Genomic DNA, 144,179 nt, shown 5'->3' with positions numbered 1-144,179 from the left:
GTGCTTCAGGCACCCAAGCAGGCGCAGGAGAGATGCTCCAACTATCAATGTCATAGGACAACTGTCTAACCTAATGTTGGGATAGGTAATCTGCCCAAAATATCTAGACCCTGGGAGTCCTGTAGTCGATGTCCACATCAATGGCACCATAATCCCCCATACCCTGATTGATCTAGGGGCTGCCATTAATGTGATGACCAAGGACACTATGCTCAAGCTCAACCTTCAGGGTTCCCTGAGGAATACCACAACAATACTGCAGTTAGCAGACCGCTCCACCGTGACCCCTAAGGAGATTGTGGAAGATGTAATGGTCTCTATTGATTCCTGGGAGTACCCTGCTAATTTCCTGGTTCTCCAACCAAAGGCAAAGCTCACTGGGTATCCTCTCATCCTGGGAAGACCATGGTTGGCTACTGCAGATCCCTACATCAGTTGTCAAGTTGGGAACATGACAATTAAGAATGGGCATATGTCCAAACAAATAGTCCTATATCCTCTTGCACAACCTCTGCTAGAACATGATTTACCTCTCTGGTTGGAGGAGGAATATGAGGATGAAATCTATTCCACACCATTGTGTACAGTAGAAGCTACCATGGGGGGTCCACAAACTAAAGATTATCTTATTGAAAACTTGATTCGGAATCCACCCCCTAGAGTGTTGCCATTAGAAGAGCTATTGGAAGAAACCCAAGACAATCCTTTAGTTGATCTCTGTGTGGCTGATCCAACCTCTCTCCGAGTTAAGAATGTGGAATTTGACCTAGAAAGAACCTTGAAGATCAACTCATCCCTATCCACCTCTCAGGAGAAAGAACTATGTAGCTTATTGAAAAACCACTTGGATGATTTTGCTTGGAGCTATAAGGAGATGAAGGTAGGCCACCCTTCAGTCTGTACTCATCACATTTACATTAAAGAAGATTGTAAGCCAGTCAGGTAGCCTCAAAGGAGGATGAATCCGGCCCTTAAGAACATTGTCAAAGAAGAACTACAAAAGTTGATGGTTGTAGGATTCATCTACCCCATTTCTGACAGTGAATGGGTCTCTCCTTTGGTGCTAGTGCCAAAGAAAAATGGGAAGTGGAGAATCTGTGTAGCTTATCAGGAACTAAACAAGGCCACCAAGAAGGACCATTTCCCTTTGCCTTTCATAGATCAAGTGTTAGATGGCCTGGCAGGGAAGAATTTCTTCTCCTTCCTAGATGGGTTTAGCAGGTACAACCAAATCCAAATCAGCCCAGAAGACCAAGATAAGACCACTTTCACTTGTCCTTGGGGTAATTTTGCATATTGGGTCCTCCTTTTGGGTTGTGCAATGCTCCTACCACTTTCCAGAGAGTAGTACTAAGCATATTTGCTAAACTGGTTCATGACTCAGTGGAAATCTATATGGATGGCTTTACCCCTTATGGTTCCAACTTCCAGGAAGCTTTGACTAACCTGGGAAAAGTTTTAGCCAAGTGCATTAAAATGAACCTGTCCCTCAGTCCTAAAAAATGTGAATTCATGATGACTGAAGGGACCGTGTTAGGTCATACAATTTCTCAGCAATGATTATAGGTGGATCCCAATAAAATTGCAATCATCCAAAGGGTCCCACCTCCTCAAAAGGTAAGAGATGTTCAGATTTTCCTAGGCTTAGTGGAGTATTATAGAAGATTCATTAAGGATTTTAGTAAGCTAGCCTCTCCATTGTTTTTTCTTTTAGGAAAAGCTGCTGAGTTCGTATGGGCTGACAACTGTCAAGAGGCTCTGGATGCCTTGAAAGGTAAACTGGTAACTTCCCCAATTTTGAGAGGTCCAAACTGGTCCCTACCTTTACACATTCACACAGATGCCTCGAACAAAGCAATAGGAGTAGCCTTGGGGCAAGTTGATGAGAAGCTGCCTTATGCCATATATTTTGTCAGTAAAAACCTGTCCAAGGTAGAATTAAACTACACTGTAACCGAAAAGGAGCTCCTAGCTGTAGTCCATTCCCTAAATAAGTCCAGACACTACATCACTGGCTATCAAACATTCATACACACTAATCATGCTACAATTAGGTATTTGATGAATATACCAGATGTAAATGCTCGTATTATTAGATGGTTACTTTTATTGCAACAATTTGATTTGACCATTGTTGATAAGTCGGGTAAGGAAAATGTTGTTGCTGATTTTCTGTCTATACTAGATCTGTCTGAAGGTGAAGAAGGAATGGTGGATGATCAAATGCTAGATGAACACCTATTTTCTATTTCAATACTCTCTCCATGGTTTGCTGATATAGCAAATTACTTGGTTTCAGCACAGTTTCCACCACACCTATCCTCAAAAGAGAAGAGCAAGATCGTGAGGAAAAGTGCCCCATTCACCTGGATTGGGGGAAATCTTTTTAAACTTGGCCCAGATCAGATTCTGAGGCGATGTGTTAGGGAGGAGGAAGTTTTTTACATTCTCCTAACCTATCATGATGGGCCCTGTGGGGGGCATTTTGTAGCAAAGAGGACTGCCTTCAAAATTCTGCAAACAGGTTACTATTGGCCCACTCTTCATCAAAATGTCAGGAGATATATTAGCCAATGTGACCGATGTCAAAGGATGGGGAAACCTACTCTAAGGGATGAGATGCCCCTACAACCTTAAGTGACTTTCAAGCCATTTGAGAAGTGGGGCATGGACTTTGTGGGTCCTACCAATCCTCCTTCAAAACAGAAATCTTACATCATTGTGTGTACTGATTATCTAACAAAATGGGAAGAAAAAAAGGTGATCAATGCAGCAATAGAAGAAAAAGTAGTTGATTTTTTGAGGGAAAATATCTTCTACAAGTTCGGATATCCAAGAGTGTTAGTCACAGATCAAGGGAGTCAGATTACCTCCAATCTTATTAAAGACATGCTCACACATCACAAGATTAAGCACGGAACTTCCACCCCTTACCATCCGTAAGAAAATGGATAGGTGGAAGTCACTAATAGAGCTTTCGAAGGGATTTTGACTAAGGCAGTGAGCAGCATCAGGAAATATTGGGTAGATCGATTGGTTGAGGCCACCTGGGCCTATAACACCACCTGGAAAACAACCACATGGTTCACACCCTATGAGCTGGTCTATGGAAGAAGGCTCTGTTGTCAATAGAATTTGAATATGACACATTAAGGAGGGTAGCTTTGTTGGACCTAGATCTCAGCCATGCACAAAAGGAAAGGTTACTTCAGCAAAATGGATTGGATGAACAGAGATTGCAGGCCCTTCTTCACTCAGAGATAGTCCAACTTCAAAGAAAATTATGGCATGTCAAACACCTCAAAGAAAAAAATTCCAAGAAGGAGATTGGGCGATGTTGTATGATTCAAGATATAAAGATTTCAAGGGCAAACTGAGGATAAGATGGCTGGGACTGTACACAGTAGAAAAATGCAATGACAATGGTTCAGTTCTGATCCGGACCATTGATGAAAAAGCCATCCCCATGCTCGTCAATGGCCATAGGTTGAATCTCTACAGGAAGCCCCTCTCCAAGTAGGAATTCATTGAGAATCTAGGTAAAACAGTTTTGGTAGTGGAGCAGGTCTCTGCCTCCACTCCACCCACACCCTCAAAAGAGAGAGAGAGAGAGAAAAGAACCACAGAAAAAAAAGAAAAAAAAAATCTCTGGGTGAAAACCTCTTGGAAGTGCCCAGGGTAGGCAATGAGGGTGAAAACCTCCTGAAGGTGCCCCAGCTGTCTGGTAAAACAAAAAGAGAAAAGAAAAAAAAAGATAGAAAAGAAAAAAACAGAGAAAAGCTATCTTCTTTTGAATGCATTGCAAATTACAAGAGGGTCAAAAAGGTAAAAAAGGACATGGCCAGGCTGCATACACCCTTGATAGCTCATTCCACAATCGCCATTGTCTTTTCCCAGGCCTTGGTCTCACTTGTTCTGAAAATTTTGCATCCTACAGGAAACTCTATGCATTCTACAGGAGGCTCCTATAGAAACCACAGAGCGCTCAAAATCAAGTTCAGAGAAGAATCCAAGGGCTAGAAATTTTCCCAGAAGGCCTGTGGACCTCCCTGACACCATTCATCCCCCTAATTCTCCTTTCCATCCCTGCACACCTACATTTCCACTCGCTTTTTTTCTTCCCTACACAGAAAACACAAAATTCTTTTTCTTTTGTTTTTTTTTTTAAAGTGATGAATAAAACAGCAGCGTTCTTCACTTTTTTCTGACCTGATGCATTCCAACTATTATTCCTTTCATTCAGAACCTTCTTCAGCTGTCTCTTCAGTCCTTTCTCAAGCATCAGCCAGAAATTTTAGAGGGAGAAGCAGCTACAGGAAATCCTACAGGATTCCTATAACAGCTAATCCCTTTAAAAAAACAAGCTCTGGAGGCAGGGTCAATGCAGCCAAGATATATATAGCATGCAAGAAGCCATTTCTGATTGAAAATCACTAGCATAAGGTAGCCAAGCCACCAGTTCAGAGGCCACGAGCACCAACAGTAGGAGCAATAAAAAAAAAAAACAAAACAAAAAAACAAAGTGCCAAAGTCTGAGCATGCAGAGCACAGTAGAAACTAATAGGTAAGTGGCTAAACCCGTTCCTCTGTTTCATGAATATTATTTAGGAACTATATAAACCATTGAGATGGTCGTGATTAAGTGAAATCGGTGGCCAGCTAACTAGCCACCCTCGTTTAGTTCAAACAAGCCTCGTCCAATTCAAACAATAGTTCAGAAGGTGCAATCAACACGTGTGGTCTGTCAACTCAGGAAGAAAAACTCAGAACTGGTAGTGGTGGTGGCGTATAATAGGAATGATGGAAGTGATAGTGAGCAGGCGACATGAAATACCATAATGGCACTGGAGTAGGGACCAACGGTCCAGATGGGGATAACGTACCCTTCCTGCCACCTCACCTCGTCACCGCAGATCACGCCATCAGCTTAAGTACACTATGGTAGAAGCCTTCACCACCTTTTGTTTTCATTGGCATCAATGAGTTCTCGGCTGCAACAACTCACCTACCACCTTCAAAACATCGAAACAATCGCTCTCTGCCAGTTTTCAAAACCCTCCCGCTTATCACGCTCTACAGGAGCCTTATCACATTCTACAACAGCGGAAACACAGTCTACAGGAGCCTTTCTCCAGGAAGGCCAGAGAGCAGCTTTGTAGAGGTAAAATTCAAAAAAAATTCCAAATTTGAGCTCGAAAAGAGGTAGGCTCAGAAACCCACTCTGCATGTGATATATCTACACAAGGTGGTGGGATTAGAAGCAAAGTATTGGGTTGAAAAAGGAAGGGAAAGTGAACACAAAAGTCTACCTGTGTTTTTCTAAATTATATACAGTCTCTCCATTTTACTCTTTGCACTAAAAGTCTATCTTTTTCTTCCCCGTATTCTCTTGTAAAGAAGAGGTGCAACCATAGAAAATCAAGCTTGTGAAAAGTGTGAATTTGCATTTGGAAGCCTGTTTATTTTGTGAGAAAGAAGAAAATCATTGTTTTATATACTCATTGTTTTGTCAAAATATTGATTTCCTCAAAAAAGAAAAAACTTGAGAAGTAAATTCAGGTTGAGAATAGGGTTTGAAGGGAGGGAAAATTGCAAATTGCTATTGTGAAAAAGAGAAACACGAAAAAATTCCCTCTCTGGTTCCAGAAAGACAAACCTCAGCTATTCCTCTATTTTCGGTCTTGAAATTTGTTGCCTTCCTCCTCACCTGAGAATTTCCAACAGTCACTAAACATCATGACGGGAGGGTTTATGAGAAAAGAGCCTCTAAATTCCACCAAATTACATGAACACCCAAAAGTGGTAGCCCTCTCCACCAGGGCAAACTGGATGCCTTTCTTTGCGGCAATTCATGGATATGATAAGGAGGTGACAAAGAAATTTTTAATGTCTTTAAGACCCCATTCAAAAACCCATGCTAGTCAGTTTCAAGGGTCTGACCATAGAGCTTACAATAGAATTCATCAGTAGAGTCACAAGTCTCCCACTTGGGCTCCCCTGGAGCAAAGAAGAAAAACCACTAGGACAGGTTGCTAAAAAGACATTTTTTCAGCCTGATGAACATCCTGTAGAGGATAAGAATGGGGTCAAAAGGACAAGTATACCTCATCCATGGGGTGAGGTCAGCTACCAGATCATGAAATATATCTCCTGTGAAGGGAGATACAGTATAGTCTATGGTTATCACTTCAGATTATTGCATGAACTGAGATATGGAATGGACCTACCTGCATCTAGAAAACTCAGTCTCCCATATTTCCTCCTCCAATCTTTGATAGAGTGTGGCACCAAGTTGAATGTAGGGGTTCTAGACCAACTGGCCCACCATGGGCTCATTAAATTACTGGTAGAGGATGCCCTCCACACATACACCATCCCTATAGCCTAGGAAATTTTCAGGAACATGTCTAGAGAAGATGACATAAAAACTCTCACTGATGACCTTAGCCCATCTGGCAGTGAAGAGGAGGAGCAGAAAGAGGAACTTGAGAAGGAAATCCATGAGGAAGCACAAAATATTCAAGTAGAAGAAGAAAAAGAGGAAAAACAGAGAGAAGAGGAGAAACATGACAAAACCACAGTTGAACCTAAGGCAGAGAAGAAAACAACATCAAAAGCAGAGAAGAGGAAGAAGAAAAAAGTTGAGAAGAAGAAGCCCAAGAAATCTTAGAAAAAGACTGCCATAGGATAGGCAGAAACTCAACAAGAAAAGGAGAAAACACCACCAGAGACAGCAGAAACAAAAACAGAAATAGCAGACACATGAAAAATTGCAGATGATGAAGAAGAAAAATAGCAAGAAGAAGTGTCCCCTGATAGAATAGCAAAGGAAGCAGCAGATGTTCATGCTACACTTAGCACTCCAGCTAAGCAAAAGGGGAAAAGAAAAAGACAGACATCTATGTATTTCAAAACCCGGAGGAGTACCAGAATTAAGGTGGGCAAGCCCCAGCCACCTACAAAAGAACCCATTATCATTAAGGATGCACCTACTGTAACAAGGGAGGAATCTCCCTCCAAAATCTCTATCACTTACGAGAGAGGGAGTCCTAAGACCTCCACCTGGAAGGAAAGGATCAAATTGATGGACTCTAAAGCAGTCCTATAGGAGGCACAAACCTCTCTACATGAGACACTGGCCAAGCTCAAAGAAACTAAAAAAATGGAAAAGAAGGTAGAAGAACAATACCAAGAGAAAGGTAAGGCAAAAGAGATACCAGAGCCTGGACCTCAGCCTAACTTAGGCTCCTAGTACAACCTTCTAGAAGGTAGGAAGATCATCCCACAGAAATTCGCAGTGCCTCTTTTCTTCAAACTAGAAAAGGAAAGAGTCAAGACCCACACCTGGATGCAGATTGCAAAATCTAAAGGGGTCGAAGATATAGGGCACATGGAAAACAAGTTGAGAGAGATGAGTAGAGAATTGAGCATGGTAAGGCACACAGAGAGCATCAGAAGAGCTCAACTGCAGGAGGAAAATGAATTGTTGAAAAAGTAGCTACAAGAAAGGGAACCTCAAGGAGGGAATAAGCTGTCAATCTTGGAAGGACAACAACAAAAAGAGGGACCCCAGGCAGATAGTGAGGCAGCAGAGAAACAACAACAAGAAGAAGAACCATAGACAGATAGTGAGACACTAATGAAATAGTAGCAAGAAAAAGAATCCCAGGCAGAAACTGAAGTGTTGATTTTGAAAAGGCAACTACAGGAAAAGGAAGCCCAGTTAGCATGCATGGTCAGTTGGGCAATGGAGGCCTTGCAGTGCAGACAGCCAACTAAATCATATGCACTGTATCTCAAAGATCAGTGGCTCCAATTCCAGATTAAGACACTAGCCCAGAGGGGCACAATACCATTTCAAGATTATGGCCAATTTATGCATTTACGTGATCATAGTTCAGTCGAGGATAACTCAAAGCTAGCAAAATTTTACCTACACAACATGGCACTTCCTGACATGAATTTATGGGATCCAAATGTTGCATTGGGGGACTTATAGCTCATGGCTATGGCTTCTTGGTTGAGCCATGAAGAAAAGAGAGCAGTGGAAATTCAGAAAATAATGGCAAAAGAGCTGAGTGAACCCCTGATGATAAGGGTAGAACTAGCAGAACCCTTAGCTCTCATCTATGCCCACCAACACCTGGCAGCCAATCCTCAAGTTTCTCCTGACTATGTTGACAAGCAAGCACATGCTATTGCTCATTTCGAAGATATGGAGAGATTGTTTGGCGATGATGGCCTTCATGCCTACATGAGAAAGTGGAATACATTTCCACATAGCCTAAGGATCAGGGAGTATCACTCCCCAAACAGAATGAGGGAAGCCATGAGGAGAGTTCCCCTATATAAGCACTCAATGCAAAACTTGAAAGCCAATTGGATTGGTCTTAAATTCAGTCCTCCACTGCTGCTAGGACTGTTGGAAGGAGTTAAGGAGGAGGAAGAACAGAAATAATGGGAGGATGTGGATAGGAAAGCGGGTTTCCATGATAGAGAGGAAGACATCACATCAGGGGCTTGGGATGTTAGGGAATTAGTCAGAGCCATTAAAGATGAAGAGTTAGATTAGTTGCTCAGAGGATGAGCAACCCATTCAGCAGGGGGATGATGATAAGCCCCAGAAATGGGTAACTATATGGGCTCATTCTACCTCTTATTTCTGTTTAATCCACCATTCTCAGTAGTTTTGTGTATATTTACGTTAATAGAGTGAATTGGGTTAGTCACTTTGCCATGTAGTCTAATGAGTGTTTATTGCAGATTTTTTGGACAATTTTGGACAAAGACAAGGAATTTATGAGAAAATGGCAGCCAAACTCAAGGAAACAGGGAAGAGGACTTGTAGGGAGGGTGTATCCTTCATTAATGACCCCTTTCCTTGAATCCTCCATCATCAACTTAGAGCACAAAGGCCCACATTGATGATTCCAAGGAGCAACCGAGCAAGTCAAGTAAGATTGTTGTTATCTTCAGTTCTAGGATGCCGAGTTCCTTTATTGTAGGAGGACTATTGGGAGTCCCCATTTGTATAAATAAGAAGGCTTCAAGCCTTAGTAGGTTAGCCAGTTGTTAATATATTTTTCCACTTTTGTGTAGCACATTGGTCAGCTTATTTTTGAGTTCTTTTTGAAGACAATTTATGTGATGTAACTGCTATTTTTTTATAAATGAAGATGAAACAGTTTTTGAGCCAGCACTAATCTCTTTCAGAGAGTTGAAGCTCTTGGGTTAGGGTCGAACCCAAGCTGTCCAGCACCTTCTTTGTGTATTTATATGTTTTTGCTTTCGTTCATAAGATAATTTATGTTGTTTAGGTTCATCTTGCTTTGTTAAATTAGGTTTCTTTTGAAGATTAGCATAGTTTTTTTTGTATAAGTTGTGCAAGTAGGTTGCTACAGTGACAAAATAAGATTCAAAAAGGCCATAGGAGGCCCTGATCTACTTTCTCCCTTCTTGGGACTATGATCTGAGGTCAAGGCACTACTGCTGTCACCAAAAACACAGTTTTTTTCTCTTTCATGCAACTGCTAGTGTGATAACCTCATTTGGAAAAGTTGATAGTAGCTTAGATTCAGATTCTTAGATCATTTCCTGCTCATTTACCATATTTTTCTTGCATGATTTTCTATTCATAGGTTAATGATCAGCATTTTCTGTTTTTAGGTCAGGAATTAGGTTAAGCTAGACAAAACTCTGTTTTTAGTTCTTTCTTTGGTTAGTTTTGATAAGTGAATGTGTAGATCTCTTGTAGGACATCTCAGCTCACCATCCCTCCATAACACAGCCAACACCAACTCACTTCTGCTCGATTTCTCAGGTCATTCACAACATTTCGCCAATCTACCCTAATTTCTGCGTTTTTTCATAAATCTGCTTTCTTTCCATTTGAAAAAATCCAACCATCATGTTCTTCTATGACCTTCCTTGACAAGTTCTAGACCCCTAAACACCTTCATCCAGCCTTCATTTCCCTTTTCCCATCATTTTTCCACCTTCAACCCTCCAAAAACCACTTTCGGCCCCCTCCTGTAGATCCCCTACAGCCTCCTGTACAATTTCCTGTGAGTGATTTTTCGAAGTCTGATCGCAATGGAAGTCTTTAGAAGGGTACTAGGGGCTTCTTAGGACCCCTCCACACCTTCCTCACCTTCTGAAAAAGCCAACTCCATCTTCCTTTGCCACCAAACCTCTGCACAGTCACAACCAGTTAAAATCACAAGCATAATAATTCCACATAAAAATACTCAAAAGTACAAAAAGATGATTTCTTCACATTTCTTTTCAGAAGTAGCTTGAATAAATGAAATTTACCTTTTCAGTAGTCAATGGCACTCACTTCATTAGTTTCCATCTCTTTTCTTGCAAAAATAGGGTTAGTGGGTAAACTAGGGTTTGCTAGGGTTTGCATTTCATTTTAGGTTTCCTTCTCTTTCTGCAAGTAGAATAGCCCCTGTAGAGTTAGCTTTCTTCCATCACAGTAAAAGCTTCTTCTGAGAACTCATAAAATTTGGCTTAAGCTCCTAGCAAACTTGCACCAACTAATCAAGTGACAGCCTGCAGTAAGAGCTAGTACTTGTGCATACAGCACCGTCGCTTCCAAGTTTGTTACGAACTACCGGGTTGATAAAAGTAAAGGAAGCCCCAGGAGTTGCAGCATCATTGCTGCAATACTGGAGCCCACCACTCTCCTTCTTCGATCTAACCTTTGACCTAGTAGTAGCAACACTCCGACCCTAGCAACTTCGTCTTGGCTGCTTCCGACATCAAAAGTAGCTTTGACTTTGCAGCTTCCAGCATCAACAATAGCTTCGACTTTGCAGCTTCGAGAATCAGTAGTATCTTTGACTTTGCAACTTCCGAAATTAGTAGTATCTTTGAATTTGCAACTTCTGGCATCAGCAATAGCTTTGACTTTCCAGCTTCCGGTATCAGCAGTAGCTTTGACTTTGCAGCTTCTCGTATTAGTAGCAGCTTCGGATTTGCAGCATCTGGCATCAACAACAACTTCTACTTTGACAAGGAGACTTTGATCCCCTAAACTAGCCCACACAATATATATATATATATATATATATATATATATATATATATATATAGAGAGAGAGAGAGAGAGAGAGAGAGAGAGACCAAAACTTTGGTTTTGTCCTTCCCTACATTCTTGACCAAACTAGCACTCCTTTTAGCCAACTTCTTTAACTTCGCACTTTTCCTAGCTTCTAGCTTCGGATATCGAACTCTATGAGAGAGAGTGAGATGCCCCAAATGCAGTTGAACTGCCTTGTATATATAGCCTTCCAATGAGGTCGAAGAGGCCAACTTGATCTTTTTGAGGCTGACTTGGTGTGGAGGTTACATAATTCATTTTTGACTCAAAAATAATTCTTTTTACATATTTCGAAAGCCCAAGAAGGGTCTCATAAAATATACAATGACTCTAATAAATCTTTATTAATCCTAGGACTTCAACTAATAAAATAATGACCTTAGCATGAAGCCCATGCTTTAATAAGTCATTATAACAATAATAAAAATTCTTTTGACAAATACATTTTATGAAGACCGAAACTAGTTACATTTTTCAACACTCCCTCTTAACTAGAGAGATATTCATACGAAAGATCTTCAACTATATGAACTATGAAGTGTTTAGGCACCGCAATGCCATGGACTAGATTCGTAACTAGGGAAATCTATCTAAGGTCTCTCAACAGCTTAAGCACCGCAATGCCATGGACTAGATTCCTGACCAGGGCAATCTATCCAAGTGGGACTATGATGGACTAAAGCTTTCAACCTCTCTAGGTACCATCATGCTTACTTACTTACTAACCATCAATCCAAGGATCTAGGTGGGTATCTGAGGTCAGAGCTCCATGACCAATGCCACCCTCCCTACTTTGGGAATTAGACATCAACACAAAGTGCTGGCCAAATGTCGTCCCAGGCAATGTGTCTCACACACAAAGCCTCAACTTTCCCGATTATTACAATTGGTGACAAATCTCCTCCAATCAAACTGATTGATAACACTAAGCATGTAAAAACATGCTATCAAACCTTTGAGAGATTTACATGTACAAGAAAAACTTCAATTAGTAACAAAATTTCAAATGTACATAAGTAAACACAAACCTCTGAGGTATTTCAGACAACTGATGTTGCTTCTTAATCATAGTAGGACTTTCAAAAGAATCTTGACAAAAGATTCCTTAATCACACATCTTCCTTTCCTACTTCACATGCAGCAACATATTCTACACACTGATCTGGCTTTTCTTATCTTAGCAGCCCCTCAAAAATACATTTTCCAATTTCTTCTTCCAAGGCGTCCATCATGACTATAGTATGCCCTCCCTCTTAAGTAAAGATTTGTTTCCATGAACACAAGAGTGATGTGTCCTTCTCTCACTTATGGCCTTCACGAAGACTTACGACTATTAGTCCTAGTTTAGTGCATGACACATCAAGTAGAGAACCATATCCATCACTTCCTCTTAACCATGGAGGGTCTAATCATTCCTACACAAGGAATATACCCAAGCTCCTTCTTAACCTCGGAAGATCAACTTCTTTATTGAAGAATCTTTCATGGCTTCCATCATTCTCATCAGAGTTATCATGACCATCATCATTCATATAACTTTCTTCATCATGCTTATCATATCAACTTTACTTAAGAACATCTTCACCATCTTGAAGATTATGTACTTGCATAACTTAGATAACAAGTACAACAAAATCTATAGAAGCATGAAGTTAACTTCAACAAAATCATACAATAATGGAAGCATTAGACTTTATAAACAGAATCAACGAGAGACTTTACTTCTATACCTCAACTTCTTGCCCAGGTTTTATTACAAATCTTAAATCACATCGCCAACTCAAGATATCAATCTCATTATATCTATGGCTTCAATATTTCTTTCAGAGATATGAAAAAATCTTTTATAACATATAGCAAAACCTAGAGGCCAGTATAAAAATGCATCTAACAACTTTCAAAATTCATATGTTAGACTTCCTAGTAGGATTTCACACAAACCCTAGATTTCATACATGAGATTCAACAATCAAAACCAATCACAACTCAATCAACAACATGACTAGCTTCTATTAGGGTTTGATGTAAACCCTAGATTTTCATTTACTAATTTTCAACAATCAAACTAATCACAATACAATTTCAGTTTTTTATGAATCTTTCATAAATCCCAGATTTGTCAAATCATATAGTGGAGAATCTAACTTCTACTAAGGTTTAGCTACAAAACCCTAGAATCATAAACAATATCATCCTAGAATATCAAACTTCGACTAGGGCTTAGTTCCAAACCCTAGGATTCATAATCGTCAACAATTAGGTCAACTCATACATCTAGGATTCCATCATCATGTACAATAATATCGTAACATGTGTTAGTCAAACCCAAAGGCACAAATAACAAACTTTATCATAGTAGGGTTTCGATCGGATGGGTCTTGCTTATACACCCTGCCAAACCCTAATGATCTAGTGTTTTAATATTAAACATAGCAAACCCTAGATTATCAATACTTCAAAGGTTTGAGATTTCAGACATCACCATTCAACCTTAATAAATTATGGTTTCCATACCCATACCAAAACCCCAAACATGACTTCATCAAGGCATCAAACAATTTTCTTTTGACTTCAACAATAACCCTAGGTAGTTTATGGTTTCACATGTAATCATCAACATACACTTAAGTTAGGGTTTTTCACAAAGAACCTTTTTAGGGTAACACAAGGGCAATCAGAGATATGAGGAGGGTAGATTTATCTAAAGATGAATCACCCAATCAAGAATAATTATGATTCATGAGAGTTAGACACAATGATGTTAGTAATATTTTATCAAGAATGAATATCATGAAGAGGGCAAAAAATTATAGTTTAAGACATACCTTTTTGTTTCTTAACAAACCTTGTAATTCCAATGCTTCATATTGTGAGTCCTCCTTCCTTGAGTCTTCAACAAGTTTTTCCTAAACAAGGAAAATATGAATATAAATGTGATTAATATTTAATGCATACAAACTAAAAATGAAAAGGTAATAAGATACTTATCTTTTGGAAGTTGGTAAGGGCTCCCTCCAAGCTTGAGGGATACTTAGAGTAGAAGGACATGCAAGGGATAGAGTCCCTAAGAGTTCCTAACAAATAGGTCCTTGACTTTGGGTCCTTCCATCATGTTCTTATTTGGTGAAACTTCTTTGGCAAAGTTTGCTTGATCCTTGTCCTTTCTTTCTTGGCCCTTTAGACTTCTTGATTTTGTAGACTTCTTCACTTTTCCTTTTACTAGATCCAAGACTTTATTCTTTTCAAGGATGAGATATATCCTCTTCTTCCAAGCATTGGCAATTGGATGTTCCTTCTAATCTGTTCTCTCCCTTTATTGTGTTGGACATTATCCTTGAAGATAAGCTTCTTTCCTTATAAGGTCTCCTTATATGATCCTTTAATCAACTTCTAGAGGTTCCCATTAGTTTCTCCTAGACCTTCAATACCATAGCTTTTGTTGTCTTCCGATTCCACTATATGAGAAGATGATTCCTTTGATAGAGTGTGAAGTTGATTACTCTTCCCTGTCATGTGCCTAGGTGCTTCTGTCAATAGTCCATGCATTATCATTATTAAGAGAACTTGTAAGAGCACCCAAGAACTTCCTAGGGGATACAACTTCCTACAGTATTGAATCCCATTCTTATCATAGAGCGAGTAATCGTTTCCTTCAAGCTAATGAAGTGATCTTCAATCTTCTTTGACCTTAGCTCTAATACCATGTTCAAAAATCAATCTTCTTCGGCCTTAGCTCTAATACCATGTTGATAATTACTTGTGAATTATGTTGGATTCTTTTGCTTATTTGTTATATTATCTTTCATCAAGAAATTACCAAATTATGTGTGCATGAAGATCACAAAAACACAAGACACAAGATGTAGGAACTCTGCTAGGGAAAAATCCCTATCTAGGGGAAAACCCAGTCAAAATCTCTTCCTTTAGTAGTTTTACTTGACAATCTTCAACCTAGACAAAGACCTCCATACCAAGCCAACCTCTCCTTCTTTGATCCAATCTTTGATCTAATCGCAACAACACTTCGACCCTAGAAACTTTAGCTTGGAAGCTTCCGAAATTAGTAGTAGCTTAAACTTTGTAGCTTCCGACATTAGCAACAAGTTAGACTTTACAGCTCCCGACATTAGAAGCAGCTTTGACTATGCAGCTTTCGACATTAGCAACAACTTCGACTTTGCAGCTTCCATCATTAGCAACAGCTTTGACTTTGCAGCTTCCATCATCACCCAAAACTTCGATTTTGTCCTGCCTTCCTTATTGACCAAACTCACACTCCTTTTAACCTTCTTCACCTTCGCACTTTTCCTTGCTTCTAGTTTCTAGCTTCAGATATTGAACTATGTGAGAGAGAGTGATATTCCCCAAATGAAGTTGAATTTCCTTGTATATATTGCCTTCCAATGAGGTCGAATTGCCTTCCTTGAGGCCAACTTGATCTTCTTCAGGCCGACTTGTGTGGAAGTTACATAATTAATTTTTAACCCAAAAATAATTCTTTTTACATTAATCAAAAGCCCAAGAAGGGTCTCATAAAATATACAATGACTCTAATGACTCTTTATTAATCCTAGGAGTCCACAATGGGGAATTTGAGTAATAAAATAATGACCCAAGCATGAAACCCATGCTTTAATAAGTCATTGTAACAATAATAAAAATTATTTTGACAAATACATTTTATGAAGACTGAACCTAGTTATATTTTTCAATAGGGCTATTTGTGGAGGGAAATAGCCCCTAGGTAACCTCAAAACTACCTAGAAAATCCAAAAAACAACACACATGGGGTCTGCAGCCTAGCTGGTAATGAACTGGCAGATGGGAAAACCGGCTAGGTCTGTCATAAACCGACTGGTTTATGGCCGGTTAACGAGAAATCTTAGCCCACAAATTAGCTTTCAAACTAGCTGGTTTTGAATACTATGATTTGGATATGTGCTTAGAATCTCCATGTGAGCCCCAAAACCTCAACTACTAAAAATAGAAATGTCTCGTATGTTTTGCGAAAATAGCTCATCAGAATCACGAACTCGTACCTTTGACATTAAAGCCTTTGAACTCTATCTGCTAAAAATAGTAGTATCCTCCAGAACTGATGAAAGTGACCGTCAAATATCTTTGACTAAGAAATTGGCTGAAATCATTGGAAACTCCATCTAATCTCTATGAAGGCTGGCTCTGACCTGTATGGAAGCAGCAGACTGTGAAAGCCAACTCTGAATGCTAGCCCATTGAGAGTTGGTTCTTAACCCTCTAGTTTGCAAGGGGAAAATCTGAGGGTTAACAAGGCCCAAAGGGATTTTGTGTTGATCTCCAAGTGCACCTCGGTATTCATGATATTAGCATCAATATTATGAAACTTAATGAGCCATCACACTTGCAAAAAGAGGTGCATGTGTCTCACTAGGAAAGGTACCATTCTAGAGTTCTATTGTTAGTTTGAGAAGATGCATTTTTTTATACCTGGCCTAGAACCATAGGAATCAAGCACTATAATTTAGTTGGCTAGTCAAAAAATGACTCTACCATATCAGGCTACATCTATTTCCCAGTTTAGGTTTGAACAAATATTTACTGGTCTTTAACAGAATTGGGGACAATTCCTTATAAGTAAGAAGGAAATGAGTAAATGATACCTCAATAGGGAGAGTTTACATCCCATGCAATAGGCTACATGAACTTGGAAAGGGGATGTGCCCCTTGTCCCCAGTCTCTGGGGATGCAACCAATGACCCCAACCCAAATCAAGGGATGTTCCTATTTTATAGGCTAATTAATTCCCTTAAAATTGTGGTATGATTGGTTTTCTAACTTCTCTGTAGACTGTCACATTCCCAGTGCTCATTCTCAAAAGAAAATAATGTTGTTTTCTTCACAACAACTGTTAACGTTTTGCTATATTTTGTTGGATCGACTCGAAAAAAAAACTGCATTATTTCTCTAATATCCAGTTAAAATAATATCTTATGGACTATAGCCCTTGATGTGTGTTCTCAATTGTAGAATAAAAATAACATAAAAAATCTAAGGAAGAAAAAGGTCAATGTTTTATTTGCTCAACTCTTTACACTCTTTGGGGCATACATAACATGAAAATAAAGCCTTCAGTGGGCATGTACTCAATAGGAAACCAACAAATGCATACATATTTATTTTTTTAAATTATTTTTTTTATTTAATTTATCAAGTGGGAAATCGGTAACTAAAACATAAAATCATTGCTGCCACCAAGAATCACATAGCACTGCTGCCTAGAAAGCACCCCTGGCCTTTTATGATAGCACACAAACCATACTGAGCTATGTTACCTATTATTCTAACTGAGGTGGGTGGCATTAGCACCATGAATCCCAACCACTCAGGCTACTCCTAACTGGCTGTAAACAGAACTGAGTTAAAAAGGGTCAATGCTTTAATTTCTTAACTCTCAACCTTGTTTGGAACATGTATAGTTTGAAAATAGAGCCCAACAATCATTTTTTCCACCATGGAGATGAAAAATACAGCAGCATTTTTTGTCATTTGGTGAGTGGTTTTGGCCCCAATTTGGAGCTTAAGGTGCTTATTTGTTGTTGCAAGAACTGATTTTTTTACTATTTTGTCTCCTTCTTGTTGCTCTGGACAGTAAGCAGTGGGCACCATTTTCTTTCTGTGTGCATCCCTTTTTATCCATGCAAGCATCATCTTCTTGCTGTGGACATTGATTATATGCAATAGGTATCTGCATTTTGCTATCTGGGTACCATTTTGTTGCCATGGGATTCAATTTTTAGTTGTGGGTAGTTTTCTGTTGTAGGTACCATCTTCTCACAATCGACAATGATTTTATGTAACGTACACCATTGTCTTATTGTTGGAATTCATTTCAAGCTCGCAGAATTTCACCCACTTCCCCAGAGTCCTAAATGGATGTTGGTATTAATCAGCCAAAGGACTTGATGGGATGGCTCCTGTGATCTCATATCAGGCTGCATCTTTGGCTGATGTTGTCAAACCAAACAAGCTAACATGTGCACACACACACATAAAACACCTGCACTTAGTATGCTCTATTTTTCAAGGTTTTTACTTGGTAGTTCCTGTACTAAAGATGCCCTCCATACTTGAGATTCATTGCAAGTTTGATGTGCACACACACACACAAAACACTTGCACTTGGTATGATCTATTTTTCAAGGTTTGTACTTGGTAGTTCCTGTACTAAAGATGCCCTCCATACCTGAGATTCATTGCAAGTTTGATGTGTTTGTGTGTGTTTGTTTTGATGCATCCATGAGCTTGGTCAAATCAGTGTAATATAATAGTGCCCCTAAGTGTAAAATATTGATGTACATACTTGCACTTTGCATAGTCTATTTTGGAGGTTTGTACCAGGTACCCCATCTCTAGAAATGTCTAGTACCCAGGTACTAGAAATGTTCCCATACAAGAGACTCCATGCAACTTTGATGTGCATGTGTGTGTTTTTACGCACCCATGAACCTAGGGTACTAGACATTTATGGTACCTTGGGTGCTAGAATGCCCTCATACAAGAGACTCCATGCAACTTTGATGTGCATGTTTGTGTTTTGATGCACTCATGAACCTGGCAACTCAATGTAATACATAAGTACTAAGTGTAAAATATTGATTTGTTTTATTTGTAGCACATGTAGGGATATATGTATGTGTGTGTAGATATCTTTGTATAAATGCATAGAGATATATCGAATATACACCATGCCATAAAGAAAAAGGCATCCATACACATGCACTTCTACTTCTGTTGACTTTGATGTCAATCATCTATGGTTATATATTGACCATGTTGAAATTAACTATAGTTGAAATCTGATCATGATTGATTGTAACTGACTATTGTTAAAAGTTGTATTTAACCCTTTTTAGAGACGGATCATAATGAACCGCAGTTAAATATATTGATCATATGGTTATATATTGACCATGTTGACATTAACTATAGTCCAAAGTTGATCATGATTGATTAAAATTGATCACTGCTAAAAGTTGTTTATAACCTTTGTTAGAAAAAGATCATAATGAACTGGAGTTAAATTTCACAGACATAAATTAAATCTAAAACTATTTTGGCATCCAAGTTGATAAATCAGCTCTCTTGTGCCATGGTAGTTATTTTTTAGACTCAACAAGATCTGTGTCTGAAGTCTCAACTCTCTAGAATGCATTTATAGGAAATTTACTTAGAAAATATATTACAAGGAGTAGCTAATGATACAGGAAGAAGATGGCCTTTTTTATCATAGTGGGAATGCTCATGCTAACAAGGGTTGGCCTCCTTTTACTCACGTTTTTAGATGTTTCTTGTGAGGAATATGCATGCACTTTTGGGGATGAATTTCTGCCTTCCTCTCTTCTTGAACTTGCAAATCTTCCTTGACGGCATCAACCTCACCTATCCCTATCAAAATCAATAGAGGCTTGCTGAAAAAGAGTGGAACATAACTAACTCTTTAAGTTCCTGAAAGGATACTACATGAACGTTATAACAGAATGCATAAGAACTTTAACATGAATAGATCAATATATGTACCTTAGGGAGGTTGATAATAGGATTATTCAAAGTTCAACTATTTGCCTCTTGAGATTATAAATGATCTTACTCTTGATCATAGGAATTTAGATAACTGTTTCATATAAATGATGTGAACTAATAATTGGGTTTTGGAAGATGCACAACCTGAGGGAAATGTTGTTTCTTCTTAAAGCATGTGCAGCTCATATCAGACCTTGATTGAAGCAAGGTCTTGTAAGCTTTAGTTATCTAAAATTTGTTCATAATGATAATAATCATAGTTAAGTTATTAACTTAGTTTAAATGAATAAGTGGGATCTTAAAGACACTTTGACAACTAAGGGTTTATTCGCTGAATTCCTAAATGTATAACCCAACTTATTCTGGCAAGTCGTGACATGGCTTGTGCAACATCAAACCATTCAATCCATATGGTACAACTCTTAGAACAACAAAAAGATCCTGAAAAATAGAATTCAGGTGAAAATAAATTTAGGGATCTGCACGAGAATAAGTCTTTTCTCATTGGAAACCAGAGCTATGAGTAGAATGAATTCCAAGAACAATGCATCCAAGCAGAACTCTTGTCCAATTTCTGGAGATTGGCTACTTATCCTTCCTGTTTGAAAATGCAATCTAAAATTTGAGAATGTTCTGCAATCTAAGCAGAACAGTTTCAATTTTTTTGGTAATTTGGTGGTTTCCTTTCCCGAGTATTATGTGTTTGTATAGGCACATATTCCTATATGTATGCCTGTGTGCATACTAATATATGTGTGTGTGTGTGTGTGTACACACACACCTTGTTATGAAGAAATCTGAAAATGGTATATGTACTTGTATACATCCCTGTTCTTGATCACAATTAATTTCAGTTAAAAATTAACCATACATTACTGTCGTTAGAAATAGACTGCAAGTGAATGTAGTTAAGTTCCATTCATATCTATTTTTAATTCAAACTATGATTGTGGTGTCCCAGTGGATAATTCATAGGAATGAGAAAGGATTGAATGGAACCAAGCAGTAAATGCTAAATCTACAGTAAAGAGAAAGAAAAGCAGCACCAGCTAAAGAGAAAAATAACCCAAGAGCAGCATGCTAGAAAGAGAAATAACCTAATCACAAGAGAGTGCAACATTTTATGGTGCCCATTTGCCAAATCACTTTTATAAAGAATGATCACAAGATTTGTGAAATAACAAATGAGAGCTATGCATATATACAAAACTCAAGATTATGGTATTTTACCCAAGAGGGATTATGGGCTGATCAAGTCAACCTTAGCCAAACCAAGAAATACAATCATGAATTTTGACAGCCTTAACCAAACCAAGAAATATAATCATGAATTTTGACTAGGTTGGTGTAGAGCCTCTACTTTGCACTTGATTATCCATCATTTCCTACAGTTTTCCCTCATTCATCTCTCTCTTTTGCCTCATTTTCCTTGCAAACCAACCCAGATCATTACATTAGATGACTTTAAGCATGATTAAGGAATTTTGCTAATGTGTGACTGTTTTGTTTAGATTTTGACATATTTACAGGAATTCCGCAGCCATCTGATGATTCTGCAGCCATCTGATGATTCCGCAGCCATCTGATGATTCCGCAGCCTTTTTGTTAATCTCAAGGTTCCACGTGTCATTTTGCCAAACGAGCCACATGGGCACTTAGGAATCAAGGTGCTCGAGGTTCCTGTGCTATTGGTTCAGCCAGCCACGTCATCTGTACCTCCGGTCAACGAGGTTCAAGTTACGGTCAAGAAAGGCAGCTTAACGGTGATACGTAAGCTATTGGGTCACGTCAGTTCAAACGGTGATTTGTCCGTGTTACGCAGGTTGTGGGGGACATAATCCAACTCTGGATTCAATGCCCATAACGACCAGAACCTCCAGCTCATCCACGAGGCTTATGACGTGTTATTGAACCTTAATTACGCATGACAGTTAGTTTATTTTTCAAGTTTTAGCTGTACGCATTAGGCCATCTTTCAGATGCCTATAAAAACTAGCGTTTGCATACGCTTAATGTTACTTTTTAGTTGCTGTGTTTTATGAACTTGTTATAATTTTAGTGCGTTTTAAGACTCTGTTTTGATAGTGCTGTTCTAGCACTCTTGACTGTAATTTTCTGCACATGGAGTAATAGAAGCAGCGTTGTTCTGAAGTTTTCAATTCCTTGAGTCTTCTTTGGGTATTATGAATGGAGGGTCCCTGTTCATGACTGCCCTTGTATAGTATTTCATGTTTATATTATTGCTATTTCTTTATTTTCCATTCAGCAATTCCTTTTCTTGAAACATGTACAGCTTAATTCACTTTCATTGTTATTTCATTTGCAGCATTCATTTTGACTGATCAGTATTGTTCTTTTGCAGGTTTTTAACCCGGGATTGTTTTTGTGTTTATGTATTTGCTTTATATCTAGTGGTAGTTTCAGTTGACAAATTCTAAGTTGCTGCCTTTACTTTATTTTCATAGCTGATTTTTAGTTTAATTTCTCAAAGTTGTCTGCTAACATATGAATGGTCTCTTTATCACAAATTGTTTATCTTTTAGGGATCAGAATACTAATAACTTACAGCTGGCTTTGAGTGCTTTTTAGACTAATCCTTAACTACTTTCTAATCGTGCTTTACACAGTACTATGTGTTAGAAGCAGAGAGTTAGAAAGAGCAAAACATTATAACTAGTCTTTAAAGTAGATTTTTCTCATTTTTGATCACTTTTCTAACTCATCTTTAGCTACTTCCTAATCATGTTTTACACAGTACTATGTGTTAGAAGCAGGGAGTTAGGAAGAGATAAACATTATCATTGGTTTTTAAAGTGATTTTCTTACCTTTTATTTGTAGCAGCATGAATGGTGTCTAATGCCATTAGAAAGTGGTTCTTTGCTTTCAAGTCATTTCAAGTTATTTATTTCTTTCAAGCTTTTCCTTTTCAGCAAGTAGTTAGAAACCACTAATCACACACTCTCACTCATCTAGAACTCACCTTACACACACTATCACTCATCTGTTTATAAATCACCACTCCATATTAGGAAGATAAATTAACCACAAACAACACCCCAAACGACAAAAAGCTCTAAGAGGTTGCGTAAGTACATATAGTACACCTTCACTTCATCAGCTTACGAGCCCCGGGTTGACAATTAATGACATCAATTTAGGAACACTAAATTGACTAAACATTTTGGCGCCGTTGCCGGGGAAGTGAAATTAAGTAGCCATATTCTTAGAAAAAAAAAAACATAAAAATTTCAAGGAAAGAAGTTGATAACCTATCAAAGTATGCTCTCCTCTTGCACTGCAAGGTGATCTGGAGGATCAGAAAAGAGAAAGTTATTGATTTGGTAGTTTCTTGAGTATGCTCTCTTCTTGCACCTAGAGTGAACTGGAAGATCAGAAAAAGAACTATTAACTTGACTTGAAGAAAAATAATAAAAAATGACATGCATAGAGCTAGAGATTCTAGAGGAAGGTTTTTAGCTAGAGCTCGAAGTTCAATTTTTACAAGTCCATCTGCTTCAAGGGATAGACAAGAGACACCCCCCTTATCTCCAACCGAAACTCCTAGTCCTAGAATTCCTGGAATTCAAGAGCCAAGAGTTGACTCTCCTACACCTTCTATTGAATTTGAACCAGGAAGAGACTCTTCTCTTTCTCCTACAGAAAGACCAATTGTAATTGAGGAAGTGGAATCATCTGAAGAAGAAGGAGAAATCTCTTCTCATTCACCTTTTGTAGAGGAACCAGAAGATTTTGAAATCCCTAGGAGAATCATCATGGCAGAAGAAGAAGGAGGTGGTAGGGGTAGAGGTAGAGGTAGAGGAGGAGGAGGAAACAACAATAACAATAATGGAGGAAGAGGTCCCCTTGGAGAAGGAAATAGAGATGGGGATAATTCATTTGGGTTTCCCATTGTTAATGAGGATTCCCGAGCCACCATGAAAAACATATCACCATCTGTCCTCCCTAACTTCCATGGGTTAAGGACTGAGGACCCTGAAACATTCTTATTTGAGTTTGAAGTGGTGTGTCGAACTTATGACTACCTGGATGACTCCCAGAAACTCAAATTGTTCCCTTCAACACTGAAGGATCAAGCCTTGAAATGGTTCATGGGGTTACTCACTCAATCCATTAGGACTTGGGATGAAATGAAACAGACATTTTTGGATAGGTATTTGGACTATTGTATGCCTACTAATCACAAGGATGAGGTTTTTAAAATGATACAAAAAGAAGATGAGAGCTTAGAAGATTTACTTGAAAGATTTCAATATAACTTGAAAAGAGCAAAAATGAGTACCTTGGATGAAGAGACCTTAAAAGCCCTCTTATTAAAAGCCATTAGGGATGAATGGATAGACATCTTAAACATGATGGGGAAAGGGGATATTTCTCAACTTTCACTCAATGATATAGCAGAACTCTGTATCCATCTCTCAAGGGGCAAATCAAAAACTCAAAAAGGGCCTAGAGATCCTTCTCTCCTTAGGGCAAATAAATCTGCAACAGGATCAGTGAGTAGGGCTGAAATCGGCAGTATGCTTGATGAATTTAAAACTGACATCTTAGGGAGTCTTAGTGAACAACTTGATACCCTTAAGATTCACAATAAACAAAAAGCAGAAGCTGAGGCTTTGGCTATCTTTTGCCCGAAGTGTAGAAAGAAACATGCTTTAAGGGAATTTCCCTTAGATGCACACGTTGTAGAAACATGTGTAATTTGCTCAGAAACTCATGAGACCAAGGATTGTCCTTCAATTCCTGGCCTCAAAGCAGTCTTTCAAGAGGATCCAGATACACTTGAATCTCTCTGTTTTATTGCAAGGAGACCTTGGCAAGGACAACAGAATCAAGGGTTTAACAACTCTATGAATTCTCAATCCCAACCAAATTGGAATCCTTGGCAACAACCTTGGCCTCAACCTCAAAATGCTTTTCAAGCATGGATGTAAAGCATGCAAAATCCTTATGGGAGATTTGCTCAATTCTACCAATATCCTCCATCATTTCAGAATCATCAAGCCCCACAACTTCCAAATCAAGGTCAACAACTATCATTGCCATACCCTCAACAACAACAACCTCCTCCACAAAATCAAAATTCTCAACTATCACTTCAATCCCAGCAGAAATCAAATCAACTTCCCTCTCAGCCATTACCAAATCCAAATAATAGGAACCCTCAAAATGCTTACATGATGGAAGGTCAACCATTCCCTACCTATATGGTTGTTCCTCTCAATGAAGTACAACTCAGATCAGGTAGAATCTTAGATCAACCTTCTACAAGTGTTCAACAACCAAGCTTTTCTGAGGAAGAATCTCTCAAAGTCAATAAAGGTTCTGAAGTATCACTTCAAAACCAAAATATCCAAAAAGAAAAAGAAAAAGAATCAACCTCTACAACTCCCATAGTTGAGCAACCTACACCTTTAGCTACACCTCCTTTTCCTGAAAGATTGCAAATTGACAAAGGGGTGGAAAAGCAGATATGGGTGCCTGACTATAGTTTCCTAGATGAATTGAAGAATGTCTGTATCAAGATCCCCTTGTTACAAGCCATTAAGGAAATTCCCATTCTAGCGAAAACAATAAAGGAGTTGAGTTTGAAGAAAACAGGAAAAAGAACCAGAGATACTAAAAGGATACATCTAGTTGGAAAAATTGCAGACATAATGATGGGTAAGATTACCATGCAAAAATATGTGGATCCTGGTAGCCCTATTGTCAAAACTCATATTAATGGGGTTGAAATCCCAAATACTTTGATTGACTTAGGAGCCGCTATCAACATCATGAGTAGACAGACCATGGATCAGTTAAAGCTTCCTAACCTTCTCTTTACACCTACTTTACTGCAGCTTGCAGATAGATCAATCATTAAACCTGATGGTGTATTGGAAGATATTCCAGTCTCTCTAGATTCTTGGGAATATCCAGTTGATTTTATGATTTTAACTCCCAAGAACAATCTAGGAGGACATCCTCTTATTTTAGGAAGACCTTGGCTGGCCACAGCTGATGCCCTCATCAGTTGTAGGTATGGGGACATGTATATATCAGATGGTAATTCCACCAAGAAATTCAACTTGTATCCTCCAGCAAAGGCGATAACAGAAATAGGAGAAGATGAGTGGGTTGATGATGAGGATACTATTCAACCTGTTCTAAATACATTATAAAATTTTGAAATACCTTTAGAATATGACTCTACACAGTTTCAGTTAGATGCAGACATTGAATATCTCTCCTCTAGACAGATGTCTCTCTTCTCAATGGAAGAGTTTGGTAGTTCTACAGTTGAAATCCTTCCAGGAAAAACATTGAACATTAACAAAAACTTGGGAAGACCACAACAAGAAGAATTAACTAAACTGTTGCAAAAACATTCCACCGCCTTTGCATGGGAATACACTGACATGAAAGGAATTGATCCTAAGACTTGTATTCATCACATCTATATTGAAGAAAATAGCAGACCTATTAGGCAACCACAAAGAAGGATGAATCCAAACCTTAGGGAAATCGTGAAAGAAGAACTCCAGAAATTGCTCAAGGTAAACTTCATTTACCCCATTTCAGATAGCCAATGGGTTTCTCCCTTGGTTATAGTGCCCAAAAAGAATGGTAAGTGGAGAGTTTGCATTGATTATCGAGAATTGAACAAGGCAACCTTAAAGGATCATTTCCCTCTACCTTTTATTGATCAGGTACTAGACACTTTAGCGGGTAAAAAGTATTTCTCATTCTTGGATGGTTTTAGTGGGTATAATCAAATTCAGGTAGCACCTGAAGATCAAGACAAAACCACATTTACTTGTCCTTGGGGAACTTTTGCCTACCGAGTACTCCCTTTTGGATTGTGCAATGCACCCGCTACATTTCAAAGGGCTGTACTAGGAATCTTTTCAGATCTGATTCATGATTGTGTAGAGGTATACATGGACGATTTCACAGTTTATGGTAATACATTTGAAGAAGCTTTGGAAAATTTGGAAAAAGTACTGGTAAGATGTAAGGAAACAAATCTTTCTTTAAGTCATGAAAAGTGTTTTATGATGTTTACTGAAGGGATTGTTTTAGGACATCATATTTCAGGAGATGGGATTAAGGTTGATAGATCTAAAGTTGAAGTCATCTCTAAGTTACCTATTCCAAATTGCCAGAAAGATGTTAGAAGTTTTCTTGCGTTTACTGGGTATTACAGAAGATTTATTGAAAACTTCACTAAGATAGCATCCCCTCTTTTCAAATTGCTTACCAAGGACTGTGAGTTCAAATGGGATCCCGAGTGTCAATCTCCCTTTGAAGCTTTAAAGACTAGAATATCTGAAGCACCCATCTTAAGGGGGCCAAATTGGAAACTCCCTTTCCACATTTCTACTGATGCTTCAGATACAGCTCTATGAGCTGTTTTGGGACAAAAGGATTTGATCCCTTATGCCATTTATTACACAAGTAAGAATTTGACTCCCACTGAGTTAAATTATACTGTTACAGAAAAAGAGTTCTTAGCTGTGGTACATGCAATCAACAAGTTTAGACACTACATAACCGGCTATGAAACCTTTGTCCATACTGATCACTCTGCCATAAGATATTTGATGAACAAACCTGTCACTAATGGTAGAGTTACAAGATGACTTTTACTCTTACAAGAATTCAACATTACTGTGTTAGATAGACCTGGAAAACAAAACACAGTAGCTGATTTCTTGTCTAGAATCCAAAACACTAATGAAGATTCTCCAGTAGAAGATAAGTTTCCAGATGAATACTTGTTTGCAGTGACTACCAAGACTCCTTGGTATGTAGATATGGCTAATTATCTAGTTACAGGGAAGCTTCCTCTACACTTATTTCCTAATGAGAAAAGGAAAATCATTCAGGAGAGTGCACATTATTCTTGGATTTCTAATGAATTGTTCAAAACAGGGCCAGATTGTATAATCAGAAGGTGTGTTCGGGAAGATGAAATGCCTGACATCCTTAAGGCATGTCATGATGAACCATGCGGCGGGCACTTTGCTGACAAGAGGACAGCCTATAAAATCCTTTCTCTAGGATATTATTGGCCTTCTCTCTTTAAAGATGCAAAGCAGTATGTTAGAAGGTGTGACAGCTGCCAAAGAGTTGGGAAATCAACTCCTTCAAATGAAATGCCTCTACAGCCTCATGTATGCATCGAACCCTTTGAGAAATGGGCTCTAGATTTCGTTGGACCAATTAATCCACCATCAAAGCAAAAGAAGTATATACTGGTTTGTACTGATTATGTTACTAAGTGGGTAGAAGCAAAAGCATTGCCTTCTGCCACTGAAAATTCAGTTGTTCAATTTCTTTTTGAGGATATTTTCACTCGTTTTGGTGTCCCAAGGGAAATTGTAATAGATCAGGGCAGCCAGTTTACATCTAAATTGATGGACAAGCTGATGGAGGAATATAAGATCAAGCACAGAACATCTACTCCCTACCATCCGCAATCCAATGGCCAAGTGGAATCTACCAATAAAGTTCTTGAAGGCATTATCACCAAGACTGTTCATCTTCATAGAAGAGATCGGGCGGAAAGGCTCCCTGAAGCCTTATGGGCCTATAGGACTACATGGAAGAACACAACAGGACATTCTCCCTATGAACTTGTTTATGGGAAGGAAGTCCTGCTCCCCATTGAGTTCCAAATCAAGACCTTCAAGATGGCAGTCCAATTGGGAATGAGCCTCTTAGAAGCTCAAAGACACAGAATGGACCAGCTAAATGAACTAGATGAAATAAGACAAGATGCAATTCTAAGGACCGATCTAGTTCAGCACCAAAGATCTAAATGGCATGATCGTCATATCAAAGAAAGAAAGTTTCAGAAAGGAGATTGGGCTCTATTGTTTGATTCAAAGTTCAAAGACTTCAAAGGAAAGTTTCAAACTCATTGGCTTGGGCCATATGAGATTGATGAAGTCTTTAGCAATGGAGCAGTTCGAGTGAAAACTATTGATGAATTTCATACTCCTCTTATTGTGAATGGCCATCGCTTGAAAATCTACCAAAAGCCATTCTCAAAAGAAGAGTTTGTCAAGTTGTTTAAAGAAGATTCTGCAATCAGGTTGGTGGAGAAGAATTCTTCTCCTCCATCAGCCTAGTCTTTGGTTTTTGAAAAAAAAATAAAAAATGTATGAGCCTGAAAACCAATCTCTGATTGGCAGTCTCATGCAGAAAACCTGAGGTGAAAATCAGGGTCACCTGACACCTCATGTTTTCCAAAAAAAAAAAAATCTCTCTCTCTTCCATCTCATTTTGCCATTCCATCCACTTCATTCACCATCTCATTCATTTAATCACTCTCACTCCACCTCATTTATTTCCATCCATCCATCCATTCATTACATTTCATTCCATCAATAAAGTCATTTTTTAGATAACTGAAGTTGTTTTGTGCAGCCGGAGGGTATCACTGCAGTTTCCGCAGCTGTTTGGCAATTCTGCAGCCATCTAACGATTCCGCAGCTCTCTGCACCTGCATAAAAAAACACAGTCTGTTTGAAAAGAAATTTACAGTTCAGAAGTCATCAACAATAAGTGGAGAAGAGTCATGCAACAGCAATAAAACAATGAAGGGTTAGTGGAAATTGATCAAAGGCAATCCAAGCGCGGATCTGAGGTATGATCTAAATCTTAAACTTACGGTTATCTCATTTTGCAAAGTTTCCGGGGTTATGTTTCTTGCCATTTAATGTAATGATTACCAGTCTTTCCCATCATGCGACCAAAAATCCACGTATCCCCCACACTTATCGGTCATGATCCTCACGATTTTGAAACTCAATTGCGGCTGCTCCTCCATTAAGATTTTCGTACCTAAGTGACGTAGACTACTGTACTACGTCTCTCTAAGTCATAATCCCGCAGCCAAGTGTGAACCTATGACCGAAACCTAAGGACCTAACCGTTTCTACCCATCATTTCATAACCCTCATACTCTCGTATCATTCCATTCACGCTGTTTCATTTCCACAGTTCCCTTATTCCGCTGTGCTCACTACGCTGCTACCTCAGCCATACTCTGTTTTACTTCTTCCTCTCTGCTAATTCTGGGTATCAGTGAACGTATGTTACGGCTGTTACAGTAGAGCCGTAAATTTACTGTGTTAGGGCCACTGTTGAAGCCGTGTAACCTTTTTTCCAAAAGTCTTAGAACAGAGCCGTAGAGCCAATGGGTAAACTCTTAAGAGTAGAACCAGAGGGTTCAAAATTTCTGGAGGGATATCCTCAAGTTAAAGAAGCTTTGCAGAAAGCAAACTGGCTCCAATGCATCCAGAAATTCAGAGGTTACCACAAAGAGGTTACGAAGGCCTTTGCACGTTCCTTCAGAGACAAAGACAATCAAGTGGAGATAGGGGACCTGAAGTTTACAGTCACTGAGAGCAGTATAGCACAGGCCACTTCACTCCCACAAACTGGAGAAATATGGTTTAAAAATAGATCAGTACAAGACCAACAGTGGAAGCAAATCTTAAAGAATCCAGGTATGGATACCAGCATTTTTACAAAAGGGATTCCTATTACTTATGTCAAGGAAGAATGGACAACTTTACTTTTATTAGTGCAAAAATTCTTTACTTGTGAGGGAAGGTTTGGAGTTTTATATGTTTACCATGCCAAAGTCATGATGCATTTCTTAGGAGATGATATTAACCTTCCATATTTTCTACTCTCAAGTCTTAGAAAAATGTGTTCAATTGTCCAAAGGAACCCAAGAAACATTGAATCACATCTGTATCATCATGGTCTTGTTAAGATGCTAGTTGAGGAACAGTTGAAAGCAAAAAGAGATACCTGGGAGAGATTTCTTGTGAGAAACCATTTTGAGGAAGCAGGAGAAACCTCTGTGCCTAGAAAGAGTAGAAGAAAAAGAAAAGAGGCTACCCCTGAAACTGTTGTCCAAGAGGAAATTGTCCAAGAACAGATTGAGGAAGAAACTGATGTACATCATTCTGAACATGAAATTGATCCTGAGCCTGCTGTGGACATTGATCAAATAGCTCAAAGAATCATCACAGAAACCCTTTCAGAACTTGCCCAAGAAGTTGCTCAAAAGAGAAAAGAGAGTAGGAAGAAACAAAAGAAAGATAAAGGCAAAGCTGTAGCCCAAGAAACTTACGCTACTCCTGAGAACTCTAGTGAAGAAGATACTCAGCCCTTAGCACAAAGAATGGCCAAACTCCATGAAACTGCCCTTTCTAAGAAGGTGGAAAAACAAAAGCAAAAGGCACAAAAAGAAAAACAGAACATCACCACCGTGAGAAGAAGCAGCAGGTTACAAAGAAAAGTGGGGGCCACAAAGGGTAAAAAGTCACTCATCATTGACTTGAGCACACCTGAAAAGGTTGCTACAAGTCCTGACTTTGAGAAAAGCCCTCCACACGCTGAGTATGTTGAGACCAGTCCTCCACGTGAGGAAAGTCCTTTTGAGCATGAACCTGAACATGAACATGGATCCGAATTTCAGTATGAGCCCAGTCCTAAGAAGTCACCTGAGGTTGATCCGGATCAGCAGAAAGTTTATAATTACCTGGAGACGTTGGAACAAGCAGCTGCTGGTCCCAGTACTGTTCAACCTTTGGAGCAGCAAGTTCAATCACTGAAGCAGGAAATATTTGAGCTGGAGGTACTAAATCGCCACATCCAACAAGAAAATGAAAAACTGAAGGTACAGAGCAATGTGGACAAGATGGTCCAAGATAACACCATGCTTCATATGGGCCTATGGCAAAAGGAAAACAAAAAGCTCAAGAAGAGATGCAGGAAGTTAAACAGAGCCTTGATCAATTTAAAATTCAGGTGTTTGATGAAAAGACCAAGAATCAATGTGGCCACACAGAGAAAGAAGAGAAGGCTGGATGTCTTAGCAGAGGCATCCCAGCAGGTGGACTGAACAATGTTCTGATTGCATGAGGACATGCAATGCCCTCGTAGTGGGGGTATGTAGAGCCTCTACTTTGCACTTGATTATCCATCATTTCCTACAGTTTTCCCTCATTCATCTCTCTCTTTTGCCTCATTTTCCTTACAAACCAACCCAGATCATTACATTAGATGACTTTAAGCATGATTAAGGAATTTTGCTAATGTGTGACTGTTTTGTTTAGATTTTGACATATTTACAGGAATTCCGCAGCCATCTGATGATTCTGCAGCCATCTGATGATTCCGCAGCCATCTGATGATTCCGCAGCCTTTTTGTTAATCTCAAGGTTCCAAGTGTCATTTTGCCAAACGAGCCACATGGGCACTTAGGAATCAAGGTGCTCGAGGTTCCTTTGCTATTGGTTCAGCTAGCCACGTCATCTGTACCTCCGGTCAACGAGGGTCAAGTTACGGTCAACAAAGGCAGCTTAACGGTGATACGTAAGCTGTTGGGTCACGTCAGTTCAAACGGTGATTTGTTCGTGTTACGCAGGTTGTGGGGGACATAATCCAACTCTGGATTCAATGCCCATAATGACCAGAACCTCCAGCTCATCCACGAGGCTTATGACGTGTTATTGAACCTTAATTACGCATGACAGTTTATTTTTCAAGTTTTAGCTGTACGCATTAGGCCATCTTTCAGATGCCTATAAAAACTAGCGTTTGCATACGCTTAATGTTACTTTTTAGTTGCTGTGTTTTATGAACTTGTTATAATTTTAGTGCGTTTTAAGACTCTGTTTTGATAGTGCTGTTCTAGCACTCTTGACTGTAATTTTCTGCACATGGAGTAATAGAAGCAGCGCTGTTCTGAAGTTTTCAATTCCTTGAGTCTTCTTTGGGTATTATGAATGGAGGGCCCCTGTTCATGACTGCCCTTGTATAGTATTTCATGTTTATATTCTTGCTATTTCTTTATTTTCCATTCAGCAATTCCTTTTCTTGAAACATGTACAGCTTAATTCACTTTCATTGTTATTTCATTTGCAGCATTCATTTTGACTGATCAGTATTGTTCTTTTGCAGGTTTTTAACCCGGGATTGTTTTTGTGTTTATGTATTTGCTTTATATCTAGTGGTAGTTTCAGTTGACAAATTCTAAGTTGCTGCCTTTACTTTATTTTCATAGCTGATTTTTAGTTTAATTTCTCAAAGTTGTCTGCTAACATATGAATGGTCTCTTTATCACAAATTGTTTATCTTTTAGAGATCAGAATACTAATAACTTACAGCTGGCTTTGAGTGCTTTTTAGACTAATCCTTAACTACTTTCTAATCGTGCTTTACACAGTACTATGTGTTAGAAGCAGAGAGTTAGAAAGAGCAAAACATTATAACTAGTCTTTAAAGTAGATTTTTCTCATTTTTGATCACTTTTCTAACTCATCTTTAGCTACTTCCTAATCGTGTTTTACACAGTACTATGTGTTAGAAGCAGGGAGTTAGGAAGAGATAAACATTATCATTGGTTTTTAAAGTGATTTTCTTACCTTTTATTTGCAGCAGCATGAATGGTGTCTAATGCCATTAGAAAGTGGTTCTTTGCTTTCAAGTCATTTCAAGTTATTTATTTCTTTCAAGCTTTTCCTTTTCAGCAAGTAGTTAGAAACCACTAATCACACACTCTCACTCATCTAGAACTCACCTTACACACACTATCACTCATCTGTTTATAAATCACCACTCCATCTTAGGAAGATAAATTAACCACAAACAACACCCCAAACGACAAAAAGCTCTAAGAGGTTGCTTAAGTACATATAGTACACCTTCACTTCATCAGCTTACGAGCCCCGGGTTGACAATTAATGACATCAATTTAGGAACACTAAATTGACTAAACAGTTGGTCTTTAGCCATGTTGAAATATTTGGTAGTTCGGAAGGTATTTCCAGTTGTAAAATCCCTTGAGGCTTTTTGGATTGATTAATGGGATTTTTACCCAATTTTGGGGTTTTGGACCCAAAGTGAGTGGGCTTTGAACCCAAGGAAAACATTTGTAATTCTAATTTAATTATTGTCAGCGTAAGGTGTCAAGTCGGCTCAGGTCGACCAATAAGGCCTAGAGACACACCCCTTGGAAAAGTATAAATACAAAGGCAAGGAGACAAAATAAACATTCTTCTTGTGAGGATCAAGGCTAAAGGTGAAAAGGAGCCACAATTGAAGCATAGTTTCAAAACTAGGCCAGTTTGGCTCGGAATCAGCCTAGTTGACCGAGCCATACCCCTGCCCAGACTGACTAGGTCAATTATTCGGTTTGATGTCGAGTGTGGCTCAGAATCAGCGTGGTTTACCAAACCATACCCCTGTCTGGACCGACTAGGTAAATTATCCAGTTCGATATCCGGTCCATTACTGAACTAGCCAAGTTGGTCACTGATTTGGTAATGGACCGGTTGGACCGATTAAGCCAGATTTAAAAGGGTCGGTATCAGCAACAACAAAAAAAGGCATGTTGGATGCACTTGAAATCATTTTTTTTTGTTCAAACTATCTCCTAGCCCCTTTATCCTTCTCCCACACCTATAAAGGTGACAAAACCCCCTCATATTTCCTCACAACTATCTCATTGCATTTATGTGAGCATTTGTGAGGAGTTTGTGAGCAATGGGAGTTGGTTTTTGGAGCAACATTAAGGAGGTTCTTGGGCAATTTTTGGAGCAACATTGGTTAAGTGTTTTTGTTCTGATCTCTATATATTACATGTATTGAACAATGCACTTAGTGCCATTTTGATATAATAGATATATTCATGAGCATGCTTTGATCAAGTGTTGTCTTCTCTCTATTATTTTAATGCTTTGAGATTGGAAACATGAATGAAATCTTTAAAAATATATTTTTTCATTAAAATTAAGTATTTAATGTACTTTTTACAAAGACTGAGTCATTGGAATCAATTAGTCTGAGTCGATACCAAGTCGAGTTGACCCTCAGCCGATTTCGAGTCTGAGTTTGAGTTTTAGAACTATGAGTTGAAAAAGAATAGATTTGTTGACTAGGCCGAGTTTGTTTAAGGTTTTGTTGTGGGAAGGGCTAGATAGAAGTTTTGTGTAGACCGTTGGCTTGAGGTGAGGCCACAGGCTTAAACAAAGCAGCCATATCAAGCAAGGAGGAGGGTTATAGGGCTATTGTAGCAGCTCACTGGGCTCAAGGAGGCATCCACTGGCCTGTTTAAGGTAAAAACAGGGAGGACAAGGTAGAAAAAGAGCTGATTAAGGTTGTTGTAGCAACAAGCAGGGCTGGTTGAATGGTAAAGGAGCAGACAATAGGGCTAGTAAAGGGGTCAAAGGCTTAAAGGAGCTAGCAGAGGGCCCAAAAAGCTACAACAAGAGGACCATGGGCTAAAGTGTTGGTAAAAGCCCTGCTTTGCTACAACTAAGTATTTAGAGTGTTATAAGTGTCTTTATGAGGGCAAGAAAGGCTTAGGGGACAAAGTCTCTGCCCTAAGGTTTTGTCAAAAGGACTTGACATTGTATTTGGCATTGTAGTGGGATATAAAGGGTCATTATCTTTGGTACGAGAGCACCATGAGTTTTCCTATTAATGGAATTGTAAGAAACAAGTTTTGGGGATAAAATATCGTGTACTATCATTAACCTAATTGCTAGTATATTCCGCTTTGAAAAATTGTTTAAAGTTAGGAACTGCTAGTGTGTTTATGTTTCCTAGCTAAAACATAGATTATACCTAGGGTGCGTGGATTTATAACATGGTGTTAGAGCTACTTGAAAGAGCAGTTCAATGTGAGATGTGCACATGTGTTAGCTCTGAGAGGGAGTTGTGTGACTAATGCAAAGACACCACGGGCTCAGGGGGAGAGTTTGCACCTAGTGGAAGTCTAACCTTCAGGTTAAAGTGAGAGAATGGAGTCTTCCAGGCCATGCAAGGAAATTCATGGTGCTTGCAAGGAAAGTCGTAGACCATGCAAGGAAGGCATGGTGCACACAAGGAAAATTCATTGTACATGCAAGGAAGTAATGGAACATGCAAGGAAAGTCATGATCATGTAAGGAAAAGTCATGGCACATTCAAGGAAGTCATGGCCATGCAAGGAAAGTCATGGAGTTGGAGATTTCTAAGAATAAGGAAAGTCATGAAGCCGAAGATTTCTAGGAACAAGAAAAGTCATGAAGCCAAAGATTACTAGGAACAAGAAAAGTCATGGTTTGGATGGCCACGCATGATGTTATGAAGTGGGAGGCTTCGTAGAGAATGTTGTCTTCAAAGACCTAGGTTTTACAGAAGACGTGGTTTCAGATCAGATTCAAAAGTAGGTGGAAATACCTTCCTCACTAAGAGGGAGTGTTGAAATATTGGTAGTTCGAAAGGTATTTTTGGTTGGAAAAGCCCTTGAGGCTTTTTGGTTTGGTTAATTGGCTTTACATCCAAGTTTGGGGTTTTGGACCCAAAGTGAGTGGCATTTGAACCCAAGGAAAGCATTTATTATTCTAATTTTATTATTGTTGGCTAAAGGTTTCAAATTAGCTTAGGTCGACTATCAAGGCCCAAAGACACATCCCTTGGAAAAGTATAAATACAAAGGAAATGAGACAAATGGAGCATTCTTCTTTTCAAGATCAAGGCTAGAAGTGACTTAACCAAGGCAATAAAAGTAGTTGCAGCTAAAGAAGGAAAGATTTGTTCATAAGGCCAAGTTTTCTTAAGGTTTTTGTTCTTGGGAAGGGTTGGAAAGAAGTTTTGTGTAGACCACTAACAACTTGAAGTGAGGCTGCAATCAAGGAATAGGCCACAAGAGGCTGTAGGAGGGTTGAGGGGCTATTGTAGTAGCTTGTTGGGCTTAGGGAGGCATCTTCTAGCCTGTGCAAGTTAGAAAAGGGAGGTCGAGGCAAAAAGAGAGCTGATTAAGGTTGTTGTAGTAGCGAGCATGGCTAGTTGAAGCGTAAAGGAGCAAACAATAAACTAGCAAAAGGGATGAAGGCCAAAAGGAGATGGCAGAGGGCCCAAGAAAAAGCTATAGCAAGAAAACCATGGGCTAAGGATCATGACCAAGTAGATGATTTGTGTTTGAGTAACCTAATTCGGGATGATAAAAGCCCTAATTTTCTACAAGTGAGAGTGGTTTTATGAATACCTAGTTCAATATAAGGATAGCCTTACATGAAAATGGTAATTGGCTTAGAAATATCTAGCTCAATATATGCTAGTTTTAGTTGAAAATGATGGTTACACCATTAGGGTAATTTTGAGGTTAAAAATGGGCCTCAACAAAAAATGTACAATCCAAATCAACTTTAAAAGAACCACTAGGATTCAAGAAGATGATGTCAACTATAAGGGTAAATATTTTTGGAGGGAAATGAAGAAAACTACTTTTCTTAATCATATTTTTGACTTACCTTTTTATATGCTTACTCAAATTTCACATGTAAGCACTTGTTGGATGCAAAATCTAATGAGTGCCTACTTTGAATTTGCAAAAAGTAGTTTTTTTTCTTTCCCTTTGATAATTCATTGTTGGAAATATAGAGAGTGGGGAGGACGGTGAATCAATATTTCCCTTCAATTAGTTAATTTTAACTTCACAAAGCATTGATTATCATTAGCATTAGATTAAAACATAAGTTAACATCACATCACATGAACAAAAAACAACACCATTCACCAATACAAAACATCCAAGACAATAGACAAGATCTTTTTAGGTGCAAACCCTTTCGGGAGAAAAACCGTTGAATGCTTATTAGAATAGGTCTTCAAAATTTACATAAATAGGAAAAATTCTAACTTCCAAGATTTTCAGCATCAACTAAAGGAGTCTCTAACCCCCTAGTTTATAGGCTCCAACTTGAAGGATGTTAACTCCCTAATTTACCAACTCCAATTGGAGGGTCACTCCAATGTCGTGATTTACTAGCTCCATCTGGAAGGATGCTCTAATGCCTTGGCTTTCAACTCTTATTGAAAGGATGCTCCAACACCCTGCATAGGTTCTAGCATGCCCTAGAACCACCTTGATGCCTTGAAGAAGTGTTCTCAGGCTCCAACTTGAAGGAGACTTCAATCTCCACCTTGTTGAAGAATCTAGGGAAAATTATAATTAATGATTCTTCTATCGTCATTGACAACTTCTGGTGATGTCTTTTCCTTTTAGTTAACTTCTTTATGTTTGCTTGTTCATCAATCATCAAACAATTATCAAAGCAAGAAAATCAACAAAATATAAATACACAAGATGTTGGCTCCAAGCCAGGGAAAACCTCTCCTATGGAGAGTAAACCCTTGAATCTCTTCTTATAGATGTTTAGATGAAGAATACCAATACCCTTGACAAGATAGACACCAAGTTTCCTCCAAGATGATTGTCACTATCCTCTACTCTGTTGAGTCCACAATTCCCTACTCTCCTTCTCCTTATTTTCTTGTTGTCACTATCTTCGATTCCTCCTTTTCTCGATTGCCATAGTCCTTTATTTATGTTGATATCTTGGGACAGACTTGCATACTCTTTGCTGGGTTATGTCACTATTTAGATGTACCACCACCGAGAACTGTATCTTCTACTAAGAGCTGTAGATACCATTGAGAGCTACAATATATGTGTTGCCAGTGAGAACTATGGCCACCACCGAGAACTGTAGTCACGATATATGTGTTTGCCGAGAGATTTTGCTACATATATCTAGAGAGGAAACCACAACGAGTAATCACTATATAAATATATATATATATATATATATATATATATATATATATATATATATATATATATATATATATATATATATATAGATATATATACCTAATCTTTGAATACCTTCAGAGAGCTATCACATTGTATCGATCTCAAAGCAACCTCTGAGATATATATCACAGACTTTTGAGATTAGAGATATTGTATATTTATGTATTGCAGACTTCCAATATACTTCGTTTATTGTGTATGTGTTCTTTTCTTCGTTGACTATGCTTAGAACTTATCTAAAGTCTTGACCCATTGACTCCACATTACTCCTTGTATATATATGAGTCAATAATGGACCTTTGAGTCGACATGAGAGCCTTGTATTCAAGACGGCATATCATCAAGGAGATTCCTTCATTTTCATAGAGCAGACTTGCATGAGGATAGTGACACATCTCTTAGAGTATTAGCCTTTGACCTTATGACTTGCATAATACTTATGATGTAACATAAAAACATAAAGACATCAAGAAGAAATATTTTAACCTATGACAACCACATCTTGCTCATGAAACCCATGATGCAAGTAATAACAATTTTTTCTTCATAATATTATAGTTACAAGTCATAATGAAAACTGAACGTACTTACTTTTCCTTCAACAGTCCCTCTTAACTAGGGAGGTATTCATTAAATGGTACATGGCTATTCAACACTAAAGGGATCTCATAAAAAGAGTTGGACTATTAATTCAGTTGTATAGCATCATTATAACCTACATTGTCACATATCAAGGCCTTGACTAGCAACTCTATCTCTCAATAGATCAGAGCACAATGTTGGCAAGACCAATGACTTATAAACACCATAGTCATTGTCTCTCAAAGTACATACCCACCCGCATGTTCACTGAGTATAACCTTCTAGGTTGTTTCATGTCTTGGGTTCCCAACCCTCAAAGAATATTAGTCCTCTTGCTTACTCTTGTCTTGGATTCCCTACACATCCTCAAAGAGTATCAGATGCCAGACGATTACCCAATCCTACCATTCTTTCTTCCCAAGTGAAGACAAGAATGATGTGTCTATCTCTTGCTCTTAATTGAGGAAGACATGCCCAAGTTTCCTTTGACAAGAAACTTGTCCAAGCTCCTTTGTAATTGGGAACTTGTTATAAGCCCCTCTTAGCTAGGTACTTTTCCATTCATCAACAACTTCTTCTTTGTGGGTCCTTCGGTTGCTTGATCTCCTTGTGATGTCATGCAGTCTTTGCTTAAAATTCTTCTAGGTAGGGCACCGACCATCGATCACTTTCCTTCCTGGCTTGTCATGACACTGCTCCCTTCATGGAAAGTGGCCTTCTTGACACATGTTAGGTCCTTTTTTCATTTGGCTACTCCTTTTTCATTGTTTAAGCTTTAGAGTACTCATCACATAAATGCTTGCTTGTTCCCATACTTTGATTTGGTAGCCCTTCATGACTTCATCTTGACATAACTTCAACATTAAATAGTGCTTTTGCTGGATGGCTTCTTCATCATGACATCTTTCTATAGGTATCTGTTAACACCCAGGTTGTTCCCTATGACTCCCAAGGGAATACGGCCGGGGTAACCACTAACCAATCTTTGGATCACTGTTTCTAGCCAAACCGTGATCAGAGAGGGCTCTCTCTTTATGATTTGTAACTGTTTATGATAGGGTTTTAGGCTAGCTATTATGCACAGGTTTTGTTTATGTTTTGGTCGAAGAATATCCTTCAGATCTCTTGTGATGTGATTTTCAGAGAGTCAAGTACCATTGGGCAATGGAGTCTGTGGCTGTAGGTGTCTAGAAACTTTGAGATGAACTGGTGAAACTTACAGGGCCATTTGGATGTTTTATAGAACAAATTTTGATTAATAACAGGAAACAGGTAAGACAAACAATGAAAGCATTCAAGAATTTTCACTCGTTGTTAACTGTTTCCACCAAACTGGTTACAAGAAAAGACAGATGTCACAGGGGCAAACTTGAATCCCTGGGAATGTCTATCACAGTGAAAGATATAGATTCAAAGTGCAGCAACTAAGAATTACTCTTCTGTTACTATATCTGAGGAAAACATAGATAATAGCTCAGTTTGAGTTCAGGGTAATCATGGATTAAGTCCTGAACTATTCTTCTACTTTGCTATTAAGTGTAAAATATCTGAATGATAAAAGAGAACAAAAGACTTGAAAACATGTAATACAGAGATTTGAGAAGACTTATTGTTTTATGAAACAACTGGAATCCTGCAACATTCACCATTCACCACAACGCACCAAATACACCATGCTTTGGAAATTCCATTCTCCTTTTCTATTATTTCTCTCTGGGAATTTTTACAACGAGCGAGAGCTCTTCCAAGGAAAATTACAACAACCCCCTCCTCTATCATGCGCCGGGGTTTATATAGAAATAAGCATACAAAATATCTCAGGCATTGAGTCATCTGAGAAGGAGAAAATATCTTCGGTAGTGTTCAGAAAGTACGCAGGGAGTTATTGCAACATTAAATGTGGAGTAAATGCCCATTATGTCTGTCAGATGACTGTTTTTGACTTTAAGGAGTCACTGAGTCGGTTACATTTACTATGTACCGATCTGTAGGTACGCATTTACTTTTGCCTGCGCAATGAATTTCTCGGCTTTGCCAGCTGCGTTAGTCTTTTGCCTGCTTTGTTGGCTGCTCCATCTGCTGAGTTGGCTCAGCTTTGACTTTATGATGCCTGCTGATTTTGCTGACTGTTCTTTCCATCAGAATTTATAGAAAAAACAGAAATTAATGGATGGCTTAATGTTTACAAAATTCTCTGGATGGCATCTGTCCACCATTCTTGTGTAGGGAGCTGATGCTTGAGGATGGCCTGCATTGTTTCTTCAGCTTCTGTATATTTGAAAAAATTGGGGGCTACATCAAATAGGTGATTCATTTCATTCATTATAAAAAGTAGATGTTCTATCTTACCATAGAAAATTTGTCCTGTGATAGGCCCTGTATCTTCTGAGGTGCTGGCTTTCTCATTTACCTGTGATGAGGCAAAAACATTCACTCTCTTGGCATATTCTTCATGGGTGAATAATCTGCCTCCATTGTTCAGCAGGCTAGGGAGTCCTTTGCTTTCCAATACCCGAAACTTCTCAAAGAATCTGTTTACCTCAGTTTGCATATCCTGGGTTCTTCTGTCTAAGGTCTGCATCAGACTCCTAAGAGTAGTAACCCTCTTGATCATTTGGATAGTATCAGTTCTGTTTGCTATTCCCATGGTTGTCAACTGAGAACTGGTCTTATGATTGAGCACATTGATCAATTTTGTTGCAATTTCAGGCATGTTTCCCAACAAGGCCCTTGCTGTTCTGATTTCCCTCTGTGCTTTAGGAATGAGCTCCAGTTGCTCATGGATTGTCTCAATGTATGACCACTGGTTATTGATGGACTTACCAATATTGGACCATATCATTGCTCTGATTTCGGCTATGATTTTATCTAGCTGTAGCTCTTTCTCAAGCTCCTTGATTTTGTCTTTAAGAGCTTTGATTTCTTGGGCCTTCTCTCCTACTTCTCTTTTTGTTTTGTCATGCCTTTCATTCACCTTGGCCAGCTGCTCCTTAGTTTCATTTAGCTGCATCATTTGTGCTTCTAAAGCTTGTATTTCGCTTTTTAGCTTTTGCATGTCTAAGCTCTGATCTGTGCTGGTGGGTGCTGCTGAAATAGATGTGACTGGTTGTTCAACGTGCTGAGGTGGAGGTGCAGTAGTAGGAGCAGTCTCCTCAAGATTAATGACCTGTGGAGGGGGCTGAGATGTTTGCCCCTCTTGTGCTTGTGTTGATGATCCTTTCAGAGGTGCTTGTGAGGCCTCATATTGCCCCAATTTTTCTTGTGCTTGCAAAAGTTCTTTGTAAACAGAAATTAATAGAGCAGTGGAATCCTGCTCATACCTTTGTTTTGCCACTTCATCGGTCTGTGGATGGATAGTGGCTGGAAGTTTAATCTTCTTCCTTAGTGCAGCCATATCAGCATCTCTGATTTTTAAGATCTCTTGTATCCCTTTAATATCATTGGGATTGTGCCCAATCTCTATGATGATTTCTTCCAGGGTTTTGATCCTGTTATCTTTGGCCTGAGAAGAGGCTCTCTCTAGCTCCAGCTGGGAAGCCGTGGCATTCAGACTGCTTGTTAACTTGTAGTTGTCCAAGGTCTTATCGGCCAATGAAGCATACACCATTTCCCCTGTTTGTTTATGCAACTCAATTTTGTCCATGGGGTGTATGTCTTTGGCAAGGACCTCTAAATTGGTCCTGAGATAATCAGCAGAAGACTGTGGCTTGAGTGCTGTAGGCATAAAATGACTCAAGGTCAGTTTTCCCTCACCTACATCGAAAGCAGACATGAGTCTCTGCTGATTGGAAGGAGCCATGTTAAGTAGGTGATTGTATAATTGAACTTTGATTGGGTCACTCCTTCTCTTAATGTCTATGAACTGCTGCTTTATGCTCACTCTTTCTTCTTTCTGCTGGCTGGAGGAGGTGACTTCCCCTCCCATTGTCCTGTCTGGTTCCTGCTGGGAGGAACTTGCTGAAATATCTTGACTTGGTGGGCCCATGCCTGATGCTTCTCGGATGGCTATATCCTCTTCTGGAAAATCGTTGAGTCTTTGCCTTTTCTCTCCTTGATTGATAGAGGATGTCAAGGGAGTTTCTCTTTCCCTTTTCCTCAGGATAAATGTGTCCTCCTTTTGAGGGGTTTGTAGGACCGAGGCATCGAATGTAGAGTCTTGCCTTGTAGGCATGACTTGTTCAGTGGTCTGAGGAGTATCCACTGTTTCCTTTTGCTGGGCAGGTGGCTCCTGCCCTTGTTTTTCTTGCTGCTGTTCCTCTTGCTCTTCTGTGTCTTCCTGCTGCTTTTCCTGCTGTTTTTCCTGCTGTTTTTCCTGCTGTTGCTCTTGCTCTGCCTCCATTTCCTTTTCCTTTCCTTTTTCTGAGACTTTTCCAGCAACCTTTGTAGTTTGCTGTGGAGTAGTTGAAGAGGAGGCTGCTGCTCCAATTTGTGTGCTTGGCAGTGAGGGGACCTGTGCATAAAACTCAAGGTCAGCCATCTTCTTTTGATTTTTCAGAGCTCTTTGATCAAGCTCTTTTTGAGTTATATCTTCTTCTAGAGTTCCCCTTTTCCACTTGTTCTGATTGGCATATTTTTCAATTTTGGGGAGGCTATGATGACCATAAGCAGACAGTTTATATTTGAGTCTCCTCATTGTGATGAAGTTGTTGGGGTCATAGGGTTTCCATGTAAAACTGTGCTTCAAACCAAAACCCCCCAGTATTCTATCTGCCTCCTTCCACCCTTCATCCCTTTCATTGTAGACTAAATGGCCAAGTTGGCTCTTGATTTTCAGCTGTGCTTTCTTGCCTCTGCCTGAGAAGTGGAACATATCCACATAGCCAAACTGCCTGAAGTATTCTAAGGCAAATAGCCTCATGGGCACAAATTTGGGTAGTCTAAATGGGGGTAACTCACACCCATATATTCTGATAACGGTGTGGTGTTGGTAAAGATACCAGTCCCCAATACTGTATACTTTTGACAAATGTAGGCACCTTTTCATGTCCTCTGTCAGTCTAGGAGGAGGTGAACCAATCAGTAGAGTCAAGGCTGGATGGATGAAGAGATCAATAAACTCACAGTAGGTATATGGAGAGTAGCATGATACATGGAAAACAGAAGTCCAATATACTACTGATCTGAGATTGCCCTGTGCATCTAGTCTCTTTATTGGGAAAGAGAATTTATTATGCTGGAAGTATATGAGCAGATGATATAGGTAGGAGGTGTACCTAAACACTCTTTCTCTTGGCAAATTCATCAACTGTTCATGCATTTTGTCTGATATGTATGTTGCATAATCATAGTGGATTGGTTTCCTTCCTGGGGAGAACATAAGCATCATTTGTATAACTGTTTCATCAATATATTCTATTGAATCATATCCCAGGATGGGACTGATCATGTCAACCAGGTCTTGGCCCAATTGATTGAGGTAAACACAGTTGATGGGAGGAATCTGCAAAGTGTCAGCTTTGATGAAGAGCTGGTTGACCTTAGTGATTTGGGCCTCTGTGGTTCTGGCTCCCTGTATTATCAAATCAGCTAGTGTCAGAGGGACCAACTTATGCTCTGTGTGGAATTGCAACATCTCCCTGATGGCTTCAGGGGTAATGAGGAACAAGATTGAACCTTCAGCATCTAGCACTGCTCTCTGGGATGCATCATAGTGTTCAGCAACTATGTGCACAAGCTCAGGGAATTGATTAACCTGAGGAAGTTTGAATATTGGGAGGAATGATTCCCAAATTCCCAGGATGTCTGTCCCCTTCTCATGTTTGATCTTTATTTCATTTAATATCAGCAGATGGAACCTGCTTCTGCTCCTTGTTTCCTCTGTTATCTTGTAGTCCAGGTCTGCCAATGCTCTGGTGTCAAATGTTCTGTTACGGACATTCAGGGGAGCCACATTGAGGGCTATGGGAGCTACAGGGGGGTCCATGCTTTTCCTTTGCAAATTTTACTCTTACTCAGGGACTGTGTTACTATGCAGAGTAACAACAGCAAAGTTTCTTTGTAGAGGGATGGAAATGCGAGTTGGAGGTAAAGCAGGGTGCGCAGCAGTTGAAATGCTGTTTTTTGTAATTAAGAGCGGAGCTTTAGCCCCTTTGGCACCTTTCAATGTTAAAAAATTGGTTTCAAATGCGCCTGCCACGATTGCGCAGACAGGGCCTGGTTTCTTAGCAAAATGCAACTGGGAAGGCTCAGCTGGTGTTCTTTAGAAGTTATAATTGGAACTCTGAGGCTTTGCTGAGGAATTGAGTGGTGAATTTTGATTTTCGGCTTTCATTAAGCTCTCTAAGGCGTTAAACAGATAATTGCAGGCGCACAGAGGATGAATGATGAGGAATACCTGGTAAAACAATGCGCAAAGGTCGAGACCACAGGTGAACTGGTGTGCTGGAGGCCTTCTGGTCAATTTAGCAAGCTGGTAGACAATTTGGACGTTGTTTGCATGCAGAGCAGATTAACGACGAATACGCGAAATGACCAAAAAACATGAAATTTTGGGTAAAATAGACCTTTTTATGCTTTTGGCGCGAATATGTGCTGACGTCAGCATGACGTCATAGGGTGGGGTCAAGGTCGGATGACGTCATGCTGACGTCATCGGGTGACGTGGCGCTGTATGGTTGGTACACGGTGGCGGTGACATGGCAGGACAGGTGGACCAATGGCGGGATGAGGGAATCCGGAAACCAGCAGTGGTTTCATATCGCACCGCCTTCTGTACGGGGCGGTATCGGACAGTAGTACCTCCGACGTAAGGTGGTGAGGGCACGTGGCAGAGGCATGACGTCCTCCAAATACGGACGTCGGGAGATATCTATCGGTCATCGGATGGGCTCCGACGTCACGATGATCGTTAGATCTACGGACTTTGATCGGACGGCGGACGCGAGGCAGATGTGACGGGAGGTTAGTACGGATATAGTTCAGACGTCGGAAGGAGTCCAACGCGATCAGGGCCGTCGGATCTGTAGGCCCTTGATCTGATGGTGGTCGGGGAGATGACATATGCGGAGTATACGGATGAGGGCGGAAGCAAATAAACCTGTTTTGTGCGCTTTTCCAATGTATTTTGATAAAAAGAGTTATATGCGCCAACCTTGGCTAACGGGCGGAAAGTGGGTTTTATGCTGCTTTGGCCCCTTTTAAGCGGGTAAGATGGGGTTTAGGGCCCATTTCAAAGGTTTGATGTGCAAAAAAGGGGGTAGAGGTAGAAGAAGTGGCTTATGAGGAGAAGGGGTATTTGGCATAGGTTTATCAACATGACCTGATGTCATTTGATCCCTGACTTGCAACTTTATTGGCTATAATGCCAAGGGGGTGGGTATTTATAAGGGCTTGGGATTTATACACCTTGGTGTTAGTAATATTAGGGGAATGGGAAAAATAGGGGAGCTATATAGTAAAATTAGAGGTTAATATGAATGAAGGGGGCAAATGAAAGGGATTTTACTGAGTTTATCTGAAATTGACTTGGTTTTGAGAGTAGATCAAAATGAAAAGATCTTAGACAAGAAATGTGGATTCTGAATGAACTAGAACCACCATAAAACCATGATCTCTCTCCATAAATCTCAGCTGAAAGAAAGGGAGTGTTAGTAATGGAATAAAGGGGAAGAGGGAAGTTAGTCATGCTCCTGCTGTAGTCTTTTACTTTGCTGCCCATCATCACCATTTCTGCAATGATAGGACTCACTTTCTGCGACCCCAACTACCTACCCAGCTGCTTACCTAGCATTTTTTGTTTCTCCTTGGAGGGTGCACTTGAACTTGCAAACCCTTTTTTCCTTTTCTTTTCTTTGGCTTTCTTCTTTATTCTTTTCTCTATCTATTTCTACCCTTATCTCTTCCAAGGTCCCAGATTAAACTGTTGGGAACCTTTGCTTCTCTACCTAAACTATTTGTCTGCCAAGATTAGGCTGTTTGGACAGACTTCTTTCTCTATTCTAAAACTCAAAATTGAACACATGGCATGATCCAGATTAGACTGTTGAATCATCCACAAAATTGAAATAAGGTCCTCAATACTTGAAACACTTTACCCAGCTCTTGCTTTCTAGGAAATATGGGATCTTTGGGATACCAGAGCAGAGCATATTTGGCTTTTCTCTTGCCAATCATGAAATATGAAACCTATTAGTATAGGTATCCAACAGTGGCTCCACATGGGGATGGTTTTTCTTTTGAAAGACCAAGAACAGCAGGTCAGATTGCCTTGTTCCTTGACTGCCCATCTTTGTCTTTGAAATCTGCTGCATGAATGTGTCAAAATAGTGTGCTTCTTTCTTGGAAGACCTCTGATTCTATCAGCCTCTTGCTACTTGGTGAATTACTTGGGAAAACTGCTCTTTACAATTTAAAACAGAAAAGAATATGTACAACTGCATATATACAAAGAATCTTTTGGTTCCACTCATGGGGAATAATCAAAGTAGTGCTTCAGCATCCTGCCATTAACAGGACCTTCATCCGAGTCAGTTTCAGTAAGACTTTTGAGGAAATAAGTGTTGTTACCTTGTACTGCTTGGACAGCAAATGGTCCTTTCCATAAAGAGTCAAACTTTCCATGTTTCCCTTTCTCTTCTCTTCTTGCATCCCACTTTAGAACTTTGTCCCCTACATTGAAATCCTCTGCTTTGGTTCTTCTATCAAAGGCCTTTTTCAGTTTCTCTTGTAGTATCTGCACTCTGCTGAAAACTTGTTCTCTGGTCTGCTGTAAACAAATTATCTGGTTAATCCTTCTTTGCATGTCATTTGGCTCTGCTTGGCTTTCTTGTAGAAGTTTCATAACCGGCACTCCTAGTGATGAAGGAAATCTGGCCTCTAGTCCATAGACTAACTCATATGGGCTGGTCCCAATTGATCTTTTAGTCGTTAGTCTGTCTGCCCATAAGGCATTTACTAGTTTCTTATGCCAGTTCTTTTTGTTCTCTTCCAGCACTTTCTTTATGATATTTATCAAACTTTTATTTGAGGATTCAGCAAGGCCATTTCCTTGAGGATAGTAAGCTGTAGAATGGCCCAAAGTAATGTGAAATTTATGGCAGAAGTTCACCATCTTCTTGGATCTGAAGGCAGCAGCATTGTCTGTTATTATCTTGTCTGGGCAGCCAAATCTAGCCAGTATATTGTTCTCCAAAAATTGAATGATTACTGAATCATTTGCTTGTCTGCATGGGGCAGCTTCAATCCACTTGGTGAAGTAGTCTGTTGCTGTTAGAATCCATCTGTGTTGTCCTGAAGATGAGGGGTGAATTTCCCCAATGAAATCCAAACCCCATTGTTGGAAAGGTCTCTCTGTTGCAATGGGCTTCAAAGGAAGTGGCAGTAGCTGTCTTTTGCCTTCGAACAGTTGGCATTTGTGGCATGAGGCTGTAAATTTCTTAACATCAGAGAACATAGTAGGCCAGTAATAACCAGCCCTCAATATCTTGTCCACAGTGGACTTCCAGTACAAGTGTCCACCACAATCTCCAGCATGGAAGTCTTGCATGATTTTGTTAGTTTCATTCTCTATCAGACAGTGCAGCAAAATACCTTCATGGTTTTTCCACAGTAGATTTTCATCCATCACACAAAATCTAGATGTTTTCATTTTTAGGAACCTACACTTAGTTCTGGGCAGTCCTGGGGGAGCACACAGGTTTTGTAACACATAACAGATATCAGAGTACCAAGGAGATTGTTCAAAGGCTACATTGATCTTTGAAGTCGCCAGCTCTGTTTCACTGTCCAGTTGGTTGATGTCTAAGGCTTGGAAATTTGCTTCTGTCATTAATTTGGCCAAACCTTGCCCTTTTATCAGCTTTGTAGGCTTTATTTCAATGTCAAATTCTAGTATATTGGCAATCCATTTTCCTCTCCTACCTTCTAAGTTTTCTTGGGTGAGAATGTCTTTGACAATGGGACTTGGTACATAAGCCACAACATGGGAGTAAAGGATGTAAATCCTAAAGTCTTTAATAGCTTTGATCAAGGCATAGGCTTGTTTTTCCATTATTTGGTACTTTAGGGGGGCATCTCTAAGAGCTCTGCTGAAAAAAGCAATGGGCTTTTCATTCCCTTGGTCATCTTTCTGTAATAAAACAGCAGCAATAGTATGTTGGGAAGCAAAGGAGAAAATGATGAAGTCTCTGTCAAACTGAGGGTTAGTTAACACTGGGGTTTGAGTCAAGGCCAATTTTATACTTTCAAAAGCTTGTTTTGCTTCAACAGTCCATTTGACCTTTGAATCTTTCTTTAGCATATTGTTTAGTAATCTGATTAACTCTGCTAAATTTGGGATAAACCTTCTCAAAAAGTTGATTTTTCCTAAGAATCCTTGCAGCTCCTTGACATTCCTTGGGTGAGGCATTTGTAGGATAGCTTGTATCCTATCTGGATCAATTCTTATGCCATTTTTCGAAATGATATGCCCTAGAAGTTTCCCTTCTTCCAAGCCAAATAATGACTTCTTGGGGTTTAAGGAAATACCATATTTCCTGCATGTTATGAAGATTTGTCTCAAATGTTTCAAGTGTTCTTGGTCAGATTTTGAAAAGGGTGTTAGATCATCTAAGTAAATGACCAAGAAGTCGTGAATCTCTTTTGCAAAAGCAATGTCCATTGCTCTCTGAAATGTTGCCCCTGCGTTTTTTAATCCAAAGGGCATTTTCACATACTTGAAAGTGCCCCATGGGGTAGTAAATGCAGTCTTGTCTTGATCATCAGGGTGTACCAGGATTTGATTGAAACCTGAGAAACCATCCAACAATGATATTCTTGAGGCTCCTACTACTCTTTGAAGAATGTGGTCCATTTTGGGTAAGGGGTAGTTGTCTTTGAGTGACACTAGGTTCAAATTCCTTAAGTCTACACAAAGTCTAATCTCACCAGTTTTCTTTCTTGTAGGGACCAAATTTGAAATCCACTCAGAAAACCTGATTGGTGCTATGATACCAGCTTTGAACATTTTTTGTAATTCCTTTTCAATGGAAGGAAGGAGCACAGGATTGATTCTTCTCAACTTCTGTTTGAATGGTTTTTGATTAGGCTTGAGGGGAATGGTGTGCTGGATAACAGAGGTATCATAAGACTTCAAGTCCTCATAACCCCAAGCAAAGACATCTTGGAACTCTTTAAAGAGATCAATATATTTGGGTTTTTGATCAGGGGGCAAAGCAGCAGATAGCTTTATTATTTTAGGCTTGTCAGTGGTACCAATGTTACATTCTTCAATTGTTGCATCTAATGGCTGCATCTTTGGTTTCCTGGGGACATCATTTGAGTCAAAAATGTCCTCTAGTGGGGTAAGGCCTGCTGGAAGAAGATTGTCTTTGAGTTGTATGATTTCATCTTCAGCGTTGCTCAGCTCTTCACAGTCAATTTGGTGAATTTGCTGAATGTTTTCTTTGTTGAAAATGGTTGGACTGAGTAATTGTTTGGCTGTTCTAGGTGACATTGGGTGGGCTGACTGTTGAAACTGTAATTGTGATTGACTTGCTCCATCAAATATTTGTGATTGACTTGCTGTCTCAAGGTCAATATTTAATCCTGTAAACTCTTGTTGCAAGGTTAAAAAGTTGTTTATTTGCATGTCATTCTCAAATACTTGCCACTCTTTGACATTGTTTGGAATAGAAGGCCTATATTTGACCTCTGCCGTGAAACAATTGTTGGGTTGTAGTGGGAATTTGAAGGTGCTGGCAAATGTTGCCAAGCTGTGTGCATGGAGATTGTGGCCCCTTGGAATCTTTGTGATAACAAACTCGGAGAAAGTCTCTAGTATTTCAATTACAGCAGACCTATAGGACCTCAATCTTTTGTCATTGGTAACAAAATTTCCTTTCACTTGTTGAATTATTAGATCAGAGTCTCCCATGATGGAGAGTTTAGGAGCTTGTAGTGATTTTGCTAGCTTTAGACCCAATAGCAGCGCTTCATATTCTGCTACGTTGTTAGTGCATCTATACTTTAATCTGTAAGCCCTGCCTTCTGCATAGCCTTTCTCTTTGTTGTGTATCCATACTCCAGCTCCTGCCCCTAACTTGTTAAGCGAGCCATCAAACTCTAGGACCCACAGACTATCTTGCTGAATAGGAGATTTAACATTCTTTTCATGGGATGGCAATGTGAGCATGAGTAGAGGTTTCTTTTCCCATTTGTTTCCTAGGATAATTTCATCATTTGTTTGACAATCTTTGACAACTAGAGGAGGGTTGATGTGTATTGTTGGGCTAATTGAAATTTGGCAGGTGCTACTTGTTTGATCAATGTTTTGTTCTTGTATGAGTGTTTCGGTCTTAATGTCATTGTTTGAGAAGCTTGCGCTGTCATTGAAGAGGATGAAGGAGTCTATGTCCGAATGGACAGCATATATTGGAAAATTTTGAGGCTTTTCTTCACTGCTGACCATATACTTCATGAGTGTTTCCCTATAAAGTCTTTTTGGTTGCCCAAATACAGAAATGGTTGCATATGACATATCTAATTGCAGGGAGCCTTGGAGTTTGGCTCCCCATGATCTTGATAAGAGCATCCCATATTTGGGTGGGATATCAGCAACTACAACATCCATTAGTATGGTTTTGTTGGGGAATTGGACCAGGGACACACATAAATCTTTTATTAGGCCCAAACATTTGACTTGACTAGAATCAAAAGAAAACAGGTCTTTGTATGGTCTTGTTATATCCAAGTTTAATCTTTCCATGACAGCTTTTGGCATAAGGTTGTGAGAGGCACCTGAGTCAAACATTGCATTATGCAGTATTTTATCATGAACATGCAAGCTGACATAAAAAGGTAAAACCCCTGTGACTACTGTTTTTCCATCTACCTCTGGGCCAAACAGTAATTCTGGAGTGTCATCTAGCACATTTACATCATCTTTGCTATTGGTGAACTGTAGGGATTTCTTTATCTGTTGCTTATATATGTCATGCTTGGCTAGCTCTGAAAGGGGAATTGCTATCTTTAACTTGCCAATCTCTGCTCCTAGGTCAAAGGGTTTGTCAACCTGAATTTTAGAGTTACGGATAGCAGTCCTTTCTCTGTTCATTAAATCTTCTTGTTGGATTTCATCTTGATTTTGGAACCTGCCCCTCATGCCCATGTCTTGAGGGGTAATGTTCGGATTTGGGTGGGAGGATGAGGTTGCCGTGGGCTGTTGTGGTGTGGACAGTAATTCAGTGACTTCCTCAACCACTACTTCTTTTGTAGGTAAGTTTGTTTTGTCATTAGGTTCAGTGACTAAGGTTTCTTTAGATTGTTGTTTCTCCTTTACCTTCTCAGGCTGATTTACATTTACAGTCCGACTTCTTAGTTTGTATTGTTTATGGACTTCATAGACAGCAGTATCATACCCTTGTTTAAAGTCAAAAGATTCTCCTGATTGTGTTTGGAATGCTTTGCTTTCATTCTCCTCATGGTCTTCTTGTGTTAAGAAAACATGGCTTTTGCCATCCAGACCCATTAAGTTGATTTCAGGATCTTCATTGAGCTGATTAGCTGAGGAAGTTTCTGCATAATTTTCTTGAAAAGGGGGTCTGATATCTTGGTCTGCACTTGTTTTTCCTATATTTGGGTTCTGTGTTCTCCTAAAATTTGGGTTTCTAGGAGGATTGTTTTGTGGTGCCTCCCATGATGACTTTCTTTCAACTGATTCCACTCTTTCACCCAGTCTTTTCATGCTGTTTAGTATTGCATCCAACTTTTGATCAAAGCCTGAGGGCTCATCTCTGAAACCAGCCTTCTTTTCCAGCTTTGCCCTGTTTCTCTTGGCAATTAGGTTGGCCTCTACAGTGACTGCAACTCTTTGAGCTTCTGCAAGGGTTGGAGGATCTCTTTCTTTCAGCTGATAGGCCATATCAGAGTCAAAACCATCAGGGAAGTTATACAGGGCCAAATCAGGAGGGGGCCTTAAGTTCTGGGGGATAGCATTATATACATTGTTAAACCTAGCACAGTATTCCAAAACTGTTTCTTGGGGACCTCTTTTGATAGTGTTATATTCACCGAGTATGTGTAGAGGATCTTTCTTCTTCTCCCATCTGTTGGTAAACTCTTGGTACAGGAACTCAGGGGTTGCAATGGAATTTGCATTCAGGGATCTAAACCAAGTTCTGACATCCCCGGTTAAGCTTTGAACAAAAATTCTCATCCTGACACTGTCATCATCTATTTCAAAGGTCTCAAAGTGATCTTGCATCTTCTTAGCATGCTGGACAGCTGTCAAAGGGCCATTGGAGTCAAAAAATGAGATTTTGGTTTGGTAGTCTTGAGGTAGAGCCGGTGCATTGGCTGGTATCTGCAGAGGAGCATATCTGTTAGCCATGTTTATGGGGTTTATAGGGTTAATAAGAACAATAGGGACAGCTGGGATTACAGGTGTAACAGGGTTAATAGGATGGGTAACAAGCGGGAAACTGGTTGAAAGAGTGTGTGCAGATGGTGAAGATGGGAGAGGAGGGCTTTGAGGGGTTGATGATGAACTGGGGGAATTAGGTGTGGAACGGAAAAGGACTTTACAAGGAGTTGGAATGAGAATAGGTTGGTCTGAACCTATATCTGAATCAGCAAGCTTCTCCTGCTTTTGCTGTCTCCTTATGTTCTTTGGAATGAGATTTGGGTTATCAACAATGATGGGTTGATCAGGGTCAGGGTTTGCCCTAGTGTGCCTTGGGTTTCTTTTGGGAGCCAGCTTCTACGTATTCTTTTAGAAGTTTATACAGGAGGATTTATATGTACAAGGACTAGGTAAGAATTCTGGAATGACTATATATTTTCCAAAGCTAGGATGAAGATTCCCTAGTTAGCTCTTCCCTAAAGCTGTCCCTGTGTTTACAGAAACAGTCCTAAGGCCTCTTGGCTGGTTTCAGGCTTGATGGTAGCTTTTGAAAATAGATAGTAATTGAAAAAATCTTAAGTTCCCAGCGGAGTCGCCATTTATGTTAACACCCAGGTTGTTCCCTATGACTCCCAAGGGAATACGGCCGGGGTAACCACTAACCAATCTTTGGATCACTGTTTCTAGCCAAACCGTGATCAGAGAGGGCTCTCTCTTTATGATTTGTAACTGTTTATGATAGGGTTTTAGGCTAGCTATTATGCACAGGTTTTGTTTATGTTTTGGTCGAAGAATATCCTTCAGATCTCTTGTGATGTGATTTTCAGAGAGTCAAGTACCATTGGGCAATGGAGTCTGTGGCTGTAGGTGTCTAGAAACTTTGAGATGAACTGGTGAAACTTACAGGGCCATTTGGATGTTTTATAGAACAAATTTTGATTAATAACAGGAAACAGGTAAGACAAACAATGAAAGCATTCAAGAATTTTCACTCGTTGTTAACTGTTTCCACCAAACTGGTTACAAGAAAAGACAGATGTCACAGGGGCAAACTTGAATCCCTGGGAATGTCTATCACAGTGAAAGATATAGATTCAAAGTGCAGCAACTAAGAATTACTCTTCTGTTACTATATCTGAGGAAAACATAGATAATAGCTCAGTTTGAGTTCAGGGTAATCATGGATTAAGTCCTGAACTATTCTTCTACTTTGCTATTAAGTGTAAAATATCTGAACGATAAAAGAGAACAAAAGACTTGAAAACATGTAATACAGAGATTTGAGAAGACTTATTGTTTTATGAAACAACTGGAATCCTGCAACATTCACCATTCACCACAACGCACCAAATACACCATGCTTTGGAAATTCCATTCTCCTTTTCTATTATTTCTCTCTGGGAATTTTTACAACGAGCGAGAGCTCTTCCAAGGAAAATTACAACAACCCCCTCCTCTATCATGCGCCGGGGTTTATATAGAAATAAGCATACAAAATATCTCAGGCATTGAGTCATCTGAGAAGGAGAAAATATCTTCGGTAGTGTTCAGAAAGTACGCAGGGAGTTATTGCAACATTAAATGTGGAGTAAATGCCCATTATGTCTGTCAGATGACTATTTTTGACTTTAAGGAGTCACTGAGTCGGTTACATTTACTATGTACCGATCTGTAGGTACGCATTTACTTTTGCCTGCGCAATGAATTTCTCGGCTTTGCCAGCTGCGTTAGTCTTTTGCCTGCTTTGTTGGCTGCTCCATCTGCTGAGTTGGCTCAGCTTTGACTTTATGATGCCTGCTGATTTTGCTGACTGTTCTTTCCATCAGAATTTATAGAAAAAACAGAAATTAATGGATGGCTTAATGTTTACAAAATTCTCTGGATGGCATCTGTCCACCATTCTTGTGTAGGGAGCTGATGCTTGAGGATGGCCTGCATTGTTTCTTCAGCTTCTGTATATTTGAAAAAATTGGGGGCTACATCAAATAGGTGATTCATTTCATTCATTATAAAAAGTAGATGTTCTATCTTACCATAGAAAATCTGTCCTGTGATAGGCCCTGTATCTTCTGAGGTGCTGGCTTTCTCATTTACCTGTGATGAGGCAAAAACATTCACTCTCTTGGCATATTCTTCATGGGTGAATAATCTGCCTCCATTGTTCAGCAGGCTAGGGAGTCCTTTGCTTTCCAATACCCGAAACTTCTCAAAGAATCTGTTTACCTCAGTTTGCATATCCTGGGTTCTTCTGTCTAAGGTCTGCATCAGACTCCCAAGAGTAGTAACCCTCTTGATCATTTGGATAGTATCAGTTCTGTTTGCTATTCCCATGGTTGTCAACTGAGAACTGGTCTTATGATTGAGCACATTGATCAATTTTGTTGCAATTTCAGGCATGTTTCCCAACAAGGCCCTTGCTGTTCTGATTTCCCTCTGTGCTTTAGGAATGAGCTCCAGTTGCTCATGGATTGTCTCAATGTATGACCACTGGTTATTGATGGACTTACCAATATTGGACCATATCATTGCTCTGATTTCGGCTATGATTTTATCTAGCTGTAGCTCTTTCTCAAGCTCCTTGATTTTGTCTTTAAGAGCTTTGATTTCTTGGGCCTTCTCTCCTACTTCTCTTTTTGTTTTGTCATGCCTTTCATTCACCTTGGCCAGCTGCTCCTTAGTTTCATTTAGCTGCATCATTTGTGCTTCTAAAGCTTGTATTTCGCTTTTTAGCTTTTGCATGTCTAAGCTCTGATCTGTGCTGGTGGGTGCTGCTGAAATAGATGTGACTGGTTGTTCAACGTGCTGAGGTGGAGGTGCAGTAGTAGGAGCAGTCTCCTCAAGATTAATGACCTGTGGAGGGGGCTGAGATGTTTGCCCCTCTTGTGCTTGTGTTGATGATCCTTTCAGAGGTGCTTGTGAGGCCTCATATTGCCCCAATTTTTCTTGTGCTTGCAAAAGTTCTTTGTAAACAGAAATTAATAGAGCAGTGGAATCCTGCTCATACCTTTGTTTTGCCACTTCATCGGTCTGTGGATGGATAGTGGCTGGAAGTTTAATCTTCTTCCTTAGTGCAGCCATATCAGCATCTCTGATTTTTAAGATTTCTTGTATCCCTTTAATATCATTGGGATTGTGCCCAATCTCTATGATGATTTCTTCCAGGGTTTTGATCCTGTTATCTTTGGCCTGAGAAGAGGCTCTCTCTAGCTCCAGCTGGGAAGCCGTGGCATTCAGACTGCTTGTTAACTTGTAGTTGTCCAAGGTCTTATCGGCCAATGAAGCATACACCATTTCCCCTGTTTGTTTATGCAACTCAATTTTGTCCATGGGGTGTATGTCTTTGGCAAGGACCTCTAAATTGGTCCTGAGATAATCAGCAGAAGACTGTGGCTTGAGTGCTGTAGGCATAAAATGACTCAAGGTCAGTTTGCCCTCACCTACATCGAAAGCAGACATGAGTCTCTGCTGATTGGAAGGAGCCATGTTAAGTAGGTGATTGTATAATTGAACTTTGATTGGGTCACTCCTTCTCTTAATGTCTATGAACTGCTGCTTTATGCTCACTCTTTCTTCTTTCTGCTGGCTGGAGGAGGTGACTTCCCCTCCCATTGTCCTGTCTGGTTCCTGCTGGGAGGAACTTGCTGAAATATCTTGACTTGGTGGGCCCATGCCTGATGCTTCTCGGATGGCTATATCCTCTTCTGGAAAATCGTTGAGTCTTTGCCTTTTCTCTCCTTGATTGATAGAGGATGTCAAGGGAGTTTCTCTTTCCCTTTTCCTCAGGATAAATGTGTCCTCCTTTTGAGGGGTTTGTAGGACCGAGGCATCGAATGTAGAGTCTTGCCTTGTAGGTATGACTTGTTCAGTGGTCTGAGGAGTATCCACTGTTTCCTTTTGCTGGGCAGGTGGCTCCTGCCCTTGTTTTTCTTGCTGCTGTTCCTCTTGCTCTTCTGTGTCTTCCTGCTGCTTTTCCTGCTGTTTTTCCTGCTGTTTTTCCTGCTGTTTCTCTTGCTCTGCCTCCATTTCCTTTTCCTTTCCTTTTTCTGAGACTTTTCCAGCAACCTTTGTAGTTTGCTGTGGAGTAGTTGAAGAGGAGGCTGCTGCTCCAATTTGTGTGCTTGGCAGTGAGGGGACCTGTGCATAAAACTCAAGGTCAGCCATCTTCTTTTGATTGTTCAGAGCTCTTTGATCAAGCTCTTTTTGAGTTATATCTTCTTCTAGAGTTCCCCTTTTCCACTTGTTCTGATTGGCATATTTTTCAATTTTGGGGAGGCTATGATGACCATAAGCAGACAGTTTATATTGGAGTCTCCTCATTGTGATGAAGTTGTTGGGGTCATAGGGTTTCCATGTAAAACTGTGCTTCAAACCAAAATCCCCCAGTATTCTATCTGCCTCCTTCCACCCTTCATCCCTTTCATTGTAGACTAAATGGCCAAGTTGGCTCTTGATTTTCAGCTGTGCTTTCTTGCCTCTGCCTGAGAAGTGGAACATATCCACATAGCCAAACTGCCTGAAGTATTCTAAGGCAAATAGCCTCATGGGCACAAATTTGGGTAGTCTAAATGGGGGTAACTCACACCCATATATTCTGATAACGGTGTGGTGTTGGTAAAGATACCAGTCCCCAATACTGTATACTTTTGACAAATGTAGGCACCTTTTCATGTCCTCTGTCAGTCTAGGAGGAGGTGAACCAATCAGTAGAGTCAAGGCTGGATGGATGAAGAGATCAATAAACTCACAGTAGGTATATGGAGAGTAGCATGATACATGGAAAACAGAAGTCCAATATACTACTGATCTGAGATTGCCCTGTGCATCTAGTCTCTTTATTGGGAAAGAGAATTTATTATGCTGGAAGTATATGAGCAGATGATATAGGTAGGAGGTGTACCTAAACACTCTTTCTCTTGGCAAATTCATCAACTGTTCATGCATTTTGTCTGATATGTATGTTGCATAATCATAGTGGATTGGTTTCCTTCCTGGGGAGAACATAAGCATCATTTGTATAACTGTTTCATCAATATATTCTATTGAATCATATCCCAGGATGGGACTGATCATGTCAACCAGGTCTTGGCCCAATTGATTGAGGTAAACACAGTTGATGGGAGGAATCTGCAAAGTGTCAGCTTTGATGAAGAACTGGTTGACCTTAGTGATTTGGGCCTCTGTGGTTCTGGCTCCCTGTATTATCAAATCAGCTAGTGTTAGAGGGACCAACTTATGCTCTGTGTGGAATTGCAACATCTCCCTGATGGCTTCAGGGGTAATGAGGAACAAGATTGAACCTTCAGCATCTAGCACTGCTCTCTGGGATGCATCATAGTGTTCAGCAACTATGTGCACAAGCTCAGGGAATTGATTAACCTGAGGAAGTTTGAATATTGGGAGGAATGATTCCCAAATTCCCAGGATGTCTGTCCCCTTCTCATGTTTGATCTTTATTTCATTTAATATCAGCAGATGGTACCTGCTTCTGCTCCTTGTTTCCTCTGTTATCTTGTAGTCCAGGTCTGCCAATGCTCTGGTGTCAAATGTTCTGTTGGGGACATTCAGGGGAGCCACATTGAGGGCTATGGGAGCTACAGGGGGGTCCATGCTTTTCCTTTGCAAATTTTACTCTTACTCAGGGACTGTGTTACTATGCAGAGTAACAACAGCAAAGTTTCTTTGTAGAGGGATGGAAATGCGAGTTGGAGGTAAAGCAGGGTGCGCAGCAGTTGAAATGCTGTTTTTTGTAATTAAGAGCGGAGCTTTAGCCCCTTTGGCACCTTTCAATGTTAAAAAATTGGTTTCAAATGCGCCTGCCACGATTGCGCAGACAGGGCCTGGTTTCTTAGCAAAATGCAACTGGGAAGGCTCAGCTGGTGTTCTTTAGAAGTTATAATTGGAACTCTGAGGCTTTGCTGAGGAATTGAGTGGTGAATTTTGATTTTCGGCTTTCATTAAGCTCTCTAAGGCGTTAAACAGATAATTGCAGGCGCACAGAGGATGAATGATGAGGAATACCTGGTAAAACAATGCGCAAAGGTCGAGACCACAGGTGAACTGGTGCGCTGGAGGCCTTCTGGTCAATTTAGCAAGCTGGTAGACAATTTGGACGTTGTTTGCATGCAGAGCAGATTAACGACGAATACGCGAAATGACCAAAAAACATGAAATTTTGGGTAAAATAGACCTTTTTATGCTTTTGGCGCGAATATGTGCTGACGTCAGCATGACGTCATAGGGTGGGGTCAAGGTCGGATGACGTCATGCTGACGTCATCGGGTGACGTGGCGTTGTATGGTTGGTACACGGTGGCGGTGACATGGCAGGACAGGTGGACCAATGGCGGGATGAGGGAATCCGGAAACCAGCAGTGGTTTCATATCGCACCGCCTTCTGTACGGGGCGGTATCGGACAGTAGTACCTCCGACGTAAGGTGGTGAGGGCACGTGGCAGAGGCATGACGTCCTCCAAATACGGACGTCGGGAGATATCTATCGGTCATCGGATGGGCTCCGACGTCACGATGATCGTTAGATGTACGGACTTTGATCGGACGGCGGACGCGAGGCAGATGTGACGGGAGGTTAGTACGGATATAGTTCAGACGTCGGAAGGAGTCCAACGCGATCAGGGCCGTCGGATCTGTAGGCCCTTGATCTAATGGTGGTCGGGGAGATGACATATGCGGAGTATACGGATGAGGGCGGAAGCAAATAAACCTGTTTTGTGCGCTTTTCCAATGTATTTTGATAAAAAGAGTTATATGCGCCAACCTTGGCTAACGGGCGGAAAGTGGGTTTTATGCTGCTTTGGCCCCTTTTAAGCGGGTAAGATGGGGTTTAGGGCCCATTTCAAAGGTTTGATGTGCAAAAAAGGGGGTAGAGGTAGAAGAAGTGGCTTATGAGGAGAAGGGGTATTTGGCATAGGTTTATCAACATGACCTGATGTCATTTGATCCCTGACTTGCAACTTTATTGGCTATAATGCCAAGGGGGTGGGTATTTATAAGGGCTTGGGATTTATACACCTTGGTGTTAGTAATATTAGGGGAATGGGAAAAATAGGGGAGCTATATAGTAAAATTAGAGGTTAATATGAATGAAGGGGGCAAATGAAAGGGATTTTACTGAGTTTATCTGAAATTGACTTGGTTTTGAGAGTAGATCAAAATGAAAAGATCTTAGACAAGAAATGTGGATTCTGAATGAACTAGAACCACCATAAAACCATGATCTCTCTCCATAAATCTCAGCTGAAAGAAAGGGAGTGTTAGTAATGGAATAAAGGGGAAGAGGGAAGTTAGTCATGCTCCTGCTGTAGTCTTTTACTTTGCTGCCCATCATCACCATTTCTGCAATGATAGGACTCACTTTCTGCGACCCCAACTACCTACCCAGCTGCTTACCTAGCATTTTTTGTTTCTCCTTGGAGGGTGCACTTGAACTTGCAAACCCTTTTTGCCTTTTCTTTTCTTTGGCTTTCTTCTTTATTCTTTTCTCTATCTATTTCTACCCTTATCTCTTCCAAGGTCCCAGATTAAACTGTTGGGAACCTTTGCTTCTCTACCTAAACTATTTGTCTGCCAAGATTAGGCTGTTTGGACAGACTTCTTTCTCTATTCTAAAAACTCAAAATTGAACACATGGCATGATCCAGATTAGACTGTTGAATCATCCACAAAATTGAAATAAGGTCCTCAATACTTGAAACACTTTACCCAGCTCTTGCTTTCTAGGAAATATGGGATCTTTGGGATACCAGAGCAGAGCATATTTGGCTTTTCTCTTGCCAATCATGAAATATGAAACCTATTAGTATAGGTATCCAACAGTATCAACATCTTGCATTCATGTTGACACATCACCCAAAGATATCCATTGTCTAGGATCTTCATCTTTTCCATTAGAGTCTTCATACCTTTCTGGGATATTTCCTAGTCAACTCTTGTTGGTCTTTTGGATGTTGATTGCCTTCATCATGGTTGCATAGCTTACTATCTCTTCCTTCCTCACACACTCCATTATTGGGGGTTTCTAATCAGAGTTCTGTAATCGTAGTCAACCACCCTATACTTCATATGCGGACATATTATGTTGATTTCATCTAGTGTGACTTACACCTTTCTGTATCCTTTCAGAGGAGGAGATCCTTTTCCTTTCGATCATGCTTCTCAATATCGAGGTATTGATCCATATTACCTACAACCATACAACATGATATTACATAATTAAATACAAGTATACATACCTTATTTTACCTTTAGGTTGTCCATGCTTCTTTCAACAACTTTCTTAATTGAAAGATCTTCAATCCCTTGAATTGCTTTTATGTTATCATCATCCATGAACTCCACAAGTTAGAGTTTCTATTGAAACTCTTGCTTCATCCTTGGATCAGTGAATCTTCTTGTGAATATTCCATCAGAGAATCTTGAGGATCTTAAAGATCCTTATCTAACAGATGTTTCCCTTTTGTTGCATGATGAGCCTTCTTTAAATGTTTGAGTTCTGCAAAGTTATTTCCTTCAACTAGCGTTTTTCCATGGAAGCCCTAAGTTGATGAATGAGGTATCTTACTTATCCTTGTGAACCTAGTCAGCTTCATGATGAAGTCACGAGATCTCATTTCTAATACTTCCATGATGTCACACAACATCTTATAATGTATTGTAGTCACATTCTATGCAGGATCTAGGAGCCCAAAAAGAGATTTATAGGGAGAGATTGACTTAAAGAATTCTACTCCCTCTTACCATGGGCTTCATTCAACTCCTTCCATCCTATCCAGTGACATGAATTTTCTTTTCCTCTTATCAATGTCCTTTTAAGAATCATACTTTTCTTATAATGTTTGTAATTCCTTTACTAGCTTCCCTAATGTCTACCTTATGAATTCAAAGGAGACCTTATTCAATGACTTTACTCATTTAAGACTGTCGTCCTCATTTTATGTAAGGATCTTTTCATGAGGACTATGACCGTCCTCCAATATTTTTATTTCCTTGCAAAACAAAGTCATTAAAGCAAAATTTCGTTAAACATGAAGGATACTTACTTGGCATGTGAAGAGGAGACCTTCACCTTGATGCTTCCTTTGTTTGAGCTACCCACTAGTACCCTTTTATCAAGACTTCCTTGGAAACCTAGCACCACAACATGACATTTGTGATTTTCATATCATAAAAACTACTTTGAGATCATCTTGACTCCTAATTCATCTTCAAGATGTTTGGACTCCTTATGGCACTGAGGCCTAGCACTAATTGCCTAGAATAAGGGAGTTAACATTGAGACACTTCTTTATAGAAGGTCCAAGTATATTTATGCTTTAACAACATTATCTCCAAATTGTGACTTTACCGAAGTGGTATGCAACACTTAGCATATTGTGTCATCACCAAGACTTCATGCTGCAAAACAGGGTTAATATTATTGCATTACTGAAGTCATGATAGCTGCACTATCACTGAAATCATCAATGTACATTTTTCTGAGATTGTCTCTGCAGCTTTACTGAGAGTTGCTACACCTTCACTGGAATTATTGAGATCATCGTTATACCAATGAAATATATATTGAGATATTTATATATCCATGAGAGTCTTATTGAGATTTGTAGTTCTGCCTTTATTATGATCATGACTGCATTTATGCGATTTCTTAGATGTTGGAGACATAGGACATTACTATAGGATCACTGAGACCTGAGAGTGTATGATCATTTTCATGATATGTATGTTAAGATTGTGATCCTCGTCAAACATGCTGAGGCGGTGATCCTATGATTATAATTATGCATTTAGAATGCCAAGATAAGGTAAGTTACTATGAGATCCTTTTATCATGAGTATACTGAGACCATGACTATGATTTTATTCCTGCATTTAAATCTTCAGTATGATGGATATGATGTGTTTGTTTAATATGTCGAGACAGAGATTTCATTTAGTACGCCTACACCGAAATCCTCATTACATTATCCATCGATGAATAGAATCCTAGAGATTGTACATATGTCGAGAGTGTATTGCCCCATCCACGATTATAGTGGTTGCGTTGAAGACTATGAAGCCGATACTGTTGATACCATGATCATAGGAATGCCGAGTATATTATCTTCCTTCGACTTGTTAGGTCAGCATAGTAGTCACGAGATCATGTAGTATTGCTAAGATTTTTAGACCAAGATCTTCAATGTAATCTTGAATTAATGTCAAGAGGGGGACTGTGATTTCACAATGAGATCTTAGCACTTGATACGAGAGGGTTGACAATCTTTGTGAAATGTATGATGAGATGATGATGCCATAAGAGGATTGATCCTTACATTAGGTAACACTGTATTCACTGCCCTTGTCTGAACCATAGCTCCAATACCATGTTGAAGAATCTTGGGCAAATTATTATTAGTGATTCTTCCATCGTCGTTGACAACTTCTGGTGATGTATTTTCCTTTTAGTTAACTTCTTTATGTTTGCTTTTTCTTCAATCATCAAAGAGTGATCAAAGGAAGAAAATCAACAAAATATAAGTACACAAGATGTTGGCTCCAAGCAAAGGCAAACCTCTCCTCTTAAGAGTAAACCCTTGAATCTCTTCTTATAGATGTTTAGATGAAGAATACCAATACCCTTGACAAGATAGACACTAGGTTACCTCCAAGACGATTGTCATTATCCTCTGCTCTGTTGAGTCCACAATTCCCTACTCTTTTTCTCCTTATGTTCTTGTTGTCACTGTCTTTGATTCCTCCTTTTATCGGTGGCCACAATCCTTTATTTATGTTGATATCTTAGGACGGACTTGCATACTCTTTGTTGGGCTATGTTACTGTTTAGATGTACCACCACCAAGAACTAGATCTTCTATTGAGAGTTGTAGATACCACTGAGAGCTACAATATATGTGCCACCACTGAGAACTGTGACCACAACCAAGAACTGTAGTCATAGTATATGTGTTCCCCGAGAGATGTTGCTAAATATATCTACACACGACACCAGAACGAGTAATAAATGTATATATATATATATATACACACACAATCCTTGAATACCTTTAGAGAGCTATCACATCATATTGATCTCAAAACAACCTCTGAGATATATATCACAGACTTCTGAGATTACAGATATTGTATATTTATGTATTGCAGACTTCCGATATACTTCGTTTACTGTGTATGCATTCTTTTCTTCGTTGACTATGCTTAGAACTTATCCGAAGACTTGACCCATTGATTCCATGTTACTCCTTGTATATATATGAGTCAACAATGGACCTTTGAGCCGACATGAGAGCCTTGTATTCAAGCCAACATATCATCAAAGAGATTCCTTCATTTTTGCAGAGTAGATTTGCATGAGGATAATGACAAATCTCTTGGAGTATTAGCCTTTCACCTTATGACTGTCATAATACTTACAATGTAACATAAAAACCTAAAGACATCAAGAAGAATTCTTTTAACCTATGGCGACCTTTTGCTCATGAAACCCATGATGCAAGGAGTAACAATTTTTTCTTCATAATATTATAGTTACAATTCATAATGAAAACTGAACCTAGTTACTTTTCCTTCAACACACCTTGCACCACCCTGCCACCCTTGCTCAACAATTCACTGCAGTGGACCATGTTTCACAATTTTCAGACTGAATCCACCTGTGCTTAATATCAACATAAACAATATAAAAAGTTCTCTATTGACTTTGTCAATTTGTGATACAAGGTCATAAAAAAAATACCATCCTTTCTTGCTCAAGGATCAAAACTTTTAGTTCAACAACATACTCTCTTTGTCAAACCCTGCATGAATAATTTTGTAGAAAACCCTATCTCAACATATACACGTCTTTGTCAAAAACTAGCAGCATCATACACAAACAAAAAACCCTGAATGTCAAATCTAGGCTCAATAATAGTCATACAAATACTAGCATCAGATAATACAATCTCTACTCAATATAAATAACCCTACTGTATACAATCCTTGTCCCAAGACCTTTTCTTAGAATATTCTCTTTCAAACCCTGAGATCTCTTGTTTAGGAAAAAACCCTAGCACAATATACATGAGCATGATAGTAGCAATATAGGAGTGGTCCACTACCATAGATGTATTGAAACAACTATAACCCTAAGAAACAACTGTGATCATATTTCAACAAATACTTATTCTAACATTCATCGGTAAAGAATTAAACAAACCAAAAGTTCCTACAATGACGATTACACAAGTTAGTTCTTTGTGACACTTATGTTACCAGTGCTATAGCATTAATAAAACTTTGTCAACCCCAGTAAATGTATAGTGGTAATGGTAGCAATAATATTCCATACTCTCAATAATTTAGTAAATTGTCAATGCATATCTAATAGACAAACTCAAGTAAGTCTAGCAACATTACAACAGTCAAGCCATACTTCAGATGTTCTGCCTTTTAGCCAAATTACCTATATAATATATACCAATCATACCTTTGTATATAAATAGTTCATCTCTGCCACAAATGCCTTTCTGACATATACTACTTATTAAGATGTCTTAGTAAGAAGATGAATATAACTATGTTTCCATAGTGAATATGAGTCTTCAATATCTATCATGACTAGAGGCTTAAATCACTTCAAAGATTAGTCACAGGGCTTAGGAATATGTGTCAAATGATCAACATAGAATTCAAAAATCAACAAGGAATTTTCCTTAGACAATCTTTAGTCATACGCAATACCAATACTCCTGAATCATAAACTGTCTACAAAAGGGATCCTTTGCAATTCCAACACTGCAACCATTAAATACTAGTACTATCACATATCTGGGACAACCTCTGAATTATGGATCCACAGACCTTAGATACTTTGAAAAACTAGTTTAGACCTTGTTTAGCTATCAAATCTCAGCCTACCTCAACACTCCTCAAGATCTATACTCAAAAAGGGTTATGAGAAGAATTCATTATATTGTTCCATAACAAAAACTTCAAGTGCTCTTCCACAATCCTTGTTCAATGCCTTTCTAAACTTAAATCAATCCTTAAGGATCTCATAGTTAAATAATAACTTGAGTACAACAAAGTAGGCCTTAGGAAATATTAGGGTTCAGATAGCCAATGAAAGACTCCTCAGAAAGATTGCTTTATTACTGCTACCAAAAATGCAAACCTTCTTAAAGACAATGTGTAGAGCTATCTTAAATTCTTAGAAGAATGCTTGAATATCTTATCACTTCAGTGGCTGAATTGTGAGATCAAAGCTGCCACAAGAGCAAAGGGCTAGACTTGCTTTGCAAATCTTCTAATGTTTCATAGATATATCCTTAAAATAAGTCTTGACATGGATTAGGTTTAGTCACCAAAATAAATCCGTTATATGCATAAGAAGTACATTATTAGGGCTTAGGAGAATCGCTTGGAATTCGTGTTGGAATCTTTAATGAGTTGGCCTTGGACTAGTGTATGAAATATCTCAAGGATGCTCCCTGATTTGTCTTAGAAAATGTTTGAAATTTGGTCTTTGATTTTTCAAAAAGGGACTGTTGGACCAGCTTCAATATTAGTCTAAAAAATTACACATAAATGTTTGTTTAATAAGCCTCAGGGTCTTGCCACAAAATTATCTTGAAAGAGAGGTTGAAACTGTAAAAAATATTGACCTGAGACTCCTTCAAAACCACTAAAATGCCATAGATCCATGCCTCAGAGGTCAAAATACCCACAGAACACATCAAAAAGAATACTTGGATTAGTAAGGCCAAACTAGGCCTGAGATATAGGTCGAACCTGCCTCAAAGCAGGGTCGTGGTAGCTTGAAACATGTGAGTCTCATACATAGTTTGAAACTACCTCAGAACAAGGCCAAAATAGCCTCAGACATATGAGCTTCAAATTGCCTCAAAAAATGGAAAATGTATCCATGCATCGCCTTAGAAAAAGAGCCCCGATCAACATCAGAAAAGGAGGGCCGAATGGCCTTAAAGATGCACAAGAACCCAACGAAGAAACCAAACCCAAACATGAAAAATAAACTCAAAGTATGACTTCAAAATAGTCCTGCTCATTTGTTTGACATGAATACCCAAGGTTGTAGAATGAAATTTAAAAATATTGGCGTGGAATGTCTTTTCTTTGGAGGCATTGATGGCCTTTTATAGAGAAGGAGAAGGTTTCTAAAGAGGAGCCGACTTGATAAAATTTGGAGGGGAGTTGACCTTAGAATTTAATTTCAAATTAAACTTTTGGAGCGAAAAATGAATTCTACTTGGAGGTCGACTTGTCTTTGAGGCCAAATTTAAACCATAAAAATTCAATTAAATTTCCCTTTGACAAATTTGAATGCAAAATTGGTTAGGATAGGTCCAACATTAAATTATTTGAAATTGAGATGCCATAAATGAGAGAATTTAAAAGTTGCTTGCCACATCATCTTTGGGGTTTCTTGACCACAAGAGGGGACCCTGCCTTTGATTGAGCATATCTCATCAACCATGAGGAGTTCCGAGGTCTACATATTGATGGCATCATATCTTGAACATCAAGAAGAAGAGGTTACTCCATGTGTATTCATAAATTCTTGCTCCAAAGAAAGGTAGTTATTTGATCTACCCAAATATCATAGTTAGCCCCTTATAATGAGTGAAACATCCACCACAAGTCAATAGGTTCAATGAATAAGCCTCCCTCCATGTGCATCTACAAACTCATGCTCCTAAGAATATCATAATTGTGTCCCCCAAATATCATAATTTTCTCCTTATGATGAAATATCATAATTTTCTCCTTATGATGAAATAGCATCATTATATCCTTATGACGAGTGAAACATCCACTACATGACATTAGGCTCAACAAAGAAGCCTTCAAAAGGTCTTCAAAAGTTTCACCCTTATAAACCCAGGAGAAAGAGAGGTACCAATTTCCTTTAAAAATGTAAAAAATTGTCTATGTTTGTCCACGTGTTGATTTATTGTTGTATTTTGTTCCGCTGTGCAAAGCAATTTGTTGTGGAATTTGGATTGGTAGTGTCAATAGTTCTAAGACCCTAACCTAGATTCCAATATCATGGAAAAACAACATGATTTGGGCACTTGATGGTTGACAAGTGGTCTGCCCATTGCCCTCAGATTTGGACACTTTATGGTCAACAAGTGGCCTACCCAGTGCCCTCAAATTTGGGTGCTTGATGGTTAACAAGTGGTCGACTTATTGATCTCATATTTGGGTGGTATATGGTTAACAATTTGCCTGTCCATTTCCCTCAGATCTAGGTGCTCGATGGTTGACAAGTGGCCCGCTCATTGCTGTTAGATCTAGGTGCTACATGGGCGACAAGTGGCAGGCTCAAGGCCCTCAAATATGGGCGTTGCATGGGTGACAGGGGGCGAGCTTAGGGCCCTAAAATATGGGTGTTGCATGGGCAAGATGCGGTGAGCTCAAGATCCTCAAATTTGGGTGTTGCAAGGGCGATAGGTGGTGGGATAAGGGCTGTCAAATCTGGGTGTTGCATGGGTGACAGGGGGTGGTTTCATGCCCCTTGGATCTACCCTCTTGATGGGTGACAATTGGCGAGATTAGGGCCCTCTAATTTGGTTACTCAATGGATTCCAAGTGGCAGGTTTAGGGTCATTGGATCTGGGCTTTGGATGGGGCAAGTGGCGGGCTTCGGTCCCTCATATATGGGAGCTTGATGGATGACAAGTGGCGAGATTGGGTCTCCTTTGGATCAAGTCTTTGCATGTGACACAAGTTCTCTGCTTAGTGCCCTCTGATGTGTCGACAAACAGTAGGCTCAGGGTCATTGTATTTTCACGTTGGATGAGTGACAAATGCCTTACTCAAGGCCCTTAGATGTGGGCCCTTGAATGTGAGCACCCAATGCCCTTGGTTTTGGTGCTACATGGGAAACAAGTGGTGGGTTAAAGGCCCTTGAATTTGGGTGCAACATGGGTTACAAGTGGTGGGATTACGACCCTCGGATCTGCTCTATTGATGGGTGAAAAATAGTGGGCTCAGGGCCCTTGGATCTTGGCACTACATGGGAGACAAGTGGTGGGCTTTGGGCACTTGAATTTGGGCGTTCGATGGAAGTGCCAGGCTCAAGGCCCTTGGATCTGGGTGCTTGACGAAAGTGGTGAGCTCAAGGCCCTTGGATTTGGGCACTTGATGGAAGTGGCGGGCTCAGTGCCCTCATATTTGGGCTTTGGATGGAGGACAAGTGACAGGCTTAGGTCCTTCATATTTGGGTGCTTGATGAATGACAAGTGGTGGGTGTAGGTCTCTCGGATTAGGTTGCTGCATGTAAGACAAGTGGTCTGCTTAGGGCCCTCTAATGCATGACAAGTGGTAGACTCAAGCTCGTTGGTTTTGCGCATGTGATAGGTGAAAAATGGCCTGCTTAAGGTCGTCAGATTTGGGCACTCGATGGTCAACAAGTGGCCCAACCAATGCCCTCGAATCTAGGTTTTGCATGCACAACAAGTGGCAGGTTAAGGGACCTCGGATCTGTAAAGTGCATGGGTGACATGTGGCGGGCTCAGGGTCCTCGAATCTATCCTCTTGATGGGTACTAAGTGGCGGGCTTAGGGCCCTCATATTTTCTCTCTTGATAGGTGCCAAGTGGCGGGCTCAATGCCCTCATATCTAGGCACTTGATGGATGACAAGTGGTGGGCTCAGGGCCCTCAAATCTAAGTGCTTGATGGAAGACAAGTGATGCGTTCAGGGCCCTTGGCTCTACCCTCTATATGGGCAACAAGTGGCGGGATTAGGCTTTTTGAATCTTGCGATGCTCAATGGGAGACAAGTGGTGGGGGAAAGTCCCTTGGATTAGGCCCCTGTGATGCTTTGACATGTTAAAAAATGGTGGGCGTAGACTCATCAAATTAACACGCTAGATGGGTCACAAATTAATTGCAGATTTGGGTGTTGCATGGGAAACAAGTGGTGGGTTCAAGGCCCTCATATATGCTTCTTGATGCATCAAAAGTGGCGGGTTGAGGGCCCTTCGATATGGATGATCGAAGGATCACAAGTGGCGGGCTCAGGCTCCTAGGATCTGTGCCCCTCAATGTTCTTTTCAACATATAAGTTATACGAGGTATAAGTTATTATGCAGTTAAGTGATGTTCCTTTTCGACGAATAAATTCTTTTGTTGTTGTGGAAATATGTTGACTTGGAAATATCTGCGAGGTATCTATTTCTTTGTAAAAACGATACGAATATGAGGCAACTATCTATGATCTGAAGTTTGTGATACAAATCTAACGAAGCTATGCCAAGTTGGAGGCAACTATATTATGCGAAGTTTCTGATGTTGACACAAAATTTTGTGTGTCCCTCCATTTTTCCAAGTCGTCACTCAAGAAAGACAATTCGACCTGCCCGAATGACCTGTCTCTTCACATGAATGAACAACTATATGCTGGCATCTCTTCTCCATCTTTTGGAAATCCATTTGGGTCTCTTTTGTGGAAGACAATTCGACTTTGTGGCACACAAATTTGAGGGACATTTCTCTAGTTAATGTGAGTATTTTATGACACCTTCTCTCTATGATGATCCGAGCTTTCTATCACAGATCCTGAGGCACATAACCGAGCTTTTGTGGCATATCCTGAGATACATAATCGAGCTTCTTTGGAAGATCCTGAGGTACATAACCAAGCTTTCTATGGCAGATCCTGAGGCACATAATTGAGGCTCTTGTGGCATATCTTAAGGCACATAACCGAACTTATTGTGGCATATCTCGAGGCACCTAACATATCATTCTAGGAACATATTTGTGGAACAATCTTTGAACAATATTATGGATAGGTGGAGGGATGACTTGGAATTTGGATCACTAATTAGTTTGACTTGGATTTCTCTTGTTGATGAAAAATCTCCAAGGATTGTTGGGTTTTTCCCTTATGGGTTTTTCCCTTATGGGTTTTTCCTTAGCCTCTAGCTTAATATTTGGTCTCTTGCCTCTTGTGCACTTTCTTTATATCTATGAAATGTATAATTTCTTAATGACACAAGTAAATGAAGTAAATTCTAAAGAAAAAACATATATAAACAAGTCAAAAGTAATTATCATGACTAAAAATTCATCTTTCAATAAAATTTGAACATGGTATTAGAGCTAGGATTGACTATTTGAAAGATTGATTTGAAGACATCGTCACCAATTTCAATGTGAGTTTCTCTATGGCACTTATCCTCTATACTCTTTGTGGACCTATGGTGTTTAACTTTTGTGGAAATATGCTGACCTAGAAAGATCTATGAGGTATCTAATTCTTTGCAAAAGACATATGATATATGTGATGTGAAGTTTGTGATACAAATATAAGGGATCTATGCAAAGTTTTAGGCAACTATCTTATGCAAAGTTTCTGATATTGACACAAAATTATGTGGTTGGTACAAAGGGATAAATTCATGGTAATCCTATCTTTAAGATTGGGATTTGAGCAATAAGGAATCTGAACTCCAAACTCTCTAAGGTTTTTTAAAGTTCTTAAGATTGAAACTAAGTTTGAATCCTTATTACAACCTATACTATTCAAATCAATTGTTAGTCAATCTGATCTATGAAAATATGAGCATCATCTTTGTGGTATGGTAATCTAATGGTGTTAAAATTGGCAACTAGGGCCAAACTCCATGTGGGTCATATTATTGATGATAGCTGATAATTTTATTGGATCCCTCTCATTGAGAGGTGCAGGATTGATCTAAAGATCATCCGATTCCGATAAGTATTTATGAAGTTGTGAATTTATTTATGTTATGGACAAACTGTTAAGTCGGCCAGCGTCTTCTGTAGGCTCAGAAGCCCAACCGACGTGTCTATTTGACCTCTACATTTTTAGTATAAATAGAAGAGGATTTGAAGTCATTTTGAGACATTCTTCATGTGATCTCCTCTCCACATCTTTGGGTTTTTGGAGAAGGAAAAACGATGAGAGTATACACTAACGTATGATGCCCTAGCCACAGTACAAACATGCCCTAGCCACAGGTCATAAAGACAGGACATACGCAGGTCATAAATACACTTATGTACAAGTCATGGAGACCTACGCTGTCTCTATAAGTTGTTCATAATGGATGTTATACACTGGTCATTGTGAATGTTATATGTTGTTCTTATACGCTGTTCTGGAAGTCATTTATACGCAGGGCAGAGAGACTCCCTACACGCATTGATTGTCATATGGAAGCTGTTACACACAATATTGTCACCATGACTATTTGCAGTCAGTATGGGTCTATCATCATTCATACTATCCTCCTAAGCAAGTCTCAAACCTCAGCTCTTCATGTCAAGCTTTGAAAATGAGAGAAAGACTTTAAAAATCATTAAAGCTCTGGTTCCGCACTTTCTCTCACTGTTACCTGTGGTCCCGCACCCCCTGTTCATATTACCTGTGGACCTGCCCACTCTGTCTCTAAAGGAGTGGGTGCGGACCCCTGTGAAAGTCAAAAAGGCGCAAGTTTATTCTAAAAAACTCACTTTGGGTTAATTCTAGATGATTCTAGAAGGAATTTTGATGTGGATGGTTTGCTCTTAGGTGGTTCGTGCATCCCAAAAGAGAAGGATCTAATCCCTGGATGAGAGGAGCTATCCCTTTGAAGGAGGGATTTATCCCTTTGAAGGAGGACCTAGTAACTTCCCTCCATTGCACTATAAATTAAGGCATTGGACTGGTTGCTAAGGAGGTTAGAAGCTGAACATTTTTTAGGGTAAATGTTGGTGGAATTGAGACTTCCTAGTTAAGCTTGAGAGGAGAGATCACATACCTTTTTGCTTCATTGGGAAGAGAGTGAAACTTGTCAAAGTAGAGGAGACTTCTTGCTGGACCCTGGGAGGAGCTTGTACAGCATCAAGGCACAGGTTGAAAAGTTCTTCTTTGATTTGAATTAATACAATCAAATTCATTTTTCTCAACAAATTGTCTTATGTGATTTGTTTCATGAATTCCTTGATCATCATGATAAGTATGCTTTATTATATTGGCTTTTCAGGTGCTATTTAATGTGTGTTCTTGTTTGTGTTTGCAGATTCTCTACAAGGGAGCTCATTTGGATCAACGGAGCAAGGCTTCCACAAACTTGCATTGGACCCAAGGTAGGCCTAAAACACTTGTTTGCCTTTGTTTATAAATTGCATACTTCGAGAAAGATAAGATTTTATTTGCTTGCTTGTCACTACATATCATTAGATACTAGGGAGGTCGGTCTTGTCCGCAAGAACGACTCATTCCGTGTGACAAAATGGCGACCATACTAGGGACTGGATTTTTTTATTTGCTTTACTTTGACTTCAGAAACTGTGTTTTTGTTTCTGTTTTTGGCTTGTTGTGTGTGGAACTGGGTAGATTTAGTTAATCTTGCATTATTTTTTGTTTTTCATACTTTTGGGAGAGGACCGCACCCTCGGCTTGCAACAGAGTGCGGACCTATCCGCACTTTTGCTTTTCACACAGAGCGGTACCGCACCTATGTGAACTGTGGGCCTACGGACCCTGTCAAAATTTTGAAAAACTTAAGATTTTCTCTTTCAGTTAGCTTAGGATTTGTTTAGGTGTTTTTTGCCCCTGCCCAGACCTGCATGTGACTTGTCAGGATATTTTCTTAGGTTAATTCCATAAGCATTAGGGTTTTAGGTGAAATTCCTAGAAGTTTTGGTTGCCGGGCTTGATTTTCATTTTGGTCTTGTAGTAGCTCAGAGCTTAAAAGCTTTAGAAGCCTCATATCACCTTGGTTTTTACTGGCCTTCTTATGAGTCTGACCATTTGCAAAATCTACCTTTGTTGAGGAATCCATCTTGTGTTTATCTTTGCGAAACTTCGAAAAGACTTGAGTTAAAAGTTTGGATTTCATTTTTAGAAAAGAAAACAAAAAATTGGTTGTTTTCTTACTGATTTGTGATTCTGAACAAATTAGTCCTTAGTGTGCTTATAGCTAAGTAAAACATCCTTGAAAATAAATCTTGTAAGCTTTTACTTCAAATAGTTCTTAGAATTTATAGATCTCAAGATTAGATTTTTCCATAGTTTTGAGTGTTTTATGAAAATAAAAAATCTCTTTTGGAAAAAGTTTGTTTTTGTAATATTTGAGTGTTTGAAAGAAAAGGGAAATTTTTGTGAGCATAACTAGTTGTCTCGTTTTTTAGTGCATTAGAAAAGACAAAAAAAAGCTCTTCTTTTGATTTGTTTGTTAAGGAAAAGATTTGCTTTTACAAGCATTTGCATTCTCAACTCTTTCCTAGCTAGAAATTCATTGAAGGGAAAATATTGCTTATCATCTTAAGTGCATTTTTTAGTGATTTCGAGTCGAGTCTTCACACCATAAGTTTCATCTCCGCACCTCTTGACTTAAAGAAAAACCAATAAAAATAACGCTTAAAGTAAAATATATCTAGTAATATTTTTAATTCTAGGGCTCTATTACACCAACATAGCTTAGGCTAGTATCTTGGAGTAGGGAGTAATTAACTCTCCAAGATAGTAAAACGAACAAGTAGTTGTATCTTGCGGTAGGAGAAAAACCCAATTGTTACATCTATGCTCCGGGAAAGCTCCTCTTAAAGGAGAAGCACGAGATCGTGTCCAAACTAGTGTGGGAATCAATCCTTCCTCATTGGGAACGAGGCCAGATATTCACGTATTAAAAACAGTAAACCTCGGATTAACCATTGTCGAGGAGCCTGGGGTCACTTGTTGGTAAACCTTGGATTATGTCAAGGAGCCTTCAAGGGGATTGAGCTTATTACTCTGCCCTTGCGTGCATATCGGATCGTAGACTGTTCCCCCAGGTATATTTGTTTCCGTTGGTGACCATATTCTATAGGATTCTTTCCTAAGGTGACGGTGGAGGGAAGATCCCACTGTACCTGGAGAAGATGTCGGCTAGACTCACTTGGATTTTCTGGGGGTTCTCTTCACTCGAGACGGTTTAGTGGAGAAACTTGTGCCAGTCTATTCATTAAGTAGGTTGCTGGGGTAACTGTTCCAACCACCATTTCTGTATTGAACTCTGCGACGTTGGATTTCATCACCAAATAGTGTTTTCAGTACAGAAAGTTACTGTTTGTGTGTAGTTTGATCTCCTAGATTCTTTAGGCGTGTGATTCAATTTTTTTGGTTCTTTAGAGGCTTTAGGTCGTTTTCATTGAGATTTTTCTTTGTTTGCGTGTGAAGTAGTTAAAATATTTAATCGTGGCTGAATTACCGAGGAAGTCCCGTAGACTTCGGGGCCAACCTCCTGAGTTTCCACCGAGCCAGCTTGAAGGGTTACGAGCCCTTGTAACTCCTAGAGACAGTAGAGTAGGGTCACCTGAAGAAGGAGAGTCTTCTTTAGTGGTACATCCTGATTATCAAGCTCTAGTAGCATATTATAATCCACAATCTGTTTTTATTTCTGAAGTTTCTGGTAGTTTTTCATCCACTAGTGATTTATGTGAGGAACCTGAAATATCTGAACCTGAAACTGAATTTGCTTCTACTCCAACATCGGGGTTTACCTCTCCAACTTCTAGTGGTCCTGGTTCACCTAGGGTAGAAAGAATAATTACCCAAAATCTTCCTTCTGGACTTATAGCTATTGAAGAACTTGCTACTCCGGAAGAAGAAGGTATCCCTATCCCTAAAAATCAACCAGTTATAGAACTTAGGGAGTGTGAATCAATCTTTTACAGTCCGCCTAGGAGCGACGCTTGGTATCTTTCATTGACCAATTTTTTGGAAAACCCGGGACTAGCTTTTTCACCACCTCACATTTCTTTTCACCCAACACCTAGGGGTTACTATCCTCCGTTAAATATGTCAAGACAGTCATCCATGTTTTCTCAATCTCTAGAAACCTTTATATACGGCGGTCCTTCTGTTCCCTCTGGGTATCAGTCACTTACTAGTACTTTTTCGGGAGCATCTCCTCAACCTATTGAACAAGGGTTATTAGCTGGTAATAATAGTACTAAGCCGTTGAGTGTAGAAGATATTCTTATGATGTCAGGTACTATTCCTAATCCTCAACCTCAAGGTGGCCAATTACCGCCTGGGGGGCAGCCTCAAGGTCCTCAAGTATCGCCTAGGGGGCAACCTCAAGGTACCCAATTTCTGCCTGGGGGCAACCTCAAGGAGAGTACATAGCTACGGGACAATACGTTCCTCAAGGTCAACCCCAGACTCAATATGTACCTCAAGGTCAACCCCAGTATCAATATGTACCTCAAGGTCAACCCCGGTATCAGTACGTGCCTCAAGGTTATCAACCTCAAGGTTAGTACCCAACCCAAGGTTACCAACCACCTTCCGGTCAATCATTTGTCTAAGGAGCTGGAAATGTACCTTTGAATTATCAACCCTACCCTCAACCCGGTTATGGTCCTCAATATTATCAACCTATTATGGGTCTGTACCCTGGAATGAACTTAGTGTGGGATCCATCTCAATCCCAACAGATCTTGCAACCATATGTGCAGTTGTCATCTCAAACTGGACAACCCTTGGTTTCTAGTTCACCCCAGCAACTGGTCTAGCCTACCATTCAAACTTTTGTACCTTCTATAGTTTCTCAGCCTGGGCCTAGTTCGCCTCGAACTCCGCCTCAAACGACTGCTGCAACTGCTGCAACTATTCAATCCACCCCACCTACTTCTGGAGTATCGACAGCTCCAGTTTCTACTGTTCCTGTATCAACTCCCCAGACATCTTTACCTCAGTTTGGACCCACAATTCAGACTTCGGTTCAAATTCCTATAGGACAACCTGGTCCAAGTACGGTTGTCACAAGTCAACCTCAATTTACTTATCAACCGTACCAGGGACAGTACCAATTCGGTCCTGCTGTGCAGCAGCTAGTCTATTAGTATCAACCGTACCCTGGGTATACATATCAACAACCTCAACAACCCCAATATGGTCTGGTTAATCCTGGTTTTCCAGGAGGATATAATATCCCAAATGAAATTCCAATTCCTAGTTATCCTGGATATCCTCCTCCTAGGGTTGGTCTCATGACCCAGGGTTTCAGGGACCCTAATCATCAGTTACCGTTCATCGCAACTTTGGACTTACTTGACTTGTCGCGCCTTATGAACGATCCAATTAACTATCTTCCATTTTGGCCGCCAATGCTGAATAAGTTGCCTAGTGATATTCCTAAGTTTGAAGGCAAATCAGGAGAGGACCCGTCGAACCATGTGATGACTTATCACCTCTGGTGTGCGTCTAACTCCATTTCATATGATTCAAGCCATTTAAGGCTTTTCCAACGCACTCTAATTGGTCTTGCGTCCAAGTGGTACATTGAGTTACCGCAAGCCACTTTTTATAATTTTAGTCAGTTAGCTACTTCGTTCTTAACTCATTTTCAGTTGCCAGTCAGATATGACAATGGCACAGAATTATTAACTTCATTAAAACAATCAACGTCCACTTACATTTCAGATCACATTCATGAATGGAGACGTCAACGACGTTTAGTGAAAGTTTTTATCCCGGATCAAATCTTAGCTGAATGGTTTGTCAAATCTTTATTACCGAAGATCACTGAGGATGTAGCTAAGGCAGGAGTCGTTACTGAAGAGCAAGTAATTTCTCAAGCTTAGTACCTTGACTTAGTTTATACGCAGTCAGGTACGTTACACGACAAAATCCCCAACCTTCCTAAACAAAATCAAATAATTGCAGCTCCTTCAGAGTCTCATGCCGCTGCTGGTATGATTGGTACAGTTAATACCAAAAGTAAGAAGAAGTCTTCCGAGAATTCTTCTCCTATTATAACTTTACTAGATTCCCCGACAGGAGATTCTTCCGTGGAAATTTCCACCGATATTCATGTTGTAGAGTCATCTACAGCCAAATCAAAATTCGGCGGTAAGAAGAAAGGGAAGAAAACAAATAAAACAGATAAAAATTCAAAAGAGAAACCAGAAAAAACGGAATCTCCTGATGAGAAACACAAACCTCGTTATCCTTGTCTCATTTGTGACGAAGAGCATTTTACAAGAGACTGCCCTCATCGTGCAGAGGTTGCGAAAATTGTCAAAGGTTCCCAAACGCCTGTTGTTTTGAAGGATCCTTTTCCTAGTCAAGACAGTAAGATGATAGGTTCTTCCTCAAATGCCTCCGAAGAACCCATAATGATGATGTCCCATGTTAGGATTGCGACTCGATCGCAAGATTATGGAAGTAAAAGTCCTGTTGATGGTAAGGAAGTAGAATCTTCTCATTCGAATCCATCAACTTCAACTCCCAGTTCCGATCCACTACAGATCGAGAAACCTAACCCAGACTTAGTAATCAAACTGCCCGCCAAGGGTATACTTCGAAAGTCAGCTTTCAATCCACATGCGAGAGTGGCTCAGAACTATAACATTGTTGAAGATTTGGCTATTTCACCTTTAGCAATGTCGGCTTTGGAAGTGTTGCAATCATGTCCAGCACAACGTAAATTGCTATTGTCGGCTATAGGAGCTGTTGACGTTCAGGACTCGAACCTTATAATTTTCGATCTAGAAAATAGTACACCATGCTTACCTCATCAAATGGCTTTCCAGATCCCAGTGTTAGTCAAAAATAGACCTTGTTATAGGACTGTGATTGATGAGGGAGCCTCAACGTGTATTATGTCGATACAGTGTTGGAGATCGCTTGGTTCTCCTACGCTAAATCAATCCCCGACAATTCTAAAGGCCTTTGATGGCCGTGGGTTTCATCCTTTTGGCATTCTATAGGATTTACCTATAGGGGTTGAAGGCAAAACTGTTAATCTAGATGTGGAGGTGGTTGATGCCCCTCTAGATTACAACCTTCTCTTGGGTCATAGTTGGTCTTCCGCTATGACAGCTGTCGTTTCATCAGTCTTTCGGCTTATAAAGTTCCCTCATAATGGAAAGATCTTAACTGTCGGCAAAACAACTATCCCGTATAAGGATGTTGGAGTAGGACTAGTTAAAGATTCTGGTTTACAAGGAAATTTTCCTTTTCCTCCTATCAATGCATCGTCTTCTACTACAACCATTCATATGATTTCGTCAGACACTATTGTTTATGATGATCCTTGGATCGTACCTTCCAAATCTGAGATAGATTCATTTGGTGATGTTATGCCTTTGAGTCCATATGAAATTGCGTATCATGCCATGCAGTCGTTTTCCGACTCTTCTTCAACCAAAATCGACTTAATGAATGTGGTCCATGAGGAATCATTTTCAACATCAAACTCAGACTCAACAACGTTTTCCGAGCTTGTTCACACTGATGAGAAAATTCGTGAAATCCTATGTGTCGATGATTTACCATGGGAAGATCTTCGTTTTTACCCGAGATTGATCGTTTTGAAAATTATTTTTCATCTATTTTTACGACTGAATATGTCAAGGAACCTCAGAATCCCATGAAAAATTCTGATTCTAAGCTAAATTTGGGAAATATTTCTCGAACTATTCCTATTTATATTTCGGTTAAGCCTAGAATTGTTGAAAACATTCATATAAGTGCCTCTTGTACGGAAGATGAAATTCAAACATATAAGGCCCTATTTCAAGAATTCCGCAACGTGTTTACTTGGTCATATGAGGAAATTCCAGGAATTGACCCAACAATTGTTGTTCATGAAATCAAAACTTACCCGGATGCTAAACCCGTCTGGCAACGTTTGCGTCAAATCCACCCGCGAAAAGTTGCTGCTATTAAAGCAGAAGTTGAAAAATTACTCAAAGCAGGTTTCATTTATCCAATTTCGTTAACGGATTGGGTATTGAATATTGTTCCTGTTAACAAAAAGCAAGGGACAATAAGAATATGTATCGATTATAGGGATATTAATCGAGCCTGTCCAAAAGACAATTACCCAACTCCCTATATCGATCAAATCATTGATGATTGTGCCGGCAGTGAAATATTCTCCTTCATGGATGGTTTTTCGGATACAATCAAATAAATATTCTACCTGCTGATCAACCAAAAATGGCTTTCATTTGTCCATGGGGGACATTTGCTTATTGCAAATTACCTTTTGGGCTCAAGAACGTCAGGGAAACTTTTCAAAGAGACATGTCTTATGCGTTTCATGACATCAAGCACATTGTGCAACCCTATCTCGATGATTTACCTGCTCATTCATTACATCGAGCTGATCATCTCATCCTTTTGTGAGCAATCTTTATGAGGTGTTAAAACGAGCATGAACTATGTGTTAAAACTGCTCGAAACTTATGTTTATTTTTTAACGAGCATGAACTATGTGCTAAAACTGCTCGATTTTCCAGTCATATGATAAGAAATGTCTCCTGTAAGATGCTATTTTTTATGGAGCTTACATCTTACGAAGCTTTGCCCCACATCCTTTCTTTATGCAAGTTAGGAAACGACTAATCCAAAAAACAGATAAATAATCGCTCTTTGCTTGCACTCCAAAAGGTTTGCATGCCCCCAGGTATAAAGTATGATTTCAAGGTTACCCCTCAATTTGCATATAAAACATTTGTTTTACCAGGAAAGGCTTACCTCTTTCAGGTTACCCAAAGATTGTTCTGTTAATCTTTCAAACTAAACATTTCTTCGGCGATGTCTACCGAAATAGAGAAAGGTGAGTGACCCTGTTCCGTCAAACACATAACTTTGACAAAAGAATCTTATTCCAGAATAACCCCTCTTCCAATCACGGATGGGGTACAAACTAGTCATATTCTCCTGCGGAAACCTACTCTATACCCAAAGTTTTCTCTGCCCGAAGCAGACCAAGATGCATGCCCCCTGGGTTCCAGTTACATCCTTCCAAATCACTCGCGCTCATCGGGAGGATGGACTGGGGGTGGAGACACTTATTTCTTGAAGAGACCATTTAGGGATGGTATATGACTATTTGCGATGCGTGATCCGGGAAATGAAAGCTGGTCCACGAGCTTGACCACTCTTCCTTCGTGCGGAAAACACATTACTCTAAAGAGTGAGGAGACGATGGCTCCCATGCAATACATATAGTCTCGTCCAAGGAGTAGGTTATAATCCAAGGGTCCTTGAACGACCATGACGTTCATTTGAACTGTCTTCTTCCTCAATGTTATGGGCACTGTTGGTTAGGTAAATCCCCTCTGCGGACAGAGGCGATCCCACTAGCCTATAACAGAACTAGCCACAATCAAACCACGCTGCTACGCAAGTTCCTAGTTATGCATCAAAGGTGAATCAAGAAGACCAACCTGGAGTCCAACACTATGATTGAAGCAGAGTTGGTATCCCCGCTCCCTTTCTCCAGCAGATCATAAACGAACACCTGCACATGCAAAGGAAGAGACATATACCAACATAACAGCTACCAAGGCACAACTATATTTCAGTCAGAAAGGAAATAAATCAACACATCACCATAATAGACAATGAGAATGGAACTATAATAGCAGTCGCTCATCAATTAATAATAAACAAGAAGAGTTACAACCATTGTTCTAACGCTGACCCTCTCCTGGCTGGGCGAGTAACTATATGTGTCTTGCAATGCATCTCCTCTCCGGCAGCATAACCTCTCTAGCACTCACTAGCATTCCTCCAAGAACTCAAGAACTCAACATCTAACACTCCATGACTAATCATTATCACTCTAATCACTAGCTTGTCAAATGCATAGGGACAAGCTTATATAGATGAAGAAGGGAGGAGGATACGATGAACCGGGACGCCTTTTGTGGATTAGCATTATCCTCAAAAGCCATTAAAGATGGATATAGGATAAAGCTCGACAAAAGACTGATATTTTATCCTCAGAAAAGCTCCATGTAATGAAGGAAACAACAGTCGGACGCGCGTTAAGGCAAAAATCATGACCAAATTTGGTTGGCGCGACTGCTGCTCTAAGACAGGGCGCCAATGGTCGCGCCCTCTTTTGAGGATCTCCATCATTGGTGCGGGTAGGATACTGTGGACTTGCGCTAATGGAAAAAGAGCACTTTTCAGGGATGATCTATAGGAGGTGTCTTCTGGGAACATGAAGTACATACTCAGGGGAACATAATGCAAGTGTTTTTAGACTTTGTCACTTCCTATAACTCCCGGAATGAGTCCTCCAAGGTACGACAAGAGGAGTAACAGGGATGGTGACAAATTACTGTGTAACAGGCACATTGGGAAGAATTCCTAAAGGTCGACTGGTTCCTTTATCGAAGCCTGTCAGATTTCTCATTTCAAGCAAAAGCACTGGCGAACCAAGCGCTTTCCAAGCAATAGAGGAAAGGATACTCACAGATACCCCTTCATCAATGATGGTGCCAGCCATGACCATTCTGTATATTTGAACGATAATTCGAAATGGTATGCTTGCTGGCAAACGGGGTCTGCCTAGTTGGTTCCAGTCGAAGGATACAACTAGGTTGCTTGGCGGTGGGACCGAGTAGACGGCCGGATATCGCTCTAACGAACTTCCCTTCCTACGATAAAGGAATGGGAGGGGTGCCCCCGTGTTCGTCGGAGTCTGTGTTGATGAAAAGAATCTGGATGGTGTCATCCTTATCTTCTTTAGTGACTGTATCATTCGAAGATAAATCCTTTGAAGGCAAGACCGGGTCAACTGCCGCCTCGACCTTTTGACTTTCTTCGGGTATGGATTCAGTAGGTTCATCTTCAACGACCGACGCTTCAGCCAACCACTTGAGCGGGCCAGCTAGATTCTCAACTAATGAAGGATTTGGCAGGAGTTTTTTGTATCCAGGAGGAAGTCGTGACGGTGAAACTGGACGATCTTCCAAAACTCTTTTTGCCTCGTCTAAGAAGGGACAATGGTGGATGGCGTGATCGCCTTCACACAGTTTGCAGGGAGATCTAGCTCTCCCTCTTTGTCCTGGGACTTCACTTTCGCTAGTTGACGGTGTACTTTCAACATGGTAATCAGAGGTTGACGACACCGGATTGTGCAAACGAGGAGACCAGTCCCATAGTATTCAGGGAATACAGGGACAATCTCTGTGGAAGTGGTCTCCTCTACATATGACACATGGCGATTTAGGCCTGGTCAGTGCTGTGTGTGGATTTTTTCTGGACGACGCTTGTTTGCCCCCATGCGCTTTTGGCTCCTTCTTCTTCTTCTCTTTCTTCTTCTTCTCTTTCCTCTCCTTAGGAACTTGGCTTTTAGCTTTACCAGTTCCCTCAAGCGAAGAGGAAGGAGGAGAGGAAGAGTTAGAAGAGGTAGAAGGTTGGTGGGCAACTTTAGACTCGTCTAGCTGTCGATTCGACTGTTCAGGAATAGTGGTGTTCTGAACAACATTGGTTGAGAAGAGCCAGACCGGCAGGCCAATTGTCAGTCCTGGAAGCGACAATGTGGCCATATGGGGCGCACCAACATCTCCCCAAGAGGAGAAGGGACTAGGATTTCCACCAAGGGGAATTCCTTGGTTGGTGGGTTCCATTTTCTCAACCGAAAGATCAACGCAGGAAACAAAGGGGGTGATTATTCCGTTTAAAATAAATTTTAACGACGCTTAGACACAACTTGCTTTTTCAATTTTAAAGAGTCGAGAAAAAGCTAAAGATGACTCTAGTCTCCTTCGATGTTTTAACGAGCCCGAAGTGACAAATGCTCGGATGGACTTTTTCCGTTATAGAGTCTGAAAAAGGCCAAAAGGAACTGCTCAGGAGTTCTAGGTAGAGGGTGTGCCACACTTTTCGCAAAACCGCAGAATACTTTTTAAGGTACGGGCGGTCAATCTTCCCGAATGCTGTGTTCAGTGCATTGCGATCAGTAGGGCGGCCGACACGGCTTCCTATGGATAAAGGCTTTATTCCTATAGGGGTCTCCCAATATATACGCGACGGTACGTGGGAGCACAATCTGTACTGGCACTTATCGTCTCTCAGGAGGAATCACCCAACCATCAGTGAGGCGACCAGTGACCAGGTTTTACGACGTCGGAACACGTCTCTAGCCTAGACCTCTATGTTGTGCGTTATGTTACAAAGCATTGTTAAGTTCATTCAATTTATTTTAGGTTGATCTTTCTTAGAAGTTTGCCTTTTTGGATCACTACGAGATGTATGGTACAACTCCTAAATGCAGTCTAAAGATGATAAGCAAGCTTTTTATATCTTTTCGACAATGAAAATCCTAGCTACAAGGGGAAAAGAAAGACACCATCTTTTCTCAAAGAGCATAGAGCACACAGTAATGCACTTTTTCCTAAATCAACATACAAGCTGTCAAAATGTAGATGCACAAATGCATGTATTTGTTTTCTCTTTCTTAATATTGATGTTCTAAAAAGAAAGCTGTTGTATAAATTTGAATTCGATTTCAAGTGAAAACATAAACAAGTTCCTTTTTCAAAATCAAAAGACGATTACGATACCTTATGATTTACTTGTTTCGACACTAAAAATGCATAAATTCAAACCAAACGACAAAAATAAAAGCTAAATCAACTGTGAACAGCAAACAAACTCACTCCTAAGATCAAAACAACACTTATGACAGGTCAAGATCTAAGGGCGACAGTATGACTAGTTTACTCTTGTAATGGGAAACTTCAAATGATGTAACAAACACACAAAGAACAAATACAATTTCTTTACACAACTGAGGTGGAATTGAGGCAAAGAAAAGGAGTTTCAGATAGGTACACTGACTGATAACAGGCTGCAAAAAACAGAGATAAAACTGAGCAAAAGGAAGCAGGGAACCACAGCTGCACAAGGCAAAGACTGATCAGCGCACTCCCAACACAGATGTTTTGACATTCAGCGCAGGTATCCTTCACGGGACCTACGTTGAAATGCAGAACCTCTTCACAGAGTCTGCGCTGAAGCAGAAACGAGAGTTGTTTCTGGGTTCTAGGTTACGATTTGCAGTTAAATCCACAGTTTTTGGCTGGATAAAAGCTATCAATTAGGTACAATCAAAGGGATGATTTAAAGGAGGACTAAGATCTATCACAAAGGGTTGTTAGAGCACTTGTGGATCAGCTTTTCAGATCATAAACAGGCCCAGTGAATGGACTAGAGTAGCTGCTCTCTACTTTGCATTTGAAAATGGCAAATGCAGTTCGATTCGGCACTCTTTGAGTTTATGAAATGAATAGCAAAAACACAAATAAACTAACAAGATACTCTCCCCAGCGGAGTCGCCAATTTGTTGTTGGGAAAAGTATCCAATACGGAATGCCCCTATCCCACTCTAAGGTGTGATAGTGCCTTAGCAACAAACAAGGAAAACTATCTGAGTGTTCTTCTTTATGAAATGCAAATGGAGAAGAAGGATGTAACTAACCGGTGTCTTCCACTAGTTTGCTGATCCAATCTCTCTCTTTTGTTCGCTTCCCGCTGCCTGCTCCTTCACTGGTCTAGCTTCGTCAAGGTCCTGCAAGATCACAAGAGAGGAAAACTACAAAAAGCATAGATTCACATTCATAACTAGTTTAGGATTAGAATAAACTAAATATGCAAATATAACAAAACATCATTGATATACAAGCATATAGGAGAAACTCAAATGGTTTTATTGATGAAGTAACAAAGTTCAGGAAGAGATACAACCAAGTGAGGCCCAATCCAGCATCACCTTCCCAGCAAAAGGAATCCCTTCTTCACCTCCTTCAAAGCAAATCACCCAATAGTTCTAATCTCAAACCAACAACAATTCTCGCAAAGTACAAAATTCTAGCCTCCTGAACCTCTGGGTGAGAGATCAATATATAGATGTGAGCAGAGAGGATGAGTCAGCTCATGTTTTGACTTGTGGCTTCTCTCTGTCAGTTCTTGCTTCCACTTGGAGGTTGAGAACCTCTTACTCATCACTAGTCGAATTCATTGAGGCAAGTGTCATTGAGGAAGATTCTGGAAGCTTCCAGTGCTTGGACACCTCATTGAATGAGCTTGCCATTTGTCATTTCCCGCTCAGTGCACCCTGGTAGTGCTTCTACCTACGTTGCAGTGCACCTAGCCAGTGTAAACTCTGCATTTCAGCGCAGACAGCTAGTGGAGCTCTTGAATTGATCCTGAATTGACTGTTTCTGAGTGGTTTTTGGTGGAGAACTTCTGGGAGAAGCTGTCTTTGGTTGACCTTTTTCCTTTAGGGGTAGGAACAACTCATTTAGGGACTTTGGATCCCTTGGATTATGGACATTTCATGCTCAATGCTGTAGGGCACAAAAATGTCTATAACAGTTTCCCCCTAAAGTATGAGGCCGTTTATCGGGTGAAATGCTTTATTAGGAGGATCCAAAGTTCTTCCAATGCTGGGAGGATGACCTGTAATAAGATACAATACAATACATTATTTTTCATATTGCTTTCATGATCTAGCTGAGGCAGGCATTCCCATGCTCAGCTTTATAAATTCATTTTTCTGTACATAGAACAGACAATCGTCTGATGGTAGACTAATGATGAAATCATCATCCTTTTGGTAGGATGATTATCTGCTACAATGTTGTACATGTCAATGTCTTTATTTTCCTGAATATATATCGCAGCCTGGATGGATGAAACTAGATCCGGGGTCTTCAATCTCATCCAATCTTCACTCTAAGTACAAGTCGATCCATGTGAGAAATGTTCTGAAGTCGAACATGGAAAGACATCGCTTGATTACCAGTCAATGATGTAAACTGTTAACAAGCGCGAGAGGAATCATCGATAATGATGATGACCCTCAAGGTACTACAGTACAATTCACGTGGTGTGAATAGAGGACTTGGCGTCGAGCACCACGCAAAATCTTTCGGTCGAAGGTCATTGATGTATACCTGTCGCCGGAAGTGAGAAACTTGCCATTGAGGCATGCAAGCTTCAAAGTACTGAAGGGGTTGTTCCTAGATCAACTTCTTGGATAATGAGCTGATGTCAACAAGAAGCGATCCGTCAAAGGAGGGCCTTAATGTATCCCACATCAGTGACATGGAACGGAGCAAATGATTTTGATGGAGGTGAAAACGATCTGATGATATATGGTTCAGGGTGGCGGTCATGAAAGGATGAAGGATAATGTATGGTAGTGGATGGGACACGGTTGACTTCTCTGGATGACTTCTCTTGAACATATCGGTGACACTTGTGTGATGGATTGGTAGCATTTACCCCAAAGGTGGATGGTATGGCGAGACCATGGTGATGTGACCGGTGAATGAAACAACCCAACCCGACTCAGGCACGGAGTGGAAGTGTCATGTTCAAGAGCGACTTGCTACCAATAAAGTTCTTTGAGTTTCTTCCCAATTTTCCACAGTCATTTCTGACCAGTACCTCTTTATTTTTGTCAAGCTTGAGGAGGATAACATATTCTTGTTCTATAATTTACCCTTCGGGTAAACCCATCGCTATTTTTTAACGAGCCTAGCGATAGTGAAACTCGTTCTCGTCTAAAGACAAGTTTGTCGCTATTTAATGCTTTTTAACGAGTCTAACGACAAAGATAACTCGGTCCTTTTCAATTTTAGAGAGTCTGAAAAGGTACGTAAAGGAAACTCCAAAGTTCCTTTTTCGTCATCTAATCCCTTAAGTCCGAAAAAGTATAAAACAATACAGAAGGGATTAATTTTCGATAGTTTTAGCGAGCCGAACAAAACAAGCGCTCGATCTTTTTGTGCAATAATCCCTCAGGTTCAAAAAGATTAAAATCTAGAGGAGGGATAGCACTTCCTATCCCTTTAACGAGCTGGAAGGCCAAGGACTCGGCAATCTTTTCATATTTTATGAGTCAAATGAAAAGAGCTTAAAGAAGACTTGTCTTTTGAGGAACGAGTGATGAACAGGGTAGCAGCAGATTCCAGGTAAGGCTTGGAATTTTCCAATCACGGCAGTGTCACAAGGATGGCTAGTGAAATCACTCTTCGCAGCTATTCCTCAAAATGGGTAAACAATCAAATGGAGGTGAATGATCGGCCAAATGAAAAGTGGAGGTGACGGTGAAAACACGACCAAGGCTTTAATGGCTGATAATGTATGTTCGCAGTGGTTATTTACCAGATAGTTCATTTTTTAACGAGCTTAAACGCGGGTTGAAACACTTGCTCGATCTTATGTTTATTTTTTAACGAGCATGAACTATGTGTTAAAACTGCTCAAAACTTATGTTTATTTTTTAACGAGCATGAAATATGTGCTAAAACTGCTCGATTTTCCAGTCATATGATAAGAAATGTCTCCTGTAAGATGCTATTTTTTATGGAGCTTACATCTTACGAAGCTTTGCCCCGCATCCTTTCTTCATGCAAGTTAGGAAACGACTAATCCAAAAAACAGATAAATAACCGCTCTTTGCTTGCACTCCAAAAGTTTTGCATGCCCCCAGGTATAAAGTATGATTTCAAGGTTACCCCTCAATTTTCATATAAAACATTTGTTTTACCAGGAAAGGCCTACCTCTTTCAGGTTACCCAAAGATTGTTCTGTTAATCTTTCAAACTAAACATTTCTTCGGCGATGTCTACCGAAATAGACAAAGGTGAGTGACCCTGTTCCGTCAAACACATAACTTTGACAAAAGAATCTTATTCCAGAATAACCCCTCTTCCAATCACGGACGGAGTACAGACTAGTCATATTCTCCCGCGGAAACCTACTCTATAGCCAAAGTTTTCTCCGCCCGAAGCAGACCAGGATGCATGCCCCCTGGGTTCCAGTTACATCCCCGAATCACTCGCGCTCATCGGGAGGATGGACTGGGGGTGTAGAAACTTCTTGCGTGAAGAGACCATTTAGGGATGGTATATGACTATTTGCGATGCGTGATCCGGGAAATGAAAGCTGGTCCACGAGCTTGACCACTCTTCCTTCGTGCGGAAAACACATTACTCTAAAGAGTGAGGAGACAATGGCTCCCATGCAATATATATAGTCTCGTCCAAGGAGTAGGTTATAATCCAAGGGTCATTGAATGACCATGACGTTCATTTGAACTATCTTCTTCCTCAATGTTATGGGCACATTAGGAAGAATTCCTAAAGGTCGACTGGTTCCTTTATCGAAGCCTGTCAGATTTCTCATTTCAGGCAAAAGCGTTGGCGAACCAAGCGCTTTCCAAGCAATAGAGGAAAGGATACTCACAGATGCCCCTTCATCAATGATGGTGCCAGCCATGACCATTCTGTATATTTGAATGATAATTCGAAATGGTATGCTTGCTGGCAAGCGGGGTCTGCCTAGTTGGTTCCAGTCGAAGGATACAACTAGGTTGCTTGGCGGTGGGACCGAGTAGACGGCCGGATATCGCTCTGACGAACTTCCTTCCTGCGATAAAGGAATGGGAGGGGTGCCCCCGTGTTCATCGGAGTCTGTGTTGATGAAAAGAATCTGGATGGTGTCATCCTTATCTTCTTTAGTGGCTGTATCATTCGAAGATAAATCCTCTGAAGGCAGGACCGGGTCAACTGCCGCCTCGACCTTTTGACTTTCGTCGGGTATGGATTCAGTAGGTTCATCTTCAATGACCGACGCTTCAGCCGACCACTTGAGTGGGCCAGTTGGATTCTCAACTAACGAAGGATTTGGCAGGAGTTTTTTGTATCCAGGAGGAAGTCGTGACGGTGAAACCAGACGATCTTCCAAAACTCTTTTCGCCTTGTCTAATAAGGGACAATGGGGGATGGTGTGATTGCCTTCACACAGTTTGCAGGGAGATCTAGCTCTCCCTCTTTGTCCTGGGACTTCACTTTCGCTAGTTGACGGTGTACTTTCAACATGGTAATCAGAGGTTGACGACACCGGATTGTGCAAACGAGGAGACCAGTCCCTTAGTATTCGGGGAATACAGGGACAATCTCTGTGGAAGTGGTCTCCTCTACATATGACACATGGCGATTTAGGCCCGGTCAGTGCTGTGTGTGGATTTTTTCTGGACGACGCTTGTTTGCCCCCATGCGCTTTTGGCTCCTTCTTCTTCTTCTCTTTCTTCTTCTTCTCTTTCTTCTCCTTAGGAACTTGGCTTTTAGCTTTACCAGTTCCCTCAAGTGAAGAGGAAGGAGGAGAGGAAGAGTTAGAAGAGGTATAAGGTTGGTGGGCAACTTTAGACTCGTCTAGCTATCGATTCGACTATTCAGGAATAGTGGTGTTCTGAACAACATTGGTTGAGAAGAGTCAGACCGGCAGGCCAATTGTCAGTCCTGGAAGCGACAATGTGGCCATATGGGGCACACCAACATCTCCCCAAGAGGAGAAGGGACTAGGATTTCCACCAAGGGGAATTCCTTGGTTGGTGGTGTTACACTAAAAAATGTCACCATGACTATTTACAGTTAGTATGGCTCAATCAACAGTCATGCTACCCTCTTAGGCAAGTCTTATGCCTCTGCTCTCCATGTCAAACTCCAAAAAAGAGAGAAAGTCTTGTATAAATGTATTTATCTCTGGGGACGCAGGTTCTCTCAACCTTACCTGCGGGGACGCTCCCAATGTTCACAAAAGCTGCGTCCAAAGACGCTCTGTATGTAAAGGGACAGGTGTGTCCCCCTGTAAAGGTTAGAATGCGCAAGTTTCATCTTTAAAAAGTTACTTGTGGTCATTTCTAGAGCATTCTAGAAGGTTGTTCGACGTGTATTGGGCGCCTCCAGATGGTTCATGCACTCCTATCAAAGAGGAACTTATCCCATCAATAAGGGAGCTATCCCACCCAAAGAGGGGATTATCCCATTGATGGTGGACCTGATTAACCTCCTCTTGAGCACTATAAATACAGGCATTGGGCCAGAAGGAGGAGAGGTTGAAAGCTATACATTTCTAAGGGTAAATGCTGCAGGAATTAGGACTCCCATTTAGAAGCTTGTGAGGAGAGATTGCCATCTTTGCTTGTTCTATTTGGAAGTGGGTGAGCTTTGTCAAAGTAGAGGAAGACTCTTGTGGACCTTGGAAGGAGCTTGCACAACACCAAGGCTCAGGTTGTAATGGTTCCTTTTGATTACCTTTAATGCAAATTGGTCCATTCTTCTCAATAACTTGTTGTTTATGGGTTATTTCATGTACTCCTTGGTCTATATGTTGAATATGCTTTGTTTTATGTTATAATCAGGTGCTATTTAATTGTTTGACTGTTGTTGATTGCAGGTTTTGGAGAAAAGGAGGAACTCATCCAGATCAACAAAGCTTGGACTTCTACAACAGCGTTTGGACAAAGGTAAGAACGAAACACTTGATTTCTCATATCATAATGCATGTTTAGAGAAGGATAGCTTCAGTTTGTTTTGTTTGTCATTAGAATGTCTTAGACTTCTAGGAAGGTCGGTTGTGTCCGCACTTTTGACTGATTCCGTGTGACAAATTGGCGACTCCACTTGGGATTCCATTAATGTGAAAGTATTTTCCTTTGTATGAACTTTGCTCTGAGAAAATTAGTTTATTTTTCTGGTTTTTGGCTCTGTGACTTTGTCTTTGGGTGGGTTAGCTTAGAGTTAGAATCCTTTTAGTTTTTCTTGAGTTTTTCAGTAGGACGCACCCTCTGAGTGCTGCACAGTGCGTCCCTGGATGCACCTTTTCTGTGTGCACAGAGCGGGCCCGCACCTGTGCTAACGGGTTGCCTGCGTCCCCTGCCAAAATTTAAGAAAATTCCATTTTTTACACTTTTTGCTCTTAGATTTTGTTTTTTCTTAGTTTTTCTGCCCAGATTCATTAGTCCCTTGCCAAGAATCTTCACCTGAACTTGTTTCATTAGCATTCCTGTTTTAAGCTTTCATCAATTGGGTGTTTTGAGTCTCTTTCTTGAGCAATTCTTGATTTGATTTCCTTTGGTCATTACTTGGAGGTTTGTCTCAGTCTTTTCACAATTTTGCATCTTTTTGCTTGTGTTTTTGCAAAAAAATTTCCCCCTCATTCGCCGGGGGGGGCTAAATTGTGTATGAGTGTTAATCGCCTTTGAGTGTTTTTATTTTTTGATCTTTGGAACTCTCACCCAATTTTCTCGATTTGCACTTGATTGGTTCTTAGATCACATTAGAATCATCTTGTGTTTGAGAATTCTCTTGCATAGATCACATTTGCATAATTAGAATTCTCATTTTCAGAATATGAATGAAAAATGTGCATAGATTACATTTGCATACTTTTCGAGTGAATTGTGCTTAGATTACCATTGCATAGTTTACATTCTGAAAAATCAATTGTAGATTTAGATCAGCTTTCTTTGATTTGAATTTACACAAAAATAAAATAAAAAATGGTTTGGAATTGATTTGCATTAGTTTTTCTTGATAAGATTAGTGCATTAGAGAATTTGTTATATTTTCTCTTAGTAATCAATTTTTTGCATTGTTGGAAGTGAATGGAAACTCTCTCCTTACTTTAGTTAGGATTCATCGAATTGAAAAGATTACATTATCATATTCGATTGCATTCAGTTGAGTCGGGTCATAACACCATTGGTTTCATATCCATTTACCCCTTTGAGTAATAACAGCCTTAATAACACAGCGCTTAATTAAAATTCATCTAGTAATTTTTACTTTTCTAGGGCTCTGAAACACCAATATAGATCAGGCTAGTGTCTTGGAGTAGGAGAGTAATTAACTCTCCAAGACAGCAAAACCAAACAAGTAGCTCATCTTGTGGTAGGATAAATCCAACTGTTTCATTTGTACTCTGGGAAAGCTCCTCTTAAAGGAGAAGCATGAGCTCGTGTCCGAACCAGTGAGGGGATCAATCCTCCCTCGTTGGGAACGACGCCAGACACGCACGTATTACAAATGGTAAACCTCGGATTAACCATTGTTGAGGAACCAGGGGTCACTTGTCGGTAAACCTTGGATTATTGTCAAGGAGCCGGCAAGGGGATTGAGCTTGATACTCTGCCCTTGCGTGCTGTCGGAGTGTAGACTGTTCCCCCAGGTGCATTTGTTGCTGTTGGTAACCTTAGTGACCATTATCTTTAGGGTTCTACCCAAGGTGACAGTGGAGGGAAGATCCCACTGTACCTGGAGCAGACGTCGGCTAGACTCACTTGGATTTTCTGGGGGGTTCACTTCACTCGAGATGGTTAAAAGTGGAGGAACTTGGTCCAGTCTATTCATTAAGCAGGTTGCCGGGGTAACTGTTCCGCCCACCACTTCTGTACTGAATTCGGCGATGTTGGATTTCATCACCAACTAGTGTTTTCGGTCCGGAAGGCTACTGTTTGTGTGTGGTTTGACTCTTAGATTTGATAGCGCGTGTTAATTTGTTTGTTTTTACTTTTAGAGACCATAGGTGTGAATTGTGAATTTTAATTGTTAGGTGTGAATTGTGAATTGTTAATTTTAGTTTTAAATTGTTAATAAAATTCACTGAAGTTGAATATAATGGCAAATGTTCCAGAATTTATCAACCTAGGAACCCCTCCTAATGAGAATCCTAGTACTTTTCCTTATTTTGGAAATGTTGGTCCTCCTTATATGGCTACTTTGTCATTACCTAGATTTACAATAGGTTTACCGATATGGTTATTTTCAACTTCGTTGGCCCAAAATACTCCAATTGTTCCATCTCAACCGGATGCTTCACCTCAACAGAGTTCACCCTCTCAACATCACCAACCTTCTGTTGACCCTTTACCTTCTTCGCCTAATTTTTCTTCCTCCATTTCTTCCTCTTCACCTGGTAAAAGCCTTGATGCTAGTAACCAGGAGGCTAAGAAGAAGAAGAAAGGGAAGAAGAAGAAGAAGAAGAAGAAGCAAGATAAGAAAGAAGTCAACCAACCAACCATGGCTGTAAGTGTTAGTTTTGTTGAGGAAAACTCCGACATGCATCGTAAACCCAAGTACCCTTGCAGGCTTTGTAAGGGTGACCACTTCCTTGTCAATTGTCCTGGTATTCCAAAGGTCTTGGAAGTATGGTCAAAAAAATCTCATCAACTTTCCATTGATCCATCAACCAGTGATAGTCAGGTTCCTGGGAAAAAGGGTAAAGTTAGGTTTCCTTGTAAGTTATGCAAAGGGAGTCATCAAACTCACATTTTCCCTCACATGGATGAAGCCTCAAAATTGTTGGAAAACCTTACTGTTCCACAACAAGAATTTCCAACTGGTCACCGTAAACTTTCTCCCAACCTACCGTCAATTGACGGAGTGATTGATCTAATATCAAGTACAGTCGATCACACTCTTCCATTGGAGAGTGAAACTCATGTCACTCAAGTTGATGATCCATTAGTTGATCATGTGGTCGATTCAATTTCACATTCGGTCGATCACACTCTCCCTTTCGAGAGTAAATTTCATACCGCTGATGTTCTTCTTGTTACATCGGATTCTTCTATGCCGGGGGGCATTTCACCTGTTTCTACAGAACCCCCTCCAAGTACTGAGGTCTTTTCCTTTGATTGGAATAGACTGACAGAACCTCGTCTTCCTTCCTCCATCCCTTTCCAAATCATTGTCAAAGCTGGTGGTAGGGACATACATCGTACGCAGGTAGATGAAGGTGCTTCTGTTAGTATTTTATCCTCAACTGTTTGGAGAGCTTTGGGTTCCCCTCAGCTTGCGCCTATTACGCAGAATCTGAAAGCTTTTAACCGAACCATTAGTGAACCTTTAGGGATCCTTCCTAAGTTGTCTATTACCTTGGAAGGTAAAACTGTCTGTATTGATCTTATGGTAGTTCGAGGTCCCTTGGATTTCAATTTACTCCTTGGGCGAGACTATGTTTATGCAATGAAAGCTGTCGTATCGACACTCTTTCGCGTGATGTCTTTCCCTCACAATGGCAATATTGTGACTGTAGACCAGCTTTCGTTCCCTAGTCTTGTCTCAACTACCAATAATATGACACCCCTAAATGTTCCTGATTCTAAAGTGGTATCTACCCTGCCACGGGTTAATTATGTGGCAACTGGTCCCATGTTTTCAGTTACCGATGTAAGTGAGCCTCTCACTGTTGATTTAGATCCGGTAATTGACATGGAAAACTCTATGGGATTATTTGAACACGATGTTCTTATCCCTTTTGAGTCCCTTGACGTGTGTTCCTTCCAAAAAACTATTCTTCCTTCTGATGAAGACCTCTTGGAAGCCATGATCAAGGTGTGTCCATTGACATGTCTTTCTTCCAGTTGGAAGCCATGATCAATGTTACGAGGATAGTTTGTTCCTCTCTCAACCTCGTTAAAAAATGAAACTGGATGGTACGAGGATAGTTTGTTCCCATCTCAACCTCGTTAAAAAATGAATCAAGGACGAGGATAGTTTTTTCCTGTATCAACCTCGTTAAAAACTGAAACAGGCATGAGGATAGTTCTTTTCTTGTGTCAACCTCCTTAAAAATGAAACAACTCCCTTTTCAAGTTAAATATTGAAAGTAAACCTTCATTTCATCCAGCCGGTTGAATGCAATGAAGCCTGGGGGGCATGTACCTCGCTTTGCATCATTATGCTGGGGGCATGCAAACTTTTTAGAGCACAGTTCCTTGTCTTGTGTCAAGCTCGTTAAAAAATGAATCAAGGTTTTTAGAGTAGAGTTTTTGTTAGGTAGATTGTAGAAAGTAGGATTTTGAGGATAGTTCCTGTTACTGAGTCAACCTCGTTAAAAAATGAATCAGGTATGAGGATAGTTCCTGTTACTGAGTCAACCTCGTTAAAAAATGAATCAGGTATGAGGATAGTTCTTTTCTTGTGTCAACCTCCTTAAAAATGAAACAACTCCCTTTTCAAGTTAAATATTGAAAGTAAACCTTCATTTCATCCAGCCGGTTGAATGTGTTATCACTAGGAACTATAGTTCATGTATATAAGGTTGTCCATAAGTTTTTATAAAGTCTTGAAGTCTTGTAAATAGGTTTATTAGTATATGTCAATTTCAAATTTGAAATTCAAGAGTTATTGGTGTGAATTCGTGTAAAGGAAAAATCATTTGACACCCTCCATCATTGTTAGTTAAAGCATGTCATGTCATTGGTACTTTGCGCAGTTTCGCAGCGCGGGTATGATGTCTTTGGTACTTGCGCAGTTTCGTAGCGCGGGTGTGATTGGTCAGTTTAGCTGCGAAATAATGTTTTCGTGTTTTCGCAGCGCTCTGTTTGTCAGCGATTTCGTAGCACATCCTGTTAAATTTGAACTGCCCGCGCTACGAAATCGGGGTTTCAGGGTTTTTTGCAGCGTTTTTCTCTGAATGTCAAATCCAAGAGTAGTGAGTCACAAGTCCGTTTATGATTGTCATTTCACACCCTCTCCATGTCATGATAAGCCATTATTTCGCCATAAGGTCCGAAGTCATGTAGTTGTGTGTCAGTTTAGGGGATGTTATAAGAGGTGGTCATTTCATAATGGGTTCTTCATATCATATGAACGTGTTTGCTATATGAAAAGCTCAAGCCTATATTTAAACGGACTACTGCAAGCGAGCCTGCTCTCCAAAGCTGAAGATTGTTTTCGTGCTACAAGCTACCATCAGTCCCTTGTGTAAAAATACTCAAAGAAGCATGGAAAGAAAGGAACACCGTTCTGGTAAATGTGTGAGAACAGAGCCGGAGGGGTTAGATGTTACTCTCAGGGATGAGGAGGTAGCAAAGGCATTTCGAAGTGCTGGCTGCTGGCGATTTTGCGAAAAATTGAAGGGAGGACATGCAGAAGTGACCAAGGCTTTCGCATTAAACTTCACTGGACTGAATTCGAAGGTGGCCATGTTGGAGTTTCCGGTGTCCCCTGAAGTTATTTCCACTGTCACAGAAATCCCGAGGGGTGGCCAAGAATGGTTCAAGAACTTCAAGTTTGACATGGGTCCATGCAAGGAGTTTTTGAAGGCACCTTATGTAGAGGAAGATCTCACTAAAGCTGTCCCAAGGAGCTATCTAAAGGAGAATTATGCTATGCTATTGACATGTATCCAGAAGTACCTGACATGTGAGGGTAGGTACAATAAAGTTTACTCCTACCACTTCAAGCTTCTGTTACACTTCACTGGTAAGAGTTCAATAGACATACCTTTTTACTTGTTCAGGAGTATTAGCAAAATGTGTGATAAGATTCAGTTAAAGAAAGATGCTTATGAAACATCCCTTTTTCATCATGGTCTAGTAAAATTGCTGGTGTTGGATAGTTTACAAAAAATTGGTAAAGACTGGGATTCATTTGTGTTTATGGCCGGTTTCCCAAGCAAAACAGGCCTCACTCCATTACCTGTGAGAGAAAGAGAAGAAAGGAGTGAGGAAACTACTTTGGCTGAAATTAGGAGAGAAGTGACAGACCATAAGAAGCCTAAAGCTAAAACAAAGAAATCAGAGAGGTCTGTAGCAGTTAAAGAAACACCTGAAGCATCAGTAGATAAAACTCCAAAATCATCTAGAGTATCTGAAAAAGAAACCCCTAAGTCATCTCCTAAGGAAACACCTCAGTCATCAAAACAGAAGACTCACAAAAGAAAAGATGAAACTAAATCCAGTGAAGTTGAAAGAGTTTCAAGGGTGAGAACTAGAGGCCAACTAAGCAAAGAAAAAGGAAAGTCAGTCCCTGTGGAAGAAAGTCCTATTTCAAAGGGTAGTTTAAATGACTTACTTGAAGCCATTGAATTAGAGCAAGATCATCCAATACAAATTGAACCACTTGAACTTGAGCAAGATCAATTGGTACCACCAATGCATATTGATCTAACTCAGTCCTCACCTGAAAGTTCTAAAAAGTCAAAGGCTTCTAAAAGGTTAAAGTTTGAAGAACCAAGTGAAGAATATGCCTTTAAACCACGCAGACCAGTGACTAGAAGGCAAATTAAAGAAGAAGAGAAAGCTCAGAAAGAGAAAGCACCTTTGGAAATGCCTAGGACAGAGGCACTTGAAATCTTCTCTGAAATAGTTCAAGCAGCCAAAAGCAAGAACAAGGATAATAAGGTTGTTATCAGTCAAAGTGGAAATGTGATTGCTATTAAGAAACAAGCTGGAGCAACAAAGGAAGAAATACCTCAGGTTCAAAATGTTTTTAAGGAAAAGGCAGTAAGATATACAAGTTATAAGAAGGCTGTAATGAAGGGTAAAACAAGTTTGATCAGTCAAGCTAGCTCAGTATCTGATGCATATGTGTGGACAGTGCCAGCTCTGAAGCAGGCAAAAATTATGAAACAAATGAATACAAGTTTAAGAGCAGAAAACAAGATGTTAAAGGAAGAAGTCAGCAGCTTGAAAGGGAAGCTAGGTAAACTAGCTAAATGATCCAAGGAAAATGTGCTTTCCAAATTTTGGTATATTTTGGCTGTCATCATTTTAAAGCTTTTTGAGACTTTTTGATGTCCTTACACCTGTGTAGAATGACTGAAGAAATCACAGAGCTGAGTTATTGTTGCTTTAAGGTTCATGTGTTTAGTTTTGATTACCTACAGCAGTTTCGTAGCGCGCTACGAAACTGCTGTAGATGACTGTTTATGTTGAAAACTTGAGTTTGAATGCTGAGGTCAGCAAATATTTAAAGGGATGACTTAATGCCAGCATGGAGACTATAGAAAGTCAGTCAGATGTTTAAAAAAGGATGTCAGGTGTAAGTATTCGAAGAAAAGGTGAAATTTTGTCTTTTGTTGAAAGTTTCACTTTATGTCCGAATTTTTAGGGTTATGATAGAGCTGCCGAGGTGTTAAGGGGTACACCTGTTCAGTTATGGAATGGCCAGATCATTGGTTTTCTTCAGTCATACGGGACTATCAGGGGATTAAATGACTTGAAACATGATCATTAATGCATGAACACTAATGGGAGGCAGAAACCGTGAATATAGGGTTCATATTCTTATTGGTTGATGAATCATCTATACATCAGGCATCCGAAGCTGCTCATCCATTGAATGTGTTTTCAGTTTGGTTTGGTTATTATTGTAGTGCTACAGGTGGCAAGCTTCAAGAACGCAGCAAAGTATACGAGGAGATAGACTTGAAGTGTCAATGTAATGGAGTCCTCTGTTTTCGTAGCACCATATCTCTTGTAATTAATTAGTTTGTTTATGATATAGTTAAGGTCATTAATGACAGAATTCCGAGCTCCCTTCATGCTTGTTGAGGAGTCTCAGGTAGTAGTGTTTTTGATTGGCTATATATAGAAATAACTCTTATGTAAAAAAGGTTGGACATTTTATAGAAAAACAGAGTTGTTTTGGGCCATTGTAAGACCTTTTTGACAGTAATAGTAAAACAGTGTTGTTCTCTACTCAAGATTCTCGATGGATTGTTATGTTCAAATATAATGATGGTGTTTTATACTTTATGTTCTTTTATAGTCTTGTTGTAACACAATCACTCAGAATTCATAATCCTATGCTCTGACTTCCTGTGTGTTTGGCAAGCTATGTTTTGGTGAAGTATGTTTGATATATAATGCAAAGAGCCTTGACTTCCATGAGATCACTATGTTTTCTTTGTTTACTTAATATATGAGACTCCATAGCCCAATGAGAACCAGTTTGACATGTTTCCAACCAGCTTTGCTTTCATGAATGAATAAAGAGTTAGCCATCTTTTGTAGTGAATGTTTTTTATCAAGAGTGTGTGAGAGAGCCCTCTCTGATCAAAGAGGCTAAGCTTTGATCTAAAGATAGGTTTGAAAGAGTTACATGAAATCTTGCTTGGTTGCAGCCCTCAGTAGTGATTTTATGATAACAGAATGCAATGAAGCCTGGGGGGCATGTACCTCGCTTTGCATCATTATGCTGGGGGCATGCGAACTTTTTAGAGCACAGTTCCTTGTCTTGTGTCAAGCTCGTTAAAAAATGAATCAAGGTTTTTAGAGTAGAGTTTTTGTTAGGTAGATTGTAGAGAGTAGTTATGAGCATAGTTCCTTATCTTGTGTCAAACTCGTTTAAAAAATGAAACAAGGGTTTTGAGGATAGTTCTTTTCCTGTGTCAACCTCACTAAAAAAAATGAAACAGCTCCTACAAGTCTTTCCATGATCTTGAAAGTAAAGCTTCATTCCATCCACCTCATTGAATGCAATGAAGCTTGGGGGGCATGTACCTCGTTTTGCGTCATTATGCTGGGGGCATGTGAACTTATAACAAGCATAGTTTTTCGTTTCAAGCTTGCGTAAACATGAAACTGGATCCGAGCATAGTTCTTTTCCTGTGTCAAGCTCGTTAAAAAATGAAACAAATCCTCCTCTAATTGAGTCGAGAGTTTGACTAGATCTCATGTTAAGTGGTATATTTAGGTTAGTTATTTCAGTGTTTTGCATAGTTTTCTTACAGTTTTAGGTCAAGTCTTTCAATGATCTCGTAACTCAGCCTTCATTTCATCCAGCTAGTTGAATAAAATGAAGCTAGGGGGCATGCACTCTAACAGTTATGCTTAGGGGGCATCAAGCACAGTTTTATCTCTGTTTCAAGCTTGTGTAAAAATGAAACTACTTTGAAGCATAGTTTTTCTCTGTTTCAAGCTTTTGTAAAAATGAAACCTATCTCGAGTCAATTTCAGTTATTTTCAAGACTCGTTAAACTCATGAAAATCCCGAGATTATTTTGCTATCTTTCATTCTCGTAAAACAAATGAAAATGTCGAGTTCTTTCCGTCTTTTCCTGCTCGTAAATTAAATTGAAAGTCAGCCATATGAGTACATTTTTATCATTTTTTCGGACTCGTTAAAATTTACGAAAAAGTGAAACCTTGGAGTTCTCTTTTAAGCCCTTTTCAGACTCTCAAAACATGAAAAGATTGCCGAGTTTTTCTTTTAAACTCGTTAAAACGGAATTAAAATACGGTCCCCTTATAGCTTTTTTCTGACCGTAAAAACAGGAAAAGATTGCCGAGTTTTTGTCGTTTCAAACTCGATACTGGAAATAAAACGACGTGTCCTTGATCGCTTTTTACTTTTCAGGTCAGAGGCACTAATCATGAAAGTACTCCTTGGTCGCAAGACTAAGCGGTTCCCCCAGGTATTATTTTATACTTTTTCGGGCTTGAGGGACACAAATCTACGAAAAAGTTCAACTTGGAGTCTTCTTAAGTTTTTCAGACTCTCTAAAATTGAAAAACGCCGAGTTTCTCCTATACTGGGCTCGTTAAAATTTCACAGTAAAGGACCTGTTCAATTACAAACAGGAACGAACCACTCCTTCCTAGGGTTCGAATCAAAACTAGGTTGGACTCATCCGAAGGATGAGCTTATAATCAAGCATATGTTATCCTCCTCAAGCTTGTTAAAAATAAAGAGGTACTTGCCAAAAATGGTGGGGGAAAAGAGAGAAGAATGAGCCTATTTGTTATCCTTTGTCTCAGAAGAAACCTTATTACCACTCTTGAACACGACACTTTTCATTCACCTGGGTTGGGAAATCCTTTGCCTCACAGTTGATCAAACCACATTGAAAGTCTTCAGCCGGGTTCCGGGGATTAACTATGAGTCATTCGTTTCCAAGCCATCTGTTGTGTCGTTATATGTTCAAGAGGTCTGCAAACAAAACTTTCATCTGCAAAATACTTGTCATCCATTTGACCATCCCTGAGTCAGTCCTTACAGCAACATTTCTTCAACTTGAACAATGATTTCGTGTTGTGGGCTTGCCTGCAACGGGTCGCTTTCTATCGACATCAGCACATTATCTAGAGAGATGACTTAGAAATCGTCAGTGCCTTGAAGTCTGCATGCATCAATGGCAGGTTTCTCGCCTTTGACGTCAGTTTACATCATTGACTTTCGATCGAAGGATTCCGTGAAATGTTCAACATCAACTCATTCATTCACATCTCATGGATTGTACTGGGTACTTTGAGAACCATTGACATTACTGGTGGTCTCTCTCACACTTGTTAACAATTTACATCATCGACTGGTAATCGAGTGGTTTCTACCATGTTCGACATCAACTCATTTATTCGCATGGCTAGAATCGTACCAATTCGGGAAGCAGAAATGAAGACCCTGGATCTAGTTTCCACCATCCAGGCTGCGAGGAGTTTTGTATTCATTATCTAAGTAGACTAATCATAAACAGATGGTTGCGCCCATACTGTGTCTACAAAAGTCTATGATTATGATGTACTACAAGATCATTCCTGTATCAGAGTAGTTAGTCAGTTAGTTAAAGTTTTGATCTGAGTATGGGAATGCCTACCTCAGTGATGATATAATCTTATACATGTATTTTGTGTTGAAAATTGCAGGTTCTGACCAGGCTCTCCACGGGATAATCCTTGAAATGATAAAGCACTTCACCCTTCCTAGATATTACAAACCCTAATCTATTCCAGGCTTCGCACTTTAGGGGCCAATCTGTTACACTAAAAAATGTCACCATGACTATTTACAGTTAGTATGGCTCAATCAATGGTCATGCTACCCTCTTAGGCAAGTCTTATGCCTCTGCTCTCCATGTCAAACTCCAAAAAAGAGAGAAAGTCTTGTATAAATGTATCTATCTCTGGGGACGCAGGTTCTCTCAACCTTACCTGCGGGGACGCTCCCAATGTTCACAAAAGCTGCGTCCAAAGACACTCTGTATGTAAAGGGACAGGTGCGTCTCCCTGTAAAGGTTAGAATGCGCAAGTTTCATCTTTAAAAAGTTACTTGCGGTCATTTCTAGAGTATTCTAGAAGGTTGTTCGACGTGTATTGGGCGCCTCCAGATGGTTCATGCACTCCTATCAAAGAGGAACTTATCCCATCAATAAGGGAGCTATCCCACCCAAAGAGGGGATTATCCCATTGATGGTGGACCTGATTAACCTCCTCTTGAGCACTATAAATACAGGCATTGGGCCAGAAGGAGGAGAGGTTGAAAGCTATACATTTCTAAGGGTAAATGCTGCAGGAATTAGGACTCCCATTTAGAAGCTTGTGAGGAGATATTGCCATCTTTGCTTGTTCTATTTGGAAGTGGGTGAGCTTTGTCAAAGTAGAGGAAGACTCTTGTGGACCCTGGAAGGAGCTTGCACAACACCAAGGCTCAAGTTGTAATGGTTCCTTTTGATTACCTTTAATGCAAATTGGTCCATTCTTCTCAATAACTTGTTGTTTATGGGTTATTTCATGTACTCCTTGGTCTATATGTTGAATATGCTTTGTTTTATGTTATAATCAGGTGCTATTTAATTGTTTGACTGTTGGTGATTGCAGGTTTTGGAGGAAAGGAGGAACTCATCCAGATCAACAAAGCTTGGACTTCTACAACAGCGTTTGGACAAAGGTAAGAACGAAACACTTGATTTCTCATATCATAATGCATGTTTAGAGAAGGATAGCTCCAGTTTGTTTTGTTTGTCATTAGAATGTCTTAGACTTCTAGGAAGGTCGGTTGTGTCCGCACTTTTGACTGATATGTACCTCGCTTTGCATCATTATGCTGGGGGCATGCGAACTTTTTAGAGCACAGTTCCTTGTCTTGTGTCAAGCTCGTTAAAAAATGAATCAAGGTTTTTAGAGTAGAGTTTTTGTTAGGTAGATTGTAGAGAGTAGTTATGAGCATAGTTCCTTATCTTGTGTCAAGCTCGTTTAAAAAATGAAACAAGGGTTTTGAGGATAGTTCTTTTCCTGTGTCAACCTCACTAAAAAAAATGAAACAACTCCTACAAGTCTTTCCATGATCTTGAAAGTAAAGCTTCATTCCATCCACCTCATTGAATGCAATGAAGCTTGGGGGGCATGTACCTCGTTTTGCGTCATTATGCTGGGCTCATGTGAACTTATAACAAGCATAGTTTTTCATTTTAAGCTTGCGTAAACATGAAACTGGATCCGAGCATACTTCTTTTCCTGTGTCAAGCTCGTTAAAAAATGAAACAAATCCTCCTCTAATTGAGTCGAGAGTTTGACTAGATCTCATGTTAAGTGGTATATTTAGGTTAGTTATTTCAGTGTTTTGCATAGTTTTCTTACAGTTTTAGGTCAAGTCTTTCAATGATCTCGTAACTCAGCCTTCATTTCATCCAGCTAGTTGAATAAAATGAAGCTAGGGGGGCATGCACTCTAACAGTTATGCTTAGGGGGCATCAAGCACAGTCTTATCTCTGTTTCAAGCTTGTGTAAAAATGAAACTACTTTGAAGCATAGTTTTTCTCTGTTTCAAGCTTTTGTAAAAATGAAACCTATCTCGAGTCAATTTCAGTTATTTTCAAGACTCGTTAAACTCATGAAAATCCCGAGATTATTTTGCTATCTTTCATTCTCGTAAAACAAATGAAAATGCCGAGTTCTTTCCTTCTTTTCCTGCTCGTAAATTAAATTGAAAGTCGGCCATATGAGTACATTTTTATCATTTTTTCGGACTCGTTAAAATTTACGAAAAAGTGAAACCTTGGAGTTCTCTTTTAAGCCCTTTTCAGACTCTCAAAACATGAAAAGATTGTCGAGTTTTTCTTTTAAACTCGTTAAAACGGAATTAAAAGACGGTCCCCTTATAGCTTTTTTCTGACCGTAAAAAACAGGAAAAGATTGCCGGGTTTTTGTCGTTTCAAACTCGATACTGGAAATAAAATGACGTGTCCTTGATCGCTTTTTACTTTTCAGGTCAGAGGCACTAATCATGAAAGTACTCCTTGGTCGCAAGACTAAGCGGTTCCCCCAGGTATTATTTTATACTTTTTCGGGCTTGAGGGACACAAATCTACGAAAAAGTTCAACTTGGAGTCTTCTTAAGTTTTTCAGACTCTCTAAAATTGAAAAACGCCGAGTTTCTCCTCTACTGGGCTCGTTAAAATTTCACAGTAAAGGACCTGTTCAATTACAAACAGGAACAAACCACTCCTTCCTAGGGTTCGAATCAAAACTAGGTTGGACTCATCTGAAGGATGAGCTTATAATCAAGCATATGTTATCCTCCTCAAGCTTGTTAAAAATAAAGAGGTACTTGCCAGAAATGGTGGGGGAAAAGAGAGAAGAATGAGCCTATTTGTTATCCTTTGTCTCAGAAGAAACCTTATTACCACTCTTGAACACGACACTTTTCATTCACCTGGGTTGGGAAATCCTTTGCCTCACAGTTGATCAAACCACATTGAAAGTCTTCAGCTGGGTTCTGGGGATTAACTTTGAGTCATTCGTTTCCAAGCCATCTGTTGTGTCGTTATGTGTTCAAGAGGTCTGCAAACAAAACTTTCATCTGCAAAATACTTGTCATCCATTTTACCATCCCTGAGTCAGTCCTTACAGCAACATTTCTTCAACTTGAACAATGATTTCGTGTTGTGGGCTTGCCTGCAACGGGTCGCTTTCTATCGACATCAGCACATTATCTAGAGAGATGACTTAGAAATCGTCAGTGCCTTGAAGTCTGCATGCATCAATGGCAGGTTTCTCGCCTTTGACGCCAGTTTACATCATTGACTTTCGATCGAAAGATTACGTGAAATGTTCGACATCAACTCATTCATTCACATCTCATGGATTGTACTGGGTACTTTGAGAACCATTGACATTACTGGTGGTCTCTCTCACACTTGTTAACAGTTTACATCATCGACTGGTAATCGAGTGGTTTCTACCATGTTCGACATCAACTCATTTATTCGCATGGCTAGAATCGTACCAATTCGGGAAGCAGAAATGAAGACCCTGGATCTAGTTTCCACCATCCAGGCTGCGAGGAGTTTTGTATTCATTATCTAAGTAGACTAATCATAAACAGATGGTTGCGCCCATACTGTGTCTATAAAAGTCGATGATTATGATGTACTACAAGATCATTCCTGTATCAGAGTAGTTAGTCAGTTAGTTAAAGTTTTGATCTGAGTATGGGAATGCCTACCTCAGTGATGATATAATCTTATACATGTATTTTGTGTTGAAAATTGCAGGTTCTGACCAGGCTCTCCACGGGATAATCCTTGAAATGATAAAGCACTTCACCCTTCCTAGATATTACAAACCCTAATCTATTCCAGGCTTCGCACTTTAGGGGGCAATCTGTTACACTAAAAAATGTCACCATGACTATTTACAGTTAGTATGGCTCAATCAACGGTCATGCTACCCTCTTAGGCAAGTCTTATGCCTCTGCTCTCCATGTCAAACTCCAAAAAAGAGAGAAAGTCTTGTATAAATGTATCTATCTCTGGGGACGCAGGTTCTCTCAACCTTACCTGCGGGGACGCTCCAAATGTTCACAAAAGCTGCGTCCAAAGACACTCTGTATGTAAAGGGACAGGTGCGTCCCCCTGGAAAGGTTAGAATGCGCAAGTTTCATCTTTAAAAAGTTACTTGTGGTCATTTCTAGAGCATTCTAGAAGGTTGTTCGACGTGTATTGGGCGCCTCCAGATGGTTCATGCACTCCTATCAAAGAGGAACTTATCCCATCAATAAGGGAGCTATCCCACCCAAAGAGGGGATTATCCCATTGATGGTCGACCTGATTAACCTCCTCTTGAGCACTATAAATACAGGCATTGGGCCAAAAGGAGGAGAGGTTGAAAGCTATACATTTCTAAGGGTAAATGCTACAGGAATTAGGACTCCCATTTAGAAGCTTGTGAGGAGAGATTGCCATCTTTGCTTGTTCTATTTGGAAGTGGGTGAGCTTTGTCAAAGTAGAGGAAGACTCTTGTGGACCCTGGAAGGAGCTTGCACAACACCAAGGCTCAGGTTGTAATGGTTCCTTTTGATTACCTTTAATGCAAATTGGTCCATTGTTCTCAATAACTTGTTGTTTATGGGTTATTTCATGTACTCCTTGGTCTATATGTTGAATATGCTTTGTTTTATGTTATAATCAGGTGCTATTTAATTGTTTGACTGTTGGTGATTGCAGGTTTTGGAGAAAAGGAGGAACTCATCCAGATCAACAAAGCTTGGACTTCTACAACAGCGTTTGGACAAAGGTAAGAACGAAACACTTGATTTCTCATATCATAATGCATGTTTAGAGAAGGATAGCTCTAGTTTGTTTTGTTTGTCATTAGAATGTCTTAGACTTCTAGGAAGGTCGGTTGTGTCCGCACTTTTGACTGATATGTACCTCGCTTTGCATCATTATGCTGGGGGCATGCGAACTTTTTAGAGCACAGTTCCTTGTCTTGTGTCAAGCTCGTTAAAAAATGAATCAAGGTTTTTAGAGTAGAGTTTTTGTTAGATAGATTGTAGAGAGTAGTTATGAGCATAGTTCCTTATCTTGTGTCAAGCTCGTTTAAAAAATGAAACAAGGGTTTTGAGGATAGTTCTTTTCCTGTGTCAACCTCACTAAAAAAAATGAAACAACTCCTACAAGTCTTTCCATGATCTTGAAAGTAAAGCTTCATTCCATCCACCTCATTGAATGCAATGAAGCTTGGGGGGCATGTACCTCGTTTTGCGTCATTATGCTGGGGGCATGTGAACTTATAACAAGCATAGTTTTTCGTTTCAAGCTTGCGTAAACATGAAACTGGATCCGAGCATAGTTCTTTTCCTGTGTCAAGCTCGTTAAAAAATGAAACAAATCCTCCTCTAATTGAGTCGAGAGTTTGACTAGATCTCATGTTAAGTGGTATATTTAGGTTAGTTATTTCAGTGTTTTGCATAGTTTTCTTACAGTTTTAGGTCAAGTCTTTCAATGATCTCGTAACTCAGCCTTCATTTCATCCAGCTAGTTGAATAAAATGAAGCTAGGGGGGCATGCACTCTAACAGTTATGCTTAGGGGGCATCAAGCACAGTTTTATCTCTGTTTCAAGCTTGTGTAAAAATGAAACTACTTTGAAGCATAGTTTTTCTCTGTTTCAAGCTTTTGTAAAAATCAAACCTATCTCGAGTCAATTTCAGTTATTTTCAAGACTCGTTAAACTCATGAAAATCCCGAGATTATTTTGCTATCTTTCATTCTCGTAAAACAAATGAAAATGCCGAGTTCTTTCCGTCTTTTCCTGCTCATAAATTAAATTGAAAGTCGGCCATATGAGTACATTTTTATCATTTTTTCGGACTCGTTAAAATTTACGAAAAAGTGAAACCTTGGAGTTCTCTTTTAAGCCCTTTTCAGACTCTCAAAACATGAAAAGATTGCCGAGTTTTTCTTTTAAACTCGTTAAAACGGAATTAAAATACGGTCCCCTTATAGCTTTTTTCTGACCGTAAAAACAGGAAAAGATTGCCGGGTTTTTGTCATTTCAAACTCGATACTGGAAATAAAACGACGTGTCCTTGATCGCTTTTTACTTTTCAGGTCAGAGGCACTAATCATGAAAGTACTCCTTGGTCGCAAGACTAAGCGGTTCCCCCAGGTATTATTTTATACTTTTTTGGGCTTGAGGGACACAAATCTACGAAAAAGTTCAACTTGGAGTCTTCTTAAGTTTTTCAGACTCTCTAAAATTGAAAAACGCCGAGTTTCTCCTATACTGGGCTCGTTAAAATTTCACAGTAAAGGACCTGTTCAATTACAAACAGGAACGAACCACTCCTTCCTAGGGTTCGAATCAAAACTAGGTTGGACTCATCCGAAGGATGAGCTTATAATCAAGCATATGTTATCCTCCTCAAGCTTGTTAAAAATAAAGAGGTACTTGCCAGAAATGGTGGGGGAAAAGAGAGAAGAATGAGCCTATTTGTTATCCTTTGTCTCAGAAGAAACCTTATTACCACTCTTGAACACGACACTTTTCATTCACCTGGGTTGGGAAATCCTTTGCCTCACAGTTGATCAAACCACATTGAAAGTCTTCAGCCGGGTTCCGGGGATTAACTTTGAGTCATTCGTTTCCAAGCCATCTGTTGTGTCATTATGTGTTCAAGAGGTCTGCAAACAAAACTTTCATCTGCAAAATACTTGTCATCCATTTGACCATCCCTGAGTCAGTCCTTACAGCAACATTTCTTCAACTTGAACAATGATTTCGTGTTGTGGGCTTGCCTGCAACGGGTCGCTTTCTATCGACATCAGCACATTATCTAGAGAGATGACTTAGAAATCGTCAGTGCCTTGAAGTCTGCATGCATCAATGGCAAGTTTCTCGCCTTTGACGTCAGTTTACATCATTGACTTTCGATCGAAGGATTCCGTGAAATGTTCGACATCAACTCATTCATTCACATCTCATGGATTGTACTGGGTACTTTGAGAACCATTGACATTACTGGTGGTCTCTCTCACACTTGTTAACAGTTTACATCATCGACTGGTAATCGAGTGGTTTCTACCATGTTCGACATCAACTCATTTATTCGCATGGCTAGAATCATACCAATTCGGGAAGCAGAAATGAAGACCCTGGATCTAGTTTCCACCATCCAGGCTGCGAGGAGTTTTGTATTCATTATCTAAGTAGACTAATCATAAACAGATGGTTGCGCCCATACTGTGTCTACAAAAGTCTATGATTATGATGTACTACAAGATCATTCCTGTATCAGAGTAGTTAGTCAGTTAGTTAAAGTTTTGATCTGAGTATGGGAATGCCTACCTCAGTGATGATATAATCTTATACATGTATTTTGTGTTGAAAATTGCAGGTTCTGACCAAGCTCTCCACGGGATAATCCTTGAAATGATAAAGCACTTCACCCTTCCTAGATATTACAAACCCTAATCTATTCCAGGCTTTGCACTTTAGGGGCCAATCTGTTACACTAAAAAATGTCACCATGACTATTTACAGTTAGTATGGCTCAATCAACGGTCATGCTACCCTCTTAGGCAAGTCTTATGCCTCTGCTCTCCATGTCAAACTCCAAAAAAGAGAGAAAGTCTTGTATAAATGTATCTATCTCTGGGGACGCAGGTTCTCTCAACCTTACCTGCGGGGACGCTCCCAATGTTCACAAAAGCTGCGTCCAAAGACACTCTGTATGTAAAGGGACAGGTGCGTCCCCCTGTAAAGGTTAGAATGCGCAAGTTTCATCTTTAAAAAGTTACTTGTGGTCATTTCTAGAGCATTCTAGAAGGTTGTTCGACGTGTATTGGGCGCCTCCAGATGGTTCATGCACTCCTATCAAAGAGGAACTTATCCCATCAATAAGGGAGCTATCCCACCCAAAGAGGGGATTATCCCATTGATGGTGGACCTGATTAACCTCCTCTTGAGCACTATAAATACAGGCATTGGGCCAGAAGGAGGAGAGGTTGAAAGCTATACATTTCTAAGGGTAAATGCTGCAGGAATTAGGACTCCCATTTAGAAGCTTGTGAGGAGAGATTGCCATCTTTGCTTGTTCTATTTGGAAGTGGGTGAGCTTTGTCAAAGTAGAGGAAGACTCTTGTGGACCCTGGAAGGAGCTTGCACAACACCAAGGCTCAGTTTGTAATGGTTCCTTTTGATTACCTTTAATGCAAATTGGTCCATTCTTCTCAATAACTTGTTGTTGATGGGTTATTTCATGTACTCCTTGGTCTATATGTTGAATATGCTTTGTTTTATGTTATAATCAGGTGCTATTTAATTGTTTGACTGTTGGTGATTGCAGGTTTTGGAGAAAAGGAGGAACTCATCCAGATCAACAAAGCTTGGACTTCTACAACAGCGTTTGGACAAAGGTAAGAACGAAACACTTGATTTCTCATATCATAATGCATGTTTAGAGAAGGATAGCTCCAGTTTGTTTTGTTTGTCATTAGAATGTCTTAGACTTCTAGGAAGGTCGGTTGTGTCCGCACTTTTGACTAATTCCGTGTGACAGGTGGGTTCTCAACGCAGGAAACAAAGGGGGTGATTATTCCGTTTAAAATAAATTTTAATGACGCTTAGACACAACTTGCTTTTTCAATTTTAAAGAGTCAAGAAAAAGCTAAAGATGACTCTAGTCTCCTTCGATGTTTTAACAAGCCCGAAGTGACAAATGCTCGGATGGACTTTTTCCGTTATAGAGTCTGAAAAAGGCCAAAAGGAACTGCTCTGGAGTTCTAGGTAGAGGGTGTGCCAAACTTTTCGCAAAACCGCAGAATACTTTTTAAGGTACGGGCGGTCAATCTTCCCGAATGCTGTGTTTAGTGCATTGCGATCAGTAGGGCGGCCGACACGGCTTCCTATGGATAAAGGCTTTATTCCTATAGGGGTCTCCCAATATATACGCGACGGTACGTGGGAGCACAATCTGTACTGGTACTTATCGTCTCTCAGGAGGAATCACCCAACCATCAGTGAGGCGACCAGTGACCAGGTTTTACGACGTCGGAACACGTCTCTAGCCTAGACCTCTATGTTGTGCGTTATGTTACAAAGCGTTGTTAAGTTCATTCAATTTATTTTAGGTTGATCTTTCTTAGAAGTTTGCCTTTTTGGATCACCACGAGATGTATGGTACAACTCCTAAATGCAGTCTAAAGATGATAAGCAAGCTTTTTATATATTTTCGACAATGAAAATCCTAGCTACAAGGGGAAAAGAAAGACACCATCTTTTCTCAAAGAGCATAGAGCACATAGTAATGCACTTTTTCCTAAATCAACATACAAGCTGTCAAAATGCAGATGCACAAATGCATGTATTTGTTTTCTCTTTCTTAATATTGACGTTCTAGAAAGAAAGTTGTTGTATAAATTTGAATTCGATTTCAAGTGAAAACATAAACATGTTCCTTTTTCAAAATCAAAAGACGATTACGATACCTTATGATTTACTTGTTTCGACACTAGAAATGCATAAATTCAAACCAAACAAAAAAAGTAAAAGCTAAATCAACTGTGAACAGCAAACAAACTCACTCCTAAGATCAAAAGGACACTTATGACAGGTCAAGATCTGAGGGCGACAGTATGACTAGTTTACTCTTGTAATGGGAAACTGCAAATGACGTAACAAACACACAAAGAACAAATACAGTTTCTTTATACAACTGAGGCGGAATTGAGGCAAAGAAAAGGAGTTTCAGATAGGTACACTGACTGATAACAGGCTGCAAAAAACAGAGATAAAACTGAGCAAAAGGAAGCAGGGAACCACAGCTGCACAAGGCAAATACTGATCAGCGCACTCCCAACACAGAGGTTTTGACATTCAGCGCAGGTAGCCTTCACGGGACCTACGTTGAAATGTAGAACCTCTTCACAGAGTCTGCGCTGAAGCAGAAACGAGAGTTGTTTCTGGGTTCTGGGTTACGGTTTGCAGTTAAATCCACAGTTTTTGGCCGGATAAAAGCTATCAATTAGGTACAATCAAAGGGATGATTTAAAGGAGGACTAAGATCTATCACAAAGGGCTGTTAGAGCACTTGTGGATCAGCTTTTCAGATCATAAACACGCCCAGTGAATGGACTAGAGTAGTTGCTCTCTACTTTGCATTTGAAAATGGCAAATGCAGTTCGATTCGGCACTCTTTGAGTTTATGAAATGAATAGCAAAAACACAAATAAACTAACAAGATACTCTCCCCAGCGGAGTCGCCAATTTGTTGTTGGGAAAAGTATCCAATACGGAATGCCCCTATCCCACTCTAAGGTGTGATAGTGCCTTAGCAACAAACAAGGAAAACTATTTGAGTGTTCTTCTTTATGAAATGCAAATGGAGAAGAAGGATGCAACTAACTAGTGTCTTCTGCTAGTTTGCTGATCCAATCTCTCTCTTTTTTTCGCTTCACGCTACCTGCTCCTTCACTGGTCCAGCTTCGTCAAGGTCCTGCAAGATCACAATAGAGGAAAACTATAAAAAGCATAGATTCACATTCATAACTAGTTTAGGATTAGAATAAACTAAATATGCAAATATAACAAAACATCATTGATATACAAGCATATAGGAGAAACTCAAATGGTTTTATTGATGAAGTAACAAAGTTCGGGAAGAGATACAACCAAGTGAGGCCCAATCCAGCATCACCTTCCCAGCAAAAGGAATCCCTTCTTCACCTCCTTCAAAGCAAATCACCCAATAGTTCTAATCTCAAACCAACAGCAATTCTCTGCAAAGTACAAAATTCCAGCCTCCTGAACCTCTGGGTGAGAGATCCATATATAGATGTGAGCAGAGAGGATGAGTCAGCTCATGTTTTGACTTGTGGCTTCTCTCTATCAGTTCTTGCTTCCACTTGGAGGTTGAGAACCTCTTACTCATCACTAGTCGAATTCATTGAGGCAAGTGGCGTTGAGGAAGATTCTGGAAGCTTCCAGTGCTTGGACACCTCGTTGAATGAGCTTGCCATTTGTCATTTCTCGCTCAGTGCACCCTGTTAGTGTTTCTACCTGCGTTGCAGTGCACCTAGCCAGTGTAAACTCTACATTTCAGCGCAGACAGCTAGTGGAGCTCTTGAATTGATCCTGAATTGACTGTTTCTGAGTGGTTTTTGGTGGAGAACTTCTGGGAGAAGTTGTCTTTGGTTGACCTTGTTCCTTTAAGGGTAGGAACAACTCATTTAGGGACTTTGGATCCCTTGGATTATGGACATTTCATGCTCAATGTTGTAAGGCACAAAATTGTCTATAACGTTTGGGCGTATCGAACCTCAGTAAAAACGTCAACTGGTTTCACTCCTTTCCAACTAGTTTATGGTCTGGAAGCTGTGTTACCCATTGAATGCGAAATCCCGTCATTGCAAATGGCCATTGAATTACTTCCAACCACTTCCGAAGAGGAAAGACGTTTGTTATACTTGGCTCAGCTAGATGAGAATCGACGTGATGTTGCATTAGCGATCAAAACTCATGCCAAACGTATTAAAGCTCAGTATGATCGAAATGTTACCCCTCGAAATTTTTCGGAAGGAGACCTAGTCTTATTGTACGATCAAGCAAATGATAAATTAGGCGCTGGAAAATTCGTACCTATGTGGCATGGTCCTTATATTGTCAAGTGAAAGCTGGCAAAAGGGGCCTATGAATTGGTAAGCTTTGACGGGGTTTCTTTAGGTAAACCCAGAAATGGTCTTTACCTGAAGAGGTATTATGCTTAAAAATGGGTGTGGAGAATTTTAGTTAGGTTAGTTTTTCTTTCTAGCTGGTGTGTTTTAGATTAAAAAGTGTGCTTAGCTTAGAGAGTGTTTTTTGTCAGTATTCCTGCTTATCTTGGTTTTACTCTTGATATTGCAGATGTCGACGCCTCTCCAAACATACATTGGTTTCGCTGATGGTGCTTGTCGTAATACACGGAATATTTCTTCCGCAGTGTGGGTTATCTATTCGCCCTCTGACGAGTTGGTATCTATGCATGGGGTAAGCCTCGGTCAAACAACGAACAACATTGCCAAGTATAGTGCAGTGATTGAGTTATTATCTAAATCTATTTCATTTGGGATTCGGAGTTTGATAGTGAGGTTAGATTCTGAACTCGTTGTATTACAACTTAATAGAGTATATGCCATTAGAAATCTAGTGTTATTGAGATTATTATTGAGAGTGCGTCTCTTGGAACGTGAATTTGATTATATTGAATATCAGCATATTCCAAGATATTTAAATACATTAGCAGATGCAATTGCTTCTCGAATGTTAACTAGACATTTGCAATAATCATACAAGTAAATTTAAAAACATTCCATAACATGTCTTACAAGATAAGCCAGTAATAGTGATATAGTATAACATAGGAGTGTGTCAAAATATACATCGTCTTCAATCATAGGTTGAAAAACACCTTATGATCGGCAAAAATGATAGTACAAAAAGCAAAAAATGTCATATGTGTCTACAACAGGTGATCATCCTATCACTGGTGATGATCTCGATAAGAAACCACTGTACAGGCCACCTTACAAAGGAACCTCCTGAAAGGTCCTGGGACCCCAATCACATAGCGTTGTAGTCTAAGAGGAATGTCATTTATGCCGGTCTCTGGAATGTCTCATGTCAAACAATCTAGATGGCTCTCCAATTCGGCCAAGGTCTCTGCTGATTCGTCCTGTGGGGCTGGTGCTGCTGTAGCTGGTTGTTCCCTCTCATAGGGCCAGAGAGCGGCTGGTTGCCGTGGACCTACATCTGCATTTGAAACTTTTACTATCAATTTTGGGACAAGATAAAAACAAAAAAAAAACAAAAAAAAATAGAAAAATGTTGAAAATGATTTTACCTGAGTCATCCCATTTCTCTCCTAATGGAAGAGCCATGTCTGGGTCACCACGAAAATCTACCCCAGCATAAGGAAAGTCCTAAATAGCAAAAACTTGGTTTTCCAACCAATGGAAATACTTAGGAGTGAATCGAACGACCTCTGTCCCCTCCTCAGGATGACGGGCCATAACTGCAACCCATCGCATCAGTTTGGGCTCTCGAAGAAGTCCAGCTCCAACAGTGAGGTGCTCTGGGAACAAAATTGGAACCCTCTCCAGACCAAAGCTCACGACTAAAGCACCATATCCAAAGGTCTTCAGTTTTCCGTTCTTGGCTCTAGTCAGTTGGCTTTTTATATTAGCCAACACAGCATCGCACCAGTTGAAGATGGTGCCTCGAAAGCAGTCAACTGCCATCCGCATTTGGGATCCAGTGGCTATATGTAGTGTTGTGCTCCCATAGAGTCTGGTAACAGTAAACGCAATCACTTTCAATTCAGGAAGGGATATGGTTTTGATATTTGTCCCTTTGTCTCTAGTCTGGGTGTTGCAAAACTCTAGCCGGAGGCTATCGGCAGACTGGCCACCTGGCCTAGTCCCGAATAGAGTCAAGTGTTCACCTCTCTTAGGCAAACCAGTCAAAAATTAAATGTCTTCCGGCTCCATTTCGAGCTGGTGACCACCAATGAAGAAGCACTGGTCCTGTATGCTCCACCTGTCTACCAGCCACTGCAAAACGTCCACCTGGGCCCTCATGCCAGGTATGGCCCAAAATTTGTATAAGCCGCATGCCTTCAATGCATCAATTGAAGGTTGATGATTTATCGCGGTGAGATCTACATCCTCATGCTCTATTTCTCGCCAATCAAGCATGATGTATACTCTACATTCAACAAAAAAGGCGAATTAGAATATCTAAAAGCAAAGTTTTTGGGTGAATTTTGAGAAATTTAGCTTTAAAAACCCTTGCTGCGGGGACCGCACCCTCTCTGTTAGAGACAGTGCGTGGGTCCACACCTTGCCTTCACGGCAGGTACGGACCCCTGACTTTTTTCCCATTACGAAAAAGTCGGGGTCCACAGGTTACCTGTGTTATGCCTGCGAGCCCCCGCGCACAGGTTTCTAACCTAAGAATCCCTTAAAAAATGAAATTAAAACCTAAAAACAAATTTGAAACAGATGAAATGAAAGAGTAGGATGATGTGGATTACCTAGATGAGACGACGTTCTATTCCAACGAATGGATTTTCCGCAATCTTCACAGGAAGTTTCTGACCAAAAGCTCTATTTTCTCACCCAAAACTCAAACAATAAAAATGAATTTACAAAAGCCCTTTTTATAGGTTTTTTGTATAAATGGGTTTTTAATTTGTTTATTTTTCACTTTAAAGAGGTAAATTTTGCAGAGTTTTTATCCATTTTAAATAGGTATGAGTAATGTTTGATTTTTTGTTGAGGAATACGAATTTTTCAGGCGAAATCAGTCATTTTCAACGAAAAACATTAGAGTCACCTTTAAGCTCTTTTCTGACTCCTAAAACATGAAAAGATTGCCGAGTTTTTCTTTTTAAGCTCGTTAAAACGGAACTAAAAAGACAGTCCACTTACAGCTCTTTTCTGACCGTAAAAACATGAAAAGATTGTCGGATTTTTGTCGTTTCAAATTCAATATTGGTTATAAAACGACGTGTCATTGATCGCTTTTTTACTTTTTTGGATCAGAGGCACTAATTATGAAAAGTACTCCTTGGTCGTAATGATCAAGCGGTTCTCTCAAGTATTATTTTATACTTTTTCGAGCTTGGGAGACAAATTTACGAAAAAGGACAACCATGGAGTTTTCTTAAGTTTTTTCAGACGCTCTAAAATTGAAAAACGCCGAGTTTCTCCTATACTGGACTCGTTAAAATTTATCAGTAAATGACCTGTTCAATTACAAACAGGAACGGACCACTCATTCTTAGGGTTCGAATTTAAACTAAGTTGGACTCATCCGAAGGATGAGCTTATAATCAAGCAAATTTTATCCTCCTCAAGCTTGTCAAAAATGAAGAGGTGCTTGCCAGAAATGGTGGGGGAAAAGAGAGAAAACTGAGCCTGTTTGTCATACTTTGTAACCACTCTTGAACATGACACTTTTATTCACCTGGGTTGGGAAATCCTTTTCCTAACAGTTGATCAAACCATATTGAAAGTCTTCAGCCGGTTTCTGGGTATTAACTTTGGGTCAATTGTCACCAAACCATCTACTGTGTCGTTATGTGTTCAAGAGGTCAGTGAAAATAAGCCATTCATCTGCAAAATATATGTCATCCATCTTGACCATCCCTGAGTCAGTCCTTGCAACTAAATTTCTTCAAACTTGATCTATGATTTTGTGTTGTGGGCTTGCCTATGACGGATCGCTTTCTATCAACTTCAGCTCATTATCTAGAAAGATGATCTAGAAATCGTCAGTACCTTGGGATCTACATGCCTCAATGGTAAGTTTCTCACCTTCGACGATAGGTTGCATCATTGACCTTCGATTAAAGGATTTCGTGACATGTTCGACATCAACACATCTATTCACATTTCATGGATTGTACTGAGTACTTTGAGAGCCATTGACATTACTGGTGGTTTCTCTCACACTTGTTAACAGTTTACATCATTGACTGGTAATCAAGTGGTTTCTACCATGTTCGACTTCGACACATTCATTCGCATGGTTAGAATCGTACTATTTCGGGAAGTAGAAATGAAGACCCTGGATCTAGTTCCACCATCCAGGTTGCGAGGAATTTTGTATTCATTATACAGTGGACTATTCGTAAACAGATGGTTGCGTCCATACTATGTCTACATGTGTCTATACTTGTGATGTATTACAAGATCATTCCTATATCAGAGCAGTAGTTAGTTTTCTAGTCAGTTTTGATCTGAGTATGGGAATGCCCACCTCAGCGATGATATGATCTCATATATATATATTTTGCATTGAATGTTTTTACAGGTTCCAACCAAGCTCTCCACAAGATGATCCTCGAAATGATAAAGTACTTCACTCTTCCTAGATAATAAATGAAATCCTCATCTACTACAGACTTCGCACTTTAGGGGGCAATATGTTACACAAAATATTGTCACCATGACTATTTGCAATCAGTATGGTTCTATCATCATTCATACTGTCCTCCTAAGCAAGTCTCAAACCTCAGCTCTTCATGTCAAGCTTTGAAAATGAGAGAAAGACTTTAAAAATCATTAAATCTCTGGTTCCGCACTTTCTCTCACTATTACCTATGGTCCTGCACCCCCTGTTCATATTACCTGCGGACCTGCCCGCTCTGTCTCTAAAGGAGTGGGTGCGGACCCCTATGAAAGTAAAAAAGGTACAAGTTTATTCTAAAAATCTCACTTTGGGTTAATTCTAGATGATTCTAGAAGGAATTTTGATGTGGATGGTTCGCTCTTAGGTGGTTCATGCATCCCAAAAGAGAAGGATCTAATCCCTTGATGAGAGGAGCTATCCCTTTGAAGGAGGACCTAGTAACTTCCCTCCATTGCACTATAAATTAAGGCATTGGTCTGGTTGCTAAGGAGGTTAGAAGCTGAACATTTTTTAGGGTAAATGCTAGTGGAATTGAGACTTCCTAGTTAAGCTTGAGAGGAGAGATCACATACCTTTTGGCTTCATTGGAAAGATAGTGAAACTTGTCAAAGTAGAGGAGACTTCTTGCTGGACCCTGGGAGGAGCTTGTACAGCATCAAGGCACAAGTTGTAAAGTTCTTCTTTGATTTGAATTAATACAATCAGATTCATTTTTCTCAACAAATTGTCTTATGTGATTTGTTTCATGAATTCCTTGATCATAATGATAAGTATGCTTTATTATATTGGCTTTTCAGGTGCTATTTAATGTGTGTGCTTATTTGTGTTTGCAGATTCTCTACAAGGGAGCTCATTTGGATCAACGGAGCAAGGCTTCCACAAACTTGCATTGGACCCAAGGTAGGCCTAAAACACTTGTTTTCCTTTGTTTATAAATTGCATACTTAGAGAAAGATAGGATTTGATTGGCTTGCTTGTCACTAGATATCATTAGATACTAGGGAGGTCGGTCTTGTCCGCAAGAACGACTCATTCCTTGTGACAAAACCCACAGTCATAACCGCAGTCACAAGGAGGTGAAGCTATAGTTAAGGTTTGGAGCTGCAGTTTCAAAGAAGAGGAGCCACAACAATGAGGAGGTGTAGCCACAGTCAATGCATGAAGCTGCAGCCTTGGAAAGGGAAGCCATATCCATGAAGAAAGCAAACGCAGTCATGAAGAGAGGAGCCACAGGGTTTGACTACACCTGGTTTGGGTTTTAGATGCAATCACAACCTCGATGCATGGAGCAATAAATAAGTTCTCCACAGCAAAGTCTAGGTACACTCAAGATCTGAAGGTAGTATCCATAGCCAAGTCTGGGCTTATCTTCAAGACAAGTTTTGGATGTGGACATAAATATCATGAAGGTATTCTTGAAGTAGACAACAATCAATCTCAGTGATGTGTTAGCCTCCTGCTGCAGCAGGTATTCATCTTTCATGATCGACGTTTTTACATGTCAAATATGTCATACTTTGCATCCTGCAGCGTTCCATATTTGCTACAGAGGCCAGAGAATTGTCCATGAGAGTGTGCTAGTCTAAGTGACACCGCTATGTTCCATTTTTTATGAGTTGATCCATTTTTGATGAGTTTTTCAGTTAAGGGAGGTCCAAATATCTCAATCTTGGTCTCCCTAGGTTTCAATTTCCTATTGTAGAATATAGAGAATAATTATCTGTCCAAACAGCATAATCTTGGCAGATTTGTAGATATGTAGAGAAGCAAGGGTGCTCAACCACTTAATCTGATCCCCTGGATGAAATAAGTGTAGATGTAGATAGGAGGACAGCAAGAAGAAAAGAATGGAAAGCTGGGTATGCTAGTTCAAGTGCACCCAAACCAAAAGAAGAAAAAATGCTAGGTGAGTAGGCCGGGTAGGTAGTTTTGGTGGTTGCAGAATCATGGATTGTGACCCATTTTTATCTTTGCCAGTGTCATATCTATTCAGATCACAAGTGCAAGGAAATTTTTCATTGGAGGACTTCAAGCGAGGCATGACTAACTCCCCCTTCTTCTTATTCCCCAAATCATTTACTAACCTCCCCAAAGAGGTCAAGATCTGCTTGATATCTCTTAAGTTTCATCATTTACCATATCATTGCCTAAGTAAAGATCTGCTTTGCTTACAGATGCTTATATTTCTTATACAAGTCATTCTCCCCCTTAATAGCCTAAGATTTACATACTTAGCGCTCTCTCATCACATTTCATATTAACTACTAACTTTATTATGTAACTCCCTATCTATCTCCCCTCCCCCTATTAAAACTATGTTAGTAACTCCCCTATATACTTATCCCTTCCTCTAGTTGAAATATAACCATTAAAATCGCTTGGTAATTACTAAGTTTACTTGAAACTTAGTAAGAACCCTCATTTCACTCAAAAACCCATCTTCCTAAGGTGTTTGGACTCCTTCTAAAACACAAAAACCCCCTTCAAATGCTATCGGACTCATTCTGATGCATCAAGAACCCTTCCAAAGCTTTAAGAGACCTTTTCCGATCACATTAACCCTCCTCCGATGAGTTTTCCTCTCCTCCGACGCTATATCACTGTCGGAGGTCGCAACATTCTTTCATCGGCCCGCCCCCTTTTTATATCTCCCCGATATCACTTCGCCGATTCAATTTCGCGATCAGCAGTCGCAAGGTTTTTTCTACCTATATACATACGCACCCTCTCATCTGCCGATGCGATATTGCTATCATATCCGAAAGCATATCGCATCGTGATCCATTCATTTCTGCAATACTTCCCATTATTGCACAGCCACATGCCTTGTCGCCTTTCCGAAATCGGCGATCGCTCCCATCGCATTACATATATAAAAGCTATTGCCCCCTGTCCCGGCCGATTGCCAATCTCCGAGTTAATCCCCGCTGTACTGCCACGTCACCTTGCCACATCACCCTGCCACATCACTACCATACTGGGACCCCCTGCTGACGTCATATTGACATCATGCTGACATCATCACTAAAGGAAGGCGCAAAGGGCACAAATCGCAGCAAAGAGAGCCCGAAATGAAAAACTGAGGCAGTTTTTGATGCACAATTAGCGCTTAGCGCTAATCGCGCATCGCTAAGGAAAATAGGCCAAAATGGAAGCCCTCTCATGGCTCAGCTACCAGCAGGCCCGAAATTCACAAAATGTCAAGAATTTCTTCACGCAGGATTCAGAAAAGGGGAAAAACAGTTCTTAAAGCATCAGAGGGCCGAACAGTAGCCATGAAAGGTCGATGGGACAGTTTAAAGAGTATCAGCAGTGAGAAAAGGCGCACATTCAGTGCCAAAGCATATCAAGGAAGCGGCAAAGAGTATCAGTTAAATGTTTTTAATGGAAATCTTTATTTCCCAAAGTAGGTGAACATTGAATGGCCTCCAACAAAGTCAAAGAAAGCGGTGATAGCCCATCAAGGCTCTCCGATCACAGTTGAAGCATTTAAAGCCACCGAACAGCAATGGATCAAAGCCCAAAGCACAGTTATGGCTAAATGAATCACACAGAGCCATAAGGATAGATTTCGACTCATTTTTTTGAGGCACCTGCCCCAGCGCAGCAATTAGAGATCTTCTTGCATTAATTCCACGACAAGATTATATTAAAGAACTCATTTCCCTCAAATCTGTTTAGGATCTGCTGTAATGGATATTTTTAGATATTTTCCCTATATAAACCACCCTAATTCATTGTTTAAAGGGTTGGTTGGTTGATCTGCTCCAAGAGAGACTCGCTCTGTATACTTGATGTTTTCATTAATCAAAGACTGTTGAAAAGCTTGGAGGATGGACTGTCTGTTGTGTTATTAATGTTTTAAAGAATGAATATGGAATTCTTGTGCTGCAACACAACTCAATAAGTGATTTCTACCTCTGTTTTTCGTTTATATATGCTCATGTCATACATATGTAGCCAATCTAAATAGCAGATTAAAAGATTAGCTTAGAAATTGCTTGATTGCACTCTATGCTCAATTTTTGTTGTTTCTTTATGTTTTCCTCTGAATTGGTAATGAATATGAATTCCCTTTGGCTCATATTTCCCCTAATTCACCCATGTTTGACAGTTATCTAGGGATTCTTTACTGCTCCTAGATAGAGTTCATTCACCTTCCCTCTGTTAAGCTGAAAGAGAGATTCTCAATTGCCTCTCTTTCCTTAGCCTTCAATACATCTCCATTTAGCTTGAAAGTTGTTTCATGTGTAGCTATATTGCTCCATATTCCTCTTGTGACCAAGAAAACGCACCAGCAGTCCTACTCCATGACTCCACGCCCAATGGTTTGAACTTATCATACTATGCATTTCCTCTCTACTTGAAAGTTTCATCCTTCCCACCAAAACTCAAACAAAACCCCTTGAACTCAATAACTAGCCTAAAATTATCATCAACAAAGCTAAATCGTTAAGAGAGAGCCCTCTCTGATTGCAGGTGGGCTAGAACCTGCAGTCCAAAGATTGGTTTATGGTTACCTCGGTCGTACCCCTTTAAGGAGCTTTAGGGACAACCTGAGTGATAACATAATGGCGACTCCACTGGGGAGAATCCTCAGTTAATTTCACAAAACAAGTTGGAAAGTTCCGCTGGGGAAGAATCTGACCTTCAAAAGTTTCTTTCTAACCCGCTTTTCTTAGAAAAATCCCCAAAAACAAGTTAGAAGTTGGCTCCTAAAAGGAATTCACGTTATACAAAGTCAAATCCAGACCCAAATCCACCAGCTGTTTTTTAAAATCCCAATTTAATCCCAAGGAACCTCAGGAAGCTAGAGCGAAGAGAAGATTTTGTTGTTTCTAGCCCTGAAACAGTTCATCCAAGCTATGTTCCAACCCCTGTCAAATTTTTATTTCGTTCAACCCCTACTTCCCCTTGCTCATCATCCACCTCTCAAAGCACTCCTTCCACACCTCCATTCACTGCACATACTCCCATTACCACTATTATTACCATTGTTCCACTTATACCTGTTAATATGGCTAATAGATATGCACCCCTACAGCTGCCTGCTAACCTTGGGGCTATGCCTCAGGATTACCAGACTAAAATAACTTATTTTAATGGCACGAGTGCCTGCACAACCCTTCAACATACAAAGAAAATGCAGGATTACTTTGAAAGCTATGAGATTGACGATGATGGGGTGAGAATAAAGATTTTTGTCCAAAGTTTGACAGGCGATGTTAGGACTTGGTTTAGAGCACTCCCAGCTAATTCCATAGCAGACCCAGGAGCCTTATACCAGTCATTTATCAACAGATGGGAGAAAAAGAAAGACCCCTTGCACATACTAGCCGAATACGATACAATTAAAAGAGGCCCTCAAGAGTCTGTTTTGGACTATTGTGCAAGATTCAATAATGTCTACAATGCAATACCACAGAACTTAAGGCCTCCACCTGACCTTGCCTTGTATAAATTCCCTGATGGTTTCGACCCAGATATGGCCTACCAGTTAAAAGAAAGAGCCCCTAACAGCCTTGCCGAAATGCAAAATGTGGCTGTCACTGTGGAGGCAAATTTAATTGCCAAAAGAAACAGAGCCAGAACAGAGAGGAGAACAACCTTTAAGGAAGAACCCTCAGCCATAGACCAAAAGCTGGATGCCCTTATCAATGGCATGCATAGGCTGGTAGACAGAGTGGACAACGTTGAGAAAAAATCATCATGGGACGGGCAGCAAACCAACGCTATTAGGAACCCGAACTTCAGAAGGAATCAAAACCCAAACGCTGGAAGGGCGAGCCCAGACCGTGAAATAAGGCCTCCTTTCCAAGAAAATTACGCTGAGACATCAACAGCTAATGAGCCCATAGAAGACACTCACATAAACCTAATGGGTTTGAAGAACGATCGACATGTCTTCTTAACTAAAGAAGACCAAAATAACGATAATATGCATTAATTCCAAACTCAAACCCAAGAGTCTTTCGACTTTGAACCAGCCTATGACCCAGCCGTTTATGAGCTAAACAAGCAATATAAGCTAAGAACCAGAACGATTGATGTGCCCAAGCCCATCAAACCAAAGGAAAAACAACAGCCCGATAAAATCAAAGGCAAGGTTGTTATAACAGAACACATTGAACGATCTCTTCCAAACCCACAACACGTAACCATAGATGATATAATTATCGAACAGCCTTCTAAAAAGCAGCCTGTCGTGCCTTTTTCCTCAAAGGAAGATGTGCACAACGTTCCAAAAATCCTACCCATAACTGAAAAAACGCAAGCGATCACTCTCCATGACGCTGGTAAACGAGAGAAAATCGCTGATAATTCAAATGAAAAAGAAAAATCTTCCATCATCAACACCAAGACTCCACTGGAAAAGCCATTTAATTTAGAGGCAGAGATTGGAAAACTTAAGATATCCATCCCCCTCTCGAAACTTGCCAAGCATGATGTTTATAGGCAGCAAATACAAAGATCGTTACAAATGCCAGAGGTGAAGGATGATGTAAATGTTTTAGATGATACCCCAGAGCTGCTCTTTGGCCTAGAAGTCAATGGAAAAACATTCAACGGAGCAGTTTTTCCATTTTATATCAGTTTGCATATCCATGATAAAATTTGACATAATGCAATGTTTGACTCAGGTGCATCACACAATCTTATGCCCAAATCGGTAATGGAAAGACTAAACCTTGACATAACCAGGCCATACAAAGATTAATTCTCCTTTGACTCAAGTCAAATCAAGTGTTTAGGCCTAATCAAAGACTTGTGTGTCTCCTTAGTCCAATATCCTAACAAGACAATCCTCATGGATGTGGTGGTTGCTGACATTCCACTGAAGTACGACATGCTCCTATCAAGATCTTGGGGAGAAAAACTCCAAGGATCACTCCAATTAGACCTCTCTTACGCCACTATATCAGTCTTTGGGCAACCAAAAAGACTATATAGAGAAACACTCATGAAATATATGGTGAGTAGCGAGGATGAGCCACAAAATTTCCCCATCTACTCAATCCATACTGATATGGATTCATTTATTTTGTTTAATAATGATAGCCGCCCTTTACCTGATGTTAAGCCTTTGGCTCTAGAACAACAAGCACACATCAATGAAGAATCGGTTGCACATACCCATGAGACTGTCACAACAGCCAATGCAACCAGCACACAAGAAGAACCTCCCGAAACACAAGAGTCAGGTTCGTCCAATCCTAAAATGACTGAAACTCTTAGTGCTAACCACAAGCAAGAAATCACATGGTATTTAGAGTTTGATGGCTCTGTCAACAAGTTAGTAGCAGGGGCAGGTGTATGGATTCACAATACACATAACAATCATGTAGAAGGCCATGCCTACAGATTGAATTTCAAATGCACCAATAACATGGCAGAGTATGAGGCTCTCCTTTTAGGCCTTAAACTGCTCAAAGCTCTAGGAGCTGCCAAAGTGTCTATTTTAGGTGACTCCGACCTAGTAATCCAATAAATGAAAGGAAAATTTGTCACTAATGACAATAGAATGAGGGCCTATAGGGCTGCTGCCACTAATATACTCAATGCATTCTCTGAATCCAAGCTTGCCAAGATTTCAAGAAATCATAACATTCATGCACACAGCCTAGCCACTTTTGCTAGTACATGCAAGCTTCCCTTTGAGCCAAATCACCATTTCACTACTGAAATAAAACATAGGCCTCCTGTCCCAAATAACGTTAAAGATTGGCAAGTATTCAAAAATGATGCCCAGATTAACAATTTCCTCACTCTTGAGCATGAGTTTTCAAATATTAACATTGACATGGATGCTATGACGGATGAAAAACAACAAACAAATGAAAATCAGCAGGCTGTAACCGCTGTAACAGCCAAACAAATGCTAAACCCAACTGTTTTTGACGATGCAAACATAGAAGAGCTGAAACAGATGCATTTGGAGGAAATAGCCGAAACAAAGGCTGAGATCGTTGACCTAAAAGATAACTTTCTCCCTGCTGGCCTCACTCCGTTAGAAGATATGTTTGATGAAAATGATGTGCCCAAAAAACCAAAAATGCAACCCTTAAACGCCGCTATAGAAGAGCATAACATTGGGACAATGGAGAAGCCCAAAATGATTAAACTGTCCAAAAATCTGCCACCTGATCAAAAACCAAAGTATGTGGATTTATTCAAGGAATTCCAAGATGTATTTGCTTGGAGTTATGAGGACTTGAAGTCCTATGACACCTTAGTGATCCAACACACCATTCCCTTAAAACCAAATCAAAAGCCCTTCAAACAGAAACTAAGAAGAATCAATCTTGTGCTTCTCCCTTTGATTGAAAAGGAAGTGAAAAGAATGTTTGAAGCAGGTATTATAGCACCCATCAGATTTTCTCAATGGGTATCCAATCTTGTTCCCACAAGAAAGAAGACAAGTGAGATTAGACTTTGTGTAAATCTCAGAAATTTAAACCAAGTCTCCCTAAAAGAACACTACCCATTGCCAAAAATGGACCACATCCTACAAAGAGTAGTGGGGTCATCAAGGATTTCACTGCTTGATGGCTTTTCAGGTTTTAATCAAATACTTGTTCACCCGGATGACCAAGACAAGACAGCCTTTACCACACTGTGGGGAACATTTAAATACGTCAAAATGCCTTTTGGACTAAAGAACACTGGTGCAACCTTTCAAAGGGCAATGGACATTGCATTTGCCAAGGAAATCCATGATTTCCTAGTTGTCTACCTTGATGACCTTACCCCTTTCTCCAAATCTGATCAAGAGCACCTAAAACATTTGAGGCAAATATTCATGACATGTAGGAAATATGGCATTTCCTTGAACCCCAAGAAATCTCTCTTTGGCCTTGAAGAAGGAAAACTTCTTGGCCATATCATATCAAAGGACGGGATTAGAATAGATCCGGAAAGGATCCAAGCCATCCTCCAAATCCCATATCCAAGGAACATAAAAGAGTTGCAAGCATTCCTTGGAAAGATCAATTTCCTAAGGAGATTTATCCCAAATCTAGCCGAGCTGATAAGACTGTTGAGCAACATGTTAAAAAAGGATGCCAAGGTAAAATGGTCTCTTGAAACCAAGCAAGCCTTTGAGAGTATCAAAACTGCCTTAACCCAAGCCCCTGTCCTCACAAGTCCACAATTTGACAAAGACTTTTTCATTTTTTCTTTTGCATCTGAACACACCATAGCTGTTGTCCTTTTGCAAAAGGATGATCAAGGAGCTGAAAAGCCAATTGCATTTTTCGGCCGGGCCTTAAGAGATGCTCCTTTGAAGTACCAAATCATGGAGAAGCAGGGTTATGCCCTTGTTAAAGCAATCAAAGATTTCCGAGTTTACATTTTATATTCACATGTGATTGCCTATGTGCCAAACGCTGTTGTAAAATACATATTAACCCAAGAGGGATTAGAAGGCAAAAGAGGCAAGTGGATTTCTAGCATCCTTAAGTATGACATAGAAATAAAACCAACCAAGCTCATAAAGGGACAAGGTTTAGCCAAACTGATGTCCGACACAAACTTTCAAGCCTTAGACATTAACCAACTGGACAATGAACAGGAGCTGGCAACTCCACAAATCAATGAAACCTTTTTTCAATCCCCATGGTATGCCGATATATGATTTTTATTGTTAAACCTGTTTGCTCCCCCAGGATTGTCCAGAACCAAGAAAAGATTTTTAAAAATGAAGGCTTTAAAGTTTTGTGTCTTAGATGGTGCATTATTTTGGAAAAATCATGAAGGCATATTGCTTAATTGTTTAACCATGAATGAAACTAACAATGTCATGAAAGAATTCCATGCAGGGGACTGTGGAGGACACTTATACTGGAAGTCCACTGCCGACAAGATACTAAGGGCTGGTTTCTATTGGCCCTCTTTGTTTGCAGATGTAAAGAAGTTTGCTATCTCATGTCATAAATGCCAAATCTTTGAGGGCAAAAGAAAGTTGTTGCCTTTGCCTCTTAAGCCCATCTCAACCGAAAAGCCTTTTCAACAATGGGGTCTTGACTTCATTGGAGAAATCCACCCCTCTTCCTTAAGCCAGCACAAGTGGATTTTAATAGCCACCGACTATTTCACCAAGTGGATTGAAGCCATCCCATGTAGACAGGCCAATGACTCCATCATTATCCAATTCCTTGAGACCAACATCCTATCTAGATTTGGCTGCCCTGAGATGATCATTACTGATAATGCCGCTGCCTTCAAATCCAAAAATATGATCAATTTTTGCCATAAATTTCACATTACCTTGGGCCACTCCACAGCCTATTACCCTCAAGGTAATGGCTTGGCCGAGTCATCTAACAAGAGCCTGATTAGTATTATCAAGAAGATCTTAGAATAAAACAAGAGGAACTGGCATAAAAAGCTCACAAATGCCCTTTGGGCAGACAGACTTTCAACAAAGAGATCCATTGGGATGAGCCCTTATGAGCTAGTATATGGTATGGATGCCAGATTTCCATCTTCTTTTGGTATTTCCATTATCAAGCTGTTACAAGAGGTCCAGGCAGAACCAAATGATATTCAAAGAAGAATAAATCAGACCATTCATCTCTAGCAAACCAGAGAGCATGTGTATGACAGAGCTCAAATTGTGCAAGAGAGGCTGAAGAAAGCATTTGACAAAAGGACTAAGGCTGAGGATTTCTTTATTGGCGATAAAGTGTTAAGGTGGGACTCACGAAGAGAAGACAAAGGCAAACATGCAAAATTTGATTTTTTATGGAAAGGTCCATTTGTTATCAGCGTTGTGCAGGGCAATAACACATATTTCCTCAAATCTGTAGAGGACGACATAACTGAAGAAGGCCCTGTCAATGGCCGAATGCTAAAGCATTATTATGATCCCTGTTGTTGAACACAACGCAGCTGTATTATATTTGTACATAAATACTTGTATTTTCAGCACTTTGTTTTTTTAGCAGGCCGAATAATGGAACAGTGCAGCAAAGTTTTTTAAAGGCATAACCAAAGCAAGTCCTCCATTCAGATCTCTGCCATTGCATCAATCACAGCAAAAGAGCAGTCAGTTCTTTTTGTTAATGGTATTAAAAGAAAAGATGATTTTCAGTTTACATCAACACCCGTTTTCAAGACAGAATCAAGGGAAGTGCTCCAGTTTTGTTCCCCTATGTTGTGTTTATTTCAAAGGCAGGTTCTCAGGCAGAGATGCATGTAATGATAGAGCACGCAGAAGAAAGCAAGTTGTGCTGCTATTGTATAAAAATTCAGTTATGAGAATGTTGTGTTCAGGTTTCAAAATTTCAATTATTTGACAGCCAGCACAAGGGAAGCTTCAGTCTACAGCAACAATAGAAGATCAAGGCAGTCTGACCTACTGTTCTTGGCTTTTCACAAGGAAAATTCATCCCCAAGTGGATCCACTGTTAGCCTCCTGCTGCAGCAGGTATTCATCTTTCATGATCGACATTTTTACATGCCAAATATGTCATACTTTGCATGCTGCAACGTTCCATATTTGCTACAGAGGCCAGAGAATTGTCCATGAGAGTGTGCTAGTCTAAGTGCCACTGCTATGTTCCATTTTTGATGAGTTGATCCATTTTTGATGAGTTTTTCAGTTAAGGGAGGTCCAAATATCTTAATCTTGGTCTCCCTAGGTTTCAATTTCCTGTTGTAGAATATAGAGAATAATTATATGTCCAAACAGCTTAATGTTGGCAGATTTGTAGATATGTAGAGAATAAAGGGTGCTCAACCGCTTAATCTGAGCCCCTGGATGAAATAAGTGTAGATGTAGATAGGAGGACAGCAAGAAGAAAAGAATGGAAAGCTGGGTATGCTAGTTCAAGTGCACCCAAAACAAAAGAAGAAAAAATTCTAGGTGAGTAGGCTGGGTAGGTAGTTTTGGTGGTTGTAGAATCATGGCTTGTGACCCATTTTTATCTTTTCCAGTGTCATATCTATTTAGATCACAAGTGCAAGGAAATTTTCCCTTGGAGGACATCAAGCGAGGCATGACTAACTCCCCCTTCTTCTTATTCCCCAAATCATTCACTAACCTCCCCAAAGAGGTCAAGATCTGCTTGATATCTCTTAAGTTTCATCATTTACCATATCATTGCCTAAGTAAAGATCTGCTTTGCTTAAATATGCTTATATTTCTTATACAAGTCATTCTCCCCTTAATAGCCTAAGATTTACATACTTAGCACTCTCTCATCACATTTCATATTAACTACTAACTTTATTATGTAACTCCCTATCTATCTCCCCTCCCCCTACTAAAACTATGTTAGTAACTCCCCTATATACTTATCCCTTCCTCTGGTTGAAATATAACCATAAAAATTGCTTGGGAATTACTAAGTTTACTTGAAACTTAGTAAGAACCCTCATTTCGCTCAAAAAACCATCTTCCTAAGGTGTTTGGACTCCTTCCAAAACACAAGAACCCCCTTCAAATGCTATCGGACTCATTCCGGTGCATCAAGAACCCTTCCAAAGCTTTAAGAGACCTTTTCCGATCACATTAACCCTCCTCCGATGAGTTTTCCTCTCCTCTGATGCGATATCGCTGTCAGAGGTCGCAGCATTCATTCATCGGCCCGCCCCCTTTTATATCTCCCCGATATCACTTCGCCGATGCGATTTCGCGATCGGCAGTCGCAAGGTTTTTTCTACCTATATACATATGCACCCTCTCATCCGCCGATGCGATATTGCTATCGCATCCGAAAGCATATCGCATCGCGATCCATTCATTTCTACAATACTTCCCATTATCACACAGTCGCATGCCTTGTCGCCTTTCCGAAATCGGTGATCGCTCCCATCACATTACATATATAAAAGCCATTGCCCCTTGTCCCGGCCGATTGTCGATCTCCGAGTTAATCCCCGCCGTACTGCCACATCACCCTGCCACATCACCCTGCCAAGTCACTACCATACTGGGAACCCCTGCTGACATCATACTGACGTCACGCTGACATTATCACTAAAGGAAGGCGCGAAGGGCACAAATCGCAGCAAAGAGTGCCGAGAATGAAAAACTGAGGCAGTTTTTGATGCACGATTAGCGCTTAGCGCTAATCGCGCATCGCTAAGGAAAATAGGCCAAAATGGAAGCCCTCTCATGGCTCAGCGACCAACAGGCCCGAAACGCAGGATTCAAAAAAGGGGCAAAACAATTCTTAAAGCATCAAAGGGCTGAACAGTAGCCATGAAAGGTCGATGGGACAGTTTAAAGAGTACCAGCAGTGAGTAAAGGCGCACATTCAGTGCCAAAGCATATCAAGGAAGTGGCAAAGAGTATCAGTTAAATGTTTTTAATGGAAATCTTTATTTCCCAAAGTAGGTGAACATTGAATGGCCTCCAACAAACTCAAAGAAAGCGGTGAGAGCCCATCAAGGCTCTCCGATCACAGTTGAAGCATTTAAAGCCACCGAACAACAATGGATCAAAGCCCAAAGCACAGTTATGGCTAAATGAACCGCACAGAGCCATAAGGATAGATTTCGACTCATTTTTTTGAGGCACCTGCCCCAGCGCAGCACTTAGAGATCTTCTTGCATTAATTCCACGACAAGATTAGATTAAAGAACTCATTTCCCTCATATCTGTTTAAGATCTGCTGTAATGGATATTTTTAGATATTTTCCCTATATAAACCACCCTAATTCATTGTTTAAAGGGTTGGTTGGTTGATTTGCTCCAAGAGAGACTCGCTCTATATACTTGATGTTTTCATTAATCAAAGACTGCTGAAAAGCTTGGAGGATGGATTGTCTGCTGTGTTATTAATGTTTTAAAGAATGAATATGGAATTCTTGTACTACAACACGACTCAATATGTGATTTCTACCTCTGTTTTCGATTGATATATGCTCATATCATACATATGTCGCCAATCTAAATAGCAGATCAAAAGATTAGCTTAGAAATTGCTTGATTGCACTCTATGCTCAATTTCTGCTGTTTCTTTATGTTTTCCTCCGAATTGGTAGTGAATATGAATTCCCTTTGGCTCATATTTCTTCTAATTCACCCATGTTTGACAGTTATCTAGGGATTCTTTACTACTCCTAGATAGAGTTCATTCACCTTCCCTCTGTTAATCTGAAAGAGAGATTCTCAATTGCCTCTCTTTCCTTAGCCTTCAATCCATCTCCATTTAGCTTGAAAGTTCTTTCATGTGTAGCTATATTGCTCCATATTCCTCTTGTGACCAAGAAAACGCACTAGCAGTCCTACTCCATGACTCCACGCCCAATGGTTTGAACTTATCATACTATGCACTTCCTCTCTACTTGAAAGTTTCATCCTTCCCACCAAAACTCAAACAAAACCCCTTGAACTCAATAACTAGCCTAAAATCATCATCAACAAAGCTAAATCGTTAAGAGAGAGCCCTCTCTGATTGCAAGTGGGCTAGAACCTGCAATCCAAAGATTGGTTTGTGGTTACCTCAGCCGTATCCCTTTAAGGAGCTTTAGCGACAACCTGAGTGATAACATGATGATCATAGGGATATAGAGAGATCATACATCATAGTGAGATTCATATCCATATCTCACTGTCTCGGCATAAGGAGCAGTATCACAATCTATATGAAGAAACAGTCCTAAAGCTCTAGCAAACTAGTAATGGATGAATGATATAATAACTAGGACTACTTGATGAAAAGCATTAATGAGGATCATTGTCTCAATGAGGATGAAGATATAAGGCACAATCATCATGTTGAAGAAGACCTCGTTGACATAATGTCAAGACTAATCTCAGTGATACTGTAGTGATGGCTTCAATGGCACAACAATGAGGAGGACCTGTACAGTATGGTGTCACACGGTTATGTGTAGTGCAGCATGGTGTCACACGGTTATGTGCAGTATAGCATGGTGTCACATGGTTATGTGCAGTACAACATGATGTCACATGGTTATGTGCAGCAAATGGATGAAAGGTAGCACTCTGATAGGTGAAGGAGTCACCTTAGAGAATCAGTTGAAGCAATATGTCTTCAACTAATCTAATGTGATATCAAAAGTCAAAATATTGACTTCTACTGTAAATGTACTATCTCTCTCACTTTCTCTGCTGAAATTTGAAGAACATAAAAGAAGAATTGATCAAGGGTTTCTCCACATTGGGGTTTGTCCCTGGCTCGCACCACATCTTGTGTCCTCTTGTCTTGGCTTGTCTTCTGCGATTTATATTTATGTTCTATCTACTATTTACTTTATGTTGATGTGATTGCTAATCTGGAAAAGAAATTGAAATAAATTGCTCTAGCATAGAACATACCTAAAATTAACATGGTATCAGAGCTGAGGTGAAGACAATGCCCAAGCAAGAGTGAAAGAGCAATCACCAAAGACAGTTGGGACAAGACAAAAGGAGCCATGGGATCATCATCCCTCTTCTCATTCACCAAGGGTGAAGTTGAAGCAGAGCATATTATCATAATGGCGTAACGAAAGTTTCTGATGACTCATCTAAAGATCACTTCATTGGAAGACCGGATCTCAGGGTGGAAGGAAAGACAAACAATTAGTTTGTCCATTATGCGAAGGAGTGTCCAAATGGCAAGGACACATCACTTGATGATCATTCCAAGGACATCTTCAATGATCAAAAGAATGACAGGTAATACAGTTCATCAAGGAGAAATGGTCGACTCTTCAAAGAAAGAAAGGAACCCCAGGTATGAAGAATCAAATATTATTTCTGATAAGATAAAGAAGTGTTATCTTGTATTGGCCCTCTCCTTCAGATTCTTTGGGAATCTAGCTTATTGATTGTACTGCTTCAAGTCACTTCATCGGATAGAAGGGTGCACTCTCTAATTTGGTAGAGATGGAAACAATCGTGGGATTATACTTGGAGCCGATGCCACCTATCCTGAAAAGGGTGTAGGGAATGTTACCTCTCAATTGAATGAGGGTAACTCAATTCTTTTATAGAATCTCCTATATGTACCTGATCGCAAGAAGAACTTGGTGTCCATTTTAGGAATGGCAATCGAAGGTTTTAAGGTGGCAATTGTCGATGGAAAGGTTCGTGTTTGAAAATAGAATTTTCAAAGATGTTTTTGAGCTCAGGGTTGTATTAAGTTATAGGAAGTCCACTAGGGACCATGTCCATTGACACATATCACCGGAGGTCTCTGAGTCAGATGGTGACAGGGAAGCCTGAATTCAAAAAGAGCATGAAAGTACATGTCTGAGAACTCTATGGAGAGTAATAAATGGCTCCAATCATCAACAGGTGCTTAGCCCGAGTGGTAGGGAGTGGTTTTCCATCCCATCCACCCAGGTTCATGTCCTTAGAGACATGGCCCGTCATAGTAAGGCTATAAGGATGCGCGTCCCATTGGAGTATGGGATCCAGCTCTAGTTTTGGTGGTCTCTAGATGTCTCGGTCCTAGGTCGAACTATGAGTTTCTAATATATGTGGCTTGCGAGCTATTGCATATATCTGAGGAGGGTGCTAGTTTCCTATCAAAATTTTACGTTGAAAAATAAATGGCTCCAATATGTAGCAACAAATTATAAAGGTTTTATTTAAAGAAGAAATTTTTCACTACATGGTTTAGATCATCCTTTTCTATTTTCTCCTAGAAAGGCTCTATCAACTGGAAAGACCTCATGGACTCCTTTTTGGGGCTATCCTCTTCGATTGCTTGGAAGATAGGAAATGGGAATAAAACTTAATGGTATAGACCTTCTATAAAACCGTAAATGGATGTATTGAGTGGGCCTAATGGTTAAGAATAGTGCTTCCTTGCAAGAGGTCACAAGTTCAAATATAGAGGGTTGTAGAGTATGTTCGCTTTCATAGAATTTAGTAGTCAAACCGTTGCGCAAAGGTAGGTCCCTTGTCCCATAAACAAGGGGGTCTCACACACCAATTCGTTGTCTGGCTTGGCTGTGACCTTAAAAATAGATTATTATTGTCATTATAGATGAAATAAAAGCTTTTGACCATTTCTTTTGTAATTACTATGTAATATTGCTTAATGGGTATTCATTTAGGCTTGTTGGATTTTTTTAAATTCTTAACAAGTTTGTTGTTCGAAATTTGCAACCATGGGAAAGAGTTTGTACATGGCTCTCTATATGGTGCTTATGGTTCAAAAAATGATTTCCATGGCCAAAAACTCCTCAAGATCCATGTTAATCTTCACGATTACTCCCAAAAGCTACAATTCAAATCTTTATTTTTAGTTTTGAGCTTACAACAATGTTATCTTCTTGAAACTTGGCATGTGCACTACAAGAGGATATTTTGTTCATTGTAGTACGCCCCACCCATAAGCCCAAGACATAGCTCAATGATTGAGTTGCAGAGGAACTTTTCCTCCACATTATACCTTGCCATTTGTCCTTGTGTGAGCGAGAAGAACCTAAAGGAAAACATATCACTCACTCATATTTGTATTCATCACTTTTTTCATGGCTGCTTATTTGGCTTACTAGTGGATGTTGAAAATGGTATAAGCTTCAGTTAAAACCAATATCAAGGTCATCCTTATACATACATGTTGATAACCTCTCTTGAGGAGACCATCCCAATCTTAAGTGATGTATAAATACAACTCTCATTTGTAATTGATCATCTTGTGATCAATAATCATTAATAAAGGGTTTTGTTTAAGGTCACCTATCAAGTGTAGTTCCTTGTGAATGGATTTATTTTTCTCTTTAGAATACTTTGGTTCACTCTTTATTTAGGGTTGCACCCTTCATATTTGATATATCCTCTCGTGTTTCTTAGTGTTGGTTTGTTTTTCTCTTTATTGTAGAGTTTGGGTTTGTGTTGGTTTTGTTCATTTCTCACACTCTTTCTTGTGAATCTTGACAATATCATTATATGGGATAAAAAAATACTCTAAAAATATTTTAAAACATTTCTTTGATATGTATATATTGCTTGCAATCTAAGTCACTAAATTTCATTGATCAAATTTGAAATTTGACACATTTCAAGAGAAGCTATGTAAATTTGGTAAAATTTAGTCAATAAATTCACCAATCAAATTAGTTGTTGTTTAATAAACAAATTTAAGTATGCTTGTTAATTGTTGTGGAAGGAGATGTTATGGAATGTGCCTTCTATTTGCATGAGATTCCATCATGTGAATTTAGTAGCAATATGTCCCCCTTTATTTTCCTATATAGTGTCATGACTCTAGAGATATCGTCATAACCCAAGGTCCCAGAAATCCTCCCGCCATGTGGTGCCAATGCGGTTCTTCCCAATGGATTGCCTAAAGTGGGCATACTAGTCTTGGACCATGCCTTCTATCATTTATTAGCTAAAATTTAACTTAACCAATCTTTAACTTATGATCAATTGCAAAAATTTACCACATGCAAGAGAATGTAAAATGGGCATTATCCATCCTAATACTCAAATCATAAGTTTAATAATAAACTTTGTTACAAAAACCAACCCAACTTTATCGATCCCCAAATTTTAGCTCTTTGAGAAAACCCAAATTTGGGTCTTGTGTTCCAACACAAAACATAATCTTAATGGCCTACAACAAACCAACAGAACCCCAGCCTTTGGCCCACACACATCTACCTCACAGATAGGACACAACCTTCACTTCACGCTCTTTGTCATGTCAACTCTACGAGGAGTTCACCATGCGCTCAACCTGAACAATCTGTGGTCTGTGTGCTCTGAGCTATCCATTGATTTATTTCCTCCGCTCTGATTATATACATGTGAGGCACATGCCCATCAATTGTTGCATTGGTTGGGTGGAATGGGCCAACACACACCCGTTCATTTTGTGTCCATGTCAAATTATAACTAATCAAGATGACATATCTCTTGCACGCCACGCACGTTTAATGAATGTCTTGTCCGCACTTCATTCCAACTCAATCTAACCATCTCACTCGCGTGTTGTACATTGGAAACCCCAAATTTGGTTGTGGCCACCGCAACATCACTCTTATTGACCTGTGCACATTGTTGTGCAACTAACCAATGGATGTAGCATGAGATGATATGGGCATGGTAGTGTCATGCAATTGTGCTCATCACATCGCAACTCAGCATGGCACCAAAATCATGGATTGAGCACCTCAAACGTCCATTTTGACTAGTGGAGTATCGTGCGATATCACATATTCCTTAGGTGTGTATTGAGCATGGGCTCTAGGGACCTTACATCTAATGATGCAACAATTGAAATCATGCCCTACGTCATGGTGTTGATGCCCAACCACCTAGAAAACAATTAATCTACCATCCAACTAAAATGTCAATTATTAATGCATTAAGATTGCCAACTCTTAATACATTTAATTTTAAGCATTGTTACTACTAAGCTTATTAGTGTTATCTATGAGAATTAACTACATATGTATTATTGGTGGCTAAATGCCTACAGGCAGGTACGAGCATCAGCAAGGCTACCAGGCATTGGAGATTGGCCAAAGCGATGGAAAGCATAGCAAAACTCATCATGGAGATGAGAGGCTTAACCTTCCAGACAGTGAGGAGAAAGGCTAATGGTCTGGCTGACCATCTAGCAAACTTTGGAGCAGACAACCTGAATATCGTCGTAAACAGGGGCTGGCATGAGATTGATAACCCAATCATCAAAGAAACATGCGAACAGCTGGCGGCAACAGATTTGATCCAAGCCACCCAACCTTAATAGGGGATGGCACTTGGCCCAGGTATTGGATTTACAAGGATACCGGTGGGGGTTATAAGCCCAAGCCTTTCTACGGGATGATTGGACAATTGGAAAGGTGGAGTTCCTGGCGGCGGCAGGCCACTAAGAAGGGCGATCATCACAAGTCGAGAAACGGGAAGCACAACCTCAGCAACAGTGCAATCATCACGCATGGAGAGGGTCCGTATTGCAAGCTTTCAATGACATTAATGGCAATTCTATGTGAGAAGAGGTGGAACAGTGCTCCGCGGATCAGAATCGAGCATGCCAGCATACGGGGCATCTCCATCTTCACCCGCCACCACCCCATCCGATGGAAAGTACCAAACACTTGGCGCTTGGTTCGTCATCCTGGCTGCAGCCTTCTGCGCTCCCATTCGACCTGCGTCAGCCTCGCTTGTGCGATCCTCCTTCACATTTATCACCAAAGTACCACCATTTTCAAAGGCAGTAACTCCATCTTCATGAGGAGGCACCGTGGAATTTGCTATAAAGCAATGGGCAAATGCCCTGTCTCCCTCACAGTTTTTCGAGTTTGTATTGAGAGTGGTTCTGTATTCGATATTGGCTTGAGTCGGGAGAGGTACGAAGTGTTGGTTATGGATGCGGAAGGGAGTCGATGCGCTGCAGCAAACCGGGACCTCCAGGAAGCCAGGGGAGGCTATGAGACTCGAACTGCAACAAGAATTAAACGCAAGATGGCTGAACTCGAAGCTCAAGCTAAGCAGGAGGAGGATGGAAGAACGGAGGAGGACATTGCTGCGGAGGTCGACTGGTTGACAGACCCAGGCACACCTTCAAAAAGGGCAACTCAATTTGTAAGGACCAAGGCGGAAAGCTGGCGCACCAAAACCCTGATAGCTAAGGCTCTGGATTCGATAGAAAAGGAAAGGCAACACATTGTCACAGAGGTGAATCTTACTGAAGCACAAATGGCTAAGATCATTGACTACAACAACGTTCTGGACAGCAAAATCTCCACTGTGCATGAGGCAATCAAAACTCACAACCGGATGTTAACGCTGCTCATCAGGCTACTGAGGGATGTTATCAACACGGCTCATGCGGCTAAGCCAACCCCCACTGCTGAGGACCAGCCCGAATCCCTGGAAGCAATGCAGGCGAAGGTTGACTGCCACGTTCAGGAGATAGGCCTGGATACCATCAGCCAGATGGGAAAATTTATTTAAGGGAACACCTGTGATTCTCCTCTGCCCTCTTTCTGTCTCGGCTTTATTTGTCTGTGTTGTTGCTCTTTATTTCTGTCTCGGCATTAGCTTATGTATGTTGTTGCCTCATATGTATGGTGTCGGCAGTACTAGTTTTCATGTAGCGTTTTGCTCTGTTCCAAGCCACCCTGCGCGGTGGGCTTATTTTTGGTCCATGTGTCTCATAACCTCTGAGCAGGCGATTAGCCTTCGATTATTGTATATCCCTGCTTGCACTGCTTCGGCAGTTTTTTGTATTATACTTGTTCTATAATATAATCCTCTAACTTACACAAAAAAAAAAAAACTACATATGTATTATATTAAAATAAATTTATATATTACCTTGTAAATTGAAAATAAACTTTAGGATATATAATTCATCATTTATATATAAAAAATAATATATTTAAAAGATATATAAATTAAATAATTTATCTAAAAACTTATATAAATAATTAAAAACTTGATATCATATTTAATGTATTTATTATATAGCTTTAATTGATTAATTTAATGACGAATATTACCTATTTTCATTATTCGATGAACAAGAACATGAATTAGGGGGCTATCCCTAAGCTCTTAGTGTTCAAAATAGTTACTATTCAATTTTCAAGTTTAATGATTTGTAATCCGCAAAAACTATGCCAATGACAAATATATATTGATATAGAACAAAAAAACAACAAACCTTTATGCAACGATTAAATTTGATGGGTGTTTACATATTCTTCTTTATCACATCATCATTGATGTGCATTTAAAATTGAAGATTTACAAGTAGCCATATATATAATTTTCGTCAAAGGGCCCTTTTTAACATTGCAGCATGTTTGATGTGCACTTAAACTGTCAAATTAAAAGGCAAACTGAAAATTTAAGTGTATAAATATCTATGTATTACATCTACTACGCATTTCAATTCAATGAAACTTACATTTGTAAATACATGTGTATGGATGAATGATATCATTTTAATAAATTTCAACAATCAGTCATGTCAAAGAAAAGTAGGTGTATGAAAGGCTGAAGATATATGCTGCATGAACAAACAAAAATTTTGATTGCATATTCAAATGAAAAAGTCTAAAATTTCTCTTGAATTTGAGGATCATTTTTACTCATAATTAAAACATGACAATTTTTACTAGGGAAACAGGACAAATGTACCTTATTCCACACCATGTTGATTCACATAATGGCCATGAGAATGCGAGTCCTCACATAATTAATAATTCATTTGATTTATGGGGCCCTGAGTTTACTCCTTTTAACTGTGACATTTTTCTATTCACCTTGTTATATTTTTTAAAATATAAATACACAAAATGTCGAGAATGTGGATGGTATCCATGAACTACAAATAATGATTGCGACTTGGGATAACTACCACTGAGTGGAGAAAATATTGGGAATTCTACCTACTACTAGGGTGTGATTCTTGAATGGCTAATTTAATATGAATGCGAACTGCAGCTTTAAGCACTTTTCCTCTTCCCATAAATTGTACCTATCTTGGTATCATTGCATGCTTCTTACTCAACGTTTGGTTGTTCATATACAGTGATTGTATTTATGAGGGAATGAAGTATAAAAAGAAGTTGGAATGATGTCTAGCCTGTTAAATCTAAGGTAATCTGTTAAGTTTTGTCAAAGTTCAAATATATTCAAAATCATATGATGTTATTTTAAATGCAAATTCATAATAATTTTATATTATGAATGGGCTACCTTTATATTCACAACAAAAGTTGCTCTTATATTCATAACAAAAAGTACATAGTACATCATTATATTTAAATGAGAGGTAAAAATAAATATCCTAAAAAGGGCAGTTTAAAAAAAACACAACACTTAGGAGTGCCTAGGAAATTTATACCCTTCCTATATGTATTCATCCTCAAGATATTCATGCATATGCATGAACATTATGATGACTAACTGGATCACATGGCTTAAAATGGAAGCATGTGTCCTTGAAATGGATATCAGACTTAGCTTTTCAGTGAATTCGAGTTGAGCGCTACTATAAATATATGAGATTGCTTATTGCTCAAGAAAAATGGAACAGAACAACATCTTCTACTAAGAAGATTTGCACAACTGTACATAGAATCATGACAAAAGTGGCCAGTTGATGAAAGTGTTCCTTTACAAGCTTTTACATCCATAGCTAGCTGCGAACTTAATGATAGCGTTAAGTTCCTAAAATACACTCTAAAATACAATGCTCCAGAAATACACCTAGAGAAAATGGCTTGGACCATATGCCAGAGACATGCTCATTGGTTCAAGGACATGATCCTTGAACATATCACAAAAATTCTTTGTCCAATCCCTAACAGAAGCAAACGGAATAAGTCTAGCCATCACTGGAAGAACTAAAATTAGTGTAGCATGGAAAACAAACTTGCGAATCCATGAGGGTGTCAAACTGCTCCTACCAGAGTTTTAAGTCGGGCCATTTAGAAAACAAAATAAATGTGATGTAAAACAATTGGCAAAGGCGTGCAAAATACAAAGCAGTTCCCAATGTACGATCCAATGAAATCTACTTCCTCCTAGGCTATCCACAGAGAATTTTCCTACCCAACCACATAAGCCTCCTAGTAAAACCAAGATAATCGTTGCTGGCTAAGCCTGATTATAGCTTGTGACTGTGTGGCGGAATAATAAATAGACGATCACTGAAACAAAACCAGAACCTGCTAGCATACGGGATATTACCATAATTTCGCATGCAATAGTTTGGAATCTTCCTGTTACAGTGTCCATTGGGTTCGAAAACCACGAAGAATTTTGTGATTCCTACACATAATTGGAACAAAACAACAATCACAAAAATGTAAAGAATAATATACAACTTATCTTGAGACTTGATATTATACACATCAACTAAATTACCTTGGTGGCTTGGCATGATGTGATCGCTTTTGAAAGGAGTGAGCGTGAATATCTTGAAACACCGTAGACTAAAGCAAGGAGCATGAGTATCATCCCTGTCGCCAATTCATCTGCACATTGTCTGCTAAGCTCAACATATGCCCTCTTTTGTTTTTCATCTACGAATGCACTCTCTTTAAACAATGCTTTGGAATGATTAAACTGTAATTTGTTCCTAGCCAACATATTCGACTCTGAATTAATATGAAGTTGTTCCTCTTCAAGTTTTAATTGCTTCATTTTTGCATGAGCTCGAGTGATTTTAATTGGTTGCTTCTTTCTTTTTCCCTCACAGAATTATCAAATACATTAAGAACATTTTGCCGAAATTGTCAATCAAAAATGTCCATCCTATCTGAGAATAAATATAACATAGCTGCCTCTAGTAAAGAACCAGAAAAATTCCTCAGTTGTCTATCAGAGATTTCCTCGCATTGTGGATGTCCATGTAACACAATCTTCTGACAATCCTATAGAATCCCTAATGTTTCTTTATTCCCATGTATTTATGCTCTGACATTAGACACACTATTCTCTCCAGAACCCTCTATTGTAGCTGTAGTCTTTTCAGTCAATACAGAAAAGGAATTATCCATTAAAAACTTTGGACATTGTGCAACCTGCACTTCCACATCTTTAATAGCTGAGTTACTTCTTTCAATTTCCCCAAAACCAGCACCACAACTATGGACATTTACTTCAGACTTCATGATAAAAATTACTCTACTACACATTACCAGCAAGAGTTACTTGCGAGGTTGCACCCTCACTACCTACAACTTTATAGTTATCTTCAGAGGCTTGGCCCTTGCAATTTTCGGTTCCCTCTGAAGACTTGTTACCAACCTAAGATTCAGCTTTCATGAAACTCTGCTGCTTTGAAAAGTCTTGCTGTAAACTGGGTAATCCATTTTCATCTCCAGTCTTCCATGCATGCTCACATGCAGTATCGAGACTGCATACTTTTTCTTGCATTTTCCCCTTTTCATCTGACTACAGTTGACATTATTTCTTACTTCGTTTTTTCCTCGGTGTTGTTTTACACTCTACGTACATGTTGTGACGATTCTCATCTGTTAAAAAAACACGTAATGAACTATCAACCATCTGCACAAATGGGTTTGCATTCCACTTTCCTTCAGAATCACACGATATCTTATCATTATTAAATCAAAACATGTGCATGATTTTAGACTAGCTCAGAATTGAAGTGTAACTTCATAGCTAAAACAAATGAAATAAAATATTTATTAATGTACAGTAATAAACACTGAACGGTTAATAAGACTGTAGAAATAATACATTGCTTAAAAAAACAAAGGAATGCTTCATGAAAATCCATCATAAATCATAAAATAAAGAGCTTCTAGCTTCAGTAGGTTCTTTAAAATCATGCAAGAATATCAATGCCCGGTAGATTCCTCAAATTTCTAGAGAAATCAGATGTCTGAAACAAGACTCACCCTTGGTAGCTCATTTGCTGAAATGAACTACCCCTTTTGATTACTACTTTCCAAAATCTGAAAATAGGATCATGATTGATAATTTAATTATGAGAACAATAGCACCAAAACCTGTCTGGTTTAGTTGCTCAATAACTTATGGGTCAAAAGCCACAAAGAAAATTCCCCATTTCACTTTAGAAGTAAAACATCATATATATTTCATATTGCAAAAAAGATTATAAAAAACTTCACAAATAAGATCAAAACTAAGGAAGCCACACTCCATTCCTATGATTCATTAAATCTAGATAAGAAAATTTTGTCGAGAACAAATACGAATGCCTCTCCTGGGGCTGTATGATTCCCCACCTTTCATTAACTCCAAGGGTTGGTTGTGAAGCCTATTTCTTCAGGCCTAAAGTTTTACTTGCCTCTCTCCCACATAAGGAAGGTAGCAGCATTAAAAAACAAAAGTTGGGAAGCAGCATTTGGGGAGACCCGAGTAGAGGACAAGGCAAATAGCACCAGAATGATAATGCATATGAGAAGTTGGGAGACAAAGAATAGGAATAGATGACCCACCTTTGGGGGTCAGATCCAAATGAGTAACGTAACACTTTCAAATATTCACATAAGGGATACTATCTCTTCCACATAATTATTTTTTTCTTCCATTTTTACAAGTAATGTTGCAACGAGATTTAAGTTGTTTTATCCCATAGGCGAGTTGGCCTCATGGACACCTTAATAAAAGCCCATTCTAATCTATTATACTACATTGCATTCCCTCCATTAGAGTACCAAGTAGAGAGCATAACCATTTCAAGCACATTGTTGAATGACCAGGCT

Source organism: Pinus tabuliformis, chromosome 7 (assembly GCF_031772625.1).
Source record: "Pinus tabuliformis cultivar Carrire ecotype Pingquan chromosome 7, CPIR1, whole genome shotgun sequence".
Classification (NCBI taxonomy): Eukaryota; Viridiplantae; Streptophyta; class Pinopsida; order Pinales; family Pinaceae; genus Pinus; species Pinus tabuliformis.
Note: the sequence above shows the minus strand (reverse complement) of the source record.